The following is a 144,179-nucleotide window of genomic DNA, read 5'->3' on the forward strand; positions in this document are numbered from 1 at the left end:
CAGCTGTCTACCAACAAACAGCAGCCAGGGCAAGACACAGACAGGAAGTAGCTGCTTAGGCTGGTTAATGTCAGTGGATATTTACTGTCACTGTGTGGGCTGTTGCATGCCGCGGAGCACAGCTGCATTTCCCATAGGACAGCTCCATCCTAATGGGCAGCAAATGCATAATGAAGCACGGGTTGGCAGAGAAATGGACGCAGTGGTTGTGACAGCCAAATCCAATTTTCACCTTGGGAATTGTCTCTTCGTAATCTACTGTACGGTCAGAGTCGTTTGCCTATCTGCTCACAAAAAAAGCTACGTTTTTAACCAAAGTGGAATAAATGTTCCCGATTAGTGCTCTAACCATTTACAGCACGAGTCCCTTGGGAAAAAAAGTCCTCCGCCACCAATCCCCAGTATACCCTAGTGCTTGTGAATCCACTCATATGTTTGGTTAACATCAATATACAATTTCATTTTGAAATGGCACAGAGTTGCATAAATTAAGAACATATTAAAGCAGTTGAAATTGTTTCTATTAATTAAGTACACATGCCACACACCCAATACATTACTGCCAGAACAGAAACTATGGTAGCCTATGATAGTGGTTCCCAAACTTTTTCACGTCAAGGACCCCTAAACTGACACAAATTAGACCACGGACCGCCATTTGTTAAGATTTGGTCCCATGCCCCCCCCCCCGCATCTGAGAGGATTTTGCCTTTGGAGGTTTTATTGCTAGCCTCGTGAGACCGTCCTGATCTCGCGAGCTCCAGTTTTCAACTCGCAGATCAGTCTGGCATCTTGAGACAGAGAAAATTTGGAGCTGTTCGCCAAACGACCGACCAATCAGCGTTGATTTTGAGGCGGGTTTAGGTGTGACGCAACGAGAAGCGACTGTTCAGTCTGAACAACATGTTTGATACATCGTTGATCTGATTGGTTGATTTGGCCCGTCTATCACCAACATAGGTGGTGATAGGCAGATGGTTTATCCAATTAGCTAACCAGTATTTCGCCCCTTCCCAAAAGTTCTCCAACCAGATGGATATGCCGAGCAAATGCGAATCAATCCATCTGGCGGAGTCAGGTTATTTTATTACACAACATGTATGAAACCCATGACCAAAATAGTCATACAATATGTCATTGTGTTACTGAGATGGAATTAAAGTAAAAATAAATGATTATACCTTTTGCTGCAGACCCCCAGAAACCCCCTCAAGGACCCCTGGGGGTATGCGGTCCCCACTTTGGGAACCACTGGCCTATGAGTACATTTATAGGTTCGGGATTATTTTTGGACCTGCTGACCTCTTTTAAATTTAAATTATTTCACAAACAAGACTTCACAAATTCACCAGCTAGCTAAACGGCAGATCTTTTTCCACCATAGGTGGTCCAGCAGCTCCAAAGAGCATCTGGCTAAATGTCTTCCCATCAAGTGCTGTCATAGAAAGTGCTCAAAGTACCAAAGTAGTTTATTTCAGAGATTTTTTCAGTTTATTAGATCAGATTATTTACATTTGCACTGATCAAAGTACATGTCATGTTTTTAAATGCCTGAAGACAGTAAAATGGAAAAATGCATTCTGGTTTAAAACAAATGAATGTCTTAATGTTCATACAGAAACATAAATCACTGCATAAAGTTAAACATCACCAAGGTGTAGTATAACTCTGATACTGTGCTTTAGTGTAAATCGATGCATTTCTTCAGCGTGTGGAATGATCCAATGAAAAAGTCAGGGTGCATAAGTATAGTGAAATCTCATCTGAATATGCAAACATATTCACAATCATACAGTGCAGTTTGTCAGGAAACGCAACAGGAGGCTGTTTCTAGTGTATGTATACTCTGTGTGTGTGTGTGTTGGTGGGTGATTTGCAGCCCTAATGTCACAGTGAGCACCAGCAGCCATACTGATGATCTTTTATGCCCTGCCTCATTTCACTAAGAGGCTCAACCCGACCGCTGGTGGCGTTTTCAATTTACTTATGAGTCAGACTGCAGCTCCCACAGTAACAAACAGCGCAATGTAATGCAGACCAAAACAGTGATTCTGTGTGCAGTTAATAATATTACATTCATTTATTATTTACTTATTACTTATTTGTGTAAGCAAATGAAACAAAAGCTGCGAGTGGTGCGGTCAACAATTGCACACTCAAAAAATTGTGTGAAACAGAAACGGCTTACATACGAACTACAAAACCTCATTTCATCACATTTCATAAAAAAAACATTTCCTGAGCAAAATGTATTAATCAATGTGTTAATTTTACATGTATTTATGTTAACCACATATCAATAAAAGTGCAACGGTCAATGGAAACAGACTTAGTGAATAAACCATGACATACATGTGATAAGCCCACATTGAAGACACAAAAAATAGCGGCAGATAAAAACATGAACCAAACAGAAATGCTATATTTCCGTTGCGTTTTCGACGTGGTTTTCGTTCATTTGAAGTTTGACGCCTTACAGTACGTCATCTTCTTGGGCCCTCTTCTACTGCAGTGCTTTCATGTCACCCGACTAGAGAATTTGTGCCACCAACCGTTTATCTCCTAACATTCGCATAACAACGGTGGATGGAAAGGCGCATTTTCTTCTGCAGATTTTCTGGAAATTGAAAAGTCATGTAACATTTGGATTTGTGAACTTGGCAGATCTGTCATTAATATTTCCTGTTCACTGTTGTTCTTTCTACTGCACTGCTGTTTTTATCCGTGGAATTAATCATTCTAGTGTTATACGGTCTTCTAATTAAATAAGCAGTCTAAGTGACACTACTGCATTGAAGCCACTCTACTCCTCACACTTCAAAGGATATCACTGCCTAATTACCAAAAGGCCTCGTTTTTGGGTCTTACAGCTTTGTCCCTAAGCAATGACACAGGAATCAGACTTCTTTGGTTTCGGACTCGGTGAGGAAGGTGGAGGAGATGGAGATGACGTGAGTTGGTTAACTATTCCGCTGCGTTGGTATTGGTAAGAGGATGTGCTGAGTTTGTAAGTCAAAGTGCTGGGTTGGTATGAGGCTGTGCTAGATTTATAAACGGATGTACTGGGTTGGTGTGAGGGTGTGCTGGATTTATAAACGGATGTACTGGGTTGGTGTGAGGGTGTGCTGTGTTGATAAACCGATATACTGGGTTGGGCAACTGGTCTGATTGTTTGTGGAGCTGGCCTCGGTACCGCTACTGGTTTGGGTGCTGGTACTGGTCTCGGTGCCGGTACTGACGCAGTACCAAATAAGTCAACGGGCGGTTGCGTGGTCTTGTACTGCAGCAGGTACTCGGGGTAGATCTGGTGCTTCTCAAACACGACAAAGATGGAAGGGGATATAACGTCGTCGACGCAGCTGTCAAAGAAGTTTATGTCTCCACCGTCCTTAGGAGGAGGTCGGACGTAGTCGGAGGACCCTCTGGTGTAATCTCCCACCAGCACCCGTGAGATGAACAAGGATTTGACATCAGAGTCACTGGTGTAGCTGTGGGAGTATTTTGCATCCCGGGCAAAGTAACTACCTGGGTTTGGACACAGAGATTATTGTAAGATCTGTTAATTAAGTCTATAAAATGTCAGAATGTAGCAAAAAAAAAACAAACAAAAAAAAACAAATCCACATAATCATGAATCTGAAACAAGTGAATGTTTGGCATATTTGCTTGATAAGTGACTTAAACAATTGATCTATAATCAAAACAGTTGCTCATCAATTTTCTGTCAATCGACTTGTCAATTAACTAATTGTTTCAGCTGCTGTTTTTAAAAATGTAGTGTAGTAAAAAAGTGTTTTTTTGGCATTTTAAGCCCTAAATAGAAGATTGCTATCCATTGTAATCCATCGTCTTGGGAGGAGCTATGACCTTTCTGAACCACAGTAAACTATTCTAAAGCTATACTGATGGACAGTTTAAACACCAGATAGGGGTAAAAAGGAAATTTGGGGAGAACTGCCCCTTTACATTTGAGTGCGCATTGAGGGCTGATGTTAACATTTTAGGATTCGTATAAGATACCTTCCCATCCTCTAAGGATGTATTGCCAAGTAAGTAACACTAAGTACAAAAACAAAGGTGTACAACATAACTGTTTAACATTAATCAGCAAACGGCTTAGAATGAATGTTTCTTCAACTCACCTTTGCCATAAACTGTTCCATGAGTTCCACAGATTCTCCAGTCAAAGTTGGTGTGGCAGATGATATCTACGTATTTAGAGTCAGTGCCATGAAAAAGCTTTTTTTCAGTCACATTGGGTCCCTTGGTGTTGATCTTCATCTGCTTTTTCTGCCTTTATTTAGGAAAAATTAATCAGAAACTTTAAATCAGGTTGATACATTTAGCAATGTGTGTAATGTGAATGAGACTATAATACGTACTTTGGCTCAACAGCGGCCACAAGTTAGTCTGGCTATCACCAGAACAAGCTCAATCTTTTAAGATTGAACATTAGTCTGGGGAGTCTGCTCTGTATTTTCTACTGCACAAGAGGCGTGATCAACAGGCATAGTTCAAATGACTCTGTGCGCAATTGGATAGTCCTTCAACCAATCAGACCAGCGATCCGGGTGACGTAGCAGCGACAGCGGCATCAACGGGTTGCTGCGCTTCTGTGGCCGACTTGTTGAATGTAAACAACCAGCTGCTTGGTCACTTCTCTATCGTCATCGTGTTAAACCCGCCAATAGCGCGCCAGGTGGATAAGCCAGTTTGTGATTGGTTCCCACAGATTTGTAACGGAAGCAGGATAGATAAACGTACAGGTTTCCAGCCTGAGCTGCAGGGCGAATCAAATCGCTGGCAGATCGGGCTGGGTTTACCCAGTCTAGCCACAAGTGGCAGCCACGGAATAATAATACATACTAACTCGTGGCTATTCAATTTAATTCAATTTTATTTATATTATCAAATCATAACAAGAGTTACCTCGAGACACTTTACAGATAGAGTAGGTTTAGACCACACTCTATAGTTTACAAAGCCCCAACAATTCTAGTAATTCCCCCTAAAGAGTAGAACAAGTAGAAAGTCATAAAGTCAGTGAACTGACTCAGTAATGGCAGTTACACAGCAATATCTATTGAAAGTTGTCTAACATCAGCCACCTTAGGCTACTTGCTGTAGCAGCAAAAGCCCTCAACTGAGCAACGGTGCATTTTACTGCTTATATGTTCAACTTCTCTTTTGTAAGAGGGAGAATGTGTTGCTTCTTCTTTATAAAAGTTACATACTCTCGCTTTAACAACCAGACAGTGATGGTTATCTGAGCAGATACAATAATAACCCAGCTAAGAAGATTATTTTAAACACACGACCACTGGGATGAATAATACCGTAAGTTTGCGAGACAAAGCACATGAAAATCACCTACGTACCACTGAAAGACTTCCCAAAGAGCTTTGTTCTGAATCCTCTCAATTTGGACAATGTCAAAGCCTCTCATGGTTTTACAGAAAAGAGTTTCAATCTCCTTAAATTCATCCGAGGAGCGCTGCAGGGGGACTCGCTGGAAAACACAAAGAGAAAAGAAATTCTTGTTAGCCAGGCTACATTTTTTTATTCTGTCCAAAAAAATCTTTTTCAGACACATCTTTTTTTGGCCAAAAACACAAAAAATTGTGAACCTCACATTTAATTGTCAAGCAAACTTTTGAAATGTCACAAAAAAGAAAATGCAAATATCCAAAATTAGCATGTTTCCATCAACTGCTTTGGAGTTAATAAAGTCGCCTTGGCCATAGAGCAAGTCTTAATTGTTCTTTCATGTCAGCTAGTCTGTCAAATAGTCTTTACTGATTTGTTTGCATACTTATTTATCTATCTTCCATGTTTTTTTTATTAATCTCTTCACCCTGTCCGTAACCAAGGACTCTCCAGAAAGGAGGGAGGGGGGGGACAGCTCTGACCGGGTCCTGGAGGCCGATGGGGGGTCCGGGGGAATGGTCTAGTATGGGACAGTATGGTGTGAAATCTACTCGCGTGGATGATGTCCAATAAGCAAGCAGCATGCTTCTACCAAGATCTAATAATGTCTGTGATTGGCTGTCTTAGGAACTGGTATCAAAGTCACAGTATTGGTACCGGTATCGAAAATCTTTGAACAATACCCAGCCCTTCCTTCAAGGCAGTAGTTTATTTCCACTTCAGAATTAAGTTGGCTTTATTTAAAATTGTTGGTTATTGTCAAAAAACAAACAAAAGAACAAAAAACAAAGCCAACAGTGTGTTAGTCAGCCTCACAATACTTTCTGACTTTGCTACCCTATCCGTGGCACTCCAAGCCAAGCCCAATCCAGCCCAAGCATGATGGTCGCTAGGGAAAGTAAATCTTTAGGATTCTCGCACTTTTTGGGTTTGTGCCCACATGGTTAAATGCCCTTATTGTAAGTCGCTTTGGATAAAAGTGTGAGATAAATAAATGAATTGTAATGTAAATCTTTAAAAACAAGTATATACATATATACTATACATACAGGGCTGTCAAACGATTAATTTTTTTTTAATCGCGATTAATCGCTGAATTTCTATAGTTAATCGCATATTTTATCATGATTAAAATTCTATTATTTTGCATTTCAGAACTGTTTTTAAGCACATATTAACAATGGAAAGCTATTCTTACCAGTGTATCTTGATTGGGAATCAAATGAATGCAAAGAAAGTTACTTTATGAACTTGACTTTAAGATTTGTAATTGTTTATTATTTATTTACTGTAAACAAAAGAAAAATATGTGAATCTGTCATTATTGCACAATTCCTACAAGTACCTAACTAAAAAACTAAAAACCCCTATCCTTACTAGAGTCAATATAGTGTTTAGTAACGCCTAAATAATGTTGATTACTCACTGACGTCCAGTGATCACCGGTTAATGAGACAGCGTTTGCAGCACCTTGCAGCAGTTCAAGTTTAGCTGCTTTCTCCGTGTCATACAGGCTGTGTATGGTGAAACTACTGTCCCCCTCGACGGCAATGAGACGGGTCAGAACATGCCAACCGTAGTACGTCTTGAGACCCGAGTCTTCTACGATGCTGACAGGTCTGCAGTTAGTTGCCACCCATTTTGCAAGAGCTGTAGTCATTTTTGGGGATTTGGTTTCATCCACAGGTCGGCAAGTAGCACTCTCCAAAATACTGCTTTGCCTGAGTGGGTAGCATGCTAGTGGGTAGCATCAACCTGAGTCACGTTAATTAGCTCGTAGGTGGTAGCTCAAGCTTGACGTGCTTCGGTGATATTTTAATTCGGCTTTACACAATGTGCATATGGCTTTCGACTTGTCTACAAGCCGTCCGGGAGTTTTGGAAATTTAAAAGCTCCATTCAGAATCGTGTTGCTGCTGTCTTTCTCCATCATGCCTGCAGCAGGAGGAAGTATCGCAGCTTGATGATAAGTAACGGTGCGGCAAAGGGTCAAAATAGTAGCCTGTTAGGCACGACGTGAAGCCGAGTGAAGTGTAAAATAAATTAATAAATGGCGGCATGCGATTAATAAAAATGTACGCGTTACGCTCTGCCCTTAATCGCATTGCGATTAACGCGTTAATGCTGACAGCCCTAGTTTTGGAGCAACATATGCTGCCATCCAAGCAACGTCTTTTTCAGGGACGTCCCTGTTTAGTTCAGCAAGACAATGCCAAGCCACATTCTGCACGTGTTACAACAGCGTGGCTTCGTAGTAAAAGAGTGCGGGTACTAGACTGGCCTGCCTGCGGTCTTTGGTGTTTTTTGCCCCCAACGTCTCCTCCCAGGCAGCGCGGCAATGGTTATGTTTAGGGTTGAGGTTAGGGTTAGCTGCCTGGAAGGCGCCGTTGGAGGCAAAAAACACCATCGAGTCCAGCCTGCAGTCCATATGTAGTGTTTTCACAATACCTTGTATCCTGTATGAGGAATCTGTGTCTTGTCCCAGTGGTTGGGTACATCGGTCAAATTTAGTTGACCAGGAGGCCTTCTGTGGTCAGAAAGCAAAGTAGAATTAGGATTAGTTTTATTGTGAAGTGGTTTAATTAAATGTTTCTCAAAAGGTGGAAAACATCAGCGGGACCAACAGTATATTTGGGATGTCGTACCTCACTTTCTTTGTTTTGACATCAGCTGCGGAGACAAACAGCGGCCGTCTTTTCACAAGCCTCTTGGTGCCATACTGCTTGTTTGTCTGTATCATGTCTGAGGAAAAGAAAAGATTATAACGGCTTGAATGTTTTAAAAATGCACAAAACTGTGAACACAGAGAAAATTGCGTGAAATCGGTTTACCCTGGAAACTGAGTGAGTATGACTGTGAACCAGCGGTGAACTCCACCACATCTTTGTCATTGTCCAGAAACTTCTGCTCCAGTGTAGGACTGTCTACGTCTGCTACTTTGCGTCCACCAGCCTGCGACACAAGACAGATACGTCTGTTTTTACCTCAAAACATGACCAATCAGGAGCCAGTTAGTGTGGTATGCAAAAAGAGAATTACCGTTGCTGTTTAGAAGCGCTCAGTTTTGAGGGTTGGAGAATGAAATGCCTTTCTTTAAAAGAAAGGTATGTTTTGCAATCTGCGAAGCGGTAGAACATGCAAACTGTAGCAGCTTGCAAGTTTGTCTCACAGAAATAGACAGCAGTCAAGCTAACCGTCTGTCACTCACATTTCCGTGGTCAAACCAGTCACCGCTAAAGTTGGAGACAGACACCGGCAGAGTAGAACGAAGTCTCGGGGACCAGAGCAGACGTAGTAACGTCACTCACAAAACAATGTCTGATGATTTAAATGAAATGAGCTGGTGTGACCACGGAGATGGAAGAAATATGCACTAGTCAACACAGGACCTTCTTCCTGTATTTACTTTCTTGCTCCCGCCCCAGATACATCCGACTAGGCCTGGGCGATATGGAGAAAATCAGATATCACGATATTCTAGACCAAATACCTCAATGTCCATATTGCGACAATATTGTAGGGTCGAGAATTGGTGCTTTTACAAAATAGTTTACCAATGAGATTTTAGATAAATAATCATCAATAATGTGGATATATTGACTGTTCAGAATAGTCTGGTAAGTTCAGAAAAGACCCAGGACTAGGTGGAGGGATTATATCTCTAACCTGGCCTGGGAACACCTCAGGATCCCCCAGTCGGAGCTGGTTAATGTGGCTCGGGAAAGAGAAGTTTGGGGTCCCGTGCTGGAGCTGCTGCCCCCACGACCCGACCCCGGATAAGCGGACGAAGATGGATGGATGGAAATTCAAATGTATGCAATCCGGTTACAATCTTCGCTGCTGCTCATCTCTTTCCTTATGGATGCTGCCACATAGCCTGAGCTGTTTGCACAGGCTGTGTGGCAGCATCTCTGCCTCTTTTCATTTTTTGTGTGTGTGGATGTAGAGCCATAAAAAACACAATTCATACTTAAATGATGTGCATGGGTAGCAGCTTAAGAAAGAGTTGCAGGGTTATGTAAACACATGTAGTCATCAGTTCAGCACAGGTTCAGTAGACCATGAGTGGGAAGGATAAAGTGGGAAGTATTGTTGTGATTTGAGTTTTTAAATGTCTGTCCCTTAAAAAGCAGAATCCAAGACAAAAAGGATAAGTGGTTTCAGATAATGGATCCTTATATAAATTCCATTTCAGAGCCAAGTTAGGACAGCCTCACTTCTTAACTATCTTGTGCAAAATTTAAATAACGTAAGTTTGCTGCAGTGAACAGTTGTCACTGCAGTAGCATTTAGGGTTGTGGTACGCCTGTAAAATGTCACTGAAATAAAAGGTAAAGTGGCCATTTTTAGCCCAAATCAGCTCCAATAGCTTGGCTTGCCGAGGCAAGTTGTCAGTTTGCATATCTTCAATAAAACTATTGCCTACTGCTGCTACTTTTTCATGCTGCTCTACTGTTTGCTAACTCGCACTGTTATCTATGAGTAACGGTTTCAATGTTTATTAGGTTTTTAATGACGTGGCGTTACTGGAGAGTAATGACTTCGGACTTTGATCAGCCGTATAAAAACGTCAGATAATACAGTATATACCTTGATTGGCTGCAACATAATGTTGCAGGTTGGGGAGACTGGGACATCTCAATTTCAGAATTTTGATGAAAGCAGCTTTCACAGGACACAGGAAAGGTAGAACTCCAGTTACTCACAGCTGAAGCGTACATGTTCCACTTTCCGAACTCGTCCTCCCAGTACCAAACCCACTCAGTGGTGTGGATGAAGGTTGGCTCAAGCAAAGAGTTTGTGGTAGAGAGTCGTCGGACTTTGTTCGATCCACGGGTCATTGTGTCAAAATGCACAGGTGGGGTGCTGTAGGGGTGCTGACTAAAGACAGCAGAATAGATAACTATTAATTCATACAATTCATGTTGACAGTAAATAATACTACATTACTACAGTACTACATTTTACCAGTACATTAGTTTGCTAAAAACATTGGCTCAATACTGGGAGTTCCTCTTCAGCTAAGGGTCTGTTGGCTGTAGCATATTTACCGTACAGACAATGACCCCTATTTTCCAGCGGGCGCGTCTGCGCTGCGTCCTGGAGGCACCGCAACCACCGCGAGCAATCGCGGCCGTTCAAGTCAATGCTCGATATTCCACGACCTGCCTCACGGGGCGACCAAGAAGTGGTGTGGTATGGTGCGTTGCGGGTGAGAGTGGTCTCAAACCTCTAACTTTCGGCAAAAAAAGTGAATAAGTGTATTTCTCAAAATCCTTTTTTGACAAAAACAGTAATTTCATCTCTAGAGAACACGGACGTTGCTGGTCTGCTGCAGCCTTCATCGACTCCTTTGTTATGCAAGGTAAAATTACTGTTTTTGGCTAAGGAGTCTGGTGGCTTTGAAGAGGTCATAAAGGGCTGTCTGACGGTAAGGTAAAGCGGTAAAAATATTCTAAATATAGCATACACTGAAACTGATATTAATGTTTTTAGGATGGCCTTTTGTTAGGGTGCCTAAAATAATAAATTATGTTGCAACACGTGTTGCCTCGACCACAGCAGTACATTGCTTAGATTCCGTGCCAGTACCCCTGCTTGCTTCTCCAAACTGGGGACGTGCTGACCACCATCTACTGAAGGTAATACACCTCATCCAACCACACTTCAAAAAAATCCGAACTATCCTTTTAAGGTTTTTAGCTTTTTGTCATTAAATAGTTGATAAAATTGGTTGTTTCAGTATACATCTTAAGGTTGAATTTAAGAATTAGATCTTCCCAGAACTACGATCTCATTGAACGTGAGTAGAGAGTACCTGTATGTGTTTTTAGGGTCACAGTAGTCCTTCTCAATCGCCTCATTATCAGTCAAGGCGGTCCATTGATTGTCCTCTCTGACCTCCCATCTGTACGGCATCTTGTCGTGAGCTTTAAAACATCGCTCTGAGAAGACATCGTCATAGAAACTAGATTGATGATGAGGACGTGATATGCTCTAAACTCTAAAGTACACAAAATAAGTGTAATTATTACTGTTTTGCGTGATGATCTATGATGTATCGTTGGTTACTTACCCTCATGTATACAGTTTCCTTTGATGAAGAACATGCATATCTCAGTTTTATCTGAAGGAAACAAACAAAAAGTGCACTGTAAAGTGGTGTTGGGCTTTTTTTTTTTCTTTTACAGTTTAGAGTTCTTTCAGAAAACTGTTTCAATAAAAGCTTTTGCAGCTGGCGTAGTTTACCTCTAACAGGCCTTTGCCTTTGTCGTCTGTTCGGTCCATCATCGGTGTTTGCATCGTCGATGACAGCACCGGGGTTGTCATTAGTGGAACTGGTTGATGGTCTGCCTATGTTCCCGTCTTTCTTTCTGACAGCTGTTGAAGTTTTATTCAGATTTTGGTTTTTTTTCTGACCATCGTCGCTGCTTGCATCGGTGCCGCTGGCAGCAACGGAGATGTCACTGGTGGAAGAGTTTAGCCAATCGTTCATTCCATCGTCGCTGTACGGATTTAAGGCGTTGATTTCAGCAAGGATGTCATCAGTTGAAGAGGTTTGTTGCGCCGGTTGACAGTTGCGTGGGTTTCCTCTATTGCCCCTGTTGCCCCTGTTGCCTCTGTTGCCCCTGTTGCCTCTGTTGCCTCTGTTGCCTCTGTTGCCTCTATTTCCCCTGTTGCCCCCGTTACCTCTCCCTCTCCCTCTGTAATTCTGGCCATCGTCGCTGTTTGCGTCAGTGTTGTTGGAAAGATTTGGTTGGTTTCTGTCAGTGTACTTCAAAGCCAATATGTTTGCATAAACAGACTTCAGGGAATGAGTGAGGTCTTCAGGCACGCCTTTCTCCTGCAGGCTCTTGTATGGCTGTGGAGCATTAAAATCATGAGCCTTGGAGCAGGTGCAGTCGCGGTTCAGGAACCTCTCACAGATATGCAGTCTCTTGCAGGCGAAACCCTCCTGACACAGGCCGAACTCCCCGCCACCATTGTTGTAATTATGACATATCTGGTATAGGGAGAAAAGGTGGTTACAATCAAACAAAGCAAAAAGCAAGGAAAACAACAAACAGGAAATTGCTGTTGTGATATTGACATTTCATTTTTCAGTGACCAACTCCTTTAAGATGACAAATAAAGACGTTATACAGCTACTGTAATAAGTGTTGATGAAGTCAACAAAACTTCTGTTACTCTAAAGGACTCTAGGGTTTCTTGCAATCATATTTTCAGCATCTGACAACTAGGTTTTAATATATATCTAAACAATTTCCTGTTTTGGAAAAAAATAGTTACTTTTTTTATGTGTAAACCAAATAGGCTGATATGTAGAAAATATACTTATCACTACAGAAATAAGTAAATCGAAGTAAGTCCTAGACTGGCTGTGGTCAGCTAATGTGCTTCTGCACTTGGGTCAGAAAATGTCATATTTAAGGAAAAATATATATCCCTACTGTGTACCCTTCCATGCACTGAGGCAGCAGTTTTTAGCTCTGATTTACTGATCTACAACAATCTGATTTGAAAAACCACTCTGGACGAATCCTGTGTATGTAGTGAAACTTACATCAGGCAGAAGCCAGTTGTCGCTCTGCAGCAGCAGTGTGCACAGCTCGGCCCGGCTCAGACTCTCCAGCTCATGCTCTCGCAGTAACCCCGCATTGTGATCAGAGTCCAGCTCATGGGAGAATTTGCATCCTGTCCTGTCATCCAGGAACACAACACACATAGTTCAGTTATGAGTATCATTTTTAATATACAGATGCTCTGTAAAAGAATACATTCCTCCATTATGTTTTGTAACTACAAATTGGCTAAATGCTATATTAATGAAATCATATAAATGTTTCTTATGCGTTCCTACGTTGGTTGAAAAGTCTGACATCTGCAAATAGTATAGCGGTTTTAAAAGTAAAACATGATAGACAGAGCTACATAAAGATAACAACACAGTAGCACATCTAAACACATGAGTTATGGTAGTAGCTGTAAAGAGGTATTAAACACACTTAAGTGTTTTATTCTTGAATGAGACAAACCTTTTCTACAGGGACATGCTAAGAGGGTTAATGGTCACCATTGCACCAGAACTGTAAACACAGCTAGCAAGATCATGCTACCACTAATGTTACTGTCATAAGGACATATGAAATTTGCATTAACGTAATATGACAAATGTCGTCAAGGATTAACAATAGTTCGACGTTTTGGGAAATACACATATTTGTCTTTTTGCCAAATGTTATGAAAAGATTGATAGAACTCTCATGTTTGTATATTAAATATGTAGCTAGCTAAAACTAGCAACTGGTTAGCTTGAAATAAAGACTGACAAACAGTACACCAGACAGGTTTCCAGGAAAACTCCAAAAACGTTCAGTAGTTCAGCACTTAGACTATTCTTTAAACAGACTTATTCTGACTTTGAAGCTACTTAAAAAGTCTAACGGACATCAGAGTTCATTGTGATAGCTAAATTAACCTGTAAAGCTCCTACGTGTCCATGTTTCTTTTTTTTCCTTTTTTTTGACGTAACGTTAGCCGTTGACAAATGTGAACTTGCACTCAATTGTACATAGAAACAATACCATTTTTAATTTCAACAATAAAGCTTCCTTTATAAACAACTGAGATATCTCTGAAGTAGTCACAAGCCTCTCCAATAACCCAACATTCATTAGACTCACGTTAGGCCTTACACCATTATCAAACATAGGCTATTTACCTCGACCGAGTGAACGGACAGGATCCGGTGAGGAGGAACTTTTTACAAAGGTGCAGCGTCCTGCATGATCCCGGACACACTCTGACTCTGCACAGTTTCAGTCTGGTCCTGGCCACCACCTTCGGCTGCCCAAAAGGCCTACACAAAGTAAATATATCTCGGTTACTAATGATATTATGAATTTCATCGCCTAAGCCGAGATTCAATATCAAATAATCAGTGTCAACTGATCCTTGATTGGCGCAGATGATCTTCAATATTTCCGACTCCATTATTTTGACGCTCTTCTTTTCTGTTTCCATAAGCCTGTATTTCCTTTCACCTCCGAACACAAGACAGCAACTACTGAGTGAATGCTGAGTTCAATGGAACAGGAAAGTTCAGTATCATTTCTGAGGTTTGGAAACCGAAACTTAACTATATTTAGCAGTTATTGCTGTAACGCTGCTCTCCTCCGCTTGGGGGCGTCGTCGTGTTATATGACCTCATCCCTGTTTTCAGAGGACAGGAGATTTTTTTTTGAATTGATCTATCCTAATAAATGTCAGACATTTATATTCATCTTGGGATCTCTACCGTTAACAGTACAGACATTGAAAAGACATGACATAAAAACCAATAATCTAATATATATTTTATCTTTATAAAATAAGTGACACAAAAATTACACTGCAAGAAAATCATTTATCATATTCACTTATTGAAACATCTAGGTCTGTGATACATTCTGCCACTTAAGACATGTTTTACTTGTTGCAGCCGTTTCATAAATTCACTGGTTTCTGAAAAATAAACATGATTTAATAATCTAATATGTAATACTCTGCATTTTATGTTTCTGACCAGCATTAATCATTTTCATCTTGCTTTTCTAACATTCGGTGCATCCCTAGTGGAGGACATGGCGTGGGTTGGTTTACTATTCTGCTAGCTGGGTATTGGTAAGAGGATGTGCTGGGTTGGTTTAAGCAGTGCCGGTCCTGACCTCCCTGGGGCCCAAAGCTAAATTCTGCTTAGGGGCCCTCCTACCTGACCCTTAAGCCATTAAGACCATTTCCAGACCATTGTCCTCGCCAGATCATTTTTCTGGGGCTTCAGCCCCGAATGCTTTTTTAAATTTTTTTTAATGTAGGCAACACAGAGTTTAGGTGGGCTATAATATTGCTACATTTTGTCCAGTGCCGTGACGTTTACAGTCTATGCTTCAGGCTCAAACAGACTCTGAAAGAGACCCGTCCGTCGCGTTGTGTCCACTCTCTCTCGTTAAACTAGAGATGAGCAGCTTCAGGTAATTATAATGGATGCTCTACTGTTGGCATGCTGCGGCAGATGTGTCATTCTTGGGCTCCATGTATTTCTGCCGTAGTTTTGGTTTTCCACCTCCGACGTAGAGCAGCGTACAGCGGCTTCCCTAAATTTTGTCTCCTCCAGAGACCAGAAACCCAAACAGGGCTGTGTCTGTCAGAAGGTCTGAATGAGATACTACCATATCAGCCGAGCAATAACGTAATGCACAGCAGACTATAGGGCAGGTGGATTTATTTTTCCTGAAATATTCTGACTTTATTCTTGTAATATTATAACTATTTTTTCTCAAAATCTCACGAGTCCACATCTCAGAGAACGAAGATGGGAGGAGTTATATTTTGAATGTGCAGAATGTTTTGAACATGAGCAGAAATGTTGCTGAAACACATCTGAGCTGTTAAAAATCCAGGGGTTTAATGTATCCATGAGGTAAATAAGTGCCACATGCACATTTAAAGAAGTTACTTCTCCAACAAGACGCAAAAGAGGAGGGAAGTTGATCAACAGGAGAATAAATAGTTGAACGCAATACAGAATGCCTGAGAGCCTATTATGTTTCATTATAGTTTTATATTTTGAATTGTCACGTGTTTTCCTTTACAATATATTTCCAGCATACACTGATGCAGAAAAAGGTAGAAATAGGTGCATACAAATTCACCAGAATGCAGGAAAAAAAACTGTTTAATGTCTAGATTATAGATAATACGATTATTCATTTTATCAGCTCCATCAGGCCCATTCAAACTGGAACCCCCCAGATTTCCTTTTATACATGTTCAAATATAAAATACTTTTTATACTATGGATTGTTATTATTTTATTATTATTTACTGAGAGTTGTGCATCCATAATGCCCAGCTAATCAACAGTTTAAATTCAATATATACATCAAAAGTCAATGTCAATCCAATCCTTTCCATTTTCTTGCTAACACCACACCAAATTCCATTCTCAAATTTTTAACACGTTAGTTTCTTACAGCTTTAAGTCTCTATTCACTACACAGCACTTAAAGCTAGCTCACTTTTACAGCTAATTCGCCTGTTACTCTCGTATTTACCTCCTTCCTAAACAGCCAGGATCAAGTTGAGTTTTTGTTTAAACTAAATATGACTGGTGTGATAACTTCATGCCAAATTAATCAGAGCACAAAAGGTACAATTGCCTCCCAAGTTACTGTATGACCAGCTACTGACAAGCAAAAGGCTATTTTTAAACAGTCAGTCCACATGAAAACACACTGGGGCTACATTCACTTCCAGGTAACTTCACAGAGAACACGAGGGCAAAATAGCATCACTGATCTATTTTTGCCGAATCTTCTTTGTCTTTTGACCGAATCTGCTCTCTGTCTAGCTCAGCTAAAAGGTTTGGGTGCTGGTACTGGTCTCGGTGCCGGTACTGACGCAGTACCAAATAAGTCAACGGGCGGTTGCGTGGTCTTGTACTGCAGCAGGTACTCGGGGTAGATCTGGTGCTCCTTAAACACAACAAAGATGGAAGGGGATATAACGTCGTCGACGCAGCTGTCAAAGAAGTTTATGTCTCCATCATCCTTAGGAGGAGGTCGGACGTAGTCGGAGGACCCTCTGGTGTAATCTCCCACCAGCACCCGTGAGATGAACAAGGATTTGACATCAGAGTCACCGGTGTAGCTGTGGGAGTATTCTGCATCCCGGGCAAAGTAACTACCTGGGTTTGGACACAGAGATGTCTGGATTATTGTAAGATCATTGTACTTCATGTGCAAAGATGCTAGGTAAACAATAAATATATAATAAATGAACAATTATCTGTTCAGTTGGTCTATAAAATGTCAGAAAATAGAGAAAAACTGATGTTGAACTTGCTATCTAGCTATCTATATCTTCTATTTTTTTAACAGAGTCCGACCATAGACTACATATAAAGAGAGTACGACGCAGTTAGTCCATGCAAAACAGACCAGGGCTACATTCACTTCAGCTAACTGAAGCCGTTTTAACCGAATATTCTCTGTCTAGATCAGTTAAAAACACCGGATCTGCAGCACGTTACCGTTCGTTCACTACCGAGCCTGTTTGTAACCGGTAGGCTACAAACAATGTGATCTTCACCTTCTTAACTGACTTTAACAGACAGTACGCGGTTGTCCTGCTATTAATACAGACATGTGAACTAACCACAGACCGTTCCCTCGTGCATGAACTCACTGTGGTGGGCTGCTGAGAGTGAATAGGGGAAACACTGGAATGGATTGGATGTATGTGGTGTTATTTTAAACATACGGGAAACACTGATGTATGAAACTGCCAATTCGATTAATTTACTTACTTTTACTTAAAGGTCCAGTGTGTAACATTTTTAGTTGTTTATTATCAAAATCTATGTTGCCCGTTCACAAACTTGTCCTTTTTCATGAATATTTACCACCACCATCAATTCCTGGCTTGAAATTTCACATTTGCATTCGCATGAACTGGGGTAGGCGCTCCATATTCATGCGCCATCTTGAAATATGTTAGCCGGTAAGGGACATACGGGACATACTGCGCCACCTTTCGCGTTTTCGCTGTCACATGATAAACTCACAGGTGCTGCTAATGCTGCTAATGGGTATCGTAGCTTCCCGGCACCGGCAAGTTTGAAGAAGGAAACATGGAGGACCACACGTATTCAAAATCCAAATTTCAGGAACAGGAGTCTTCTTCTTCGCCCAGAAAAAGAAAAAGGATATTGAAAAGAGCAAGAGACCGGCTTTTTGAAGAGTGAAGGCTACCGTAGCTGTAATACATACTTTGAACTGCGTGGCGCAAGAGAGTTGATTGCGATATATACAGGTGCTGGTCATATAATTAGAATATCATGAAAAAGTTGATTTATTTCAGTAATTCCATTCAAAAAGTGAAACTTGTATAATGTATACATTCATTCCACACAGACCGATATATTTCAAGTGGTTATTTCTTTTAATTTTAATGATTATAACTGACAACTAATGAAAACCCCAAATTCAGTATCTCAGAAAATTAGAACAAGGTTCAATATTGAAGACCCCTGGTGCCACACTCTAATCAGCTGATTAACTCAAAACACCTGCAAAGGCCTTTAAATGGTCCCTCAGTCTAGTTCTGTAGGCTACACAATCATGGGGAAGACTGCTGACTTGACAGCGGTCCAAAAGACGACCATTGACACCTTGCACAAGGAGGACAAGACACAAAAGGTCATTGCTAAAGAGGCTGGCTGTTCACAGAGCTCTGTGTCCAAGCTCATTAATAGAGAGGCGAAGGTAAGGAAAAGATGTGGTAGAAGAAAATGTACAAGCAATAGGGATAACCGCACCCTGGAGAGGATTGTGAAACAAAACCCATTCAAAAATGTGGGGGAGATTCACAAAGAGTGGACTGCAGCTGGAGTCAGTGCTTCAAGAACCACCACGCACAGACGTATGCAAGACATGGGTTTCAGCTGTCGCATTCCTTGTGTCAAGCCACTCCTGATGAAGACACAGCGTCCGAAGCGTCTCGCCTGGGCTAAAGACAAAAAGGACTGGACTGCTGCTGAGTGGTCCAAAGTTATGTTCTCTGATGAAAGTACATTTTGCATTTCCTTTGGAAATCAAGGTCCCAGAGTCTGGAGGAAGAGAGGAGAGACACAGAATCCACGTTGCTTGAAGTCCAGTATAAAGTTTCCACAGTCAGTGATGGTTTGGGGTGCCATGTCATCTGCTGGTGTTGGTCCACTGTGTTTTCTGAGGTCCAGGGTCAACGTGGCCGTCTACCAGGAAGTTTTAGAGCACTTCATACTTCCTGCTGCTGACCAACTTTATGGAGATGCAGATTTCATTTTCCAACACGACTTGGCACCTGCACACAGTGCCAAAGCTACCAGTACCTGGTTTAAGGACCATGGTATCCCTGTTCTTAATTGGCCAGCAAACTTCGCTCTGACCTTAACCCTATAGAAAATCTATGGGGTATTGTGAAGAAGAAGATGCGATGCGCCAGACCCAACAATGCAGAAGAGCTGAAGGCCACTATCAGAGCAACCTGGGCTCTCCTAACGCCTGAGCAGTGCCACAGACTGATCGACTCCATGCCACGCCGCATGGCTGCAGTAATTCAGGCAAAAGGAGCCCCAACTAAGTATTGAGTGCTGTACATGCTCATACTTTTCATGTTCATACTTTTCAGTTGGCCAACATTTCTAAAAATCCTTTTTTGTATTGGTCTTAAGTAATATTCTAATTTTCGGAGATACTGAATTTGGGATTTTCATTAGTTGTCAGTTATCATCAAAATTAAAAGAAATTAACATTTGAAATGTATCACTCTGTGTGTGATGAATGAATATAATATACAAATTTCACTTTTTGAATGGAATTACAAAATCAACTTTTTCATGATATTCTAATTATATGACCAGCACCTGTATATATATCCGACATAGAAGATTGCTATCCATTGTAATCCATCGTCTTGGGAGGAGCTATGACCTTTCTGAACCACAGTAAACTATTCTAAAGCTATACTGATGGACAGTTTAAATACCAGATAGGGGTAAAAAATACGTTTTTGGGGAGTGTTAAGTTTTTTTATTAATACAACAGCACATGGTTATAAAAATCAGTAAACAGCTTAGAATGAATGTTTCTTCAACTCACCTTTGCCATAAACTGTTCCATGAGTTCCACAGATTCTCCAGTCAAAGTTGGTGTGGCAGATGACATCTACGTATTTAGAGTCAGTGCCATGAAAAAGCTTTTTTTCAGTCACATTGCGCCCCCGGTTGTTGTTCATCATCTGATTTTTCTGCCTATATTTAGGAAAAATAAATCAGAAACTTTATATCAGATTGATACATTTAGCAATGTGTGCTTATTAGTACAGGCATTATGCAACATGACCCCACACAAAATGCCACAGAAACTCTTTCAACTGATGTAGTTTCATAAAGGTCTCCTCTATAACATATCCAATCCATATCAAAGTCCTAAGGAATCCAAGTGGTGGAAAGTATTGAAATACCGTATATTGCAGCCCATGTTAAGGGGAGACACTACAGGGGAATAGGGAAAATATTCAGATCTCACCATGAAACTTCCCCAGTTGATTACTACTACAACTCTCAGCTCTTTTAAATCAAGGCTGAAGACCTATCTTTTTGATGTTGCCTACTTTTAATTCATTGTACTGCACTGTGAATTTTATTCCTGTATTCTATGTTTCTAATTTAGTTTTTATTTCTAACTGCGTTTTAATATTTTATGTAAAGCACTTTGAATTGCACGGTTGCTGAAATGTGCTATATAAATAAAATTGCCTTGCCTACTTATGCCGCGTTCTATTTACCTCGGAATTCGGAAGCCGGAGCTGGGAATGACGTCATACCTGAGTTGAATGCGTTCTGTTTAAAAAGTCGGATTTTCATTGTTTTCATTAGCTCTAGCCCGGTTAGCTATTGTTAGCAATACCAGTTGATAACAACGCATTACGCCATTTTTTGTGCATGCAAACAGCGTAACAACATGTCCACAGATAGCAGTTGAACATGCCTGTGTGAACGACTGATTTAGTGACACAAATAAGACAGAAGTGCTTATAACTTTATGTTACTGCAGCTTTTCACAACTGTTGATACAGGGGGGCAGCCATGTTGGATTTTGAACTCGGGCTACTGCGAGGTTGTACGAGTTCCGTGCTCGTAAATCCGAGGTCAGGGGGCGTGTTTACGACTTTGACCTCGTTAAAACCGAGTTGCGAGGTAAATAGAACGCGGCATTACATTAAGACAATAATTTTTGTATTACAAGTTTTCTGAACTTTTGTTTAATTATGGAAATGAGGCATAATCTAATTAAATATGTGCCAGTTTGCACACTTTCCCATGCATTGATGTCTATGTGAACAAAAATCCATAAAATCTTTTGAAGTCTTTGGTCCAGTATTGAGTGAGAACGCTGTAACCATGAGCTGTGAACCGGGCTGCAATGGAAAATGTTCAGTGTCAGTTTGCGTCCACTAAAAGTGCTGTTTTTGCCTCAGACAGGCTGGCTCAGATTATTATTCTAAGTGTCTGACAACATCATGGAAAGGATCCCTACAGAAACAGACCTTTTTGTTAAAGAGTAAGACCATTTTTGTTTAACATTAAACAGCCCCAAAATCACCATCTCAATGTAAAATAAACAGTAATTTTATCATTGTAAAACACACTTCATTCAAAGTAGACAGAAACAAAATAAAACTATCAAAAGCCATCAATCACCACTCTGGTTTGGTTAAAACAAACCCTTAATTCACCGATTTATATGTGAAAATATGCTGACTCTAAACATGCTTAAAGTACTGTTTATTTACATGAACTCTGGTGGGTTTGGCAATGGTGACTTTGGGGCTGTTTCATGTTAAACAAAAAGGTCTGTTTCTGTAGGGATCCTTTCCATAATGTTGTCAGACACTAACAATAATAATAATAATAATAATAATAATAATATGAGCCTGTCAGTGGCAAAAACAGCACTTTTAGTGGACGCAAACTGACGCTGAACATTTTCCATTGCAGCCCGGTTCACAGCTGCTGGTTACAGCGTTCTCACTCAATACTGGACCAAAGATTTCAAAAGATTTTTAAAATATTTGAAAGATTTTTGTTCACATTAGTAACTTAAACACTGCCACCGCTATAATTCTGAATCATATTTCTCCATATCTGTATCAGTGTGTGTGTCCAAACCCGCAGTGACAGATGCCGCCCACAAAGAGCCTGGGTCTGTCCAAGGTTTCTGCTTAAAACTAAGTTTTTCCTCACCACTGTTGCACCAAATGCTTGCGTGTGGGAAATTGTTGGGTCTCTGTAAATTATAAGTGTGTGGTCTAGACCTACTCTATCTGTAAAGTGTCTTGAGATAACTCTTGTTATGATTTGATACTATAAAATAAAATTGAATTGAACACCAATGCATGAAGAAATATGGTCCAATTTGAAAAATACTGAAGCACCATTATTTATGCAAATTAGCACATATTTAATTAGATCATTCCTAATTAGCATAATTAAACATAAATGTTCTGAAAACTTGTAATACAAAAAATGATTGTCTTAATGTAAGTAATCAACTGGGGAAGTTTCAGGGTGATATCTGTTATTCAAAATATTTTCCCTATTCCCCTGTAGTGTCTCCCCTTGGGCACAGAATAATAATACATACTAACTCGTGGCTAAAGAGTAGAACAAGTAGAAAGTCATAAAGTCAGTGAACTGACTCAGTAATGGCAGTTACACAGCAATATCTATTGAAAGTTGTCTAACATCAGCCACCTTAGGCTACTTGCTGTAGCAGCAAAAGCCCTCAACTGAGCAACGGTGCATTTTACTGCTTATATGTTCAACTTCTCTTTTGTAAGAGGGAGATGTCTTATTTCTTCTTTATAAAAGTTACATACTCTCGCTTTAACAACCAGACAGTGATGGTTATCTGAGCAGATACAATAATAACCCAGCTAAGAAGATTATTTTAAACACACGACCACTGGGATGAATAATACCGTAAGTTTGCGAGACAAAGCACATGAAAATCACCTACGTACCACTGAAAGACTTCCCAAAGAGCTTTGTTCTGAATCCTCTCAATTTGGACAATGTCAAAGCCTCTCATGGTTTTACAGAAAAGAGTTTCAATCTCCTTAAATTCATCCGAGGAGCGCTGCAGGGGGACTCGCTGGAAAACACAAAGAGAAAAGAAATTCTTGTTAGCCAGGGTAAATTCAGAATGGCATTCCAGCAAATATTGCGCCTCCTGTGATTTGGGTATTACACTAGCCCATATTGCAATTTAGAAAAATTCCAATTAATAGTTTAGCCCCAGAATACACCTTTGCTGGCCTTTGGTAAAGAAAGTGGCTGTGGATTTCCAGAATCACACTTTTTTTTTTTCTTGTTAGTACAATACAGAACCTTTGCTGATTCCCAAAACAGCATAGTGTCAACAATATTTTATGCTGCATATCAGGGGTGTCAAAACAAAATTTCACTAAGGGCCACACTGGAAAATTTGAACCATGTTAAGGGTATGATCTTATTTCTTTGTTATGACGTGGATTTGGCTACTTCTAGCAGTTAGTTAGTCTTGTTTTCTAAAATATATTGCATGTACATTCACAAAACTTCTAAGCCAGGGCATGAATGTTAGCGGAAACAGTAGAGACAAAAAGAGTAGAGAAGTTATGTCTGTCATGCAGATTGAAGGTGTGGTGTTTTCACAATACCTTGTGTCCTGTTTGAGGAATCTGTGTCTTGTCCCAGTGGTCGGGTACATCGGTCAAATTTAGAGGCCTTCTGTGGTCAGAAAGCAAAGTAGAATTAGGATTAGTTTCATTGTGAAGTGGTTTAATTAAATGTTTCTCAAAAGGTGGAAAACATCAGCGGGACCAACAGTATATTTGGGATGTCGTACCTCACTTTCTTTGTTTTGACATCAGCTGCGGAGACAAACAGCGGCCGTCTTTTCACGAGCATCTTGGTGCCATACTGCTTGTTTGTCTGTATCATGTCTGAGGAAAAGAAAAGATTATAACGGCTTGAATGTTTTAAAAATGCACAAAACTGTGAACACAGAGAAAATTGCGTGAAATCGGTTTACCCTGGAAACTGAGTGAGTATGACTGTGAACCAGCGGTGAACTCCACCACATCTTTGTCATTGTCCAGAAACTTCTGCTCCAGTGTAGGACTGTCTACGTCTGCTACTTTGCGTCCACCAGCCTGCGACACAAGACAGATACGTCTGTTTTTACCTCAAAACATGACCAATCAGGAGCCAGTTACTACTACTACTACTACTACTACTACAAGAGACTATTGCATACAAAAACTAAAACTGAAAAAAACAAAACATTAAATGTATAAATATACTCAAATGATTGTTAACAGCAATACAGTTGACTTCAGTGCAATGGCTAAGGAAAATGTAAGTGTTTACGGAATTGAACCCGCAGCCTTTGTAGATGGGGGGCACGCTCAAACAGGTGAGCTACCCAGGTGCCCCATTAGCACCATGTTGATATAACGTTAGCTTATAGCTTGCTTTATTTATTTGGGGGCTATGTTGAATAACTGGTAACGTTAGCTTTGCTCACTAAACTTTCCAATAGCTTTCCAACACTGGTAATAGGCAATATGACGACGTGATTAACATAATGTTTGTACATAAACTAACTGAGCTGCTAGTGTCTGACAGCAATTTACCGCCAAGCCAAGCGGCGCAGTGAAGATTTCATTTCAGTAGCGGTGGAAGTATGGGTGAGAGTGCACAGCGCACACTGTTTAACATTACTAGAAAGTCCATGTGTTTTTTTTGAGTGACAACATGATATATGGCAGTTAATTTCAAAGAAAAGTAAAACTGCGCCGCCGAGATGGGAACATTTCGAATTTCAAGCCGATGAAAGCAATTAGCTGAAAAAAAAAGAAAAGGCAAATTGTACTGTATTGTAACACTTTTGTACAGATTAAACAAACAATAGTAAAATTGCTATTTGGCCAGCGTTCGAGATGATGGTAGACATTTGATTTCTTTAACCTAGAACAGAGTCAGGCTCACTGTTTCCAGTCTTTATGCAAAGTTAAGCTAACTGGCTGCTGGCTCTGGTTTCATATTTGGCATAGTCTTGCATTCCACACAGCATTCCATGATAGGAGAAAAATGTGCTCTGGTTTACTGGCATTTCTTTAAACCAATCCCAATCCTCTTGGGTGGAGCTAAGTGCCAAACACAATACTGGTACCTCTGCAAAATAGCCTCAGGAAAGAAACTTGTTCTGGTGAAACGTGCTCGTTTTAAAGTTGTTTTAGTCGTGCCAGAGAAAACTCAGATTGGACAGATAGACTAGCTAGCTGTCTGGATTTACACTGCAGAGATCTGAGGAGCAGTTAACCATAAACCGACCGGAGTTTAGAATGCCAACACAAAGAAAGCGAAAGGTGAGGGACATCCGGCGGATCTTCTGGCGGCAACGGAGCAATCCCGTAAATGAGTCGTCGTCAATATAGACTATATTTAGCATAATGATATTATGAAGTGGTTTCAAATCTATATAATAATCTAACTCTCCACAAGAAATTAAATATGCATATTTTCCTATTAACTTCCTTAAATGTTGCTGAAGTTGCTTAATACTGTTTTTATGACTGGTACTGATATCAAAAATGTTTGAACGATACCCAGCCCTACAGATAATGGATGTATGTATAAATTCCACTTCAGAGCAAAGCTGGGAATGCTGCTCTACTGTTTGCTAACACGGTGCTCGCACGGTTATCTATGAGGAACGTTTCCAATGTTTATAAGGTTTTTAATGACGTGGCGTTACTGGAGAGTAATGACTTCGGACTTTGATCAGCTGTATAATGGTCAGATAATACATATCTGGATTGGCTATAATATAATGTTGCAGATTGGGGAGACTAGGACAGCTCCATTTCAGAATATATACCATATAACATTTCATAACTATTCCATTGTTTCTATAAAAATATTGACGAGAGCAGCTTTCACAGGACACAGGAAATGCAGAACTCAGCACTTCACCATACGTTAAACAACAGTTATGTTCTGATGACAGTTTTTTATAGACTTTAAGTTGGTTATATTTTGTGCATGTATGTGTAGTGTGTTGTGCTGTAAACTGTGACATTTCCTCATGTCTGGATTATCACCACTAAATTAAACTAAAAATAACTCCAGTTACTCACAGCTGAAGCGTACATGTTCCACTTTCCGAACTCGTCCTCCCAGTACCAAACCCACTCAGTGTGGTTGAAGGTTGGCTCAAGCAAAGAGTTTGTGGTAGAGAGTCGTCGGACTTTGTTCGATCCACGGGTCATTGTGTCAAAATGCACAGGTGGGGTGCTGTAGGGGTGCTGACTAAAGACAGCAGAATAGATAACTATTAATTCATACAATTCAATTAATTTCAACAGCAAGTAATGTGTTGCGTTGCCTCAAAACAAATATAACAGTTTGCTGTCAAACTGTTTCTTTGAAGAAATAGCAAGAAAATAAATCTGCAGAAAATACTTCAAGTTAATTGAGATGGTTCAATTTAAGCACTACTTCTTCCCAGAACTACGATCTCATTGAACGTGAGTAGAGAGTACCTGTATGTGTTTTTAGGGTCACAGTAGTCCTTCTCAATCGCCTCATTTTCATTATCAGTCAAGGCGGTCCATTGATCGTCCTCTCTGACCTCCCATCTGTACGGCATCTTGTCGTGAGCTTTAAAACATTGCTCTGAGAAGACATCGTCATAGAAACTAGATTGATGATGAGGACGTGATATGCTCTAAACTCTAAAGTACACAAAATAAGTGTAATTATTACTGTTTTGCGTGATGATCTATGATGTATCGTTGGTTACTTACCCTCATGTATACAGTTTCCTTTGATGAAGAACATGCATATCTCAGTTTTATCTGAAGGAAACAAACAAAAAGTGCACTGTAAAGTGGTGTTGGGCTTTTTTTTCTTTTACAGTTTAGAGTTCTTTCAGAAAACTGTTTCAATAAAAGCTTTTGCAGCTGGCGTAGTTTACCTCTAACAGGCCTTTGCCTTTGTCGTCTGTTCGGTCCATCATCGGTGTTTGCATCGTCGATGACAGCACCGGGGTTGTCATTAGTGGAACTGGTTGATGGTCTGCCTATGTTCCCGTCTTTCTTTCTGACAGCTGTTGAAGTTTTATTCAGATTTTGGTTTTTTTTCTGACCATCGTCGCTGCTTGCATCGGTGCCGCTGGCAGCAACGGAGATGTCACTGGTGGAAGAGTTTAGCCAATCGTTCATTCCATCGTCGCTGTACGGATTTAAGGCGTTGATTTCAGCAAGGATGTCATCAGTGGAAGAGGTTTGTTGCGCCGGTTGACAGTTGCGTGGGTTTCCTCTATTTCCTCTATTGCCCCTGTTGCCTCTGTTGCCTCTATTTCCCTTGTTGCCCCCGTTACCTCTCCCTCTCCCTCTGTAATTCTGGCCATCGTCGCTGTTTGCGTCAGTGTTGTTGGGAAGATTTGGTTGCTTTCTGTCAGTGTACTTCAAAGCCAATATGTTTGCATAAACAGACTTCAGGGAATGAGTGAGGTCTTCAGGCACGCCTTTCTCCTGCAGGCTCTTGTATGGCTGTGGAGCATTAAAATCATGAGCCTTGGAGCAGGTGCAGTCGCGGTTCAGGAACCTCTCACAGATATGCAGTCTCTTGCAGGCGAAACCCTCCTGACACAGGCCGAACTCCCCGCCACCATTGTTGTAATGACGACATATCTGGTATAGGGAGAAAAGGTGGTTACAATCAACCAAAGCCAAAAGCAAGGAAAACAACAAACAGGAAATTGCTGTTGTGATATTGACATTTCATTTTTCAGTGAACAACTCCTTTAAGATGACAAATACAGATGTTATCCAGCTAAATCTAAGTGTTGATGAAGTCAACAAACTAATGTTACTCTAAAGAACATTAGGGTTTCTTAGAAAAAAAGTTATTTTCTAAGCATAAACCAAATAGGCTGATACGTCCAAAATATAAGTATCACTACAGAAATAAGTAAGTCCTTTGCACAAGTCCTAGAGTGGCTGCGGTCAGCTCCGGCGGCCGCATTACTGCAGGAAAGCGGTGTAGTGCCAGCTGCATCCGGTGAAATCCAGGTCAGAAAGCGCCAAATTATTTGCCTAAATAAATGGTTTGTTTATATAATGACAAATGTCACTTCTCAGCAGACAGATTACAAGAAATGAACTTGAAATTTCATATTCCTTGCAGCTAAAGCAAAGTTTAAGCTGCATGCAGAGTTTATGTTTTGTTCATTCTAATGTTGATTAACATACATGGCATTCTTTTGCCTTATTCATACCACCAAATACACTAAAGCGGTCAGGTTGGGAACACATACGTTTATGCACATTTCTTTTTGCATTTAGTTTTGCATGAAATATGACCAATGCATTTTGACTATAGCTAAAATTATACCTTAAAAACCTGGAATAGTGTGCTTCTGCAACCGGATCAGAAAATGTCTCATTTTCAGGAAAAATATGAATCCCTACTGTATACCCTTCCATAACTCAGGCAACGGTTTATGGCTCTGATTTACTCTTTGACTGATCTAACAATCTGATTTGAAAAACCACTCTGGACGAATCCTGTGTATGTAGTGAAACTTACATCAGGCAGAAGCCAGTTGTTGCTCTGCAGCAGCAGTGTGCACAGCTCGGCCCGGCTCAAGACTCTCCAGCTCATGCTCTCGCAGTAACCCCGCATTGTGATCAGAGTCCAGCTCATGGGAGAATTTGCATCCTGTCCTGTCATCCAGGAACACAACACACATAGTTCAGTCATGAATATGACTTTAAATATACAGTTGCTCTGTAAAAGAATACCATTATGTTTTGTAACTACAATTTAGCTAAAATGATATATTTTAGAATTCATATGAATGTTTCGCATTCCTGTGTTGGTTGGCAAGTCTAACATCTGCAAATAGTGCCGAGATATTAAAAGTAAAATTTGATAAATGATGACTGAAGCTAACTACATAGTAGCACATCTAAATCAATATGAGTTAACGTTATAGTAGCAGCTGCAAAGAGGTTTTTTGAAGATACAAACCCTATCTCCAGGGACATGCTAAGAGGGCTAATGGTCACCATTGCACCACAACTGTGAAACCCAGCTAGCAAGCTACTGCTAGTTAACACTAATGTTACTGTAGAATGGAGGTCATAGAAGTTTACATTATATATAACGTTACAGTATTGGACAAATGTAAAGGAATAGTTCGACGTTTTGGGAAATATGATTTTTTTGACAGTAGTTACGAAAAATGTATTACACTCATGTTTGTATGGTAAATATGTAACATTAGCTAAAACCAGACCCATAGAGATATAAATGTCTTTCTCTATCACTCTGCCTAAAACTAGCGGCTGGTTAGCTTATCTTAGAATAAAGAATGACAAATAGTAACGTTACACTACACAGGTTTCCAGGAAAATTCCATGAAGTTCCACAAAGTCCAGCACTTAAATTGAACTGTAAATATAATTATTTTACATTTGAAGCTACCTAAAAAGTCTAAGGGACCGTCAGACTTCAATGTGCTAGCTAAATTTGCCTATAAAGCGAAGTGAGTACGTGTCCATGTTCGACGGAGCCATTAGCATACGTGTGACACAGGGACGCTGACGCACCAGCTGTGTTAACGCCCAAAAGAAACCGGTGACAGTGTTTTCTTCATTGACCAGCTTTATAGCATATAGAAAACGATAATTTTAACTTCAACAATGAAACAACAATAAAAACAACTGATATATGTCAGACTGAAGGAGTCATAGGCCTCTCCAACTGTCCAGCACTCATGACTCATATTAGGCATCATACATTTAGCAAACATTTGTACCTCGACCGAGTGAACGGGCAGGATCCGGTGAGGAGGAACTTTTTACACAGGTGCAGCGTCCTGCATGATCCCGGACACTCTCTGACTCTGCACAGTTTCAGTCTGGTCCTGGCCACCACCTTCGGCTGCCCAAAAGGCCTACACAAAGTAAATATATCTCGGTTACTAATGATATGAATTTCATCGCCTAAGCCGAGATTCAATATCAAATAATCAGTGTCAACTGATCCTTGATTGGCGCAGATGATCTTCAATATTTCCGACTCCATTATTTTTGACGCTCTTCTTTTCTGTTTCCTTAAGCCTGTATTTCCTTTCACCTCCGAACACAACAAGACAGCAACTACTGAGTGAATGCTGAGTTCAGTGGAACAGGAAAGTTCAGTATCATTTCTGAGGTTTGGAAACCGAAACTTATTATTATTATTATTATTATTATTAACTTATACTATATTTAGCAGTTATTGCTGTAACGCTGCTCTCCTCCGCTTGGGGGCGTCGTCGTGTTATATGACCTCATCCCTGTTTTCATTGGACAGAGGAGATTTCCCCCCGTTTTATTGATCTGTTGTCCTAATAAAAGACTTATAAAAGTATTACATACTAGACATATTTATATTCATCTTGGGAATTCTATCCTGAAAGATAAAGACTTTGAAAAGACATGACATGAATACGTATATTATATTTTTCCAGAAATTTGCTCAAAATAAAACAAAACAATTAAGAAAGACACAAATTACACTGCATGAAAATCATTTGGTGTCATATTCACTTACTGAAACATCTAGGTCTGTGATACATTCTGCCACTGAGGACGGACTATATCAGCTGGTTTTAATTGTTTTACTTGTTGCAGTCGTTTCTAAAAAAAAAAACAAAGATGAGTTGTGTTATACATATATATATATATTTTTTTATATTTTTTTTTTTTTGTCAATGGATGTGTTATACATCCATTGGCAAAAATAACATTCAACATGATTTATTAATCTAATTTAATACTTTTAGCATTTTATCTTTCTGACCAGCATTTTCATCTTGCTTTTATTTCAACATGTCTTTACAGCGTAGCCAAGTGTTTTTATATTATATTTGCCACTTTTTCAAAATGTGATTACTGTAATCCCATTAATGCATTCTGTCAGTCCCACCAGCTGAACCCTGCATACACGTCTCCCCTGTGGTTCCTTGAAGTTTTGTTAAAACACTCAAATTCAATTCAATACATGTTATTCTCACAGTAAAAGCATGTATACAATTGCATAGGTGATGAATACTTAATCAATTATTTTGTATTTAATGTGTTAATAATTGACATCAACTTCTGCACATTTGTTTTCACCTTAAAATTCTATTTTCTTTTCCTGTCGTCCATGGTGAAAAGAATCCTGATTACATCCACTGTGATTAAATGTTGTAGTAAACGAATGAATTAAATAACATAAAATATGCATCCTGTATATGTACCAGGGCTGTTTCCAAGATGAAAGTTTATCATCCCTCAGCTTCACCCATCTGCCTTTGCTCGTTAACTTTCGGCACATTTCCCATCAGCCTCATTGCTTCCTGTCCCCCTCCCTCTCCCTCAAGAGAATATACATGTTGGAAGTGATTTTTCCATGGTCTTTAACACCATCTGCTGCCACCAGAAACTCTGAAGATTTAGGTTTCAGTGCTTAGAAGAACCTTAAAGCAATTCAGATACACCCAGTCAAATCTGACCTGGCGCCTCACAATGCCAATGTTTGTCCTTTGATTTTCTCAACAACGGTTCACCTGATCGACTTTAGACATGACGGTTGTATTGCTCAGGACCCAAAGAAGCGCAGTGTCGAGTGTGAACTTGTTTGGATGAGCGGTTCTTGAGAAAACTGCACGTCAGATGCTTACATACAGCACAAGTAGTCACGGAGTGGATGATGTGTGGGAAAATAATTTGAAGCACATGTATTCATCTCAACTAAGTCAAACACGTGTGGGAGATTTCAGAGATTCTATCTCATCCACCATCATCAAAACTCCAAATAAGGGAATATCTTTTAAACAAAAAGAGATCATGCCTCCAGTAGAGTTTCAGAGACTTGGGGAATGCCATGCCAAAAAAAACACTGAAGCTGTTCTGGAGGCTTGTGGTGGACTGACACACCTTACGACATTTGATGATGAATTTTCCTTCAGTTTGTCACTCATCAAAGGTTAGGTAGTTAGTTTAGTGCACCATCTGAGGGGAAACTTGTGCCAATTGTGCAGCAGCTAAATAAAGCAGTATTAACTATTTTTTGGCCACTTGGGGGCAGCAGAACAAGCTGTAAATACAACATTGACACATTACCAACTACTAAAGTGGTAAACTTCACAAGTCATAAATAATTAGATGTACTTATCTACACATCCAGCAGATACAAAAAAACATTAACAATCATTTGGATTTGTGTCTACATGATGAATGTAGGTATGATATTCTCTATCATATTCTATACTCTCTCTTTAGCTCGGTTTTGGTATAATAGTCTCCATTTACATTACACACAGTAAATTGTTTTTTTTGTTCTTTTTCACCTTTAATCGATAGGACAGCTAGGTGAGAAGGGGGGGGGGGGGGGTGTGAGAACATGTAGAAAATCGTCACAGGTCCGACTCGAACCCTGGACCTCTGCGTCAAGGCATAAGCCTCTCAGTATTTGTACGCTTGCTCTACCCACTGAGCCAACCCAGCCACACACACGGTCATTTAATCAATTGAAAAATATTGATTGTCCATCCATAGTCATCCACTTATCCGGGGTCGGATTGCGAGGGCATAAGCTCCAGCAGCGGACCCCAAACTTCCTTTTCCCATGCCACATTGGCCAGCTCTGACTGGGGGGTACCGAGGCGTTCCCAGGCCCTCCACCTATAGTCCTGGGTCTTCCCCCGAGGCCTCCTCCCAGCTGGACGTGCTTACACCTCCCTAGGAAGGTGCCCAGGGGGCATCCTTACCAGATGCCCGAACCACCTCAGCTGACTCCCAAAATATTGATTGGTGCAGCTTTATCAATTCTGCCAGTGCAGTATTCATTCACATATTCAAGTCCAGTACTGAATTCCAGCACCACACATACTAATGTGGACACAGCCACATTTTAACTTTTTACCCCTCTGGAGAACTGGACCAACTGAAGATAAGAAGATAAGAATCTTTATTGTCATAGCACATCATGTATACAATGAAATTGACGTGCTTCTTTGGCCAGTGCATAATAAATATAATACTGCATAATAAATATAAACATTAAAAACCTGGAAGGACCTCTGCCGGACCCTGGACCTCACTTTGACAACCACCTCATACCAAAATGCCTTTTCTTTGATAAAGCTGATCAGTCGAATAAAATAAAATGCCCCTTTAACAAGTTACTAATACTTTATTCTTTTTTTTTTGTTAACGAGTGGAAAAATTGCCAATAGAAGTCATTTTAAATTTTGATTTGATGCATTGATTTTTAGGATCACCATGACAACACACATTTTAAAGCTTTGGGTATAGTCCTTTTTGTCTTATATGCTATTCAACATGTAATATTAATTTCCCTTTTCTCATAGTATGCCTTCAGTAGCCTGTGCTTTTTTGTATCAGAGTTTTTGTATTAGATCTCTTGAGTGGTTAGTCAATGTAAGACTTTAAAGTTTGAAAACAATAGGCTATGTCATATTTAATAGTATGACCATTATACAAATACCCTATGTATTAATTAGGTAAGAAATAATTCGTTTCATATGGAGTTCCTATATCTTACATAGTGATACCTTTAGGATATTCAACGAGTTACACTTTTGCTTTTAAATGAAAGCATGGCGGTTTAGCCTGTTGTGTCGCATTTGCATGAAGCTTTGATTAAAACAATCAATAGGGAAAAGCAGTCTGTCTGTGAATCTCTCAGCCTGCAACTGCGACCTGCTGCGATTTCCTGCTTCGGGTTTCCCTTTAAAAGGGGGCAAGGCTCAATGCTGGGAATTCACGTCATTTCGCCGTTTTACACACATCTAGATCAATGAGAGAGAGAGAGCGAGCGAAAGTGGGAGAGAGAGAACGCGAGTGTGTGTGTGTGAGTGGGGGGGGGGAGAGAGAGAGAGAGAGAGAGAGAGACTTGCTCTTCCAGGAAGGGATTATTAACCAGCACGCTGCCGACATAGGAAGGGAAAACACACGCAGACAAAAGAAGTTTTCACACCGACAGCCGCGCTATGGAGCCGACCAGCAGATAAAAGAAGAAGAAAAAAAGAAAAAGCAGGCTATATGAAAAAAGCAACTTCTCCCACAACAACAAACCGAGCAGTCGGACTGCCGCTTCCGCTCCTGCTGTTTGGGTTTCTATAGGAAAGAGAAGGAGATAAAGAAGAGGACACAACGGAAAAGTGGAAGGAGAAGGAGAGAAGTTGACGGAAGATAATGTCTGAATCCTCCTCCGCTGCGAACAAGGTAACGCAGTCCTCTTTGTCTCCCTTTGACACTTTCCATTAAAAGGTTTTAATCCCTCATAGTATGCCCGTGGTACTCACTGCAGGGATTTACAGTGTAGCATATCGCCTCGAACAGACGTGGAGCTCTCACCGAGCTGTAGCGCCATTCAGTTGAGGCGCGTTTGTTTTGCTAGTCATCTGTTGCTCGCGGCTGCACGCTTTGAGTTCGCCTCCACTCTGCTGATGGGAAGAAGTCGTGACTGTCTGTGGGTCACGTTAAAACACGTTTGATTTACCGCCTGAAAAAGTGAACTGTGGGTGAGCATGTTGTTACCTACACGTTTATAAAACGCGAATAGTGACGGAAGCGATAGTGAAAGCGTTTAAGAGGATTCTCGTGCAGGCACAACAAAACATTAGTGATTAAAAAAAGAGCTGTTAACTCACTGTTGGATAGGCCACAACACTACACATAAGGAATACTGGAATAGAATAGGAGTACTGCCATCGACAAACTCAGTAGGCTATACTGCACTTTAAGTAACCATATAAAAAAACAACTTAACAAATGTTCAAAAGAAAGGTTCCTCAGTTCTAGAGCTGGTAATACTGGATGGATAGAAAATGAATGGCCAACTTTAAGATAATCGATTGTTATTGAGCCTAAATCCTTCTACGATGTGACGATTTGCTGCTTTTGTTTAACATAATTTTAAACCAATATGTTTGGGGTTTTGGGCTGCAGAAAATTCAGATGTTCATTTTTCACTATTTTATGTTAAAAACTAACTGACTCATTGATTAATTGAAAAGAAACGGTCAACAGATAAATCTATAAGCAACATCATTATTAGTTGCTGCTTTGCTTTAAAAAATAAATAATTATAGTGATATTTTGTGGCTGCTGATCACTGTGTAAACAATTTGAACACACTGCACTTGTGATGTCATGTTTGACATGTTGTAATCTAAATAATCATTAATTAATCAGTAATGAAAATAATCTATAGTTGCAGCCCTAGGAAGAGTAAGATTGTGAGAGAACAGAGTCGGTGAAGATCAGCACAGACTTGCTCTGAGTCCCTATGGAACTAGAGCTGAACAATTCGTTTTCATAATCGATTCATTGTTTCCGTTGTGCAGTTAAGCAAAAAAAGGCTTGTCAAATGTGAGGATTTGCTGCTTTTGTGTGTTTTCGACTGAATATCTTTGGGGTTTGGACTGTTGGTTAGACAACACAAGGGGCATTTATTTTGCCCTATTTTTAAGGTTAATTGTTGATACAATCGTTAGTTGCCTAGTCTCGCTTTGCCAGACCCTCCTCCAAAGCGCGCTGGAGGAGAATCTGGCTACTTCACATAGCATTCGGGGATGGGAGGAAAACGTGCTCTGGTTTAATGGCATTTCTTTAAACCAATCAGAATCGTCTTGGAGAAAAGCTGTGGTGCCGCTGCAAAATAGGCTCGGAAGGAACTTGTTTTGGTGAAACGTGTACGTTTTTAAAAGTTGTTTCAAACTCAGATTGGACAGATAGTCTAGCTAGCTGTCTGGATTTACCCTGCAGAGATCTGAGGAGCAGTTAACCATAGTCCTCAGAAATCCCCCAGGGTTTAAAATGCTAACTCAAAGGAAGCCCAAGGCAACGGATATCCGGCCTAAATGAGTGAAATCTGGCGGATTTTCCGGCGGCAACGGAGCAATCCCAGAAGTGGAACGTCAAGGATGTAGACTAGTTGCAGCCCTAATATGACCATTATAGAAATAGTATTGGAGAAGATGAGGTCTGCCTCTATGTAAGCAGTTCAATACCAGTGCAATATGGTGGTTTGTTAATATGGGATGTATTCTCATTGCTGAGTCTGATGTCAGTCCACGATTGCAGTTGCTTATTGTAGAATGATCAGCACTCCACTCGGAGAACTTTTCCAACTAGACAACATACTTTTTAAAAAAGTGGATGGAAGAGAAGCCTTAGCCTCTGAGTAGAGGAAATAGAAGACTAAAAGATGATTGCTTGGCTTCCACAGGAAATTCCTGGTGTGTACAGTTGGTGTGCAGGTCTCACAGTGGCTGGGTGCTGACAGCAGGCTGAAACTGAAGGGAGAAACGGCACCAAAAAAAAATTGAGCTTCATTTCCTCAAGAAACTAAAGTGGCTTCAAGCTCTGCCCTCATTTGCAGGAAAGGAAACCAGTCTCAGAAAATGAACGACCGCAAACTGGAAAACCTCATACCTTAACCCTAGATTCAATAAGTGTACAGTGGCAGAGCTTGAGTGTCTAAAATCTAAGTGTCCTGGAGAGGGCTGCAACTAACAACTGTTCTCATTATGGAAAAATATGCTGATTATTTTTCTGAATAATTTATTATTTATTTAGTTTTATACAGTGGTCTAAATATAGTGAAAATGCCTGTGACAATGTCCCAGAGCCCAAAGTGACATATTTAAAATTGCTGGTTTACTCAGACTGACAGTCCAAAACCTAAAGGCCCTGACACACCAACCCGATTATCGGCCGTCGGACAGTCTGGCGAGGTCGGTGACTCAAGTATGTTCGGTGTGTTCCGTGCAGTCGTCTGTCGGAGGAGCCATCGGCTTTAATTTGGGCCGATTTGACTTGTTGAATCGGCCAGTGGGCAGTCAAACTCAATGACCAATCTGATTGGTGGAGTGCTAGCCCTTGACCAGCGAATCAGTGCACTTATGTTAAAACACTTACCGGAAATGATGAGCGGGATGAGCGTGACGAACGCCTCTTAAGATCTGACGAAAATCTTTTAAACTGACCTTTGTCGATCAAAAAAAAACAGACGGATTCAGCAACTGCATGGCCTATTTCTCACTTAAAATGTTTTCAGAAACACGTTTCGGTGAACTATCTTCGTAAAATATGAGATCGTATTCCGAACGAGCCGCCATTACTATCGGCTGGAGAAGCCAGACCCACGTGACACGTTCGTCATTTCCGCCTGCTGTTATGGAGACTAGGGTTGGGCATCGCTTGGATTTTAACGATTCTGATTCCAATTCCGATTCTTCCTTTGGATTCCGGTTCTTATTGATTCTCGATTCCGATTCTTTTGAATCGGGTCACATGCTTATTTCACAAAAAAGAGGAAAGTTTTATTTTGATTCAATGGTGGGTTGCAGTTTTACAGGGCTTTTTCATTGTAAAATAAAGCCACACTACGGAAACCAAAACTTGTGCATATTAAATTTGGAACCCATGATCAGATTTGAAAAAAAATCCTCCAAACGATTCTAAACGATTCCAATAAAGAAATAATTCTACTGGAATCGTAATTTTTGAAATGATTCCAAGTAGGAATCGTTTCTCGATGCCCAACCCTAATGGAGACGTATTACGTCTCACGCAGAAAGTACGCTCGAGTTGCCGTCGCTTCGGTGTGTTCCGAGGCACTTTTTGGACCTCGGGGAGCCGACTGATCAGTCCGACTGCCTTTTCTACCGACGGTCGGCCGTCGGGTTGGTCTGTCAGAGCCTTAACCAGATCTCGTTTAGAATCATATAAAACGGAGAGATGCAGCAAGCACATTTAGGAAGAATTCAGGAAATGTTTGTTTTTTGGATAAATGACCTAAACAGTTGATCAATTATTAAAAAGCTGATCTGATTTCACACACAGACTTCTCAGTTGGGGGTTTATGTTCATCAAAACATCGAAATACTCTTTTTAATATCCTCAGTTCACACATGGATGGGTGTACATGTGCCTGGAGATGTGACAGGCGTTTCTGTGGTAAAGGAAATTGCGGAAACTGTAAATTAGAAAGTTAAACAATTAGTCCTTGTTTTTGTTGCTACCACATCTGGCCTGTACTGACTCTGTAAGAAAAGGGATCTGCATTTGTCCGTTTGTCCCTTTTGAAAGGGATCATCAAAATACAGATATACAGGTTACTTACCAGCCTGAAAAAAAACCTCTAAAATATTTGCTGTAAAGTTCAAAATATCCTGGTATTTGAAATGAACAGTTTGCCATGACAAGATTAAAAATGACCCATATTCTAATTACTACTGACTTAAGATCAGAAATCCATATGGGTGATTTTCACTCACTTGTAGATTTATTCTACGGCTACAATAATCTGCTGATTATTTTCTAAATGTATCAATTAATTGTTTAGGCTATAAAACGTCAGGTTAATGTTAATATAAGACGGTGGAAAAGTGGCAAATTCTCACGTTTGAGAAGTCGGAACCATCAAATGTTAAACATTTCTGCTTGAAAAATAACTTCAACTACAAATCGGTTAGCAAAATAGTTGCCAAATACTTTTCTGTCAATCAACTCATTGATTAAACGTCTAATCGTGTCAGCTCTGTATTAGTCTATTAATGAATCTACAAAAATTACAATGTAAATAATGATGAAATTATGGTTTATCTACAAAAATGTAGACTTCCTTGTGTGTGCCGGGAACAAATGTCTGAAAATGTTTAGTACAGCGGTATTCAACGCACCCCAAAAGGGTGTGGGGGTGGCCCGCAGACCATTTTCTAATTCATAATGAAAATAAATGTCACACGTACATTTTTTTTTTTACTTGGCATGTAAATAAGGCGCAAGAATGCATTACAAATAGAGCTTGTTTATAAAACAAAAAAGTGTCAGAAGAGGATCCTAAGCCCTAAATGTCCTCAAATGCCCACCTGGCATCAGTTATATTTGAAAATGAAGAATTTCAAAGATAAGTTTTGGGCTTTTAATGTTTATTCATTTCATCTGATTATTTTTTATCAACGTTTGTTTATTAACAAAAACATTTAGCAAAAGTGTCCACCGGGCAAAGCAAGTTGAGTATCCCCGGATTAGTAAATTAGTCAATTAGTCAATCGCCAAAACGTCATCAAAAAAATTGGATTACATATGAAATGCTTCATTTATCGAGCAAAAGCGGTCAAACATCTGCAGGTCCCCAAGCGCTTGGAAATTGCGATGGGAATGTTTGACTATTTTCAGACATTTTATAGAGCAAATGGTTGGTGATGCCACTGAACCACTGCTGCATCTTGAGGAGGCTGAGATTGCCATCTTTACAACAGAGCACTGGTTTGTTTAGGACTTGACTGCACTGCAAAGCAACACACGTGCTAAGGCGTGTGTGGGGTTCTGGATATGTGCATCACCTGAATGTGTGTACACAGCATGGCATTTTATTAGAAGCACATACTCCCCTGTCTGCAGAGATGAGACCATGGCTAGCCGATGTTGTGGGTGCACGGTGAGGCGAGTCGGCGTGGGGCTGTTTGGGTTCAGGGCCGGTGCGCCGTGGAGCTTTGTGAGCCATGCTTTGTGTCTCTGTGTCTATTCATAGCAGGAGAGGAGCTCTTTCAGTCCTTCCGCGAACCCGCTGCCAAACTCCACTTCCTCCCCCGTCCATGCTCCCGCCGCGAGGCCAGCCAGCCGAATGGAGGACGAGCCTGCCAGGCTGCCTGCGCACCTGCGTGAGTCTCTCACACACTCTCTCTCTCTCTCTCTCTCTCTCTCTCTCTCACACACACACACGTCATTTTTGTCAGGGTTTTTAGAATCTTGTGCTGGAAATGTTTCTGTTTGGCTGAAGTGGTAATCTGAGAAGTCCGATTTTTGTATGTCTCATCCCAGAAATCACCTGTCAATCAAACTGTGTGGGCGGGACTGTGACATCTTTGGATTTTCTGTAAATCCAGTTTCGGCTTCTGCAAGGAAACTTTAGAACAGCAAACGAAAGCTATAGACAGTGTTACCAAGGCAACATGAAGACATAAAAATGTTGTGGAATATCACTAATAGTTAAAAGCTATCACATCCCATTATGACAACACACACGAACGCACCTCATTATCACTGCATGAGTGCCGGCCCGGTCATGTTGGACCTCTCAGTTGGAAGGTGTTGAAGCAGATCTGGGGTCTGACACCTGAACCGTACATGCTTCCACTGGACCATAACTGACAGACCTGCTGCACTGGAATAACCAACAGCTACACAGCAGCCAGGTACAGATAATGTGCCGCGGAGAACACACAGGGGGTGGGAATGATAGAAGAAGATGAAAAAGGGATGACAAACTGAAGAGAAAGGGTTGAAGAAGTATAGGGCTGGGGTAAGGGGACCAAGACCCCTGCACATTTTAGTAGGATTAAGAACCAAGTATTTAGAAAAATCCCCCATCACAACTCAAGTGCAGGACATGGATACAGCAAGCAAAGTGGAAAGCCAAGCAGATCAGAATATGAATATGGCTGAACTGATGCTTCAATTCATCTATTTCTGCATGTTTTCTTCTTCAAGGATGATGTTTTCATTAAACCCATTCAGTACACAAGACGTTTATATATTTCTTCTTTCTTTATATATTATAAGCACTGAATCAGAGGCGTCCTTGAGCCTCCTTAAATGCATCAGCAAGGTGAATTAGTCCTTGCTTGCAACTGCACTACGAATAGTTGAATGATGGGAAAAAATAAAGGCAGTGAAATGTTCACCATTATGGAATAAATTTAGGTCTGAATCGTTTCCCACATCTCAGACTTTGTTATCGATTCTAACGGCTTAGTGTTCAATGACGGCCATTCTCCTGTTGAAAAACAAGTGAGCCAATCAGAGCTTGGGAGGCTGATTAAGTCATCTTCCTGCGCCAGAGAAAAATGGGTTATTGGCACAACTGTGCAGGTTGTTGAAATTGGCTTAAAGAAGTAACTCTTAAAGCGAGACTACGTAACTTTTGGAAGCAGAAATGACATATTTTTCCTCTTAGGAAAAGTGAAATTCATAACCAATAAACGTTTTGCTGATACAACCTTACTTGGTCCAGTATGACCAGTTAATATTAGCTAATTTTAGCAAACTGTAGGTAGATATTGTTGTAAAACAGACATCACTGAGTCAGTTAGCTGACGTGAGGACTCTTTTCTACTTGTGCTACTGTTGCAATATGTCACAATTCGCCAAAACAAAAGTTAGACTGCTAAAAAAACGTTGCAATGCAGGATTTAAAATAGTTTAAAAAATGGTTTTGCAAATATTTTATAAGAAAGTAAATGCATTCAGCACGTGTGTGACCTAAAGGATACACACGGTGTGTTTTTGCGAGTAAAACTGAATGTTAACATAACTTGAACTGTTTCTTTAGAAAAAAAACTGGACAAGGCACCTTTTATTATTAGGGAAGGTTTGATTGGTAGGCTTAAACACTGGTAGCTTTAACCGGTATGAACAGCATGATTAGCTAAAGCTGAAGTTGCTGGACTCAAACTGGTTTTTGATGAGTGAAAAACAAGCTCATACCATCCTATCATGTGGCTTTTGTTTAGACGCACTGATATAATATGATAAGATACTTTGAATAAGGACATTTTTTTCACTTTGCTTCAGACAAAGGAAAACCAGTTGTAGGTCCGGTTTGACACTAACTGACTTTCCGGTATTAATCAAACCAAGAGAGAATACAACGTGAGAAGCAAACAGTCTGCAGGTGCGGCAGTAAAGGAAAAAATCTACTGAAATAAGTTTTTCATATTTTAATGAAGCCACACTGATACGTTGGTTCATTCGCATTGGCTCACTGTTGCTTAACCAATCATAGAGCAGGTGGGGCTGGAGCTGTGCCAAGAGATAGGCCCGATGTTCAAAGAGTAACCCTGAGCTGCTTTGTCCATGCGTCCGTTAATATTTAACCAGTTTATTTTTATTTTTTTATCAAGCAAGTGTGAAGTTCATGGCTTTTGTGGAGGCGCTTGACTGGGCAGCTGCCGGGGCTGGACGAGACGCACAGGAAACTCCCTCAGCCTTCTTCCTCTTTTGCATTGTTGCAGAAAAAGGAAGAACGCTCAACAGGTCCGCATTATGTTTCCTGTCGAGTAAACCGATGGGTCAGTTCATATCCGCAGGCATGTGGAAGTCCTACTTTTCTTTTTTTTTTTTTTTTTAAATCAGGTTTCAAACACAGCTCCTCACACAGACATGCCTCTCGCACATCTGCAGGTCAGGGAAGTGTCACTTTTATTTCTCTTCAGTGTTTAGTTTATGGCTGCCGCTGGTGGGGATCCACTCTTTAGACAGACAGCAACACGTCTTTGTCACAGAGCACGCAGTCTGAAACACCTCTCCTCGTCCTTTCTCCTCCTGCCTATCTAAACACACATGCGTTGGGAAACAAGCCGTCCATTAACCCCCACACTCACAGCGAGTTCTGTCCTGAGGGGGGAGAGGAGAGTAAGAGCAGGAGGAGGAGGAGGAGGAGATGGTGAAAAAAAAGAAGACAGAAAGCAAAAGAATGAGGGAGGAAATTGCAGTGTGGGCAGAAATCCGCCTTCTCCATTTCCTGGGGAGGAAGTGGATTAGATCGGGGAGAGTTGCAGCCTGCTCCTCACACTAAAGAAGAATGCTACCAGACTCGATTTTAACCCTTTCAGACAGACATCAAACCCTAACCCCTATTTTCCTATCACTCCCTAAAATAGATTTTTTAATTAACTTGTTTCCACATCTTTTTTTTTTTCATCTTTTGCATTTTAGCAGGTTTTTCATATTATTAGTTATGAATATTGTTCTCTCCATTGTGCCTTCTGTCTGTTGTACTGTGAAGCACTGAATCTTCAATACATTTTTTTTTTAAATATTCTTTCCATTCATTGGATCTGATCAGAAAGCAGTTAAAATGAAGACGATGTGGTTTTATTGAAGCATGCGTTAACTATATTCTTAAACTCTAAAGCTTGAAAGGAACAGTTCAGCATTTTGGAAATTTGCTTATTCGCTTTCTTGCCAAGATTTAGATGAGAAAATCAATACTACTCTCATATTTATCTCTTCAACATAATGCTACAGCTAGCGCCAGTTAGCTAAGCTTAAGCCACAGAGGCTGGAAACAAGGGGGAAACTGCAAGCCTGGCTTTGTCCAAAGTCCAAAAAAAATCCACCTATCAGCACCTTTAAAGCTTACTAATCAACATGTTATATCTGTTTACTAACATTGCATTCATCTGCTGATGCTTTCATCCAAAGCGACTTACAATAAGTGCATTCAGCCATTAAGATACCATCCATAAATAGAATAGAAAAAGAATTATGAGTATATAAAACTCAGCAAATAAACCCAAACTGCTTCAAGTGCGACATATTGCATGTTTCCCAATATGTTGAATTATTTCTTTACTAAATGTAATGTGTTTATCGTGTTGTGACCACGTTTCATTTAGTTTTACTACAGTTTTATTCATGCACCGTTAACTATATGCTTGGACTCTTATAAAAGGACATTTCAGGAAATAGACAGTCACACTAGGACAATTGAATTACACAATTATTAAAAAGGAAATTGTTTTATTCCATTGTGGCTTTAAAAAAAATCCCCACTAAACAAGTCATTAGAAGAATCATCCAGCAGTATTAGCCGGTGAGTAGACACATGGACAGCTTTAACCAGCAAGCGGAGGAGTGCTATCAACCACGTGTGATGTTTGGTCTTTTTGTCTGTGTCAAAAGTGAGACAAATACTAAAAGGCCTGGGAGGGATTTCACAAAAAAAAAGCTGTGTTGACGTGGATTTGTCGGGTTTTTATTCAATCGCAATCCAGGCATCATCGCTCGACATGACTCCCACGTACTCAGAGTATGACGCAACTTAGTCAGTGGGAAAATACTGAATTATTTAAAGGTCTAAAACAAGGAGTTCCAGTATTCTTCTTTTACAATAAACATGCATGAAATACAAAGAAGAGAGTGGCTGCAAGAGTAGAAATATCTATGGATGATTAAAAAAAAATCCATGTCCATGGAAACAAAACTGGCTGGTTTCCCTGGTGTGTGTGTGTGTGTGTGTGTGTGTGTGTGTGTGTGTATATGTGCTCACAGCTGGGTTTGCACTATGCATGCTTGTGCGAGTGGGTGGATGTGTGAGTGAATCTTGTGTCTTTGTGCAAAGCTTGCCAGAGGTAATGTAGGTGTATGCTGTGTGTGTATGAGTAAGTGTGTGTGTTACCGTACATGACTGCAACCCCGCCCCCCCCCCCCACACCACCTTCATTTGGTCTCTCTCTTTGTGGTATATTACCCATTTTACTGTGTGGGGAATTGGTGATATAAAGAATGTGTGTTTTTTTTTTTTTTTTACGTTGTGTGTGTGTGTGTGTTTGGTCTTTCTGAGGGGAAATTTCCTGCCCCTGGAAGCAGCCCTTGTCCTCAGGAATTTCCTGAGTGGGCAGACAGCGCTTCCTGAATAAATGTTGTTGTTGTTGTTGTGTGTGTGCATGTGTGTGTGTGTGTGTGTTTGAACTTGCTCTCTTTTGAAAGGGAAACTGTTCTCACATGCCAGAGAGTGAAGCTGAGCGCACCCCCCTTCTCTTCCTGTTCGCGACACACTCCACATGGCGTTTCTGACAGGGTGGGCGGGGGGGGGGGGGTTGCTTTACTCTAAACGTCACAATGAACACACACTCGCATTACTGACGGACGGCGTGTTGATTTCAGGCTTTAATAGGAAAAGTCACAAAGGTACAAATCATCTTCCTCTTGATAAATATCCAGTTAATGAAATCAACAATAATTTCATTAAACAGCAGAAAACACTATTATAAAGGGGCATTCTGGATATTTAATACTGCACTTTCATAGAGTTGGGGGTCGTGTAAGGAACTGATTTAAAACAAATGGGTGTCGTCCATTTTCCATTGCAGGTTCATGCTTGAGGCGAGCGTGGCTGGTCGTCATAGCAACGCCGCAGGCAACTGCCATGACCTAACGCGACACACACACACACACACACACACACACACACACACACACACAGATAGTCGGTGTGTTATTTTTGATTCTCGGCATGTGGCTGTTGCCACAGCCGGAAGACACATTTTATTTCAAAAGAAGCTGGAGGCAGCAAACTAAAACACAGCTGGCTAAACTATTTAAAAGTGGCGGGTTTGTTCAGGACACCCCTGTCTGTCGCTAGCAATGATGACGCACTGATTAGTGACGATTCTCTCCGACCAATCAGTAGTCTGCAGGTTTTCACGTCACCTTTTGCAGACTGATCTCATGAAGTGGCGTATGTATGACACGCCAATTCGTATGCCATTATTGGCGTGTTATCAAGACGCATACTCGGTTTTTAGCGTGTTTATCCAAGCCGTTTGGCCTCCATTGACTTGCATTACCTTGTGATTGCGTGTGAATTGACGCCGTAGTGAGTTGTATGAAAGGGCAAAAATCGGCATAGGGAGGTCGGTCAGGGCGGAAGATGAGGAAAACACAGGACTTTCACCCAGGAGAGCGGGGATCGTGTCCTGCGTGTGACGTTTCCTTTGTGTCCCACGTGTGATGTTTCATTTCCACGTTTGTTCTTTTCCTAAACCCAACCCCATTCTTCTTTTCCTTAACCCAACCGGTTCTTCTTTTCCTAATCCCAACCGTTTCTTCTTTTCAACCATTTCTTCTTTTCCTAAACCCAACCAGTGTGTGACGTTTCCTAAACCCAACCGTAGCCTCGCGATAACACGTAGCCTCGTGATAACTGTGATGTTGCAGACTGCCGTCCACTGTATACAGCCTAGACATACACGCAGATAGCTCAAAATGCGTACAGATAACACGCCACTTGGCTTTAGGAAAGTGCTGTGTATGTTTACTCGAAGTCATGATGTCATGTTGCCTTTTGGTATTGCCTCAGCTCGCCTGGAACCTCGTCGGAGGTGATGCTAAAACTACCTGCTAAGTACCTTTTGGCAGGTACCAGGGACTTTTTTCCATAATGGAAAACCAAAAAACCATGGAGTGGACAAACACCAAAAGTGATCGAAACTAACGGAGCACGGGTTGAGAGATCCTGATTTCTATTCCCTAATATGGTCTAAAATCCAAAACCACTGGATCCTACACTTCCCATAATGCAACACCATCTATCAAATTTTGTGTTTACTTATCTTATATCAAATCTTTATAGGATAGTATGTTTTTGAAACCAGTATTCTTTACTGTTTCATATAGCAGAACATTATACAATACATTAAAAAAAACAAATGGCGACTTTGGCGTTTTTGCCTGCATTGAAAGAGATAGTGGAGACAGACAGGTTGAGATAGGCTGATGACATGCAATAAATGTCCCCAGCTGGACTAACTGACGTTATGGACGGGTACAGTTATGGAAAACGGGAATACTGCCATTATGTGCTTAACAACTCGGCTACCAAGATGCCTCGAAGATTTAGTTCTTAAAGCTGTAGTCTGTAGTTTCTGTCTCCCCCCGTGAGGAATTCTAAGTAATGACAACAACACTGTCGGCGCGTCCACATGATACAAGCCTTCAGTGATCACGCACCACCCCCACCCCTCCTCCACACAGTTGCTAGTAGTGTTTAACCCGTCAAATCAACGAGTACACGGAGGAATAAAAAACATGAACTTTTAACAAGAGGTAATTATCTTGTAATTGTTATGTCCTCTTAGTCTCCAAAGCTGAACGCTGCTGTTGTCCTTTCTCAGCGGTGATGTAAAACACATCACTCAAGCTGCTGCGCGCTAAAATCATCGGACTACACCATTTTGTAAAGCTAGCCATACTGAGAAATACAGAGAGTGTTTTGTGGAGCTGATAGTCTTAATTAGCTTTCTATCAACCTATTTGGAAATGGCTTGAATGTTGCGCATTCATTAATATAAAATAGTTGCGCACTATAGCCTTTAGGGCTATTTACAAAAAAAGTAAAACAAACAAAAAGGTAGTTTGGAATTTGTAGTGCATATCCCCATTTTATTTTTCCGATATCTTTCTGTCATGAATTTTAAGTTTCGAAGCCCATGAGGATATTACTTAAGTGATATTTTACATTTGACAAAGACAGAATAGAGACTATACAACTGTGTTCACATATTGTATAGAACTCCTGTGACTAGTAAATAGATTCTGACATGTAAAATCAGTTTGGCTTTAATTAACCGGTGAGTCTGGGAAATGCAGTGTTGCACTTGCCAAGAAAGATGAAGACACTATTTCAATATGAGGAAATACTTTCCATGTCAACCTTCATTGAAACTCCTTTAGCTCTACAATGTGAAAACGTGGAAATAAATGACATAAATCAGTGCCCAATGGTTCCCAATGTGGGGAAAGGTCAAGAAAGCTAAATGAAAACAGATTTTGGCTGCAAGAAATTGTTCACATATAGGTTCACTTCTGAAAATCATTTAAATAAAAAAAAATCTGAGAAGTACTACTTACAGGTCGTAGCCCTATGCAACCTGGTATGAGAGTCCACAAGTAGACATTGTTTTAGACAAAAAGGTGTTAAAAAAACAAAATGCTGACTTCACTTTCTCCACATGAAAAGAAAAAAAAAAGATTATGTGTGTGGGTTTCAGACATGTAGGGGCCTTTTGGTTTAGTGAACAAATGTCTTTGAAGCTTGTGTATTTTGCAAGGCGAGAAAAAACTGGCTCCTGAACAAAAGGAAGAGTGGCAGTTGACGCTGGATTCAGGAACTAACCTACAAGAGCCAGCTTGCTCCTGTGCTCAACAACAAGCTATCAAAAACAGGTTGTGCTACTTCCTGGCCATAAAAGTTCCGTGTGATTGATGATCTGTTTTACGTTTGTTTTGACTGGACGAAGTCCAGATTTGCTGGACGGGGATAGGCACGTGCATGTCGGTGGAGGAAGCGTAGGATGAAAATGATAGGGGGGGGATTTCTTTTGACTGAAAAGTAAAAGTGTGTGTGTGTGGAGGTGGATTTTCCACTGCCGCGCCCACCTGAAAGGGAATCAATGTCAAGAGAGACACACAAAGAGAGGGGAGATGAATAGTGTGAGCATTAACTGTGGAAATGTGTAGCTCTCATACCACATGCTCCTGAGTCAGGGTGTCAGGTCATGGTCAGCCCTTCCCCTCCTCCCTCCTTCCTCTTCTTCCTCCTCCTCCTCCTCCTCCTCCTGCTGTCTGGAGAAAAAAAAACACTTTTCTTTATTGAGATAGCAAGACCAATATCCGCCTATTTCTGCTTTGAGAGAATAGGCAAACATTTACCAAAGAACTGAGTGACTAAAGAGCTTTGAGTTTGGAGAACAAAGTCCCAGCCTTACCGATGCAGCACTGCATTTTTGTTTATAGTTCATTCAGGTCAGGCTAAGCTGAAATCCTCTCTTACATTTTTATGTGCATCAGTTGTCTCTTAGTGTATATTTAGACTGTTGAAATTCAGGAGTTTGACAGTAAACAATATCTGAGGCTGAGATTTCACTGTGACTCAAAATACACCATGTTCGCAGTTTTGTTGCAGTTTTACAAATAAAGAGAAAGGAAATGCTCAGAAGTGTGTGACGCACTAGAAAGTCTGAACACAACAGCTATTTCGCAAATGATTGGAAATGAATATACATGATCTTTGGTAAACCTTGTTATGCTACAAAGTAACAATAGGAAATATAACTTCAATTAACACTGATTCTTTTCAATACATTTGTTATTTTCTTAGATCCTCATGATTCATATTCTAATTGAGATTTTCCTGGAACAGAAAAGATCTTGGCGCTCACGTGTAGACTTTACTTTTGTCTCATTTGTCAACCAGTACTGTAGGAAAGTACTGTCCAACTTGATGGCTAAATCTACCAACCAGGTTAGAAACTTGTTAAAAACAAGTTTGGTTGTAGATTAGGGCTGGAAAATATAAAAATGTCTACGGTTTATCTTTTTTTCTATACAGTTTCTATTACAATGGCGAAAAACCAGGGGGTCGAACTGGGTTACGGCAATATTTACATAATTCGGACAACGCTTTATGTTCTGATCCTTGCTTTGTGTCATGGCAGTGTGAGCAGTGAATGTCTTCCATCTGTAGTGCTAGTGCACGGAGCTCCCTGAGGAGCAGAGCAGCGGAGGTCTGCCGAGAGCCGTCGGAGGGCGCTGCTCTGCTTCTCTGTGCACGTGCACCATAGAGGGAGGCCAAGCACCATTCATCTTAACACACTGCCCACACAAAGATGACACAGAGCTGGATTAAAATCTACAAAAATATCCCTTTAAATGCACCTGCTACTATCTGTCTATACTTTAATTTGCTATTTTTCCTTGACACATTAGCTACTGTGCTTATTTAGAAGACTTGGATGAGTAGATACTAGAGTTAGCTTGCTAACAAAGCAGCATACCCTAACCCAAAATCAATCAGATAGATCAGTGACAAAATGATCAGTTCCCGAAACGGACCCAAAGAAATTAACCATGTCTGTTCATCTTTGCTGAGCTTGGACACAGCAGTTAGCACAATGTTTAAAAAAAATATGGACCTTTTAAAATTTGACATGGTGGGGGTTACACATACCATTTTTGTCAGAGTATCAAGAGGTAGTCATTGCAGTTTTAGTTGGGTGAGAGAAACATGGACAGCAGTGTGAGTTTTAGATAGAAGTGCAGAGCTAAACTGAGTCTGGACGGGACCTCCACAGCAGGACGGCCCTCATTAACTCGACTGGCTGTGAGGGGAAGTTGAGGGCTTCTGTACTGCAACAACGAAACAAGATACCAGTGATCTCATCCTCCTCTTCCCTTCATTCATCCCAAGCGCTTATGCGTTGCTTTGCAACTTGTGCGCTCGGTGTGTGTATGTGAGTTGGTGTGCATGAGCGGGGGCCTTAGAAACCACAGAGTGAAAATTATGTGTCATCAGAGAGGATTAGGAGCCCACGGTTTAGTCAAGGGCTTGGGATCTTGCTGCTGTCATGCTATGGTTTTATATGTAAACACACACACACACTCAGAAAAACACACACATACTTGCTCTTGTGAACACTGTAAATCTGAGATGCATTCAACAAAAGGCAGAGCTGATGACAAGGAAGACCAAAATTGATTTTCTTCCTGTAACCTGCAACAAATCTGTAACAGATTCTGACAGAAAACAAGCAGAAAGGACAAATTCATCATTCATCATCAGCTGAGGGAAGTGTGTGAATATGTTGAAGGAACAGAGTGTCACGGTCCAAGGTGCTCTCTCTATTCTCCTCTTACTCCCTGTCCATGCCATCCATTTTTCTTTCCACCTCCTAAGTAAGCAAAGGATGTTTGTGTCTCACTGGCTGCACTGCAACAGAAAGTTTTCCATCTTTTCCGTTCCTTTCTTGGTCGCGGGAATGTGAGATACAAAATAACATCCTGAAATTTGCAACTTGAATGTGACTTTTACAGCTGAAATCAGATACGATCAGCGTTGGCACGATCCACCTACAACTGTCATAGATTTGGCAGCCTGCTGAGCAGTGTTAGAATGGAGGACTAAGACAAGCATCAATGGAGAGAGAAAAATGAGAATGAATTTTGTTGTTTGTTGCCACTGTCAATTTATCTTAGTATGATATATGGATACAGAGTTAAATATTATTGGGAAAGATTCAATCTGATTCCCAAGGCAGTACCATTTTTATACCATACTGCAGTAAATACTTAAGCATCCAAGACACACTTCCTCCTGTGAATGAAATCCATTTTGTTACATTTCTCTGTATTCCGACTATTTTGTAAAATGGAGACACTTCTGAGTCCTGCTTCCTATCTGATATGTTGCAAACACCGCACTCGTACATTGTATTGACTCGTGAGTGACGTAAGCGGAGTACGAAAAAGAGGCAAAGCTGTAGACTCTCGTCACTCCCCACAAGGAAGCCCCAAGCTCGGCACAGCAAGGAGTGGGGAGTGACGATGGAGGGGGAAGTAGACTCAGAACCCACAGGTGGATGCTGGTGTGGAGCTTTTTTTAAATGCTGTATGAACAGCTGCAGCAGAAAGTGACAGCATATCTTTCAGGTGAGCAGTGTGGCAGCTGGCATGACAGTAGACAAGTGAGCAGAGCACAGACTGCTCAAGCACGTCACCATAATCAAAGGGCGCGTTGGATACGCGTTGATATAAGAGTATGCCATGTGAGTGTTGACTTGGGTTGACTGTCTGAACTAGCTTGCAGGCTTCGCTCCATATATTGGTTACATCCCAGAATAGGTATGAGCTAGAATTCAGGGCTGAGCATGATGTCCCACTCTGTGAACTTCACTTGCGTACTGGCTATGGATCTGTTTCCCTTCCTGTTTCCAATTTCCTTCCTCCTTTTGCGCCTTTGTTTAGCCCTCATGCGATTTTTAACTCCTCTGCCTTCATTTTTCCCCATCCTCACACACTATGCGCTGTTGCTCTCATCAGTCTTTCCTTTCTGTTTCCACTCTTCCTTTTCTTGTCTCCGTCCTGCAGTCCGTTAATAAACCTCCCGGCGTCGCTCTCTAACCTTACCGCAGGAAGTTTCCTGTGCTGAAACAGAGCCCACGCTGGATTGCTTCCTGCCAAAGTTCGTTGTGGGACACGTTTGTTTGGGCCCCTTCTTCTTCCTCCTTTGGGCTCTGTGCAGATGGCTGAGGCCGGCAGACCGGATCTCGCAGGGGTTTTGGCAGAGCAGCACCTCTCTCCGGCTCTAGAGAGAGCATACCGCAGCAGTGACCTCGCGACCCGGGCCGCGCTGCTGCCCGCCCCGGCCTCGCTGCTCTCACAAGTCAGCCACCAGAGACCGACTTACAGCTCGGCGCATGCGGTGCAGATGGCCGCTCAATTCAATATTGATACAAAGTCAATGATGTAGTTACTTTTCCAGTGCATCCGTTATGAAGTCATTTGTAAAAGTTACAAAAGGGAACAAATTCATTTTAGTAGTTCAAATTACAAATCACTGGTTTTCTGGGAATATTAAAATGCGTTCTCTTACTACTGATGTTTAAAGGTACCTATACTGCTTTAATCATGTTTAAAAATATGTATGAAAAATAATTTTTACATACAGTATATTTAAGATACGGCTAGAGATAATGTAGCCTAGCTATGATTATTACTTTGGCCAAGAACCCAAGCAAAATGAAGAAATATAGCTCCTTATCTGCCCAGCACTAGCTCCTGAGCTTGTGAAACACCTGTATCCCATTCCCTGACACTTTCTTAGGCTGTCTGCTGACATGCTGAGGGTCAGAGCTTGACAGGCCGTTAGCTGTGCTTCAGATAACCGCAGCCTTCCTGGGCTTATCGGCAGCGCCCGTGCCACTATCTGAACATAGGGGAAGAGAAGGGAAGGGGCGAAATGGGAATCTGACAATCAAGACAGGGTTTCATTTTATATTGATTGCTCTCTGTGAAAACTTCCTCCGTTTGACGGGTGGGGGGAGCTGAGGGGGGGGGTAAGAGACCTGAAAGTGAGCACAAGGTTCATATTACTTGTGTGACACTGGCGGCCAAAGATAACAGCTGTCCGACTCCCAGAGGAAGTGTTTGGGGGCCGGGCGATAAGTGAGATGTAAGAAATGAGTAGTTATGCTCTATGTGGGTGTCATGGATGTTCTGATCAGAGAATAGAGATCTATATACACACAGTGTTGCGCGCGCGCGTGTGTGTGTGTGTGTGTGTGTGGATGTGTGAAAGAGAGAAGAAGGCGAGTCCGAGTCATATTTTATATCGTTGGGTTACGCAGAGTGCAAAATGATACAATGATGCAACTTTTGTGTTTTACTAAAAATATATGTTGTGATGTCAGACAATATCAAGAATATCAGAGTTTGAGAACATTTTATATGCATTTGGTAGCCTATAGAGAAACTGCATTTTATGCACTTCAAACATTAGCTTGAGCTGTTTTGGTTGCTGCTAGGGTGAAGTTAGCTCTACCATAGCTTTCAAGTCTTGAAAAGTCATTGATTAATAACACATAATGTAATCGTTACTTGTGTTTATATTCTGAATTTGACCGGGTTTCTTTGCCATTCAGCTAGCTCGCTTGTGCACCAGTGTTTGCAGGCACCGAAAAACCAATACTTGTACCAAGACTCTAGAATTGTTATTTTAGGGCAAAGTCATAATCAAATGTAGACTGTAACATTTTCATGTTTCTGGGGGAAAAAAATCTTGAGGCCAGTATCTTTTTAGCAGCTGTTACCTTAACATATTAGCCATGGTGGTTGCTGCTGGTGGCAAATTAACAATACAATCGTGTTGCTCTCTAGGTAAGCTAGTAGTTAGCCCTGCAATATCGTACATGAATGAAATAAAATGTTACCGCAATTTACGTATTTAATTAGATTTTGACCAGATTGCCATTCTGCTAGCCAAGTTCCCCGCAGAAGAAAAAAATGCTGCACTTTAGCTCCACCAATAAGGTTATTTCTGCATTCACAGCAGATCTGAGAAATGTTTTTTACAACTAAAATTCACAACACTCGGATGAAATTGAGATTCTGTTCAGATTTGTCCCATTTTTCGCAGTCTCTCCCAGATGCCTCTGCTTGCTTGTTGTTGGTCACCACTGCAGATGTTTTACACTACTGTTCCCACGGCAGTGAATGAAACATTTCAGAGTGCGAGGGAAGGAAAAAAAAGATACTGTCATAGCGGTTTCCTCTGCTCTCTTTCCCCCCATGTGTCCTTGTCCGTTTATACACATACTAATAAACTGTCCGTCTGGAGTTCAGAGAAGAGCAGCACAGATCATAACCGATAACATAACAGTCTTTTTCATATCCCTGCCACCTTTTTTTTTATCCTTGTGAGTCATTCTGTATTCTTCCCCTTAACCTATCATCTTCTAATCTTTTATTATAACCTCCTCTCCCTTTCTGACTCTCTCCTCCATCTTTTTTTTCCCTTTATCTCTGCTGCCGTTCCCATAATCACTCCCTCCTTTTGGCTTTTATCTCCACTTCCTCAATATCCTTTTTACTGCCTCTGCCTCCTTCCTTCCTCTCGCCGCCCCCTTTCCCTCCTCCTTATCGCCATCCCCTTCACCCCCCCCCTCCTTCCTGCCTTCCTTCTTTTCTTCCTTCCTCGCCCCCCAACCCCCGTCCTTCTGCCTCTTCTCCACTGAACTCATCCTACTTCTCTTCTTTCCCTTCCCCATCACCTCCACTTTGTTGCTTCTTTACAAAAACTCTGGTCTCAACCTCGTCTCCTCCCCCTTCTCCCCCAACCCTTCCACCTCCAGGTCTACAGCCAGTCTTTTGGAGCAGGGAGGACGTGGCCCAGTGGCTGCGATGGGCCGAGAAGGAGTTCGCCCTGCGGCCAATCACCAGCGGCTCTTTCCAAATGAACGGCAAAGCCCTGCTGCTGCTCACCAAGGAGGACTTCCGCTACCGCTCCCCCCACTCCGGTACTTGTCTTTTTTTCACCTCTTCATGAATTTCTTGGGGATATTAGAGGTGTATTCTAGACGGGGAAAAGTGGAGACATCAGTCAAAAGTTTTACAAATGAGTCACTTTGATTGCATTAGATGGTTCTTTTAGTCTAAATGGAGCAGGACTGGAAAACAGGATATACCGACTAGGAAGAAAGAGCCGTTTCAGATCATGGAAACTGACTAGTTGCAGAGAAATCATGGAAAATTGGTGCAATTATACAGAAGCTTCTTTTCTAAAAGGGAAAAAGTGAGTCAAAAAGTGACACCTGCTGTTACTCAATGACTGATAGGACTAAATAAAATTGAAAATGGATATTTTGGGGTCCTCACAAATGAGTGAAACACTGAGGGAACATCCATGATGACATTTTGTCTTGCGACACAATGTAATTCGGGCAAACACTGCGACCCATGATCAGCTGTTGCTCTTTATGGGTTAGACCAATATTAGTTTATTTGTACACCAAAACCTGTGCCAACGTGGCTTTAAAATCAATGTGTTAACAGCAAAGCTACACCCTTTAAAAATCAATAAAATGAAGACGAGGGAAGGCGGCAGTGAAGGGAGGCAGCTGTTACAGCGAGGCTGCTGGGGGAGGAAGTAGGGGACGGTTGATCAGGAAGTATAAAACAACCTCAACTGTCGCCCCGGCAACGCTAACAGCCGGGCGCATGAAAGTAATGCAAACAAAAAGTCAACTGTTTTCCTTTGCAGAGTTTTGGATTTGTAGTTTTGAAATTAAACAGGATTCAATGTCTGATTATGTTCTCTGGAAATGTTACAGTACAGTCAGTCAGACAGGGCTGAAGTCACTGCTGTGCGGGTCAGGATGATAGGATGATAGTCATCAGAGTGGGATGAAAGGAGTGATCAGCGTTGTGAAATATTAAGATAAGACTGAACCCCCGGCAGCCTGGAGGAAATGACATGTCATTTCAGGTCATTGTAAATCCAGATTAGAAAAGTGTGGCAATTGTATGGAGGACTAAAAATGAATGCATAATCAATGCTGAAATAAATACAGGGAAAACAGGAATTGATGAAGAAAGGAATAAACAAGTGAAAGCCGAACCAAAAGCATAAATAATTAAAAGCATACACACATCAATGTTGCTAATCAATCAGAAAATCAATAAATATATTCTTTTACATATATTCTTTTACATTTAGTTAACTAACTTTATCGCAAATTATGATTGCTCACAGGGCAGATTCAGCTCTTATTACGTTTACATTATAGTGGAGGATAAAACTGAGCTTTAAGCTGCTGCTGATGTTGGCTAGCTGCGAGATCTTTATATGGAGAAATGCATGAAATCATTTTAGATTTGTAAAAACGTAGCAATAAATTAGACATTTATTAATTTATTTTGTGAAATTATCAACCAACTTTTTTTATTTATTCAATTATGCATTTTTTAAATCTATGTATTTAAATTCAGCTTTTAGTTTTATATTTTATTTTACAATTAAAGTATAACATTTTTTTCAGTATCTATTCATGCATTTGCTTCAAACGTTGAGTCATTTTGAATCCTCCGTATAATTGAACAGGAAGTAAGGTTGCTCTGTTCAGTCTATATTTCCTCCAATCAGAGAGCCCAGTGTGGCCCTTTACATGTTATTACATGTTGTGTAGTTTTAGAGAGATGTGGCCCAGCTGACAGCTGTTGTCATTCTTGTGTTTCTATTTCAACTCTGCAGAATTTTTCACATCCTGTTAAGAAATTGAGTTCTGGGAATTTGTTTTTGAAAAATGTGATTCATCATCGCAGGATTTATTAGTTGCCCTCAATGTGACCCCGAGATCATTTTGCTGTATAATGGTTTCATACATCAGCAACTGTAGAGCTTAGATCACATTTGTTGTATCTTAACATAAGACGTCCAGGGTGTGGAGAGATAAAGCTGACAGTGATTGAGTACATTTTGATATTGGTAGTTGTTTTGGCCCGGCTGTCAGTGACATCAGTGAAAAATCATTTTAGGGAACAGAGCAAATATTTTGGCTTGTGATGGGTCTGTTTCCTCCTTTTGGGGATTGTAATTGTGCGGTTCCCATCAGTCCCTGGCTGCTGTGTGCCATATTTTCCTTTTGTAGAAGCTCTAAGAATAAGACTTTGTTTTCCTGGAATGTCTTAACCTCACGTCCCACAATAAGCCACACAGTTTGTAGAGCTACATTACAGCTACACGTTTAGACCTTAAAATGTTTCATGGGAGAAACGTAAAGCCAAAAAGGGTGTTTCATATGTCAGCCATGACTAACTGGAAGATGTCCTCCTAGTATTTGCGATTCATCATGATAAAAAAAAACAACATTCTTTTGTGTGCAGATCTTAGACAAAATGTGAAGAGAACTAGCATTTAAAATCCAGAATCAAAGCAAACTTTAAAGCACCAGGAAACGGGAATTTCCCCCACACTCAAACTCAACACCACAGGCCAAGAAAGTAAGAACTGAAAGGGGTGTGTGTGTGTGTGTGTGTGTGTGTGTGTGTGCAAGTGTTCACCATTACTTCCTTTATGAGAATCATTTCCTTGTTATGGTACGTCTTAAAAAAAAAAAAGTAATGTGTGTCTGTTAAAATCACAGCCACTGTGGGGTTATTTGTTAACCATGCAATTGTTTTGGAGAGGAGCCGTTGTCGGTGTCGAGGCATAACAAACAGCTGTTAATCATTCAGTGAACTTCCTGCTCAGGCTTTGTGCCTGGTGTCAACACTACTGTAAAAGCACTCAAAGGAGAATACCAGGGTCATATAGACCTACGGCCCATTTACTTGTGTCAACATCTAGTTCACGTTGGCCACTATGCCCGATGTAGAAAGACATTCTTAAGTCTTGAGTTGCCATGACTCCCTGTTCTGAAACAGTCATGTCTGCCCCCTCAGAGACTCTTCCATTATTGCTCAAGCTGCCTGCTGCCTGGAAAGCAAATGGAAGAAGGGGAACCTGATTCTGTGGATGACGCCAATGCTAATTTCCTATTTTATGCAGGCGTAAGATGCTACGTATGGCTAACCTCTGAGCTTTTACATGTCTGCAGGGGACGTCCTGTACGAGCTGCTGCAGCACATCCTGAAGCAGAGGAAGCCCCACGTGTTTTATCCGTCTGCCTACTTCCCTGGGAACTCCTTCCACTCGCTGCCTGAAAGCGCTGTGCAGCACCTGAAGCTCGAAGGTTTTTTTTCTTTTCTTCTTTAATGCATACATTACATATATTTACAGCTCTGGAGTTAAAAACAACTTCAAAAGGCCTCTACAATCAATTTAATATTTACACCAATTATAAAACTACAAAATATATACTATTTAGCTACCTAGCTTAAAAGATATACAGTATAAAGTAGGCTAACTTCATTATAATAGCACATGGTGTTTCTGGGGTATGGAATTTTACAATCCATATCTTAAAAGGTTTTGTTCTCGTACTCTGAGCCAGAAATCTCCACTTCTCCACGTCCCACTTTGATTCCTGTTTGTATTCTGAAGGTTTTTACGGAGGGGTTTGTTCAGATATCATTCACAGCCTGATTTAGTAACATTTTATACCTAAAAAATGTGGCGAAAAAATTGATTTAAAAAATATATATATTTTTTTTTTTAAATCTTTTTTTATATATATTTTCTTCTTGTAGATAAGTAGATATTTACAGTAAATCAGGCTTACTTCATTATAATAGCACATACTGTTAAAGTCATATCACTTTTTCTGAGGTAAGATAATTGAGCATTTAGGCTAATGACAGTTGAGGTATGGTAAATTGGTCATTTATGAACTACGTATAGAAAGTTGGGGTTAGTTAGTCAGTCTCTTTTTCAGAAGCACAGACCTTTTCAAGGATGATGTTTAGTGGAATACCTAAGTGTGTTTTCTGGCTCGCGTCTGAGGGAATGTGACATGGCAACATTCAGATGGGTTGGAGTAGTAACTTAACATGTTGGCAGTGAAACCTGCTCCACAAGGAAATGCTGCTTTATTTAAACAAGAACACAGAACACCACCAAACCGCTCCGGTGCCTTATGGCAGGTTCGCTTGTATTTGTCACCACTATCTTCCTTGTTTTAAATTCCACTTTGTAGATGCTGTTTCCATTGCTTGTGAATGAAGGAGTCAGAAAAAAAACATTCAAACCACTACCAACACAAACCAGAGAACTTTTACTGAAACTCTTCAAAAATAATGTGATCAGCATACTCAACCTAACAGCAGGATATTAGTGACACCTAGTGGTCTTTTCTATGTGAAGCCAGAATACCAAGAGACCAGGAACTAACAGCACTATGCACCTGGACGCGATATTATGAATCCCACTATGGCCATGCCAAGACCCACCCTTCAATAGTATTTATTGGCCAGGTGTCCATGCTTACGCAAGGTAACGTAACCCCATTTGTTCAGGTCCTATCCCCTGACCAATTGGCTATCCTAACCTTAACCACTCTAGACGAAATGCTTAACCCCAACCAATCGACCACTATGGCCACGCCAATGGGTCTCGGCGTGGCCATTGTGGGATTCGTAATTTTCGCCAACTGGACATGGGGACAAGTTGGAGAAAAGCTAGATGACTGTGAAAACTATGAAAGGCTACAATACACCACTTCATGCCGCATTTTGTTACTCAAATGTTCTAGTAGTTTTTTATTTTTTATTTTAGATTATTATTTGAATTCAAGCCAGTACTGAACAGTCCTGAAATCAGAAACACCTTTATTAAGCTAATATGTCAAAAAATGAAACAAGAATTTTCAACCTGGCTTTTTCCAATGTTCAGATTTGTGTTCTGGAAATGTATGTAAATTAGCACATATTTAAGATGATAAGATAATGCCTAATTTGCATATTTAAACATAACATTTTAAAAAAAACTATTAAAAAAACTGATCTTAGTGTAAAAAAAAATCCCCTTGACATGGTGCTCTTTGGATGCTTTTATATAGGCCTTAATGGTCCCCTAATACTGTATCTGAAGTCTCTTTTATATAGGCCTTAGTGGTCTCCTAATACTGTATCTGAAGTCTCTTTTATATAGGCCTTAGTGGTCCCCTAATACTGTATCTGAAGTCTCTTTTATATAGGCCTTAGTGGTCTCCTAATACTGTATCTGAAAGTCTCTTTCCCGAAATTCAGCCTTGGTGCAGAATTACAGCCACTAGAGCCAGTCCCACAATGAGCTTTCCTTAGGACGTGCCATTTCTGTGTCTGTAGCTTTAAATGCTATTGAGGAGGAGAGGGGGGCAGGGTGGAGAGTGGGGGTGTGGCCTTGACCAACTGCCACTTTGCTCGTTTGAAAGCCATGTCGTCTCTCTCTCATGGGTGGGCCAAATTCTCTGGGTGGGCAAAGCAGAGAAAGGGGAGGTAACCTTGCTCCTTATGAGCTCATAAGGAGCAGATTCCAGATCGGCCCATCTGAGCTTTCATTTTCTCAAAAGGCAGAGCAGGATACCCAGGGCTCGGTTTACACCTATCGTGATTTCTAGCCACTGGGGGACCATAGACAGGCTGGGGGAACGCATATTAATGTTAAAAAACCTCATAAAGTGAAATTTTCATGCCATGGGACCTTTAATATGAAAGTGTGGAACTTAGCTGTAGATATTTATCACATACTGTATCTTTTGTAACCCCAGAAACGGTACGGCGGGCACCGCGTGGTACAGAGCCAGTCCCCCAGCATCCACCAACCATCGAGCTGCGGCACCGCTCCCGCTCCCCCCACCAGAACCAGATCAGACGATCCCCCCCGGGGCCGAACCACCCCCGCGCAGCCAACGAAGACCACCTGCAGACCTTCTCCCAGCTGCCCGACAGCAACCACCACCTGCCCGACGAAATGTATCCACTGTCGGTGTCCCCCGCCGCACCCAACGGCCGCTGCGCCACGCCCCGAGAAGCTCCGTGCCCGGGCAGCCCCGGGGGCCAGGAGGCGGGCCCTCCTCGCGTCATCCAGCTCATGCCCAGCGCCATCATGAACCCCCTGCTCCTCAGCCCGAGCCGGAGTGGCGAGGGTGCCGCCATGGACTTCAGGCACAGCCGCGGTGGGCCCCCGTCTCAAGCCACGCTCGAGAATGGGCGTGAGAGGAAAGCCCACGGCCACCACCATCAGATACCACTGTCCCAGCAACAGCAGCATCTGCTGCAGCAGCAGCAAGAGGAGGCGCTCTACAGGAACCACGTCATCATGCCCGTGTCTCCTCCAGAAGAGCAACAAATGCCCATCGGACGGATAGCAGGTGAGATTTAAAACACACTTTTATAGACTCTCTTTTATGTGATGCCGTCATTCTCATTGTCTGCTTGTTAACTCCATTTTGTTTATTGAATCGTGATTTTTTTCCCCCGTCCTTTAGTGCTGCCCCATCTCTCTTTTTTCACTATCACTATGTTGTGCATTTATGGGTATGTGTATTGAATTGATGTGTATATTTATGTATTGATTTGTATGTGCTTTTGTTTCCACTGTCAAAGCACTTTGTAAACAATTGTTTTTAAAGGTGCTATACAAATGAAGTTAATATTATTATTCAAATGGTTAAAGCTACCAGAGGTGGCGTCACATCCGTTTCTTTAGTCACATTTACCCTGTTTCCATCTGGTATTAAGATCCGGTCTGAGTGATTGGATTATGAGCGGACAGCTCTAAGTACACTCTTCAGGACACATTGAGATCGGATCACTAAAACTACATTCGGAGGTGGTCTGAGCCACGTGTCCACGTTCTAATAGCAGTGAGAACGGGAGAATGTTGGGTCTTCATCAGTAGTAACTTATCACGACTTCTATAAGCGAACATGAGACATTAAATAAAGCAGCTATATAAACTTCAAACCACAGAGTTACAAGGAGCTACAAACGTTGACAAAGAGCTGAACACAGACTTTAAAAAAAAACAAAAAAAAAAAAACGTCTCTCTCCCCTGCTCAGGTCCCCCCCCCCCCGTTGTAGACATTATGTCGTCACACAGACAGACTGTGGGCAGCACTTTTTCATTAATCATCGCACGTTTCAGATTTATGATTTATGTGAGAGTAACAATTGACACACACGAAACCAGCCTATATGCAAACAGAAATGATGTACGCGTTTATTTGCATATAGAGTGGGGAAGTGAGATCCGATCACAAGTGGTCACTTAGGAAGCATTTGGAGACACATTCTAAAGCCAGGTGGGAACACACATACCTAGAGCTATCCACTTGTGATCCGATCACTCAGATCCGATTTTAAAACCAGGTCGGGCCGAGGCAAGACCTTAGTTACTTATCCTGTCCCTTTGGTATTCTCCTAACATCAAAGGTAAAAAATAATAGTAAATTTCATCCATCCCGTGCAACTCACTGTGTATTTCCCTGTCATGTCCTTGCAGACTGCAGGTTGCTGTGGGACTACGTCTACCAGCTCCTGTCAGACAGCAGGTACGAGAACTACATCCGCTGGGAGGATACAGAGACCAAAATCTTCCGCATCATGGACCCCAACGGCCTGGCCAGGCTCTGGGGCAATCACAAGGTAAACACACACTCCGTGTGCAGCAATTGTTGTTCATGATCAGACTGCAGCTGGCTCAGTGTACAGCTGCAAACAATCCATCCGTTGTCAACTAGAAATTAATCACAGACTATTTTTGATACTCGATTAATCGGTTTCTGTCATTTTTTTATTGCATTTTTCTTAAATGTATTTTCTAGTTTCTTTACTCCACTGTGACAGTAAACTGAATATTTTTGAGTTGTGGATAAAACAAGACATTTTAGGATGTCATGTTGTGCGTTGGAAAACACTGATCAACATTTTTCACAATTTTTTTGACATTATATAGACCGAACAACTAATCAAAAAAATCAAGAAACTAATCGTCAGAATAATCGACTATGAAAATAATCGTTAGTTGCAGCCCTAGCGATTTGAGCAGGGACATCCCAGATCCATCAGTCATTTCCAGGACAGTTTAAAGCTGCACTAAACAGTATTTTTCATCTAAACAGATGGATTGATTTACTCTGTAAAATGAAAGGTCACTTGCTTATAGTGATGAGACACCCAAGCTTGTAAACCTCTTTTAGCTCATTGTTTTGTTTTTACGGACCACAGACTCCGTCTGCTGGATGCCTAAAAAGGCCACTGTTGGCGAACACGTTTTCCACAACACCTTTATGAGGTGATGGATTTGATGTCAGATGGGTTTTCAGCTTGTTGTGGAGTTCTTCTGCCCCCATGTGACCAAACACCATTAGTCAGTGCAGCTTTAAATGGCACAGAGCATCTGAAGATGTAGAAAATGTCTCATTATGCTGATCAGTAACACCACATTTTTTGTCATTATTATTATTACTACTACTGACACTTTTGTTGTTTTACCTCTTAAAGAACAGGACCAACATGACGTACGAGAAGATGTCGCGAGCACTGAGACACTACTACAAACTGAACATTATCAGGAAGGAGCCGGGCCAAAGACTTCTATTCAGGTATGTCAACTTAAAGATCAATTTGGTCACATTATTCATGATATATTTAACATTTTTGAATCTATTCTATAAAAGAAGTTTTAATAAGTGACCAAACTTGTTTCATCGTCTGCGTGGCGTTCACCAGGTTCATGAAAACTCCCGATGAGATAATGAACGGACAGACAGACCGGCTGGAGCACCTGGAGTCCGACACAGACGAACAAATCTACATCAAAGAGGAATGTTGAGGAACTCTCGGTAAATGAGTCCATGAACTACTTACTACTTACTACTACAGCCACCGATGCCTTTCAGAAGCAGCCTGAACAATGGTCGTTGAATCTGGAGCACGTGGACGTTCGGCTCGTACCAGTCCCACACAGACAGACATGAAATCTCTCTTAAGATTGCCTTAGGATGATATTTTCCTAAAGTCAAAAAGAAGAAGAAAAAAAATAGCATCAGTTTTTGTGATTTTTTTCCTGATGGACAGAGCTGAAAAGACTTTGAGTTTTCTCTTTTATTTCTGAATGAACTGCAAAAGCCAATCACTTTGTGCTTACGTCACTTTGATGATTTTATTGTCTCCTCACATGCATTATACTATGGAATTTTGCTGTTTGTAAAAAGAAAATTGTGTGTGTGCGTGCGTGACAGGAATGTTTTCACCATGGAATAAATGTTTTTGATCAACCTGTATTCTCTTAGTGTGGAGTATGCTTGAAACGTATTTACCTGAATATTAATAAATCACTATTTTCCCTCTAGTGTTTCTCTGAAGGATGTCAGTGACGTTTGGTGAAATACACCAAATATCCACACGATGGCAATACTGGACCATTTGTGATGAGAGGGGGAGCAGCAGTGAATGGTGTCCACAGTTCATCAAACATGCTTGTCATTTAAAGGGTCATGTAGAGGATTAAATGTGGCTGCAGTTTATTATGTTGTTAGAACTTTTGAAAAAAATGGAAGAAATTATCATATTTTGGTCTGTTCTGAACGTCTTGCTTTTGGTGGAATTGATGATGTCTCAGAAGGAAATCATCACTGTTGAGCTCAATTATTAACCAAATGTGATGTATTACTTATTTATTGCGCCCTAGCACAGACTATATATCGTTTTGGCGTTACACTTCCTAAATGAGTGACTGTGTCTTAAACCTCTGACAAAATCTGAATAATTCTGTTTTGTAAAACATTATCCTATTCTAAAAAATGAGCCTTGAAATATGACCATGTAGTTCCTTAGTGTGAGACTGTCTAACAACAATTAGTTTGTACTTTTCCATATTTAATTAACCTACAATATGATTGATGATCACATTGAGGTTCATTTGGAGAGGATACCAGAAGCATCACATACTTCTTTCTGCATCAGTCATTGTGTCGTTCAAATGAACAGGCCACACCTAAATCTGTAATATAACCTATGTAATACTATAGTAATCAGAATACTGTAACGCGTTAGCGGCGGTGCGCTGCGGCGGTGCGCTGCGCCGTGCGCTCCGGAGTCTCCATAAAAGTTGGTGCGCGCAAAGGCGAGCTGTCAGACTGGGGAGAGACGCGGCGGAGCAAAGACTGCAGACTCAAGTGATGGATCAGGATCGATCCCACTTTGAGAAATTCATATAATCATTTTGAGTGTGCGCTGTGATCCACTGGGGGACTGCCAGCCACCAACAGGACGCAGTTAAAGCTTATTATCCGCCTGAGTGTTAACAGGCTGCTGCTTGTTTCTGGACTCTAACGGAATAGAGACAGGGGAGGGTTTGGATGCAGGAGAATCTCGGCTGTGCGGCGGATAAGATGCTCACGCTGCCGCGTTTAGAAGACCAATAATCGTGTCTGATTCTGACAAAGCTGTTTGATTTCATTCTGGGGGGGGGGAAAAAAGAGGCACCACTCCCGTTTTTTTTTCCGCCAATCCAGGACGCAAATGTCTCCACATCACAGACACTCCAGTGGATTGTAGCAGCAGCCTCGCCGATGGTTTGAGAGGGCGTTAAGGTGCGGGAAGGGAGTGGGACAATTACAGGTAAGAGTCATTCACGCGACCCCGATGCTCGTTTTCTGCCCTCCTTCGGGCGCTGGTAGGAGTTTATACTGCCGGGGAGTGCGCACAGTCCGGCACAGAAACTCACTCAGCCACTGCGAGTGTTTTATTCAGACCATCAGCACCGCATTAATATCCAATCAGGACTGGAACAATTACCGCAAAACAAGTGTTAGGCCCGGTTTCACTCTCAGTCACTCCCCATCCTCTTGGGTGAGGTATACATTCATATTTTCATTCAGCCATTTATCTGTAATTGAGTCCTCAAATATATTTCTTAAAAACAGGAGAATTCTCTTCCCCCCCCCCCCACTTCCTTCCACTAACAGACGTCAGATGCATTGCAACTGTTTTCTTGCAGTCATTTTTGTACATGCTTATAGTGCAGTGATGCCTCATACTTGTTTCCATTATACAATTTTTTTTTGCAAACTGGATTTGGGGGAAATTATTGTCATTTTATTTTACTTTGCATTATTGCAGTATTTGTAAAATTGCTAATTTTTTCACTCATTTTCCATGAGTGCTTTTTGAAACAGACTCATAAAAACCAGACTCCTGTGTAAAAAGTATTTACGTTTAATTCAGATTTGGCTTTAGTAAGTGCAGTTTCCCAGTTGTAAGTCTTTGTCATGGAGCTTTTATTTCAACAAATCAGTAGGACTTCTATGGAGTCCTGAGTATATACTGTACAGCCAGGTTGGGTTGACAGAGATCAGAGACTGTTTTATGTAGTCTACAGAGATTAGAAATTAAATAGAAATTCTGCGCAGGAGTCTGGAATAGATTAAGTCTAAATAAGTATTTTGCATTAGTCTATGTACTGTAATATCTCTGTCTAGAACGCTATACTGGATGCAGAAATACATCCGGTGGTTTGGTGTTCTGGATAAAGGTGTCAGTGTAACTACCAAACGGCTGTTAGGAAGTCAACTCATTTTAATAGCGATGTATCGATTTGACCTCCTGCACTGAGACTAATGTCAGCTCACCTGAAGCAAATGGAGTGAATCCTCCGATGATGAAATATGTCGACACAGCGGCGAGGAGGTAGAGGCGGGCCGATCGGGACACTTCCTCCTCCACCTGCACCCACAGACCTAATGCTTTTAATTTGATAAATACAACGGGAACAAAAAGTAATTGGACATGCTGTCAGTTTACAAGACTGGTGTACAATACAGTGGATGGAGAAAATAAAACAGTCACAAATAAAGTATACAGTGGAGCAGCGGGGCAAGTGTGCAGATCGTAGTGTAATTGGGAAATTTCTCGGAGGTGGAGCTGCTCAAAGAACAACGCATTTGTACAGCGGTAATTATAAGCAGACGTGAATGGTTGAGAATAAACTATGTGCTGGTAGCTGTATGGACAACACCTGTCTTCATAACATTAGCTTCTTCCTCACAGATAGAAAAACTGAGGCTCTACAGTAAAACCAATTAAGTTCACCAATTAGGACATTTCTGCCTTACAAAAAAGCAACTCTGAATTAAACAAACGTCCGTAAAACTCCAATTGCCGTTTCTATTTCCACTCTTCCCACTCCCTGGTAACAATATAGCTTGTATGAAACAATTTCAATGTAATGAAATTTGGATAACACTTTACTTGAAGGTATCGACATAATTGTGACTTGACACTGTCATGAACGTGTCATAAATGTTATAAACAAGTCATAAACGTTTATGACTTCTGTCATTAAGTGTCATTCGGTTTTTGTCATGACAAGTTGACATTGTTTGGGTTGTCTTGATTATGACAACTTGACATTAATCAAAGTGACATTACCAGAAGTTGCCTTGGTCATGACAAGTTGACATTCAATTTGTTTGGGATGTCTTTGTAATGACAACTTGACATTAACCAGAAGATGTATTTGTCATGACAACTTGACATTACATTTCTTTTGAGTGTCCTTATTAAGGCAACTTGACTTTAAACAGGATGACATTATGTCAAGTTGTCATGACAAAGACATCCTCTGGTAATGTCATCCTGGTTAATGTCAAGTTGTCATTACAAAGACATCCCAAACAAATGTAATGTCAACTTGTCATGACCAGGGCAACTTCTGGTAATGTCACTTTGATTAATGTCAAGTTGTCATAATCAAGACAACCCAAACAATGTCAACTTGTCATGACAAAAACCGAATGACACTTAATGACAGAAGTCATAAACATTTATGACTTGTTTATAACATTTATAACATAGTCATAGTTATGACAGTGTCATGTCACGATTATGTCGATACCTTCAAGTAAAGTGTTACCCAAATTTGTGTAGGAGATTTTCTTCTTTGTTACCCTAATAATCCTCTCATGACCCCTTAAGATTCATCTTGTGACCAATTGGAGGGGCCCGTCCCCTAGGTTGGGAACTGTATATAAAATAGTTCAATCTGAATGTAACATATAATATCAGTCACACAGGGGCAATTTTTCCTGCAGAATGAGTACTTTTACTTTTGAAACTTTAAGTACATTTGGCTGCTCACACTTCAGTAAGTAATGCAGTACATTTACTTGTAATAGAGTATTTCTACATGAATGAATTGGGACTCTCACTGAAATAATAGATGTGGATACTTGCCGTCTTTCAGCACAGAGCAGAGGGATGCAGCAAACCCACACATGACGTCATCTGGCAACCACTTTTTAGCAGCCAGCAGCCATTTCCTCAGAACTGGCAGCCCAGACAGTCCCCGGTTAGCTGGAAGCATTAGCAGCAGCTCCTCCACCATGAATGATCAGGATTAAAGCTATGGGGCCGCCTGGCTCAGGTCAGACCGGTTCCCCTCCAGCTGGGCGACCTGGTGCAGACTGTCTGGCCAGCACGGGCGGATCAGCCAAAGTCACCTTTTTTTTTTTTCCTTTCTTCCGGTGGGTCACATAACCTCATCCTGGTGCTGCCTCGCCATTGATGACACCGAGGCTTCACAGTCCGCTGCTCCTCGCCAACCAGGCCAACTTCTAGCGACGTCTGAACAGCTGTGACACGCAACACACCAGCAGTGGGGGGTCTTTGAATTAGACTGTCTTTGTGGGCACTTATTTATGAAACTTTTTTTTTTTTTTCTTCATAAAACACAAATTCTGGACCTACATTTATTGTGAATTGCTTATTCTGAACTTGAAAAGTCTTGGACAGTTACAGTAGGAACAGTAGGAGAAAAACAGTGGAACAGAAACAAAAAAAGGGACACCATACCTGACACATACCAGAAATAAATATATATTTATAAAAGCCTTTATGTAACAGGATCATTTAAAGGGTGACACGTATCTATAACGTGACACATTACTTTTTAACCTTTAAAAAAAGTCGTTAAATATCTACACAAACATGTAGCTTACACTTATTATTTTGACATGACACGGTAGGAAAATCACAGACTAGTAAATAATAAAATGAAAGATGGCTGAATTCCATTTAGCTGCTTCAGTTTCAGGGTCATGGTATTGTGCACGCTGTCACGGCTTACTGGGACAGCACATAGAACAGAGCCATCCATCGATAACGTTAGTAACACCTGCGTCTGCTGGGGAAAAAGGCCTGGTAGTGAGCTTTAGAGGTGTTTCTCTTTACCTCTGAACAAAGCCGATGGTGAAGTTAGCAGCGTTGCCTCACAGCAACAAGGTTCCGACTGGCTCCTTCTTTCTCATGTTCTCCCTGCGCCTGCATAAGCTTCCTCCAGGTGCAACAGTTTCCTCTTACAGTTCAAAGACATGCAGGTTAGGCTCATTGAGTCTAAAACTGCCCGTAGGTGTGAATCTGAGCGTGCCAGCCCTGTGATTGACTGGCGACCTGTCCAGGGTGTACCCAAGAAAGATACAACGTAAAGATGGCTAATGTTCATTAACTAACTAACGTTACACTACAGCTATTAACTTTAAGCTAACATTAACGTTACCAGAAAACATTTAGCTAACATTATCAACACAATGTCTGTCTCTCGACTTCTGTGGGGAAAAGCTCCAGTTCTCAGCCTGGCTGAGGGGTTGCCACATCCAAATAAGTTCAAAATATACTAACTATCTGAGGAAATATATCAACCAATATATCAACGTTATAAAGTGGGCTAGTTAACATTGCAACAAATTACAGATGATTCTGCCATCCCTGGTATTAACCTGTTAAAATTACAGGTCATAAACGAGGAAATGGCAATCCCATTCATCTCTATGTCGGAGACTTGTACTGAAAGTACTCGCACTTCTCGCACCAATGACGTATGGGATACGTAATGGAACTTCTTTAATTCTATCTTCCGTGGGTGAACCCCGCCAGGCTGTTCTCCTAAACCATTCGTACATATAGCTATTAAAAGTAAAGCACTGTAATTCGTAGGTAGTCCCCGTATTTTTTGCTGTATGCACCACATTGACTGCCGCTATATGAGAACGCTCTGGACCGCGTAGGGAGGAGGCCGGAGTGGATGGCTGGGTCATCAAACAAAGTGCTCTCAAGCCAGGGAGCGAAGTTTGCTTCCCAGGGGAAAACAAAAGACTTTCACCCAGGAAATGAGTTTGTTCCTCTGGAGTGTTTTATTCCAAACCACAATCTTTTTCTTAAACTTAACTAGTCGTATTGGTGCCTAAACTTAACGGTGGTAGCCGCATGACGCTCGCTTCTGGTACTTCTGCATACATTTTTGTAAGATATCATATGAACCCGTTCATGAGAATGCGTCAACGAGGCGGGGTCAACCACATATTCATGTGAGGGACGGACTGAAAAAGATCCGCACACTGATCTCTCTCGGTTTGTTGACGAGGTGTCATCTCTGATAAAGGAGGTGAGGCTGGGGGAGTCAACGGAACAGATTCCACTTTGTTCATTCTGTCCAAATTTACTGGAGCAATCTGCCTTCAACAGCACATCATCGCTGGTTTCAAGAAAATGCTTTCAACTGGTGAAACCACAGAGTGTGATCAGAGAAATGATGATGACATTACTGCTGGCAGGAGTTTCCTCATTGTTCTCAGAAAATAGTGTTGAAGATGAGACTGGACATGTTAGATGGAACCCGTGCGCCACAGTACACTGCCACAGGGATTCATTCATCTGCGCTCCACATGAAAGCCTCGAGAGGAGGTCAGGTGCTCGGCTGATAGGCGACTTTGTGCTTCTCTCCTCCTGAAACTATTGGAATTTGTGTAAAATATCAGCGGCTGATTGGCACACACTGTGCGGGTGTTTGATGTAAATAGGAAGCGAGGGCTTGCACCCCCCCCGCCCGCTCTTTTCACATTCTATTTGATCTGCGGCTCGCTCTGCCTCGGTTGCATTTGGAGTAAAACAAATTCACCCGCCGTTGAATAAACAGAAGCTCTGCAGAGAAGATGAAATAATATAGCAAAAGGTTCCTATACATTTTTCACTTTGACCTCTGTCTTCTTCTCCTGACTCTCCCGCTTCTTCTTCTTCTTCTGATTACATTTGTGCCTCACTTGCCTGCTGACAGTTGTTGGCAGGGCTTTATTTTGACTTGTCCTTTTTTTGGCTGCTGTGGACGTTTGTTGAGCCAAATGTGTCCTAAATGTGACTTTAAAAGCTTTTGATTTTGACTTTCTCTTGCTTTAATTCCCTCCAACCACACTGCTGTAAACTCTGGATACCCACACTTTGACCTGGAGGTTGCGGTTCTAATCCTCACACCTGCTGGGCGAATTCAGGACTGTCCAATACTAACAAATAATAATCATATTGCAATCTTTTTTTTGTGCTATAGTTGCAGAACAAGTATGGCCAGATGTACAGACACAGATCTGGCAATCTTTGTTTTTACTCATTTAAAAAAAAAAAAGATGTTTATGCAGTTTACTAGAAAATGGGCCCATTAGTAGAATATGATCATCGAGATCCATCTGAAGCAGCCAGCATTGAAAAAATTTTATTTGAAAAAAGTAGTTCATAATGGGATTTTCTCTCTTTTCAAAAATAGTTGCACCGGCCTTCAGAAAACATCTTTAAAAATGGCATTGAGCAAAGAGCATAAAGGAAAATTATACTTAAAAAAAAAGAAAGAAACCTTGATCACATTTTTTGTGATGTTGACCATCTGTTCTCTTTTAAAAGCTTTATTCATAACTATGTATTTAAAGATATAATATGTAACTTATCCACATTAAAATGTCTTGAAACGATTAGACCCATATTATATATTGTGTTGAGTACTGACATTATCCCATATGTTTCCTACAATGTTCAAACCCAGAGAAATCTGTCACTTTAATCAAGAACATGTTCCATGTCATTTGGTCGCCGTCGCCTGTCAATGGTGTCATATCCCCTTTGGGCATGTCGTCATAAATTGACTTTTTATCCAGTTTTATCCACCTTTTTAACATACACTTTTTAGATCTTGGTCATTTTTAACTATATATATATATATTTTAACCAGATAAAGGATTTTTAGAAATTGGATGTCTGGAAAAGTTGGATGTCTGGAAAAGTCAAACATCATCTGAGTAAGACTGATTTTTAATATGAAACTGCGATAATCAGTGTTTTTACTGGTTTTAATCATCTGGTCCGTTTGTTTTGGAGAGGAGGTGGTAAAAACCTCCTGAACAATGAACACTGAAGGAATCCTAACCAGGAAAAACTATCTGCAATGACAGCACTGCTCCGTCTTTTGTTATTGTTTGGAAAGACCCCTAGCGGCAGGAAATGGATGGGCCTATTGTATGTTTAAGGGGCTTTTATTTTGATGAAAGGCAGTGTAGAGGTGATAGGAAAGGTATGAAAAGAGAGGATTGACCTAACTTGAATTGGGACCACTGCGATTACATGATCAGTGTCTTAAACTTGTAAAACCACCAGGACGCCACATTGACCATCATTTGACTCATCCACACGATTACGGAAATCTTAAAACAACTTCACAGCTTAGTCATATTACCGAAAACACTTAATACAAAATGAAAAAGAAAGAGGAATCATAAAAGTTACACCCAAACAGTCTGCTGTAAACATCGATTAGATTTCGCGGAGGACTATAACGTAGTTGTGAGCAGCAAAAAGCATTTATTTAGGTACTTCAAGTCAAGTGTTAGCATTGATGTAAAAAACAAACAAAAATGGAATCTATGATGGAACATGAACTACAGTCTCCTACATGAAAGTTGCGCGCCCATCCACCACCCTTACTCTTTACCTCCCAACATCCAGGTCACACTGCCTCCTACGTACGTTGGCTCTGAACGCTGGCATGGCATGCAAAAACGTATGGTGCAGTCAGATTTGTCCAATATTACGTAATTCTCGGGGATACCGGACTGCTTGCTTGGCCTATTTGAATCTGTTGTAAAATTGTGGCTATTGGTGTCTCAATTCCCCCAGATCACAGCAATAGAATTGGTTAATAAAATGTTATAGTAACTGAATGATGACCACAACTCCCAAAAGAGGACCCAGGTTGAAAAATAGTGAATATCCCTTTAACCCCTTAAAGAGACGAAATGACTTGAAGTAAAACATAGTGTTTGTAACAAGTTAATGTATAGTACAGGGCTGTCCGGCCTCCAGAAATCAAGCCTTTTCTGTTTTCTGTGCACATGCTTCAGTGGTCTACATTTCTTGCCGTCTACTGCCATCCCAGAATCCTCCTCTGCTGGGACAGCTTTGTAGTTAGTGATCATCACGCTGTCCTCCAACCTTATCCAACAGTCCTACTCCTGTTAGCTGTGATCCTATTTCATGCAGAGGGAGAAGCAAAGGAGGAGACAGACGAAGAGTGAGAGAAACTGAAAAAGACAGAATCTGCTGGTCTGTGTCCAGGTTTTTTTGTTTGTTTCCCCCCACGTGGCCATTTTATCTCTTCAACAGCGTCTTAGTGTTGCTCTGTGTGTGGCCCAGTGGCTCATAAACATGTGCCCGTCACGCAGGATAACTCTAGCCTCCGAAAGCCTTCAAACACACCAACGCACATTTTGGACAGCAGAAACATCTTTCCTCCCTCCCCTCTCTCCTCTACCACCCATCCCCTTCCCTCCATTTCATTTCGATGGCTGATGGTTTGTGCAGAGCTGTGGGCCTCACAGTACTTTCATGATGTGAGCCAAACCCATCTGGGACTCAATATCCTGTTTACCAGCTCTCAGCACTCTGAAAACCACAACAATACTGAGCTGACGCAGAAGTTCAGAACTCATTACAGTTTGTTCAGGTCACGGCCAAGGTCGAAGTCTTCTCCTTCTCCGTAACTCTGCCTCATCGTCTTCAGTCTTTTTACTGCTGCTTTCTTTTCTCTCTTTTTCCAATCTACACATGTTGTCATGTCATGCTTTGTGAGCAAATCTCCCAGAAACCACATCTGTAGCAGTAATGGTGCTCCAATAGATAATTGACTGAGCTCAAGAAAAAGTGAGCCATTTTATATTGCTTGTAGATTTGAAATTACAAAAATAAAACGATCTGAGGTAGTATATTTCTTCTAAAATGTAGTTTACAGTGACCCAGTTAGCTTGCAATTAAGTACAGAATCTCATGTATTTTACTGAAGGTCTCTTAATGATACTCTGGTTCTATTTTATTAGATTCTTATTGTTCAGCTTACTGAAGCTGTTGTCGGCTGCTGTATTTGTTAGTCATGAGGGGGATGTGAGCTGTCTGCTACATCAGACAGGAGGTAAGCTGACAGAATAGAGTAGAACAGAATGGAAAAGACTAGACTATTGTGGTTACTGTGACACAGACAATGCAAGAACTGGGGGAAGAGTTTGCTAATGTTAACCTAAACAAATAGTTTCTAACTAGTGTGTAGAGCATGTAGAGCAGTCCTGTCTCCCAAAAATGTAATGTTCCCAATCCCATACGACTAAACTGCTTGCTCAACTACGTTTGTAGGGAAAAGTATCTTAACCTAAATTACATTTGTTTTTAAGGTATCACAAATACGTTTCTAATCAAAGTCCACGTAGGGAGGATATTGGGGTGGATGGATGGGTAAAAAAAAAACACGGGACTTTTAACCCAGGAGACAGCGGTTTGTTTCCTGTGTAGAACCAAAAATCAATGTCGACTTGTTTTAACTTACGTTACGTACTTCACTTCCTTCGTGTACTTAACTTACGTCACGCACGTAATAAACACTTTTTTTTTAACCCAAACCATGGTCTAAACCTAACCAAGTAGTTTTGTTTCTATTCACAACGTTCACCACAAGTTAAAAATCATGACCATTTTACAACAAGCTCTTGTGTCACTGGTATGAGGACATGTTGAAACAAACATTCAGGAAAAAAACATGTTTGCCTGGAATCGTAATTGAGAATGCAGTTTAGTTGCCTGTACATTTTAGGAGACAGGGTTGACGATGATGAAAGATGGTTATGCTAGCTTGTACTAAATACCATTCCCCCCCCCGTTGGTTGCACTCAGCCCCAAGTTTATTCATTCCTACTGCAGACGTAAACCTTTAAAAAAGAACTTTTAAAAACTTTTTTTAAAATGTAATTTCCTAAAACAGCTGGGCACTGTAGTTTTTGGCAATAGCTGGTTTCTTTCATAGCTGGGTTTGGTCTCCTCACAGTATTTTTTGACAATAAGAAAAATATAGAATATTGCCAGATTTATCCAATAACAAGTAGGCAGTGGCTGCGACCAAAATGACTCCCATATTCATCATATATTCCTCACATAATAAACAGTTGACTCCGTAGTGAGTAAATTTTGATTTTGGACACATATGAATCATCCTTTTTTTTTTTAGCACTATCAATGAAAGGTGAAGTGTTCACATGCATCAACGGCAAAGCAAGTCAATGACATATACAGACATAAAAGGAAACAGTCATAATAAGGAAAATAATAACAAAACAGTCATGGCTACAGGTGTCAACGATTAGTTTTATTTTAATATTGAAGCTCTTCCTCTGTATTTCATCCCTGAATACAGTGTGCTGAGATCGTATTGCTCCTGTCTGCCTGTTAGAAACATGATGGAATAGGCTTTGATGTACAGACATGAACTACTTCACAGAGAATTAGTTTCATTCATTAGACATGGAGATATAATATATTCTATTCTATCCATGCATGGCCACTTAAATCCACATACATATGAACAGCTTTTTGAGCACAGAAAGGTATCCTTTCTATATAGCTACACGTACCGTTATTTATGATGATGGTTAAATATTAATTCTGGTGTATGTTGGTTATGTGGAAAACATACAGAGCGCCTTGTGTGCGTTTCCCTCTGGCAGAGTTTCAGGTCTCTCCACACACCCACACTGAGCTGTACGCCTCGTTTGGCTCACTCTGAGCCCCCGGGCTATTTAACCCAAGGGCTGTAACCTAAAGACCTGATACTGGCAGCCTGTGGCTTTCAATCTGACCGCTCTGCCTCACTTATCTGGCAAATAAGCCGTTTTAATTGCTTACACAGAGCCCTATCAGGCCATGTAGAGAGCATGGAGATAAGGGTTACACAGACTCAGGCATTAGTAACAGGATGAGAGGACCGCAGAAAAACAGAGCTGCAGGGTCCCGAGAGGACCGAGAGTCAGGAAATAGCTGTGGCCATCCTATTAATTTCAAACTCACAGAGCCGTTCCTCCAGCTTACTGTAGGCTCAGGAGGCGGCTGTTGTTCCCCCAAAATCAAAGCAAATTTGAATTACCTCCTTATGATGATGGCATGCAGCGTACTGACATCAACAATGGGCATACTGGGAGTTAACTATGTGTAAAATCATGCAGGTTATTGTGCAACACAACCTTGACAACGTCAGCTTTTTCTTGCAGATAATAAGAAAAGAACAATGTGGAGCATTTGCTGTTAAGTCAGAATCTTAATTAGCCCAGCTGCCTGAAATTTGTCATGCTGATATAAATGTAACTTACAGATGCTTACAGTACACACAATACAGCAAGGGCAAAGGACGTCACAAATGGCAATGTCTCCAATTAGTCCACATGGGTCATTTAGAGAGAAACTTGTATAGATTTCTTTCTACATTTTATAGCTTTATTTGTATATGTTAGTGTGTTTATAGATTTCTTTCTACATTTTATAGCTTTATTTGTATATGTTAGTGTGTTTTAGTCAACTTTCAGTCATTTCACAGACTCCTGTGACCTTTCTTTCCACAGAGATTTGGATGGTTGAAGTATAACTGTTTATTGTTTTGACCCATGTGGCCCGCATGAAGCGCTTGTAAACACAGCGGCTGGGTAAATGTCAGCTACACTAGGCTTCTAATGAGAGCAGAAACTAAGGATAGGGCTGACACCATCATAGGCTCTGTGCTGAGAGGCTCATTTACATTCTACCAGGCGACAGCTGGAGATATGAGGGGGGAGAGGGAGAGAGCTGGAAACCAAGAGGGAGAGAGAGAGCTGGAGAAACCAAGAGGCAGCAGGAGAAACCATGTAAGTTTTCAGTTTGCAAACATGTCCTAGACACAGAAATTATAATTATTTTCTGGTTAAAGCTGCGAAAATCAATATTTTTATATTACCAATGGGAAAATGACTCTCTAGATACTCTTTAAGTGTGACAGAATCTAAAACAAAAAATCCAGAAAATCACATTGTATGATTTTTAAGTAATTAATTTGCATTTTATTGCATGACAAGTATTTGATACATCAGAAAAGCAGAACTTAATAGTTGGTACAGAAACCTTTGTTTGCAATTACAGAGATAATCCTGTAGTTCTTGACCAGGTTTGCGCACACTGCAGCAGGGCTTTTGGCCCACTCCTCCATACAGACCTTCTCCAGATCCTTCAGGTTTTGGGGCTGTCGCTGGGCAATACGGACTTTCAGCTCCCTCCAAAGATTTTCTATTGGGTTCAGGTCTGGAGACTGGCTTTGCCACTCCAGGACCTTGAGATGCTTCTTACGGAGCCACTCCTTAGTTGCCCTGCTTGTGTGTTTCGGGTCGTTGTCATGCTGGAAGACCCAGCCACGACCCATCTTCAATGCTCTTACTGAGGGGAGGAGGTTGTTGGCCAAGATCTCGCGATGCATGGCCCCATCCATCCTCCCCTCAATACGGTGCAGTCGTCCTGTCACCTTTGCAGAAAAAGCATCCCCTAAAGAATGATGTTTCCACCTCCAAGCTTCATGGTTGGGCTGGTGTTCTTGGTGTTGTACTCATCCTTCTTCTTCCTCAAACACGGCGAGTGAAGTTTAGACCAAAAAGCTCTATTTTTGTCTCATCAGACCACATGACCTTCTCCCATTCACCCTCTGGATCATCCAGATGGTCATTGGCAAACTTCAGACGGGCCTGGACATGCACTGGCTTGAGCAGGGGGACCTTGCGTGCGCTGCAGGATTTAATCCATGATGGCGTAGTGTGTTACTAATGGTTTTCTTTGAGACTGTGGTCCCAGCTCTCTTCAGGTCATTGGCCAGGTCCTGCTGTGTAGTTCTGGGCTGATCCCTCACCTTCCTCATGATCATTGATGCCCCACGAGGTGAGATCTTGCATGGAGCCCCAGACCGAGGGAGATTGACCATCATCTTGAACTTCTTCCATTTTCTAATAATTGCGCCAACAGTTGTTGCCTTCTCACCAAGCTGCTTGCCTATTGTCCTGTAGCCCATCCCAGCCTTGTGCAGTTCTACAATTTTATCCCTGATGTCCTTACACAGCTCTCTGGTCTTGGCCATTGTGGAGAGGTTGGAGTCTGTTTGATTGAGTGTGTGGACAGGTGTCTTTTATACAGGTAACAAGTTCAAACAGGTGCAGTATTTACAGGTAATGAGTGGAGAACAGGAGGGCTTCTTAAAGAAAAACTAACAGGTCTGTGAGAGCCATAATTCTTACTGGTTGGTAGGTGATCAAATACTTATGTCATGCAATAAAATGCAAATTAATTATTTAAAAATCATACAATGTGATTTTCTGGATTTTTGTTTTAGATTCCGCCTCTCACAGTTGAAGTGTACCTATGATAAAAATTACAGACCTCTACATGCTTTGTAAGTAGGAAAACCTGCAAAATCAGCAGTGTATCAAATACTTGTTCTCCCCACTGTATGCTAAATGTAACGTCTCTTTCACTCAAAAAAATTTCTAATGTCGAAGTGGAAATCAAGAAAATAGTGGCAGCGCCACACCAGTTACAGAACAACATGCATCTTAGTGTCAGTCCAAATTACGCACAATAAGCAGTTTGAACTCACTGATGTAATGCAATTTATTTATTTTCTAAGTGTTAGTATGCTCAGTGAAACTGAGTCCAGCGCAAGGGAGATCCGACTCACAGGAGGAGAGGTTAGTGAGGCCAGCGTCTCCATGGCAGGTGCCAGTGCGCACGGATCCACTACGCCACACATGGATGAAATAATGAAATAGTAAATAGGACTACAGTAACAGAAATATGTGCAGAATTAAGACAGTCAAGACGGCCCAGTGTTTGGTGGACCGGGTACAGCTTGTTCACTTAATAGCCTACAAATCATCCACGGGATCAATTACGCATCACGAGTTTGCCCACCCGACTCAGCGTTTGTTCCTGGGTAGATGGATCCGTGTATCCCACCTCCTGTGCGCCATGGATGTCTGAGCCTCAGTGAGCAAGTACTAATTATAAAGATACAATTTGTCTGTTCCCAGCATTAGGACAACACTTTGCGATGGTTAGCTTGTTACCTGTGATGATATATGCCAAATGTAACGTCTCTTTCAAATTAGCAAGTAATTTACCTATCTGGGTGCCTTTTGAGATGCCTGATGAAGTTCGACGTTGTTGATCATCATTTATCTTGGTGCCACAAAGTTATCGAAAGCAAACTAATGACAATAGGCACAACTCCGGGAGGACTTGGTGTCACCATCGTCAATGCATTTGATATGTGAGTGCGCGCACATAAGGCGATACCGCATGCGTTACGTTGCACATTATGGCAAAGGGCAGCGGACATGCAGCTAGTCAGACGTTTCCCCAACGTATATGTTCCAATAAAAGAAAATAGAAATACATGAATAAATTTAGATTTAAAGAGCAATAATTGCAGGAAAACAGGTTGTTGACGAGTCTCAAAGCTCGAGTCCGAGTCAAGTCTGAAGTCTTTTTGAGTGAGTCCGAGTCAAGCTGTTAAAGAGAGTGTTATTTCCCTCAGGAGTTGGTGGGGACCAAAACAGAAAGAAAAAGAGAATGTATATTGTATGTAGAGATGTCCCGATACCAGTATCGGTATCGGCTCCGATACTGCCTAAAACGCTGGTATCGGTATCGGGAAGTACTGGAGTTCATGCACCGATCCGATACAACGTAATAAAGCCCTAAAGAAAATCTACGTTAAAGTAGTTTATTGATGTTCTTTTTTCGTTATAACTGACAGAATAAAAGAAGGTTCTGTGGCGTTCATTGTTTGTGTTTGTTCATGTTTCACAAAGAGTTTAACCTGAGCCAGACCGACAACAAAGATAGAAATCATATCACATCCATACAGGGATAGTAGTATACAGTTGTTATAACATAATAAAATATATGACACATTGGTATTGGATCAGTACTCGGTATTGGCCGATACCCAAGTTCAGGTATCAGAATCGATATCGGGAAGCAAAAAAATGGTATCGGACCATCTCTAATTGGATGTGCATTTGCCAGGTGGACACAAACATTGTTGCAATGCAATGTTGTTCGCTGTCTGTTAGATGTGTAAATAGGCAAGTGTTTGCTACCACGTTTGCCATAATCAACTTTATGAATTGATAATATGTCAATGCTGTGTTTACAGCTTCTGGCGCTGTCCCCAAGCGGTCAAACAAATCCTCTAACCCATACGACTACATAGGTCGTTTGTTTAATCAAATACGACACACAGGAGTGTTTCCTAAATTTGCGCCCCATACTGGTGGCAGGAGATCAACATGTCCTCATAGCTAAACATAACAGTCACAGTTATAAACACATGGTTAACGTTATAAAACGGTCGTAGTTTGGTTAGGTTTAGTAAACAAAACTGCTTAGTTAGATTAAGGAAATATAAAATAAGTACGTTTGTTAAGTAACTTGATGTAAAGTCAGAAAGTGGACTTTTGGTTTTGCACGGGACACGAACAGTGGTCTCCTGGGTCAAAGTAATAATCATTCAAATAGTCAGTTAATGCAGGTTGTAGTAACTTTAGAGCTAGGAGTAAGTGTTAAGAATTTGGTTTCAATTCAATGCTAAGTAATACGAGAGCTAAAACCAGCTATTCAATAAATGATTTCACTAATATTAATTGGCTTATGTGCTATCATGTAGGGATGAACAATGTGTCATGATTTACGATGTCAATGTGTCATTGATAAGCTTAATCCTAATTCTTTTCTATAACCACATGATTTGCCAAACAAAGAAATAATTTGACATATACACTTTCTTTGGCAAGTCTGATGAGAAGATTGATAGCACTCTCATGTCTGTACGCTAAATATGAAGCTACAGCCAGAAGCTATACCCAGAGCGGGATCTAACACCTAAAGACAACAGAAAGTTTCACAGACAGTCTCCCCACTCTTTAATGAAATAAAAATGGCTACAACAGAAAAGAGAGATGAATCAATTTCTGTCAGTCCTATTGATGCTCAAAACAAGACTTAGTATTGATGCTTCAGGTACTGTTCCACCCAACCTTCGACTGATCCTCAAGAAAAGGCATGCCATACGTGAGCAGAGAGATAAGATTATGAAGCCTGGAGCTCTGCTGCTAAATGTTCTGACTTTTTTCAAGTTCAGGCCAGCAATATTAGCCCACATCTATCTATCTAGTCTGTTAGCTTGGTGACTTTCAACAACATGAATGCCATGATCATCAATGAATATTAAAAATACGTCAATGTTTTTATTTTTTATTTTTGTATGTTACCTTTGCTTTCAAGCTTCTCTTTTACGATCAACATTTTTTCATAACCTGCTCTACTGTAGGCCTATTGTTAAATCATGTCACGCATCATGTCATGTGTATTTAAGTGTGATCCTGTGGTCTTACATCATCTGCCATTCTTGCAATCTGACAGAAAAAAAACTTTTTCTGATCGAGAAAAGTTTTCTGATCGAGAATAAGAAGCAGTGGAGGCGTCAGTGAATATACTCACGCCTTTGCAGCTCCCTATCCACCCTGGCTCAATATCAGGCTACTATACGCTTGTGGGAGAGAGAAAAAAGAAGAAATGCAGTCACATTGGTTTGCGAGTACAGTAACATGCCAGAAACTAGTAACAGCAAGCCTCCAGACTGCAGAACCCACTCTCAAGAGTCTCAAGGCTCTGGGATCTATTGATTTGTTGATGTACATGCCAGATGTTGCAGGTGCTACTTGAGATGGTTGCCAATCTGTTATAGTTGCTGGAAAGATTTGTGTTAAAATTATTCAATTATGGCCTGTAGATAGGATGAGTGACTCAGAGCCGCTCTAAAATGTAATGGGTTCTTCCTTGGTCCATGCTACACCCTTCCACCAAGTTTCATTAAAATCGAGCGACTAGTTTTTCCATACCCTACTAACAGACAAATGAGCCAAAAAAAACAACAACTCCTTGGCGGAGGTAATTATTGTACATGCAGTTCCTCTCAGCTCTTCAATGTTTTACCTTCGCTATTCCTACCCCTCCCCCCCCCCCATTTCTTATATCTCAGCATCCCAACACCAGAAGCCTGGCTTTACAACAGGATTGTCTGATGTTGGTTCAGTCCTGTTTCAGTATTGTTTTGGAAGTAGTTTATTTGTCTGGTACAGCAGATGACACCTCTGGACAGGCTGTGGTGAAATCCAAAAATATGTGATATACTGCACTGATGGAGGATGTCACATTTGTCAGTGATAGATTTAAAAAGGCAGTGCCACACAATGCCCTGAGTCATTGCTAGATCTTACTGTTAACAGAAGGATGACCCAGAAAGCTTCTCAGCTGTCGTCTTCTTCTTAGCTGTGTGCGCACATTGGTGGAGGATTGGTTTGCTCCTGATGAACTGAATGTTTCACTTTGAAACAAATCAAGTTCTCAAATAGACAACTTTAAATGAGTTTAAAGCAGCATAGGAACCAATTACATTGTCAAGCTCAAGGTGCTGACAGCTAATTACAAAACCCAGAGTGAGGAAATGACTTGCAATCAGCAGTCTCTCTTCCTCAAACAGCACACCTGATTGTTCACATATTATACAGACAGTACTGTATGTGAAAACACACCCACCCCTCTGATTGGTCCAATTATAACAGTGGAGACAGTCCCATCCTGACCAGGTGAGCCACTATAGATTCACCACATTATCCCAAACTATATTCTGCTCTGAGGAATGAGTCTAACTTTAAAGGGCATGTTTGTCACTTCTACCCTGCTGCTAACCTCTTTTGTTAAGCATGTGAGCAACAATACCTAAATACACCTGCTCTTCCTAAGTTCAAGATTAGCCTAGTTAAGTATTTAGTTTGTTCTTACTTTACTCCCCTTATTTACTAAGGGGAGATTCACACGTCGCAAAAATCCCGGGTTGCACCACACAGGCTAGTTTTATTGTAGAGAGTAGTTGCTCCTAAATATTTTCAGCCAGTAACTGCTAAATGTAACTATTGCTTAGCTAACTGAATTGACAAAGCTAACTATGTCCATCTTAAGCAAGCCTGTACCGAAATTGTCGCTAACTTTGAGGCTGACCCCCCAATTTAATCAGCAGTTGGAACTTGGCTTGGGTCTTGAGGAGTCGTAGCATTAGTTCACCAAAAAATAGCCTAAACTGTACACACACTGCACTGCTACATTCACAGCTATAACCTTGCTAACCATGCTAACTTCATCCTCGCCGTCACACATGCGCTTTCTCCCTCAATCGCACTCGCTAATGTTAAGCACACGACCCACGTACTACGAATTATTCTTTAAAGGATTTTGCTACTAGTAAAACACATTTTAGTTTAAAAAAACATCTTATGAATACATTTTAAAAAATTCCCCAACGCTTAACCCCTGCCTGGAGTCAACTTTGACCGCCGGGCCAACTATTGTAGGATCCTGACTTTTTGGAGCTTGACCCATACAACAGATTGCCTTGTGTGAGTCTCCCAACTTCATGGAATACTAAAGAAGTACCTCTTTAACTTAATTCAAGACAACTCTGGAGTATTCTTGGTATTACACTAAAACTTTTATATTAAACCTTACGGGCATATTGGGGTTAGATTATGAAAATATGTGATATGAGGACAGAAGTGAAGACTAAAAGCTTTAATAAAATGTCAATGTTCTCTTAACATCCACTTCGTATAGGCACTCTGGGTTACAACACACCCCAGAAATACGCAGCTGCTTCCTGAGGAGGCGTGAGGAGGAGGTGAAAAATCTGATACATACTGTAGAGCATCAGCATAGCACTGTCTGTATTTGTAATGAGACTGAGAGGTGTGTGAGAGAGTGATACATGAAGGTATCAGAGCCCTGTTAATAAGAACACACTGCTATCCAACGATAAAGAAAATTCATAGCAACTAAAAAGAACAGTTTAGCAAACTATGCACAAATGTCTGTTGGTTTGTGATTTTGCTTGATTCTAGTTTGAATTTGAGGAGATATGATACCACTTATAAAATACAACATCTGCTCTGAAAATATTTTTGGCATGTAAGTGAAACTCATTACCAAACACTGCTGAGGTTGTTTGCTCTCTTGAAGCTGTCAGAGGATGCCATTTCAGAGAATTTAGTCATCCGGTTTATTAAATATGAAGCAATGACGATCTGCTGCAATAAATTTCTCTTCCAAAATGGAGAAACCTTTTTTGGGAAATGTGCGTAAATCTATCACTAACTAACTCCATGGTTACCCATTTAGCTGCGCTTTGTGGGAATATCAGTATGGTGAGCAGGCATCTGTGACCGATCACATTGTATTCTGTGATTCACCAGCCAGAGTTTGACTGCTTACTTATGTGATGTTGTGAAGTCTGTCCCCTCCAGTCTTCTGTCTGCTGAGCAAATAATCACAGACAAAGAAACAGCCGACCTGCAAATGTGTCGGGCTGTTCTCTGATCAGAGGCTTGGTGTCTATTCGAAAAGCTTAATGATGCCTCCCGGTCACAGTGCTGTGTGCAGAAATCAAATAAGTTATCAGAAATGCATGACTCAATAGCATGACATGATTCTAGGAGTTGTTTCAGGGGCATTAAGTAATTATTACTGTTATTAACTACTATATGCAGCAGTAGGAGCTGCAATAAGTTCATCTCTTCCAACAAAAAACACTACAATCTCCTCTTATTCTTTGGGGCTATGGTGCCTTGACAGAAAAGTCCCTTTTTAACCCAGTAAGATCGGTAATCAGAGCAAAAAAGGGAAAACAAATCCTTTTATACTATTCTACAATAGAATAGTGATTTTTAGCATCGTCCTCCACTGCTGAGCACTTGAGACAGTAAGACAGTTTGAGCATGGAAGTCCCTTCTTGACCCTGGGAATATTACTTGTGACAAAATATTCTCAACTCAAAGGTCTGCTTTCTAGCTCACAGGCTGATGAAGAAAGCTTGTAAGGCAATTAATGTTGAAAGTGCGAGCTCCTCATTCATTTAAATTCAGCTACATTCAGACTGACTTTAGCCCCGAGTGAAAAAACGCAGCTCCTTTGTTCATTTAAACGACGCCCCACAGAGGGCTCCAGCAAAAGAAGTACAGCGTTGTCGGCAAAAAGTTGAATATGGCTCAACTTTTGGTGCAATGTGACATCATTTAGCAAGGCTACAATGGAGGTACTGTCACAGACACACGGTAGTCTGGCAAAAAAATCAATTATGTGCAAACCTCCATACAAGGTACAACACCTTGTAGTGGGTAGCATTTTGCTAATTTTACTGTTTACCTCACAAGTATCGAGATGGAGGAGAAAATGATTGCTCGTTCTTGCGTGTATTTAAACTCATGCTTGAGGCGTTAAGTTTAGCTGAACCTTTAAGGTAAACAATTATATTGCAGGCGCCCGAATATCTCAGCAGACAAAATGTGGCAAGGCAGCTTTATTTGTATAGCACATTTCAGCAACAGGGCAATTCAAAGTGCTTTACATGAAAACAGATTAAAAAATTACAAACAGATTTACATGAAAACAGATTAAAAAATAAAAAAAGATAAAATACGAGAAAAAAAAAGTTACAGTGCAGTATAAGAAATTAAACATTGAAGAGCAGTTAAAACAGTTAAATATATAAAAGCAGATAAAATAACTTTCCTGGACTCAGTGATCCAGTTTTTGGAAAGCCAAAGCTTTTTGACCAATATGACAGATATCTCAAGCAGTCCGGTCCATACTTTCTAACCATCTCACCCACTATGGGTCCAGATGCGTCGCACGGCTTTGAGGTTTCATTCCCCATAGTTACAGAAGCTTTTCCTTTAGTATACTCTTATCATTTTCGACGTGGTCGTCACCGCAAAGCTTAGTTCTTTTCTTCGGCAAACCTTGTAAAACCCGGTACAGCCCTGCAGACAAAAATCTCTTAATAGTCCAGAACATGTTCTTAAACTATTTTATTTCTTCTGCAGTCTGTCTTTAAATAGTCAAGAACTCGCTCAGAGTGTTTATAGACTATTTTTTTCTTTTTAGGCCTTCGCCTAAATTAGTTAGCTACTTCGACTAACTTTTTGACCAGTCCAACGTCTGTCTCTTCTGTCAACTATTGTCATGCCTGCATCAGAGAAATAATCAGAGAGTGAGAGATGTGTTATGTGTTTACTTTCTCTATGGCCTTTGCAGGCTGAGTAGCACTGTCTTATCATACACACAGAGTTTAAGCACTCCTCCGCTTGGAAAGGTTATGAGGTTATGTTGGACACTGACCTGAATGACACCAGGGTACCACTGTCTCAACTTACATAGCATGAGTTTCCACCAAAAAGCCTTTAAACTGCACTCTGGTTTATATGTTTTCACTGGCAACACAACAACACCAACGCAGAGCCTTGCTCTAATCTGCTGAGGGCTATATTCAGTCTGAATAGCCCTACTGGCATTCTGGTAGGTCAGTTAGTCACAAAGGTAATTGCAACATCCTGCTTTCTTAGTGGGAATCTGTTCTTACCGGTCTTTCCATCCTTATTGTCTCCATCTACTTCAACCTAAAAAGGCAAAAATGCCTCAAACATGACCTAATGAGCAAGCAAAAATGTATGCCAATAAGTAATAAGGGTGGCATTTTAAACAGAACTGCAAATGTGTGGAAAGGGAACATTGTTGGCTCACTGAAGCTGATTAACAACAGTGTTGTCTATTACAAACATTTGGGCAGAAAGGCAGAAAAAGTCCTGCTTCAAAGCTGTGATCACCAGCTAATATACGTTTGTTACATAACAGGATTGACTGAACCTTACCATGCGTTTGAACCTGTGTCGAACCTCATGCTGAGCGCTATCATTTTTTTAATGATTATTTTTTTAGGCTTTTCCCTTTATTAAGTAGGGACAGTGGATAGACATGAAACGGGGAGAGAGATGGGGGATGACACACAGCAAAGGGCAGCAGGTCGGATTTGAACCCGCACCGCTGCAGGACCAACATGGGGCGAACGCTCTTACTGGGTGAGCTAGAGGCTGCCCCAGCACAATCATTTCTGTCTAAACAGCACATCAACAGCTTACAGAGTGACAGGCCATTTAATGTCAGCGTTTCAAGAGATTTCGTCGTCGGTTTTTACCAAATACGTCGAGTCATGTGGCTGTGGAGGTTTTTAAGGGGAACTTCTGAGTGATAGTAATGAGCTCGAGGAGACAGCAGCGCTGTGGTTGTAGCCGGCACGGTGCCCAATTATCCGCCGGCACCTGTCGAAATCGGTTGTGGCTGTACGGAGTGGCGCTTTCAGACGGCATGCTTGCAGTCCCACACCTCTGCTTTCTACTGTATGTCCTCTATTCTCTTATAATGAGAGGGGCGGTTGCTATGACACGAGCACACTGGATTGGATATTTTTAAAGAGGCTCTATGAAAGGAATTCACTTCTCTCTGAATTTGTCCATTTCTTCTAGCAGTTGTCATCAGATATGGACTTAGTAATGACTGGTTCTGCTAACTAAAGAATGAAATCAGTTGGCAGCCTTTTAACTGGAAAGATTTCACTCTGCATTCATCATGTAACCGGGTTTCCAATCAGCTCTTTACATGTTCATGACAAAGACTTCACACAGGGAAATCATCAATGTGACAACTGAGCAGCAAGATTAAAAGGGTGATATTCAGGTAGCGACCTATTCAGGTAGCGATCATATTCAATATACTCTAATCAAAAGTCAAGACTAAAATTTAACTAACAAAAAGAACTTCTTTAAGTCAAAATAGGTTGAACAATGGACTATTTGTATTTGTATGTTCAGGCATTTGTGCTGTAAGGAAAAGCTGTGCACTCTCACTACAGAGTCTGTCCTCTCACTCGGCTCTCACACACACAATCAGGAAGTAACTCAATTAAGTAAGTAATGCTTACAATAGAAGTTCCATGGAAGGGGAGGAATCTAATTACTGACTCACTGCATGTATACATGGATTTACAGTAATCAGGTTACTAAAGTGCATATATATATATATATAAAATGCATTATCTGATTTCTTGCGTAACCTGATTACTCTGAGTAGTCCGGTTCCTTCAAATGTTAAAATTACTTCTGAAACTCCCACTACACCTTTCCTACGCCGCCCAAACTAGTTGTGTTTTGAGCATAAACAGACCCTTAGACACTAGTTCCCGATTCTCCTGTACTCCTACCAGTTAGCTTTAGTAGCAAAGACTTGACCATATGAGTTGCTTTTGAAATGCAATGACAAACGTCCCACTTTGTCCCTTTGATATGATACATGTATAACTCTGGAATTAATCATTTTTATAACATGGCTTAAGAAATCTGCCTCTGAATGGCTTCATGTCAGATTTGTAACTTTGAAATTTATACATTTGAATTCAGTTTCCCTGATGTGACACACACACACACACACACCCTTATTTTGTTGATAGATGATGTAATAACTTGGTGAAATGTAATACGTTGTGTCTTTACATGGTTTAAAAATGCAATAAAGTTCGGAGAGGCAATCAATTCTCAGCTAACATAACATCACAGTATTACATTATCTGCCATCATAGGCATAAGATAATGTTAAATAATGACCCAATGATAATATTAACAATATTAAGGGCCACTAATGTGATGAAATGCTTCCCTTTCTTACAACTTTTTATGCAGTATTATTATTGCACTTCTAGTTAAAAACGTGCGAGAACAATGACTAAATTAGATATTACGCAGTAAAGTAAGCACAGTAAAGGTCTCACTAACGCATCCTTTCAATTGCTGAAATAAATCATGTTAATCTTCAATCTTCAATAACGCTACACTGTGAAAACTATTTGTTTCACCAATAATTACTCTTGGAATAAAGGTTCTGCTAATTGGGTGAGATAATTCCACAACACTGTGTCACGTTTCGCAAGCAAGTTTTTAAAGCAGTGTGAATAAGGTAAATATCACTTCAGTGGCATTCAGGCAAAAAATATTTAATTAAGTTAGTCTGGAACACTTCTCTTGAAGAAAACCAGACAAGCACAAAGTCTTAAAACATGAACGGAACTATTATTTGAGTCTCTCCACAGATGAACAGATTTGTGGACATTTGCAGACTCCTGCTGTCCCTGCTCACCACGCCCTCTGCATCCCTGTCATTTCCAGCACGATATGCAATCAAATAGCATATATTTTCCTAATCTCATACGTGAACTGTGCCCTGAATTATCTGCAACGGCGATGGATTCTTTAAATGTGGAATTTCATATTTTAGCATTCATTGTCATACATTACATTTTCTCTGACAAAAGAAGGACCGGGGGCCACCATGTTCTTAATCACTTAAATCCACATGCAATCTGGCTCAGCCATCTTAGCCAGGGCCGCAGATCCATTAGTCCCTTCTCATTTCAGGGGGAAAGCTGCCAACCCATTAGTTCTGCTATGCTCCGCCAGCTTTCCATATCCTTCCATTTCAGCATTTTCTGCAGGAAAATGGGAAAAGTTGCAGATTAATTTGAACTAATCCTCTATTTTTCTATTGCCTTTAATTACTTGTTCCGGCCTCTGACATTCTGAATGGTCATCAGCAATAAGTTGACTTAGCATGGGTCCCATCTTATTGTTAAAGAAAACGGTCTTGTGTCTGTATTTAAGGGTATATCGTAAAGCTTTAGCACGCACACGCACACTTCCATGTTAACGCCACTAGAGTTGTCTCTTGTCCCCTTTGATGGATTTCCACTCCTGCAGAAAACCTATTTTCTCATTCCATGGACCTTTAGTTCAATTTAACTCTCATCATCGCTCATTATAAACAGACTAAATTCAGAATATGATTAGACTAAACAGTCGACTGAGCTCAGACTTTCGTACCTTCGGCTCAATCCTTCTTGCTTAGTCTATATGTCCAGTGAGAAGATTGAACACGACTGAGGAAATATGGTCTTTGAGAGCTGATGTAACCCCCCCTCCTCCTCTGTTCCCACAGCAGTCACACAGCATACAAGTCATTGTGACCACTGAGGCAGAGCAGCCTATTCATATTGCTGCTAACGTTCAAAGCAGGCCCAAACGACCCGATGAAAGCAATCTAATACCACAAATTAGCCTGTCACTTAGCCTGGATTATAAGCCTCACGAGGGCCACGACTAAAATAACTTGAGCCTCGTTGTTCCGTGATGTAAAACAGCGGAGAGGGGAGTGTAACCATAAAAAAATAAATAAATAAAAAATGTTATTTAAAGCCTGTGTGCTCTGCTCAATCGCCTTGTGTAATTAAATTGATACCCCCTCCCCTTCCCTCTGGCCATTCTGTCCCAGCAGCCCTCGCCAGGCGTCAGAGAGAGGCGCAGCCCTATGCAGGGGCCGCCTCCAACACGCCAGAGAGGTCGACACCAAAGAGCAGGAGGTAACAGATAACAGAACACGAGGTGCTGTTGATTTATGGCCTGTGTCGGCAGAGCTCATCATTTGCGGTGCATTCGTGACCGCCGTTTGTGTTGTAATACAAAGATGGTCTGAATGTAAATACAACCTGTGCAGGAGTGTGAGGATCAGTTTTGATAAGCTGGCATGGCTGCTCAATTTATCACCTTCACTTTGACATGTCAACTCCTTTTAGCCCTTTAACTTCAACTAGTACTTCAACTTCATTCAGTTAAATTCAAACTTCAACTTCTTTCAGCCTAAGTTTCTTTCAGTAATTCTATTTTAACTTCCACTTCAATTTCATTCATTATTTCAAATATTATATATATATATATATATATATATATATAATTGTTTCAACTTAAAATTTTCAGCAGTCAATTGACAGAAAATTAATCGTTAACTATTTCTATCTTCTATCCCGTCGGGAAAATAAAATATTTGAAGAGGTCACCTTGGAATTTGGGAACTTGTGATTGACATATTTCACCATTTTCAGTCATTTCATATACTACAAATCAACAAAACAATCAGCAGATTATTCCATAATGAAAATAATCAGTTTCAGCCCTGAATATAAGATTCCAAGTGGGAATACTCTGGGATAATCCATTTAACGCTGCCCAGAATTTACTATTTATTTTTAGTGATTTCCCAGAATGCTTTCCAGAGTGGTGGTGTGAGGTTTTTTTCGGCTGCAGGTTTTACAGAAGGAGAGAAAGACAGTGATGGTGAGAAATTTCCCAACTGACCCTGACTCAAACCCAAACTTGTCTCTTTGCTGCACTGCATGCTGGTCTTTTTCTTCTTCTGTGGGTGTATAAATTGGCCTATATGGCTCTTTTACGACTGATTTCTCCCTGTGGAAAATGGCAGTTATGGAGAGACGCTCGGTCTTTACAGTTGACGTTTTAGACCACGGAAGCTCTCTGTCCCACATAGACGTCCACATGTATGTTGACAGTGACAGCGGTGGGAGAGTTGATGAGGACTCTAGGCTGTTCATTTTCATTCCACGGTTCAGTGGATGAAGATCTACATGTAAAGTCCTGCTCACATTGGTACTATGTCATAAATGAATCCATATTTTTTGGGCTCTTTGACATAAAACTTGGGTGGGAGGCAGTGATGATATTTGGCTAACAGATATACCAGAGCTTGGGAGCTAATTAAAGAGTATCATAATCGCCTGTCAACTTCTCTCCTGTTGTCGGTGCGCCTTTGCAAACTTTCATTAGACGCCTAAAAATAGATTTCCCCCGTGATCCGACACCTCACTCCTCACCTTTTGTTCTCATCAAAGCGTTCGAGAGCCGACTCTATTCACGTTTCCCCCACGCTTATCGGCTGCAACTAATCCGAGGTGGGAATTTTGGGGTTTCTGATCACACAGACAGAAGGAAGTGCGCAGAGTCTGTCACCAAATAAAGCATTTATAGTCACAAGTGAGACGGGAGTCGTAACGGGGGAAGAGAAAAAGAGAAATTGCTCTTAAACATGGCAGGAAAACTTGAGAACTTACGATCACAGCTATTTCACATCACATTGTCTTCTGCTGTGTTCTTCACAGCTGTGCAGTTCATGTCTGAATTTAGACATACATTCTCTCCTTGATAATATCTGCTCACTTTACTTTCCCATTGAGCTTTACAAAAAGCAAGGCGGCAGCATCCTTGACAGCCATTTCACACAGTGCATGAATATCACAATGTTTTGATTGACACTCTCCTCTTCTCCGGCTCTGTTGCCAAGTGTTTATAGGCCTTCCACTTTCTGCTCCATGTTAAATCTAAAATCTCCTCTGTAAAAACACAGCCAGGATTTAAAACTATTTATATCAGTTTAGACTAAAAACCCTACTTTATACTTATAATGCAGCCTATTATTATTTCACAGAGCCGACACAGAGAGAAAAACTTGTCATAAGCTGCTGCTATGTGCTTTAATTTGTCAGGGACGAAAAAGGTAAGAAAAGGCAGAGGGGGAGAAAGTATCCAGAGAGCATTACGCTCTGACACGTACAGGCACTAGCTGTTTGTTTAATAATGAAGATAAATGGCGGGCTTTACCTCAGAGTGTAATGTATTCCTATTCCAATTTCTTAAATTGCTTTTCTTCCTTATTTTTTTTTAAAGAGAAGTCGACCCCGCTGTGAATTTGAAATGAATAGCCGCTGTGTCACAGTAGCAGTGATCCGTCCCTGCACACGGCAGTCAGGATTTAGCCGTAATATGATTGGGTTTGGGTTGTTTACACATACAGAAATGACATAAACCACACTGTAAAGCCGCCCCCTAAACACAACTCATTTCCTCTGAGGTAAGGGAGAAAACTCTTGCCACAGAGCTATAATCAGCAAAGTCAAGGATATTGTATTAGAGTCAAACAAACATTAAAGGCCTCAAAATCTATTTTCACACTCAGATCCTATGTGAGCACAAAATAATCTGCAAACTGTTTCAGTTTTTCACATGAGAGATTTGTAAGTTTTTGTCTATGCACTTCCCAAAGGTTTTAAGTGTACGGGGCTTATTTGGATGGTGATAGCCTATGTCTGTGTCTGTGTGTCAGAATTTAGCAACATCTGAATCTGATGGTAGTTGTTGGATTCTTTTTTTGAGTTATTCAGTGTTAAACTCTTAATGAATAATAAGTGAGGATACATACTGTATATAAAATATGTATTTTTATTTTTTTAAATTAGGACACAGCAACATTAAGACATTTCAACATCAAGGCATGAAACGCTGGTGTTGTGTTAATGCGCTGGGGGAAAAGTTTTGGTTTATTGGGCACTAAATGTGAGAAATAAATAGCTGTTCTACGTTTCTATCATTACTTATTTACAAATTTAAACCTGTACAAATACTTAAGGTAGAACTGGGACTAAATAACAAGACTAAGAAACTACCTCAGCATACCGTGGGTCTTTAAAGAGCCTCTTTGGGACCATATTACACCTTGGCTCATTCCCTCACTTTATCAGTGAAGCCCTCAAGAACCTTCAAACTGTTTTTTACAATAATCTAGTTTCAAAGTTTTTGAATATACAGTATTTCTCCAAAGGTTTTTGGGGTCTTTAGAGACCTGAGGTCTGTAAGAGTGTTGAGTTTCTAAAAATTAGTCTATATCCACGACGTTCTACTTCCGGGATTGCTCCGGGGCCGCCGAATGTCCCTCCCCTTCCACTTTTTGAGTTGGCATTCTAAACTCTAGTTGATTTCTGAGCACTATGGTTGACTGCTCCTCAGATCTCTGCAGGGTAAAGCCAGACAGCTAGCTAGATTATCTGTCCAATCTGAGTTTTCTGTTACACGACTAAAACAACCTTTGAACATACACGTTCCACCAAAACAAGTTCCTTTCCGAGGCTATTTTGCAGCGGCTCTGTCCGGCGCTTAGCACTGCCCAAGACGATTGTGATTGGTTAAAAGAAATGCCAATAAACCAGAGCATGTTTTTCTCCCATCCCAGAATGCTGTGTGGACTAGCCAGACCCTTCTCTATAGCGCCTGGCAATGAGAGACTACTAAACATATTGTACAGTATGCAGATAGGAGGTAATGGCAGGTGATATGTCTTTCCGTTTGGCCTCATTTTGTGTCACTGATGCTTTAAATGAATGCAGACAAAAGGGGCTGGGTTTATTATTGTTAATACTATGTTATGAAAGGTGTTGATGAAGGTTCTCAGTCATCCAGGGAAGGGTTAAACTCAAGGGCAACTGGACTTGGTTTAAGGTGCTTCTTCAGTTCTCTCGGGTTGAGAGACCAAACGTCTTCAGAGGACCTTTAACCAAGTCCAGTTGCCTTGGAGTTTAACCCTTACCTTGATATGTTATGAAAGGTTTACAAGCAATATCATTTTGTGGGTCAATATGTCAGTAACTGGTTTCTAAAATTTGTTAATAAATAAAGAGTAACACACTATAATGTAGTTGTAGGCAGATCTGTCAACTACAAACTCCTGTTGGCACACAGAAGTGGATGCTGCTGTATAAATATACAGTGGGGAGAACAAGTATTTGATACACTGCCAATTTTGCAGGTTTTCCCACTTACAAATGTAGACATGTAGAAGTCTGTAATTTTTTATCATAGATACTCTTTAAGTGTGACAGAATCTAAAACAAAAATCCAGAAAATCACATTGTATGATTTTTAAGTAATTAATTTGCATTTTATTGCATGACAAGTATTTGATACATCAGAAAAGCAGAACTTAATAGTTGGTACAGAAACCTTTGTTTGCAATTACAGAGATAATCCTGTAGTTCTTGACCAGGTTTGCGCACACTGCAGCAGGGCTTTTGGCCCACTCCTCCATACAGACCTTCTCCAGATCCTTCAGGTTTTGGGGCTGTCGCTGGGCAATACGGACTTTCAGCTCCCTCCAAAGATTTTCTATTGGGTTCAGGTCTGGAGACTGGCTTTGCCACTCCAGGACCTTGAGATGCTTCTTACGGAGCCACTCCTTAGTTGCCCTGGTTGTGTGTTTCGGGTCGTTGTCATGCTGGAAGACCCAGCCACGACCCATCTTCAATGCTCTTACTGAGGGGAGGAGGTTGTTGGCCAAGATCTCGCGATGCATGGCCCCATCCATCCTCCCCTCAATACGGTGCAGTCGTCCTGTCACCTTTGCAGAAAAGCATCCCTAAAGAATGATGTTTCCACCTCCAAGCTTCATGGTTGGGCTGGTGTTCTTGGTGTTGTACTCATCCTTCTTCTTCCTCAAACACGGCGAGTGAAGTTTAGACCAAAAAGCTCTATTTTTGTCTCATCAGACCACATGACCTTCTCCCATTCACCCTCTGGATCATCCAGATGGTCATTGGCAAACTTCAGACGGGCCTGGACATGCACTGGCTTGAGCAGGGGGACCTTGCGTGCGCTGCAGGATTTTAATCCATGATGGCGTAGTGTGTTACTAATGGTTTTCTTTGAGACTGTGGTCCCAGCTCTCTTCAGGTCATTGACCAGGTCCTGCCGTGTAGTTCTGGGCTGATGCCTCACCTTCCTCATGATCATTGATGCCCCACGAGGTGAGATCTTGCATGGAGCCCCAGACTGAGGGAGATTGGCCATCATCTTGAACTTCTTCCATTTTCTAATAATTGCGCCAACAGTTGTTGCCTTCTCACCAAGCTGCTTGCCTATTGCCCATCCCAGCCTTGTGCAGGTCTAAAATGTTATCCCTGATGTCCTTACACAGCTCTCTGGTCTTGGCCATTGTGGAGAGGTTGGAGTCTGTTTGATTGAGTGTGTGGACAGGTGTCTTTTATACAGGTAACAAGTTCAAACAGGTGCAGTTAATACAGGTAATGAGTGGAGAACAGGAGAGCTTCTTAAAGAAAAACTAACAGGTCTGTGAGCGCCGGAATTCTTACTGGTTGGTAGGTGATCAAATACGTATGTCATGCAATAAAATGCTAATTAATTATTTAAAAATCATACAATGTGATTTTCTGGATTTTTGTTTTAGATTCCGTCTCTCACAGTTGAAGTGCACCTAAGATAAAAATTACAGACCTCTACATGCTTTGTAAGTAGGAAAACCTGCAAAATCGGCAGTGTATCAAATACTTGTTCTCCCCACTGTAGTTGTAATAATATAAAATATGTGTTCATAGGAGAAGTTTAATTATTGAAAAATACTGTACTTTTATAAACCTGTAAACATCTATATCTGCTTAAAACTAAATTACGAGGCATTGGGAACCATCTATGAAATGTTAATATAGTGCTTATGCATGCAATAGGTTTAAAAAATAAATAAAAAATGATCTAAAATAAAAAATCTAAATTATAGATAAAACCCCACATAAAGCAACTAAACGTACCACATAAAACGTGGAAACCACAGTCCTATCTGCTCTCTGGTACAGAACGCAATTTCTCTACGGTTATCAAACTGGGACAAAAGCAAAATGGCATTTAATATTCTGATAAATGTAAAAATCAACAAGCCTGTGACTCAGCTCTGGCTTATCATATAACTGACAGGCGAGCCGAGGGACAGCAAAAGGGCTCAAACCCAGGTTGCCATGTCCTGTTATCCACCCTTTTTATCCTGAGGAACAACTCCAGGAACTGCCACAAATGTAATAATACTAATTTTCTTTAAGGTGTTAGGGAGATGGCAGAAAGACAATAAGCACAGCAGCCAATTGAATGGAATCAAACCAAACATCCCAATGCATTAGAAAGTGCAACAGCATGAAATAGAGAGCTTCCTGCTGACTCCCACACACCTGACTGACTGTCAGGGATAAATAGAACTGTTACACATATACATCATTTTATTTATTATGCTCCATGTTGTTCTGCAGTCATTGAGCTGACACACTGGTCCACAGCGCTGCGCAGTGACAGAGGAATTCTGGCTGTCACAGGGATCAGACCCGTGTCCTTGCAGTTACAGGACGGACTCCACGAGGACACACTGGCACCACAATGTGACACGGATATAAAAGAGCTGACAAAAATGCCACTTGGTGATTTAACCTACTTTGGACCTTGATGCAGTTTTGACAGCTTGACTTTATTTTCTGCATGTCCTTCATAAAACTGTTTGGGTTTATGAAATTGGACACTTGCTGTGTATTTTGTCAACCCTGTGCTCGGAGCAATTCTCATTTTTGACTTTTACTTTTGTACTGAAGCTAATGATAGATCTTTTGTTTCTATTTTGTTGGGGGAAGAAGACAAAACTGTGGTATGTCTCCTTCTGAGATCAAAGTGGAAATTAAGCCTCTGAGATTCTATGGGACATTTTTCACTGAACAAAGGTTCATTCATCATTAGTTGTATTTTACGATACATTAGTAGAAAACGGTCACTGTCCTTTAAATCTGCAAAAACGATTAATTTTCACTGTTGGCTTTCCTCTGTGGGTCACATCCTTTACTTTAGTAAAAGTATCAATACCACAGTGTACTAATACTCCAGTATAAGTAAAGCTTTCAACATTTGACTTAAGTTAAAAGTACAGATGTACTAAATGTAGGGATGCACCGAATCCAAATTTTTGGGGTTTGGCCGAATACCGAATCCACTGGTTAAGATTCTGCCGAATCCAAAACCGAATACTGAATCCTACTCCCATCCTCAGTCCATTAACACAGTAAACACAGTAATTAAGTAAACAACGTCCACAGCCTCTAAAATAGTTAAATGTAACAACTTAATGTTGAATTCACACGCTCTTTTCACATCGTAGGAAAGCACATCGCTATCGCCAGATGAGTGACAATTTAGTTTGGCAAATTTTCGTTAACCAGTGTATGATGAAGGCATGTTGGGTGGGTGAAATTAGAAAGCCAACGAGCAGCAGCCGGCCGTTCGGTTGCTCCGCTGCCACTGTAGGGAGACTCATTTACCGAGAGAACAGCTGACAGCCCGGGAGAGGCACTGTCTGGTTAACACAAGTTTTTAGCTGTGACTGTCCTTCCTTTGCCACACCTGAAGTTGCTGCATTTTGGCTGCTGTCTGTAGATTCCTTCACGAACAAATGTTTAGGGTCCTTGCCACCACGAGACAAATCGGCATTGCAAATTGAACATGTAGCTCGACTTGAATGGCCTTCTTTTGACTGAAAGTACTGCCAAACAACACTTTCTGCTCATAAGTTCCATTTTCACTTTCTCACAGCCTACTGCATTGAACGGTCCACCTACGTAAACACCTTCATGTAATCAACGGCGGCGTCATTACATCGACCAGCATAGCTTACGTAGTGCAAGCGTAGAGTTCGGTTTGATGGAAAAAAAATGTAAGTTTCGGCCGAATCTGAACCCCGTCAAAAAGCCCAATATTCAGCCGAATCCGAACCCTGGATTAACCTTTTGTTAGCTCTGGACATGGCCAGGCTAGCTGTTTCTCCCCGTTTCCAGTCTTTGTAATAGGTTAAGCTAACTGGCTGCTGGCTGTAGCTACATATACTTTGCGTACAGGCAAGTAAATAAGTATTTCCCAAAATGCTAAACTTATTTTAAGTAAAAGTACTTAATACTATTAGCAAAATGTACTGAAAGTATCAGAAAAATAAATGCCCCCCTGTGAGTGTATTTATCACATTATTAGATTGTTCATACTGATGTGTAGTTGTATAAACAGCATTTTACTGTTGCATTTGGTTACGATGGTGCTAATTTGAGTTTTAACCTATTAAACATATTGTGGAGATTAATCTATAACAATGCATCATATTTGGTCAAATAAACCAAGATAAAATTTGTATGAAACTTTTCAATCTGAAATGTACGGCAGTAAAAAGTACAGATATCTCTGAAATCTCTCTAAATCCACTTTCTGCACTCTAACTTTACACAAACATACTTATTTACACAAAAATATCAGACTGTACTCATTGATAATTCATAAAGCCTCAGCTAAGAGATTTGCAATTACAGGTATGCAAACAATATGCTGTTGCATTATGAGATCTACACTAGAAAAAGAAAGCAGAGGGGACTCTGGTTTTAGAGAGGTACACTGTGATCTGTATGGATGCTGCTATACGCACCGATGGTGCCAGGCAATATTTGAAGATGGGCTTGGACTGAAATAGCACACGGGATCATGAGACCGTAATGCATAGACACTTTGATCAAAGGAAAACTAAGGTTGAGACCATTTGGCTGTTGCGGTTTTGATGAACGCGGCCTCTCAGATAGCATCTCGACGTGTCGTTACGGAAGGTCGTTTTGGTGGTTAACTCTCTGAAAGGGCACTCAGCGTCAGTGTCGGGTAACAATGCTGATATCTGCTCTGCTTCTTCTATGGTCAAATTTGAAATCAAGGCCTTTCCCTGCCCGGGCTCCGTTCACGCCCCAGCTGGAAGGGCCCCAATCAGGTTTTTCCCCTCATATGTGACTACATTTCATAATCAGCATGAATGTGGCGTCACTTTTTTTTTTTTTTTTTTTTTTTAGCAGTTTTGATCAGAACCAGATGGAATCAAATGATTTTTGTTTGCTGAAATCCAAAGAAGACTTCACCGAGTCATCATTTATGAGAAACATTAGCATAGAGGCCAACTAGACACTGCAATTAGAAGCAACGGGAAAGCTTTGATTGGTGATTGGAGTAGATTCAGAATTCTTTTTTTTGAAAAAGGCTCAACTGAAATGGGTTAGAAATCAGTGAGTGAAGCAAAGACACAAAGACGCACTTATCGCATGTGTATATTTCACAGAGCTGTCAGATCCTTGCTTATGATATGGATTACATCTTTGAATTGAAACGAACAGTCATCGTAAAAATAATCAGATATGAGCAGCAAATCAGAAGTGAGCATGAAGGCCTGAGGAGTGAGCTGAGCCACTCACAGTCTCTTATGACAGAATTTGGATTGCGTATCGCACGGCGCAGTGGCTCGGTCTCGCTGCAGGCTGGTGTATAATGATTTGATTAGCAAGAAGTCAGGACAATGTGCTAAAGCGGGGCTCCTTTTATAGTCCTAAGTTCATGCATCAACACGGCCCTGACAGCTGTCTTGTCTTGTTTATGAAGTGAACTGAGCAGGATTTGTGGCGGAGGCTTCACAGAGCGCGTGACAAAGAGTGGGCAAACTCCCCTTGTTTGGCGTGACAGGGTTGAGAGAGCTTTCCTCCTCAACTGTCAGAAGGGAACATCTGTGTTCTGGCGAATGAGCGATGTTTGTTCTGCGACGGAGCAATCGGCTCCCTGCAGCCGTCCGAGGTGACAGTCTCTGTCACGGTCCAAGTGAATAGTGAGATAGAGGTGGAGGGGGGGGGGGGTAATCCCTGTATCGAATCCAGCTGCTGAAACAGAAGGAAAGTCCAGCTTTTTATGGTTTGGTAAAACTCCCTCCGCCTGCCCTGCAATCTCTGTGATACTGCGGATTACACACTTGGCTTGTGCATTTCAAGGGAGCATCTTCCTACAATTGAGGGAATGTGAAAATTGAATCTTACACTTTTAAAATGATTACTGGCAGGAAAGTAAAAACACATTAGGGTTTACTGCTTAAGCTGCTTTCCAGGCAAAATATTTATGGTGAAAATACGCCAGTGTTAGAAGCCTTAAATTGTCTGAAACAAGGAGGAGCTTCCCATTCCCACAACATGGGACACGTAAAGTTTCTCTCCACTCAAAAATGTGTAGATGACGGTTTTCATTTGTAAACTTTATAAATATAAAGCCTCCAGTGCACAGACTGTGCACTGAACGTTTTTCGAGACATATTGTGTCTGACAAACATGTCTGGAGGGGATCTTTAACTTCCCATTTGTCCCTTTTTGTATTTGACCAACAGGGTTATTCCTACAAAAACAAGTCGAAACAACACACTGTGCTCTCTGTCCACAGAAAGCTGTACTCTCCAGCGATCGCTGAACTTTGTCACCACTGCCACCCACCGAGATGACATTTAGTTCACTGATGTTACTGCACAGTGTTTCTCGCTAATGAAGTCCTTCAAATGAGGTTGTGGTTAGAACACACATTCCAAAGTCCAGGCATTAATGCAAAAAGTGGACAGAAACATCCTTTATGTAAAGTTTACCTTTATAAAAAAGTGTCTTACTTGGTAAATATACATTCTTTTATAACCCGATGCACTTGTGATGATTGCCTGGACTTTTATATCCAAATTAATCAGAATTCAGACATCCAGACTGCCTACTTCTGAAAATCTTAAACATTATATTTGTCACCTGCTATGTTTGCATAAGTGACCATATGACCAGTATTTTATTTTTCTATAAATCAATTTGGGCAAATAAGGTAAAAACAGCCAAAATCGTTTTTTCTAACATTTAACATGTATCAGCTTTTGCTGGTCAATCATTGTCTCTTAGAAAATCATTTTACATGACATATTACCTTTTAAAATGTATAACACAAAGTTTGCATGCTGTAGAAATGATTTGCATTTGAGTTACAACCACCTTCCCCATTGTGCAGAAAGCAGGTGAAGAATGAATTCCCCTGTTTTTTCTCCTTTGCAAACAACATTTATTATTAATAGGCCAAGGACGATGGAGTCCTTTACTCACTAATGAAAAGTATCAAGGCTTTCTGTAAGCCCATCAATGTAGGAAAATAAGTGACACAAATGGGACAATAATGAGAAAAGAGGTCAGAACCAGTAGCTACTCACAGTACTCAATTGTGAAGTGTTCCGCATCGCCAGATCAAATACACCTTTATATTCTACCTTCCTCTTACATCGTAACATTGTTCTAAAGCATGACTGTATATGAAGATACTTAGAATGCTTATCTTTCCCTATTGATGTTTTACAAAATGTAGACTTTTAATACAGTGAATTAGTTTCTGGTTGAATCGTCACTGAGAAATCGTCGCTAAAAAGGTAGAGAAATATCCTTTTATGTACTGTCCGTTAGTGCCAGTGTTATGGCGTCAGCTTTTGTCAAACAGAATACAGTATTCAGGCTAAATCTTTGTTAAGCTCTCACCTGCCTGTGCATACAAACACAGCATTTGTAGAGACATCAGAAATCTGCCACCAGCCAAGTCTCTCTGTCATGGAAAATCAGTGTAAAATGGCTGGTAGCTTATTATATCTGACAACGGAAACAGAGTTAGCTCGTAGTGCGTCTGCACTGAACTTTAGCTGCTGAGCAAGGTAGGGTTTCAAATTTGAAATTGGGGATGACATACTGAATGAAGCTGCAATTAGCCGTTAGCATATTCTTACGGTATGTGCTGTGAGCACAGAAGGATATTGTTGCTTTTCTGGAAAGCAATTTATAACCTTGTTAAGAAAAGTGCTATAGAAATAAAGTTTATTATATTATATAACACATCATTTAACTTTTTACTTAATGCCATAATACTGCACTGCTGTTGCCACTACATGCTGCTGCTACAGTATATAGTGTTCTTACAATTTAAGTGTAGAATTAATTAATTAGAATAAGTGGATAGGCCCTAGACATGTTAGGAAGCATGCTAACGAGCTGCTAAGAGGAAAAGGCCCCAATATGGTCGCCAGGAGTAGAAGAAGGGAATATAACAGAAGGGAACATAACCTGAATTTTTTTTTTTTATGTATTGTTCAGTCTCACTGTCAGTTCCGAAAAAAAAAAAAATCAGTGGGCACAGTGTCAAGCTTGGGGGTTGTTCACTGTGTCTCTAGGCAACAGTAAACCCTATGTTATTATTTCTCCATCGACAGCAATAAACAGAAAGTAGACTCTGGGCAGAGCTGCACTTTGCCCTGTCAAAACTTTTCCATTATATTTTCTTCTTCTTTTCAGCGGTTAAGAAAACCATCAGTGAAAACTCAAACTGCCTAATAATATTAATGTAATATATACTGTGACTGTACTGTACTGAAAACACAGTTAAAGAAAATGAATGCATTTGCATTATTAACAGAAAATCAAAGTAAGGAAATCTAATTAGCTTTGTTCATAATTTATTAGTGGACGGGTGTAACGAGGTGGCTGCAGTACAGGGATATTACTGCTACAGTACATCAGAGTTAAGGTTGGCAATGGCAGCATTACTGCAGTATAAAATGCAGCCATTTATTTTGACAAAATTGAGGTGGGAATTTGCTGTGCTTGTTACAGTAAGGTGTTTTTCATTTTTGTGAGTGTAGGAGTCTTTTAGAAAAGAGACAGTGTGTCCGCTCACCAAGGTCAAGCCTCTAGTGGAGTCTATTTTAACACAGACTCTTTGGTCTTTGGCCATTCAATTTGTTTCACGGAGGGGGAGGGAGTGGGAGGGCAGGACGAAACGACTGAGACGATCAGAGTTTTTGGTCCGAGATGGGGATTTCTTGCTTCATTCCGTTTTAAACAAATTCACTTTGTACTCTTGAAAGGAAATCCGATGATCTACACCGCTGACTTGTACGCCGCACAACAGAGCCAACTCATAACAAAGGGATAAAAGTCCAATCTCTGGATACAGTCGAGCACACACATCCAGGAGAACTACTGAGGTGGCACCATTGAAAATAATATGCATTATTACTCACTAAAGGTGTTCATTCGCATCTGAAGGTGTCCTCAAGTGCAGCACAGTATACTGTAGACAGGAAAATGTTACGTCTCTGCTGGCAAGAGGCACTGCATATAAAGCACGACAGAGAATCAGAAGTCAATTACACATTTAATCTAAGGTTCAGTTTATTAGTATTTGTTTTTCATCTGCAAGCCTCCAAACTTCATGTTTTATGCTTATGGCAATCATCTGCATACTTAATGTATTTCACTTCAGGGCTTATTCTGTGACTAAAGGTATACATTATACAAAGTACTGGCAGACTAAAATGAACAATTAAAACTTCCAACCACGGTAGACAGTTTCTGAGTTTCTTTTGTTCTAAAACAACCGTTTGAATCTTAAAAACTGTAATATAATGTCCCCAGTGACAATGAAAAACTCCACTATTCAAACATATAAACAAACAAACAAAACCTGTAACAATACTACGCCAGAGTAATTATTACCGAGAGAATTATCTTTATTGTTCCGGTCTAATAGAATTCCAGGAAATATTTTAATAAACCCATGATGCTAGAGCTGATCATACTTGAAGGAATTATTTAACATTTTAGGTAATGCTTTCTTTTTGATAGCAAGATGAGAAGATCAATATCCGTGTCATGTCTGAGCTAGTGTCAAAACATGGTTAGCCTAGCTTAGCATAAAAACTGGAGGCAGGGGAAAACGGCTCAATTACACAATCGTATCTTGTTGGTTTAACCCATGCATACATGTAATGCGATTTTAGGGGGAGTTATGTGTTGGAGCTGATGAATTTGCAGAATTAATATTAACTTCCACATTATCTAAGTTGTATTCATCGATTTAATTCAATTTTTCTTACAACACTGACATATCACTGTATGAAGTCGTTATGCAGATCAACATAGCTAATAATTACCTAATTACACATCCAGCAGACACAGAGCAATATTAGCATTCATTTGGTGCCATGTTTCTGGCCACCTGACGAATGTAACTCCAATATTCACTCTCCTTTGAGCTTTGGTTTGGGCTTCGCCAACTCCTGAGAGAAATATCTAGCTCTTTAGCTGCTAAATGCTCCACTATGTTCAGTAGCTAATGTTTGTCTGTCGTTTGGCACTGAGCAGGTAGAGTACAATATAGTTGTTTTTTTTTTTTAATACGTCAGACAGTGCTGACAGTAGTTGCAGGCCGTAAAACCAAAACAGGTAGCTCATAAATGCTAAACCACCTCGTAGAGCTGAGAGAAACTGCAGAGTATGGCGATAATTCTCTCTGGGTTTGTCATTACCAGTGCCCCTTACACCCCTTGCACATTACACATGGTCATTTAATCCACTGGTAAAATAAACATTTTAATTAGTGCAGCTTTAAATGAGGAGCACAGGATTATAGTTTCTGGAGGTGGTCCACGTTGGTTTCTTTTAACCATGATAAGGCTCCCTAACCAAACCATAAGCATTGAAGTAAAATATCATAAAACTGACTCATAAATCATTTTCTATAATATGAATCATTCAGTTAAAACGGTTTTGGAAAACCTAGAAGAAACGTAAAGAAGAGCTACCAGACCTCTATGACCTGAATACAGGCTGGATCATCTACAGTAGTTGTGTTGAAAGCAGCTAAACAGACATTTACTTCTAAGAAAATATGGTAATATAACTCAAACAGCAGGTAGTTTGGGTTCATGCAGCAGTTTTGTTGTATTTCTCCAAAGTAACCAAAGACCTCCAATTCAAGGGCAGAATGTAAAATGGCCTCTAACTGTAACAAATCTTCAGCGCCTCGCTCTGCCAAGCACACCGCCGCACCAATGACAACACAGCACATTCAGGGACAATGAGATGTCATTTATAGAATTGCACCCTTATACAGCACCCAACAAATGATGCTGTAGTGCTCTGGCCTGCACTCTGTCACCAATGACACACACACACACACACACACACACACACACACACACACACACACACACTTCAACCAAGCCTCCAATTCTTTGGCTAAACAGCAGCTATAAATCCGCCATGAAGGTGCACATTAGCACCCACTGCTCTAATACAAGTACCTCAAGTACAAGTGTAAAATTGCAGGTCCATTTGAGCAAAAACATAAACCTGACCATTATGTTGCTCTCACACTCAACGTTTGAGTCTCCTTCCACACGTCTCTCCAGCTACCTTTGAATTCTCTGCTGAGTGGCGTGAAGCTACCAATCTTAGAGCCATGTTGCTGATGGAAAAATCCACCATGAAAGCGCAGTTGGGTCCATTTAGTTGTTTGGTGTATTTTTCTTTCTCCTGTGGGAAAGCAGCTAAATGACATGATGTTCAGATATTTCCAGCATGGCCAGTGAACATTCTGGCAAATATCCCTAATCATAGCAGATAAGGCAATTTGGGGAAAGAAGGGTTACAGTAAAAATGACTGCTTATCTGACGTTTTGCTAACCAGCCATCCGTCATTTACACTCGATAAATGCTAAGCTACACGCTATCTGATTGAAGCTGATGTGAGGCGATCACCTAAGTCCTTTTTTGTAGACAAAGACTTTTGTCTTTTATGAGCAGTCAGACTCCACTCTCAAAATATGAGTGGTATAGATCTAGTCAGGGGGTGGGAAAGAAAAATAGATTCACGTATGTATCTTGATTTTCTTCCCGACAGTTCTTTTTTTTTTTTTACCAGTGATTGACCTAAATATTTTCTGTTTATACGGTACGGCCAACAGTGACTACATCATATCCGTTTCCAGCTAAACAGAGCAAAAGCAGAAAATACAATGTACTTCTTTACAAATGAAATAAATTCTTTTCACTTCTCAGAAAACGTTTTTAGAAATGTCTCTGTATTATTCAACTTTCTTTTTTGTTAAAGAAGGAAAAGAAAATCACAATACTCAATAGTATCAAATCGTAATACTTCTAGAATGGCAATAAATGAAAATTGCAATACAAATCGAATCGGCAGCCATGTATCATGAAAGAATCGAATCGGGACAAAAGCCTATCGCCCCAGCCCTAAAATATTATGAGCTAAACTAACTTTGAGCTCAGCTATGATAAGCTAATTTTGTATGAACATTTTTTTAACCCGAAAAGTAATAGCAACTTAAGCTGTCAAATAAATGTAGTCAAGATTGTACTTAGTGCAGTACTTGTGTAAAGGTACTTGTTACATTCAAAACAATGGATATCAGCCCATATGGTTAGTCCAATACCAGTTTTTCTGTTCTTTAACTGTAAATAGTTGCGGTTTGACGGGCAATATTTTGGCCAGGATTGGTCTAAACTTCAAATCTATTTGTCCCTGAAGGGCAATTGGTTTTGCATCGATGACAAAAAGACATACAATAAAATACAAAGGCCCTGAATGTTGCAGACTCAGAGGAAACAGATTTTCTGTCCCAGATTGACCTACCCATTGAAGAATTTCATGCATTGATATATAATGTAGTATAAATATAAAAGTACACACTTTCAGAACATAGAATAGGAATCACTAATATAAATACAACATGGGTAAAGTGCAATTGAAGTGCAATTCTTCCTTCCTTTCACTGTGAGGATGCCAGACAACTAAGCAGAGTCAAGCTTTTCTTTAAAGTCAGTAACAAATGAAATGCAACATTAAATATATTATATATATATATATATATATATATATATATATATATATTATTAAATGAGAAACATTCACAAGTGGATTTCATCCTTCAGAGACCCAAATATCAGTATGTCTGTCTTCACCTGGTGTTTTCTCAAGTCATTTCAGAAAAGTTAAAAGACAACAATACCAATTGTTTGCAAGGTGTTTTTTTTTATATGTGCATATATTCAGTATGAGACATTGTTTCCCTTGTGTTTATGTTGTCACTGCCTGCATGGCTTGATGATAGACATCTTATCTTTCTAATCTTAGGCATGCAAGTCCTGTCTGTGCTATTTCGACTCGATCACTCAATTATGATTCTTGTGTGACAGTGGGAAAATCTGGGCAAAAGGTCATGTTCGCCTCGCCAAAATTAACTTAATTACACAAATAATCTGAGAACCCCAACGAGGTTTGGCCAATCTATACGTCAATGAGGCAGGCAGATATGTAGCGGCAAATAAGGCCCAAACGCAGCTTGTAACATTGTACGCTCACGCCACACGATATCATGCCTCCTCCAGTAATTACCGCAGCGCTCCTGCGTCCCCCGTTTGAAATCAGATCGCTGTCTGTCAATGATAACACACTGTGCCAGATGGTGTACGCAGTGTGGCCACTTCATTAGGGAGAGGGAGTGCAGGGGAGAGGGTACTGTGGAGGGCTGGATTAGCCACTGCGGCCTGCTCTGCGGTAGAGCCGAGAGAGGCTTATCAAAGCCTGTTGGGGCAGCAGAGGGCCTTCACCTTCTGTTCATGTTCCTGCTATAAGAGCCTTGTGTTGGGAGGAGGTGCAGAGGGGAAAAGAGAGGATTTGGAGACAGTGATCCTGGGCACATTCACAGCTGTAGTTTGTTTTGAAAAGCAAGAAGGATAAAAGCCTGTATCTCTTCATGATACGAGCAAATATGCATTCAGACAAGCTAAGCTATTGTGAAATTAAACTGTGAGCTAGCGGAGCAGCACTCTCTTCCTGTTCTAGTAAATATAGCCCTTGTATAATGCTGTTCCGAAGTAGGGCTGGGCAATATGGAGAAAATCGGATATCCCGATATTCTTGACCAAATACCTCAATGTCGATATTGTAGGGTTGACAATTGGTGCTTTAACCAAATATTTTCACAATTAGATATACATAAGTAATCATCAATAATGTGGATATAATGTCTAAGTGGTTAAAGGCAAATAATAGAACATTTAGAGTAATCTGGTAAGTTCAGACAAATTGATATATTGCCCAGCCCTATTCCGAAGGTAAGAATGTAATCGGTTGAAACTACCGCTGTAATAAATTCCCTGCTCATGGTTACTCCTCTCTTTCTTTTTCCCAGGATGAGTGAGCGCTACACCCAGATCGGAAGTAAAGGGGCTCTACTAGTAATGATGCTTGTGATCAGCGTCTGGGAGATGACCGTACCAACAGAAGGGGCTACAGGTGAGCACATTAAAACTGAATCTACAATTGGTTTTATCTTGTCTTTTTACGTGCCAATTGCTCTAATTTACCAAGTATACCAATGGAGTTTCTCTCTGTATACATACTTAATCATTAAACACTTCTTATGGGCACAAACGCACATTCCAATGAGCCCATCTAACAAATGGTTAACTGTCCCCACCTGCTTCTGCTTTTGTGCAATTTGTGATAAATCATCTTGTGGAATCAGAACCCAAATATCTACAAGATACCACTCAGAAGTTTTCAAAGCTGTTGTAGTAACTTGTTGGTTGAGAAGCATCACTAGCATATCGTCTGACAGATTACCTTGGGCCTCCGTTTACGTGTGTTATATTGGGATGTTCAATCTGATTGATTTTGGCAGTGGGATAGAAGGATAAAGCTGGTGATATTCTGTATTTTCATTATTGCCAACACACCCCATGAAAAGACCAAAGCCTGATAGATGTTATTCCTCTGTGCCATAGAGCTCCACTGTTGTGCAGAAATGATGATAAAAACTCGGTGACATGTTCTTTTATTACAATGAGCGAACACACACTAACACACACAAACACACAGTAGTTTACTTCAATCAATCCCACATGCACTGTCCTGCTGCCCCAAATACTCGCTAGAACGCCAAACGCTTATTTATCCACAACTGAAAATACTGTAGTCCCCAACAAAATCACTATTTACTCCTGTTTGAGTAACATTTGCTAAAATGTATGATGCCCAGCGTTTTTAGTAAATGACTGAGACTTTAAAATAAAAAATAAGATTTACATCCCCAGTTAACGAGTGGGCTTGGGGCTAGACTTGCCGCGGTAGTCGGTGTTACCGCTGTTATACGGTGTTCGGGCTTACACTGATTAGACACCGATTACATTACTTGCCCTCCGCCCCCACTGTCATTTAAAAAAAATGGAAATAAAACCTATTTAGATGGTAATGGGTTTAATTTTCGCATATCAGCGCCACGTTCATCAAATTAAAAAAACTCTGTCTGAACCCAGCATGACCGGAGAGACCAGAGATTTAAAGTTAGCGACACTTTATTATATGCTATATATTGAGCACCATCCACGAATATCTTTTCTTGTAAAATGTCTGGTGTAATCAATGTTGTCACGAGTTTATTAACTGGTGGGAAAATGTCCTCATCGTGGCATCCCTACTTGGGTCTTAGCGCCACAGACAGGGTAGAGAACTTATAAAATATTAAGAAACTAATGAATCACTGGTTTTGGTCCTCTGATAATGCCAGCCTTATCTGTATAAATCACTTTCATATACCCCAAAGTAGCTAGTAGGTAGCAAGCAGAAATTGAAATTAAAATTAAGTAGGAGCTTTCCATCAATCCAACCATTTTCAAACAATATCTTTTAAAAGAGGTATTCCAGTGATTTAGTATTGCACTTCAGTAATGTTAGGGGAATCACATTACAACAGACAAATAAAAAATGATGCAGCAGGGCGTGAGATGTGCTGACTTGTAGTCCCTAGTGGGGGTCAAGCTCCAAAATCTTGCATCCTACATTTCCCATAACACAACTCAATAGATACTCTTATTGTCTTCAAAGGGGACATTTGTTTCTAAAGAACATCCAGAACATACAGCACAGGCCAAAACTTTGGACACACCTTCTCATTCAATGCGTTTTCTTTATTTTCATGACTATTTACATTGTAGATTCTCACTGAAGGCATCAAAACTATGAATGAACACATATGGAATTATGTACTTAATAAAAAAGTGTGAAATAACTCTTAACTCTTAAATAGGTCTTATATTTTAGATTCCTCAAAGTAGCCACCCTTTGCTTTTTTGATAGCGCTGCAAACCCTTGGTGTTCTCTCAATGAGCTTCATGAGGTAGTCACCTGAAATGGTTTTCACTTCACAGGTGTGCCTTGTCAGGGTTAATTAGTGGAATTTTTTGGTTGGGACCATCAGTTGTGTTGTGCAGAAGTCAGGTTGATACACAGCCGACAGCCCTATTGGACAACTGTTAGAATTCATATTATGGCAAGAACCAATCAGCTAAGTAAAGAGAAACAAGTGGCCATCATTACTTTAAGAAATGAAGGTCAGTCAGTCCGGAAAATTGCGAAAAACTTTGAATGTGTCCCCAAGTGCAGTCGCAAAAACCATCAAGCGCTACAACGAAACTGGCTCACATGAGGACCGCCCCAGGAAAGGAAGACCAAGAGTCACCTCTGCTGCTGAGGATAAGTTCATCCGAGTCACCAGCCTCAGAAATCGCAAGTTAACAGCAGCTCAGATTAGAGACCAGATGAATGCCACACAGAGTTCTAGCAGCAGACATCTCTAGAACAACTGTTAAGAGGAGACTGCGCGAATCAGGCCTTCATGGTCAAATAGCTGCTAGGAAACCACTGCTAAGGAGAGGCAACAAGCAGAAGAGATTTGTTTGGGCCAAGAAACACAAGGAATGGACATTAGACCAGTGGAAATCTGTGCTTTGGTCTGATGAGTCCAAATTTGAGATCTTTGCTTCCAACCGCCGTGTCTTTGTGCGACGCAGAAAAGGTGAACGGATGGATTCTACATGCCTGGTTCCCACCGTGAAGCATTGAGGATGAGGTGTGATGGTGTTTGTTAAGTACATAATTCCACGTGTTCATTCATAGTTTTGATGCCTTCAGTGAGAATCTACAATGTAAATAGTCATGAAAATAAATGAAACGCATTGAATGAGAAGGTGTGTCCAAACTTTTGGCCTGTACTGTAGATACACTGTAACAATATCTATTTTACTACTCTCCATCTGTACATAAAGACATTATTGTGCGATATGTGATTAGCAAGCAATGGCAGCACAGACTGCGTCTTCCCAGCTTAGTATTACAGCATTGTAATGCTTTTATGTTTTTTTGTTCTACCTGTCTGAAAAACTCCACATGCAGTTTTGAATGCAGGCTTACTATACCTTTAAAAATACATTCTCTAAACCCAGCCTGAGATATCCCTTATGACATCATCAAGGGTTATTTTCTTAGACTTGACAAAGCTCCTCCAGAGCCAGAGAAGACAAACAACTGTTTTCACAGGATGAGTCACTCTTTATAACTAGTAAACTGATACTGATGTGAAAAATCTGAGTTCCCCTTTGACATTTATTCCAGTAGATATAGGAAACAGGTAAGCTTTGAACGGCAGGAATCGAGGAAAACAAGGAAGTAGCAGAAACCTGATGACCATTGAAAGTTAAGCTGTAGACAGTGATTCTTATCATATTCTATCATTTTACAAATGGTTTAAAAAGTGAGACCATTGCGCCAGTCTTTCAATAAAGAACAAATCAAAGTAAAGACATTTTGGCTCAGTCAGTGGTCCCAGTCCCATCAGGGTGGCCAAAAGAGGCTCAAAATAAGGTCAAAGTTCTCCTCCACATCTAAACAAAAACAACTTTTCTCTGTCCACGAGCTTGTTGAGTGTCCATCCATCTGTTCACTCAGCTCTGTAGGACTAAGTGGACTCGCCAAGGCTTCTTTGATTTGCTCATAGTGTGAAGCCTCAGCTCTCCATCCAAAAAAAGAGTGCCCGAATGCACCAATGCAAAGAGAGACGCAGGACACACGCACAGACGAGTGCTGCCACAGTGGCTTCCACTTGTCGTATGAGGTGTTTGGAAAAGGAATTTCTCACCGTGCGGCATCACAGATAAAAGGGCGCCGTAGTAAATTGGGGAGTAATTGGATCGAAGCAACTATTTTGAAGGTACGAGTCAAACTCCTCTCCCCCTGTCTCATTAAAAGTGTTGGCGAGTCGTCACTCGTAAACCCAGGGAGATCAATTATGGCAACTCAGCAACATTACAAGTAGAGGCCAACCCACAGGTTTCATCACCGGGTGCCCCACTGACAATGCACTGCCTCAGGTAATTGGTTGTGTACAGGCAGCGTTGCTTCCGGACAGGATGTCTATTTGTGAGCATGACAGAAATCACGCATACCTCTCTTCTCTGTCGACCAATTAGATGAGAGTGCGGTGCTTTGATGTGCGTGACTTTGATTGGCAGCGACCCCCACTCAAGGCACTCATCATTTCAGCAGGAAGTGGATCAGAATAATCTTGCGCACATTCAATTTCTCTCTGATAGCCACTGCAGCCCGTCTGATTTCCCCTGTGTGTTATTTCTGTTGCTGTAAACCTGTTATCAATCAAGGGATGAAATGAACCAAGAACACGTCCAAAGTAGAGAAAATGTATTTCTTCCCCGAGAACACAACAAGAAGAAAACTAAGCCCCCTCTCTGACAAGCAGGGGAAATCTTGTTCATTTCAGTAAGCGGACAAGTTGATGTTCTAATGCACATATGAGCTTTCACTTCTTTAAATAACCGGTTTGTGCCAGCAAAGACGGGATCATATTTGCACATATCAAACATGTTTTTTTGCTCTCTGACAGTTTAGGAAATTCAGTTTTATTTTCCTCTCTAATATGTAAAAAAAGACAGTTCGCTTTGCAGTCTCCTGTCAGACAGTGATCATTTGCTACTGTGGGCGTTTACAACACAAACTTAAAAAGTGTCAGTGGTCATTCCGTTTGCCTTTGTGCTTGTCCTTTATTGACCAGAAGACAGGCAGATTAGAGATAGAGGAGTCAGACAGGACTCGGTGCCAGGCTGGCTTGGCTCATAAGTTGTGGGGACACCCGATTTATTTTCATTAGCATCTATTGTAATCGATCCATGCTTATGTGCTTGTACATGAAACCTTCCAAATTCAACTTGTTCTTCCTTTCCTCGTTTCTTCCTACTCTTTTAAAGAAAAAAGGGAGGATTCTTTTTTTTAAAATCACATTTCCTACTTATTGGATACATTTGATGTATTCTGGGATTTTGAGAATTAGACGTTTTGCACCTTTTAGGGCACAAAAATGCATGGCATCTTGACAGGATGTGCAGGTATTGATTGAAATTAAAAAATTCATGCTTTATTACCTTCCAGAAGTATTTAGTTTAAGGTACATTAAGCTCAAAATTAAAAAGTGTTTTACTTTACTTATTGGGATAATTGGGTTGATTCTACTTATATTTTATTTTTTACAGTAAATCTACAAAAAACTATGATGATCCCTTACAGTATGACAGTAGAAATAAGAAAGGAATGGCGACAGTAAAAGTTTTTAAATGAACATGCAAAACAATAATCTTCTTTGCAGCAGTTGTGTCTCTCCGAGCTTCAGCATACGTGCAGCAGTTTGGCATGAACAGGAAGTGTTGTCAGTACAGCAGCCAAGGCATACAGCTACAGTAAGGTGCAAGCGATAGTAATTGTTAATGTTGGACTCAGAGACTGGCCATTTCCTAGAGGGAGGGACAGACCCAGTGCATGCCGAACTTAACATATTTGTTAATTTATTTTTTGCCAGCACTATTTGACCATGTGATGACATTTGAAGGCATAACTTGAATAGGGTTAGAAATGTCTGGGTATTTTCTTTTTCTAATTCCCTTAATTGTTATTAATCTCCCTACCACTCACATTGATCTTGCAAAGATTAGCTTGTCTGTCTACACACTTCCCAGGCCAATAGTGTTGTTAGTGGGTTTGTTGAAAGAAAAGGAGTAAAATGCAAAGACTTCAATGTTGAAGAAATTAATGCAACAAAAAGACCCTGACACAGTCAACAGGTCGCTGAGCCTATATTTGACATGTCAATTTCTAACCAATATGCGAGAGTAGATCCTCAGTTAAGTAGGTGACATTAGCTTAAATGAACTCGCAATTAATCAGTTAAATGGGAAAAAATTGTCTTGGATTGTTAGCCCTTACTCTACAATGCTGTGAAGTAAAATCTGTCTACACCACACATACATTCTGGGATAGGAGAAAAAAACCCAGATAAAACGCCAGATAAAATATTAAATGAAGTTAACTGTTCACACAATACAGTAACATGAGCTATTTAAATTAGCTGCATACATGGTTAGACGTCATTTGCTCTTTCCTGTGCATCGCTGTGTCTACTTCGTTCACAGCAATCCCCATCAATCGGCCCCAAAACGTCCCAGTCAGATAGTAAATGCCGTAAACATATTCTTTGTAAATCTTTACAATCATTCCCTGAAAAAAAACAAGCAGGCCTGTCTTGTTGCATGATTCAAATTTTCTTCAAAATTGCCATCTTTAGCGTGTAGCTTGTTAGCTCGAAGATTTTTGTTTCAAGTAGCAAAGGGATTTTGAGAAGAGCAACACACAGAGAGCGGAAGCAGAGTGAGAAAGCCTGACATCCGGCATGTCAGGCTTTATCCTGGAAATGCACTTCTTTTGATCCAGCCATATGTAAAAGTCTACTTAACATCATCATCAGAAGAATGGCGGGGATACATCGCCATCTGGCGTTAAGAATGCGCCATATCTCTGGGCAGAGCACCTTCAGATTTTATGGTTGCCCAAATGGGTGTCGAGAGTTTAAATTCTGACCTTCAAATTATGCTAGTGTGTGATCGCTGCAGACACATTACAGCCTTGGATTTCTGTGTCCACAATGGCAAACCCTTAGCAAGAATCAAAGTACGCAGGTCGCTAAGGGGAACTGGAGCCTGGGTGGAATGAAATATATTTGATGGTTCACACTCAGTATTTTTAGACAATTAGCTCTAGGGTGACCAGACGTCCCGAAAGATTCGGGACAGTCCCAAAATCCAAGCAGTTGTCCCGAATCCCGAATCCTGCCCTAATTGTCCCGAAAATTAGAGCAAAGTCTCAAGAGCAGGAGTCAGACGTCAGGCTGCATGCTAGCAGCAAACTACATATAACTGACAGCACAACTGTACATACCAACACTTTGGGTTTGTTTTATGTGTTTCATAATGACACTTGAGTTCATGATTTTAATGATTTTTTATTTGTATTTTCGGGTTTCTTAAAAAAACAAACAATCTAGATACGTCACTAATGAGCAACTATAGTCGGATATCAAACCTTCCATTTTTAAGTAGAATCATTGAAAAAACGGTTTCTCAACAACTCAACCTTTTCTTGTCACTAAACAACAGTTTTGATGCCTTCCAGTCGGGTTTTCGACCACACCACAGCACTGAGACAGCTCTTGTTAAAGTCTTTAATGACTTAAACGCAGATAGTGGCAAAATTTCAGTCTTAGTATTACTTGATCTCAGTGGTGCATTTGATATGGTCGACCATGACATATTACAAGACCGATTGGAAAACTGGGTTGGCATTCCTGGCTCAGTACTAAACTGATTTGAGTCTTATTTAAAGAATAGGGACTACTTTGTGTCTATAGGGAATTATACATCTGAGCATACGAATATGATGTGCGGAGTTTCCCAAGGCTCAGTTCTGGGGCCTCCACTGTTTAACATCTACATGCTTCCACTAGCTCAAATTATGGAAAACAATAAAATAAGTTACCATAGTTATGCGGATGACACACAAATTTATATAACCTTATCGCCAGGGGACTATAGTCCAATACAACAACTGACTAAGTGCATTGAACAAATTAACGACTGATGTGCCAGAATTTTCTTAAATTAAATGACGAAAAAACTGAGGTGGTTGTTTTTGGAGCAAAAGTGGAACAATTAAAAGTCAGCACTCAGCTTCAAACGACAATGTTAAAAACAACAGACAAAGCCAGAAATCTTGGGGTCGTCATGGACTCAGACCTGAATTTTAACAGCCACATTAAGACAATTACAAAGTCAGCCTATTACCACCTTAAAAATATATCAAGGGTTCAGCAGGATTTGGAAAAACTTGTCCAGGCTTTCATCTTCAGTAGACTTGACTACTGTAATGGTGTCTTTACAGGTCTCCCTAAAAAAATCAGACAGACAGCCGCAGCTGATTCAGAATGCTGCTGCTCGAGTCCTCACTAAGACTAAGAAAGTGGATCACATAACTCCAGTACTGAAGTCTCTATACTGGCTTCCAGAATTGATTTCAAAATACTTTTGCTGGTTTATAAATCACTTAAAATGGTTTAGGGCCAAAATACATTTCTGATCTGCTGCTACACTATGACCCACCCAGACCTCTCAGGTCATCTGGGACAGGTCTACTTGCTGTCCCCAGAGTCAGAACTAAACAGGGGAAAGCAGCATTCAGTTTTTACGCTCCACATAGCTGGAAAAACTCCCAGAAAACTGCAGGTCCGCAGCAACTCTGTTCTTTTAAATCAAAGCTAAAGACCTCTCTTTTTGATTTTGCCTTTCTTTAAATAACTGTTCATTTGTTATACTGAAGTTGCACTGACGACACTGTATGACATTCTATAACTGCTCTTTAATGTTTAATTTCTTATACTGCACTGTAACTTTTATTCACGTATTTTATCTCGCAGTTATTTAATTTCTTATACTGCACTGTCAATTTTATTCTTGTCTTTTATCTAGTGGTATTTTTGAACAGATAACGGACATATTTCTGAGAATTTCTCCAACGCAGGTGTGACAGATTAGAACTCAAAAAACACGGGTGTGACAATAGATTATCCATACAAGGACCACATCTGTGAACTGGTCGGATTTAGTCTGTGAACTAGTTCAATAAGAAAGACAACGTCTGTGAACTTGTCAGATATTTCTGTGAACTTATCAAGAGACAGACGTTTAACGAGATTAAACTAAGCTTTGTAGCGACGGCTACATCGTAGTGAAAAGTAGAACTACTGCAATCTTGTAATGGGTAACGGAAACACCAAGTAACCGGAGCCAAAAGGACCTGTGGTCAGAGAAATGTGTTTTTTTATTTATTTATATATTACTGCACTTTGATGTTTTAACCTGCTTTAAATTGTTTTCTAACTGCTCTTTAATGTTTTATGTAAAGCACTTTGAATTGCCCTGTTGCTGAAATGTGCTATACAAATAAAGCTGCCTTGCCATGACAGACCAAAATAATAAATCATTTTGGTGCAGAATTTTAAAATTTGTATCTTGTCGCACCCCCCCCAATCCCGAATTATACCCATTCTCATGTGGTCACCATAATTAGTGCTCAGGTGGTATTGATGTAGTGTCAGTTTGCAGTACAGTAGAGGTGCTTCCCTTACAGTTGTAAATGTTGCGTGACGCATGACCTCCTTGTCTGACTTACTCTATAGTAGGTCTTGGGTTATATGCATCAAAGTTTGTTGCTTGCTCTGCACCTTAGACTTTCTGCACTTTGTAATAAAAATGACTTATATGATGCATAAGAAGCATCTTGCCAAGAAGGAAAAACACTGCTTGCACCCCTGAGAGAGCAGTAACTAACAGCCAGAGACACTACAGGAGTCCAAAGTTAAACATTACAATAAATCCACATGCTCAGTATTTTACATTAAGTTTGGCTCCCTGAATCTGATTTGTAATTGTGGCTGAAAGACAGATCCTCATCTGTCACTCTTCTAACCTGCTAGCAACAAAGTAACAAATAGTTTGAGGGGAAAATCTGTTAATTCCCATTAAAATAACAATTACACACCTCGTTAGGTAGGTTTGTACAGAGGGAATTGCACTCAGTGAGGTCATTTCTCTATATGAGAGCTGGTATTTTTGGCAGCAAACAGTCAGCAATGATTAAACTATGATTCACAACAGCTTCATGAATGATACAAAGTATGCATCATTTGCTGTTTCTCCTCTGTCTCCAGAGACCATCATATAAAAGCTTCTCAAGCAGAGTAATTTCAGAGAGAAATGGCCCATCACTACTACTCGCTGAAAGCAACTTTGGGTCAAAGGACTCATGTTGTCAGCATCAAGTGTTGGGACTTCATGTTAGTTCTCAGGATCTGATCCAAATTTGATTCCAAGCAGCTTTTGGGGTTTACTTTAACTTATACAATATATTATCGTTTTACAAAAAGGGACAGACTTACTCTGCTGGTTGCCTGGCAACCTCACAGGGACGTGTCATGTCACACTAAATTTTTTGTAAGGTATAAACACATGAGATATAACGTGTTAATTGGTGCGCTTCAGAGGTGCTGGGAGGTGGATTTTGATACCAGGCGAGCGGTTTCCCCCTCTTTCCAGTCTTTAAGCTAAGCTAACTGACTGTAGCTTCATATTTAAAGCGAGTGGGAGTGGTACCAATCTTCTCATTTAGTTCTCTGCCAGAGAGCCAAAAGGCAGATTTCACAAAATGTTGACTATTGCTTTAAATTTAAACAGCTTAATTTTTTCTGCAAATTCAATTTCAATGTAGTCGCTGCACAGTTAATAGACTTTAGACTGTATTGTCCCCAAGGGGAAATTCATTTCCACAGCACTGTACACATCAGACAACAGTGCATACAGTAAACAATATACAATGACAGACAACAGTACACACTCAGGCCTGTTCAAGAAAAAGGCAAAGTACCAGCTAGGCTTATTGTGTCTTCTCTTACAGTACTGCAAAAGTTAGTTATGACATTTTCAGCTCTGAAACAAAAATTAAGATCCAGTCTTAGCAATGCAACAAGCAAACAGCACGGAGAGAGTGAGCGTTATCACCAAAACAAAAAACAGGTGATTTCTTAAAGAGAGATGCAAATCCTCCTTATGGTACAAATAATGAAAACATCACACCAGCTGTGTGCCCTTCTGTAGAAAATGGTGACAATGGGTTGGCGTGCGTGGCGTTGGGGGAACAGGTTGACTTATTTGCTTTACAAAAGTAAATCCAACCAAACAAGGCAGATATGAGAGCAAGGCTAAAGGACATGAGGACAGAGATGGATAATTATTGATTATGTAACAGAAATTTGCTTGCAATCCAAACGACAGCTATAAACTTCGAGATAAGAGCACCTAGAGCAGGTAGAAGAGGAAGGGGATCATTTATGAAGGACAGGATGATCCAAAATGTCTTTTTTTAATCAGGAGTGATGCCTCAGTTTTTTTCTGTTCTTCATGTTTTATAATATCTTGTAATATATGTACCACTTAGCACCTCGTCAAGAAATCACTGGCATTGATGTACACCCTGTCAACAAACAGCAGATATACCTTAGCCATACTTCCTAATTGTCTATTTTAATGGAGGTAGATAATGGCTGAAACCTTATTATAGTGATTAGCCTTTTAAAAGACAACGTAATTGTTTATGGACGCAGCCTAACATGAACCCACAAAAGTAAAGGTTGAGACTACTAAACGGTAATAATGTGTCATATTTCTGTGCAGATATATTGCACTAAGAGCAATTTATGCTATGTTAAATTATCATGTAATTACTATAACCATGCTATTACAGTAATAGCTGGGTCAGACTGGGCTATGCATGGCCATTAAAACCCTGGGAGATTGTGTCAGTCGGCTTTTACTACATTAAATCAGTAGACCTGTCAAGTAAGCACTTACTTTGCACTCACTAAGTTCTATGCTCCGATTAGCCGTGAAAAGGTAGCATTATATTTTCAAACAGGTTTCTCCTTTGGGTAAGAGGATTTATGCTTCGACTCACTGGATGTGGGTTTCTGAAAGCTCACACGTGTGATGCAAATAGTGCTTCTTCATTTTCCCAACACAGTCTGTTGATGAGTGTCATCAAATCAGACTTTCTAACTCAGTGGAACTTTTTACAGAAGGATAAGTTGAGTTGCAGTTGCAAGATATTTAGTATACATCGGTCGTCTCCAGCAGGTTTGAGCTAGAATGTAGACAATTACGCTCTTTTTATACCCATGTCTTCAATGCTTGCATCAGCAAAGGATTAGTGTCTCTCAGTTTGTGTGATACAAAAAGCACATGAGCAAATAGCACTGAAAACAATGGGATGTGCACAAAATGAAACAATAATTAAAAGACAAATTTTCTTTTTCTTTTGTGCCCTTATTTTCTATAAGTGCCTTTTTACTGTACAACATTTTATTTCCTTTATCTGCAAAGCAATGTAACAAGCCTGAGGGCTGTTTGGAATTGGCAGCATTAAATTCTCTTGAAATGCAAATTCCCTTTTTCCTTTTTACTCATAAACTGTACAATCACGTGAAAACAAAACTGTAGCAAATCATCCGTTAGGGTCAGGTCTGATTTTCATACGTCCACGTCTGTTTCCTTTTGTTAAATATTTATTCTGAAAATGTCTGTTACTGGATGTGGATTTTTATTCTCTTTTTCCCCCCACATTATCCTATTTTAGAATATCAATTAAAAGGATGGTGACAGCATTAGAAAGTTTGAAAGATGATACGTAGTATCTTTACCCCCCATTATACTTTGTGCTATTATTTCCCAAAACAACAATACAGTTACTCCAGTAGTGTCAAAATGGCAATTGAAAAAAAAATTCCCTGAACCACTTCTCTTGAACTGCTACCCCCGGTTTTATTTTTCGGGCTGAAGAACAAATAACTTAAACCTTTATACTACATCAAAATGGCTTCTCAGGAGGCACTGGTCTGCAGTTAAGAGCTGCTTAAGAGGGAAATAAGTTAACAGTAGATAAGACAAAAATGTTTTTTCCAGACAAAAGCAAAACGCAATCTCAGAAGATTGAAAAAAAATGAGCAGAAATAGAGTAGAAAATGTGATAATGATAAGAATTGTGTGAAGGAAACTTTATTGGAAGTAGAGGATTAGTTGACTTTTTTGTGGAAAAAGTTTTAGTTGAGGCAAGGTTAGTGTTTGGTTTGGATAATGAAGTGCTTTGATGTTCAGCAGATATAATGTGTATCATGTTCGCCATCTTAGTTTTTAAACCAGAGTGTTGGCCAATTGAAATTTCGACCTGATGATGACAAGTCAGGGGATGGACTAAGTGTGTTACGTGTGGAGCAAATTTTATGGTAATCCATCAAATACCTTAGACATTTCACTCAAAACCACAAATGTGTCACTAAAGTAAAAGTCAGAATGATTCATTATCTGGGAACCATTAATGTCTATACTAAATGTAGCCAGTTAAGAAATTGTGGTGGACCGACTGACCCAGATTGCCTTCGAATAGAAGGTCGCCGTCCACAGAGCCACATTGAAAGCATGACTAAAAGAATCTGTCAGACAAAAGCAAAACCATATCAAAGAAATTTGTGAAATGAGCACAAATTGTGACGTGTAGATTATGTGAGATGGACAAGAATTATGTGACTGTTACTTGATTTACAGCTGAAGAAATATGAAACAAGCATTTGTTAGTTTCAGAAAGCGGTTCAGTTAAGGCAACTAAAATAATAAAAAACAAAAAGGTTATTGTTTAGTTTAGAGAATTAAAAACTACCTTTGGTTTTAGTCCAGGCCATGTGAAAAAGTGTCCAAAACCTGTAGTTACAAGTTGCACAATTAGACAGGCTCAGCTAAGTTAAAAGTACAGTAAATGTCCCACACAATTTCTAGTAAGTAAATACTATGTCCTTCTCCCGAAACATTTCTCTAATTTTTCATGCATGGATAAATTTATTTATTTTTGGCATTTTGACTTTTCAGGATAGTGGCATTAGAGATGCAGACAGGAAATATGGAGACAGGAACAATATGCAACATGAATCCTGTTTTGCAATTTCATGGCATCATGCTTGTCTTTTGAAACTGTGAAAGACAACAATCTACAAAACCCAAAGGCAGCAGCATGTCCAGAGCCAGAGGGATCCTCTCTGTCTCTCTGTCTCAGCGGCAGCGCAGCAGGTTTAAAGCCGGTTTGCAGGACAGACTGATTCCCGAGTGAAATGCTTTTCTCTGTATCTGCTGGCAGGGGAGCCGAGTAGGAATCCAAGTAGAACTCCAAATCCAGTCAGAAAAACCACAGCCTCTTAGTGTGAAGCGTGTCCTTTAGAGGGAGATACTGGCAGCACTTCTTTTACATCTGAAGCAGCTCGGCTTGCTGTGTGCTTGTCTTTCATATCTTCTCTTGTTCGGGCCAGAGCACGAGTAAGCATCCCGCTACTTCCGGGCAACTACCTGCATTATTTTTTGATATATGAGGACAGACGAGGGGGGGGGTTTGGTTGGTTGTTAGAGCAGACATGCTATCAAAAGTAGAGTGCATAATAAAAGCACAACTTTCCTTTCCTGTCTCTCTGTCTTTTTGCTTTTTAAAAAATGGATTCTGTCCTTTTCTACCTGCTGTTCAGTTGTGTATTCCAGCAGCAGCCATCAGTGAAACGTTTGATGCTATGCAATCACAGACCGTCGGTAAGCCAAACAGTGTAGTGGAATATAAGATTCCCACTGAATGCAGTGTTTTTGCCGAGTTCTAAACAAAAAAGGTAACAGGTAAATCTCTGAGCTATAGTGTTGTTCAACAGTTGCACAACATATTTCTCAGATTTAATATCATTCCCTCTCAGCAGAGCAGCTGACTCCATCACTGTTAGTCTCAGTAGTTGCTTGTTACAGCAGCTAGAATGTGTTGCTGTCCACCGACATAACACGCCAAAGTGAAAACGGAATTAACTGGGTTTGGTTGAGCTACGACAGTACAGACAGTTAGGACCAGTTTCACGCAATCATTTCAGATTTACTGTTTACTGCAGCAGCGAGTATCTCAGCAGAAGGACACCTCAAGAAAATGTCACATGCAATTAAAAGAGAATGGAGCAGCTCAGGCTCTAAATAATTCAGACAATGGAGCGTGATCTGGAAATTGGCTCCAAATACTGCAGCGCTGCACTTTCCCCCATCACATATCTGATTTTTTTTTAAGGCTGCTGCCTGTTGTGGGAAATCTGGAACGTTATCAGTTCCAATCATTACCATCCCATACTTCAGATATTATTTATTTAAAATGTACTTTTCCATCAAATACACTGAGCATGATCAAAATACTGTTCCTTATGATGTTTTCAATGCCTGGTCCTGATTGGTTACCTCCACTACACTGCTTAAAGCGGCTGCTAGTACTACAAACCCCAATTCCAATGAAGTTGGGACGTTGTGTAAAATGTAAATAAAAACAGAATACAATGATTTGTAAATCCTTTCCAACCTGTATTCAATTGAACATACTACAAAGACAAGATATTTAATGTTCAAACTGATAAACTTTGTTTTTTTTTGCAATTATTCAATCATTTTGAATTTGATGCCTGCAACACGTTCCCAAAAAGCTGGGACAGGGGCAACAAAAGAGTTGAGGAATGCTCAAAAAGCACCTGTTTGGAACATTGCACAGGTGAACTGGTTAATTTGTCATGATTGGGTATAAAAGGAGCATCCCCAAAAGGCTCCGTCGTTTACAAGCAATGGGGTGAGGTTCACCACTTTGTGAACAACTGCGTGAGCAAATAGTCCAACAGTCTGAGAGCAGTTTCATTTAGGGATTTCATCTTCTACAGTCCACAATATCATCAAAAGAGTCTGAGAATCTGGACAGTGGGATTATGTAAAAGGATATTACCACGTGGGCTCAGGAACATTTTGGAAAACCATTGTCAGTTAACACAGTTCATCGCTACATCTACAAGTGCAAGTTAAAACTCTACCATGCAAAGCCAAAGCCATATATCAACACCACCCAGAAACGCCGCCGGCTTCACTGGACCCGAGCTCATCTGAGATGGACTGCTGTGGTCTGACGAGTCCACATTTCACATTGTTTTTGGAAATCATGGAAGACCTGTCCTCCGGGCCAAAGAGGAAAAGGCATCTGTGATGCTATGGGGGTGTGTTAGGGCCCATAACATAACTTGCATATCTGTAAAGGCACCATTAATGCTGAAAGGTACATACAGGTTTTGGAGCAACATATGCTGCCATCCAAGCAACGTCTTTTTCGGGGATGTCCCTACTTATTTCAGCAAGACAATGCCAAGCCACATTCTGCACATGTTACAACGGTGTGGCTTCGTAGTAAAAGAGTGTGGGTACTAGACTGGCCTGCCTGCAGTCTGAAAATGTGTGGTGCATTATGAAGCGAAAAAAACCGACAACGCAGACCCCGGACTGTTGAGCAACTGAAGTCGCACATCAAGCAAGAATGGGAAAGAATTCCACCTACAATGCTTTAACAATTAGTGTCCCAAACGCTTACTGAGTGTTGTTAAAAGAAAAGGTGATGCAACACAGTGGTAAACATGCAAAAACAAAAGTCATATTTCCATTCAGTGTTTTTTTATCAAAAATGTATTGGGTGCATTTTCTTCCTCAAACATTTATACATTTTCTTCCTTGCTTTTGCTGGCCCATTGCTTTGTTTGTTGGGTGTTACCCCCATCAACTGCCGATGGCGATCGGCAAGTATGTGTACAGTAGCACTACGGAGCAATGTTTTTATGAGGGCATGATTGCGGGTTATAAAAAACTCCACAGGGTATCTTTAAGACTTCACATTTATGATAGAAAACCTGGGTTACAAATTCAGAGTGTGAGGTTTTAAAAAAAAAAAAAAAAAGGGCATTTACCAGTTAGGGATGGTATAATGAATGATGCTATGGAGTTGCATTATGGGAAATTTAGGTTTCAGTGTTTTTGGAGGTACACTTTTTGAGAGGTTTAAATACGGATAAAAGGAAGATTCTGAGTAAAACGTTAAACACTTTTATAGGGTCACTCCACTGATCTTACACTCAGTCTACCAGGCATGGTGAGTGCCACTCAGTCTGTGAAAACAGTTGTATAATGTCTCTTGAGGAGTACTTTGTCACTAAAATAACACTGATGTCATCAGAGCTATCTTGGCCTGCGCTCCGAGAGTACAAATCTGTAACAGAGAGGGCTACACAGTGGAGGTGTATGAATAAAAAAAACTAGCATTCACCCTCAAAAATGTTAAGCCACTCAACAACAACAACAAAAAAAATACTTTCATAAAGCACATAAAGACAGGAAAATTGAACCCTCTATAATAAAAGGCCCCTTTTAAGAAAATTGGTAGTATGCTCGCCCTGGTAATTCTTTCATTATTGAGACTGATGAGACGGATGCAGAACAGACAATAGAGACCCAAGAGAGATATTCTTATGGGACTCAATCCAAGGCCAACAGTGTGTAGACATAACTATTGCACCACCGCTGGACTGAATCCTTGCTGATTATTCCATCTTTCCTGTTGTTTCTCCAACAGCGCATCATGTCCGAACAGGCACCTGCGAGGTGGTGGCGTTGCATCGCTGCTGCAACAAGAACAAAATCGAGGAGCGGTCGCAAACTGTGAAGTGCTCCTGCTTTCCCGGGCAAGTGGCCGGCACCACCAGAGCCGCCCCGTCATGTGTAGATGGTATGCTCCGGCTGAATATTTCATGGGCTATCTTCTTTTTTCTGTTCTTTTTCTGCTGATGCTCCTTTCCACAAATCTTACTTCTATTACTTTTGCTGAGATCATCGATAAGTGTTTTGGCACACACTAACTCACTTAGGTGTAATTTCTTCTCGGAGATGTTGTCAGGGGGCAACATATAGAGCAAAGTAGCCTGACTGAGATCATTTATAAACGTCACAATTTGTTGTTTTAGCAGATTACATCAGCATGGGAACATTAGGTATTTACATGCACGTTCAATTACGCTTTAACAAATACTAATAAGGAAAAAGTGATTTTTATTTCCGCACTACACACACACACACAAATATCTTTTTATGCAATATGAGGAAGGGATTGGTGACAACTGCATATGATAATTACGCCCTTTCAATTTAAAACCTTCATATGGTGTGGATTTCTAATGAATCTGTTGATTTTATTTTTTTTTGAATTAATTGTTTGGTCTTCAAAATGTCAAAAGGTGTTCACTGCTCACCCGGCTTAAAGGCTCAGCTAGGTGCAATTAAAGGTGGTACAAGAAGAAGAACTTGCACACACTACAGCCTGCACAGTCCAGATTAAACTACATTCACATGTTTTTAGCCAGAGAACCAGAGCACCTAGGAGTATACGCATTCCAGTAATATGCCCCAGTGAAAAACATTTGTGTATCCCCGACACAAGATCATGCTCAAGGGTACTACAGTTCCATTTCATGGGACATTTAATGCAAAACTACATAAAAGGATGATGCTATTATAAACCCCAAGTAAATCCTAACAGAGGTTCAAGTGGGTTAGGGTCTCAAAACAATTGATCCAACACATTTCTAGAACTTTACTTTTAGTCCAGGTTTCCTCTGTGCAGCTTAACATGCCCTGAAATCTGAGCGAAGAGACAGGATGTGGATAATGACTTAGCACAGGATAATGAAGCTGTTTTCACGGAACTGAACTCTTCACTGTTCACCAAGTCTCTTTTTCGGGGGACTGGAGGTCTTTCCCACATATTAACAAATAATATTTATTCTACAGTAAATTATATAAAATCAAGCCTTTACTGTAGTTTGGTATAATTTACCCTTGAAAGGTTTCATTAGCCTAACATTTTAAAATGTATAAGAATGTGTTTAATACTGTACAGTACTAATGGAACTAGTTTGAACTAGAGTACGAGCAGCAGCAAGTAGTGTACTATGTTGGTAGCCTATAAAACACTCCAGCAGTGATAAAAGCAGCAGTGCAAGTAATTCCATTTTTGGTTATCCTGTCTGATTCATTGACATATTAGAGTGACTGACGTAACCTTGTGATTATATTTGACTGTATGCACCCACCCAGTCAATACTGTCTGCTGAATCCGGCGGCCTTACTAAGAGGCTCCTAAGGGCTTTTCTTTTTAATCACCTATGAATGAATGTGAAGCTGCCCACTGCCTGACTGTAAAGTCAATGGCCCACAGGGTCTCTTAGCATGCTAATGTGTCAGACCCCCGACTCAGCTCAAGTGGCTGCTTCACTTTGGTCTGAAAAGCGCAGGTTTCTGGCTAAACTATGGACCCAATCGTGTTTGACCTATTCCTTGACATTTTAGTATTGACATTTTCTGCAAATTAGAGCTGTGAGCCACTGGCCTCAGTTTAAAGCGCCACGGTGATCTCAGAAAAAAATGTTCAGCACTTAACCTTTTAATTATTCTTTCTTCTACAACCAGGGATTACCTTTAGCTGGTCTTTATATGCATCTCCTCTTTTTATATTTATAAGACAGAACCTCAGACATCTGAGAAAACCTGAATAGATTTCAATGCGTAATTCCATGTTTCTAAAAAAAGTGTCTTGATCGCATGATGACTTTGGAAAAAAAACATTGTCCTACAAGTAAAGAAAACTTAAAATGCAAATGTAATCATAAAAAGGACTATATCACGAATGGGAAAACTGGTGTGCATTGGCTAAGCCATTGATTTCTTACAGAGGGGGCAGTGCTTTCTAACTTATAAGAATCACTAACTGGGTGTAACACATGGCACAGGTTTCCTGTCTGGCCAGTCTGCACTCAATGTCAGATCAACATTTAACCCTGGAATGTACTGTAGTAGTAGGACAGGTAAAGTCCAGTGGATGGATTCATTTCAACCTGATGTACTAGATGAATAAGACATTACTATGGGGACACTACAAATGAAAATAAGTGAAATACAGAAACTGGAAAGTATTATATCAACAGGGATTCTTAAAGGAATAGTTTGAACAGTAGACAGTTTGGAAACACATAATACACATTTGCTTTCTTGCCGAGAGTTAGATGAGAAGATTGATACCACGTACTCATGTCTGTACGGTAAATATAAAGCTACTACAAGCAGATGGTTAGCTTAGCATAAGGACTGGAAGTAGGGAGAAACAGATAGCCTGGCTTTGTCCAAAAGAACAAAAAAAAGAAATCCACCTACCAGCACCTTTAAACTCAATAATTAGCACATTGCATCTCCTTTGTTTAGTTTGAAGTTTAAAAACGACTAATTATTGGCTGGGACCATATATAAAGATGGATAAATTGACAGCTCCTCAAAAGTAAAGTCAAAACATCTGGATCGCCCCCTGGTGGCTGGCTGCAGTATACGTCATAAATCCCACCCCTTCCATGTTAGTGAATGGTACATGGGCCTATATAAAAAGTTCGAATACATTTTTTCCCAAAGATGGTTTCTGTCAAATAAAGCTAGTTCTGATCCCACTGATGTGTGTTTAAGTGTTTATTTTTTTTTATCATAGGTTTGTTTTTTATTAGTTATTTAATGCTATAAAAACGGGGTGTAATGACTGACAGCTGTGATTAACTCGCAATTGGTTGGGCGGTATATGGGCGGGACTTCTATACTTTCAGCTCCACTCCCAGGCTGTGGTCAAAAAGCCCAAAAAATTACCTCCTATGTCCTTTACTAACCACTTTTTCTTAACCCAGAAGGTAAACGTCATGAGGTCAAGGATGGATGTGAAGGAGAATTCAAAAGGAATTAGGAAAAGACAACCGTGGTGCAAAAAGAATCCGACTGCCCTTACACTCGGCTGCATATTTATGCGACGGCGGAAGTTATTGGCATGGGTCTGGGTCGGTGAGTTCTCACCATGTTGTTTCATGCTGGTTCTATAAATGCATTAATTATGTCTGTTTAATGTGAAGCACTCGGTGCATGTCATTTTGTTATTATAAAGCACTGAGCTGTAGGCTGTTTCTTGTATAGGTGTTCTGCTAATAAAGCTTATGATCATTAATGGTTGCTCATGCTTACCCTCCTGTCCACTCATATTTATCCACATGAATCCCGATTAAAATGATTATGAAAATAATTGTTAAAAGCATGCAAGATAAGCGGAACGTGTAAGGCCTACGAATCTACTGTATATATTATACGTTATAAGGGTTAGGTGGTTGCGGGTTGGTGACAGAAATACATCATTCATGAGGACAATATAACCGCTGCTGCTCCGCTGTGCGCATTTACGCACTGAGGACAGCAGTCAGCAGCGTAACTGCTTTGATTATTACTCAGGACGTTTACCACCGGATTTAAGGTAAAGTGGTTAGTAAAGGACATTGGTCATTTTTTTTTACTTTTCGACCGCAGCCCCTGACTGCGCAGACTCTGGCTCCAAAATTACAAGATGGCAGCGCCCGTGTCTGTGGTGATTTGGCTTCATTTTGTACAGTTGGAGGACACTGAGACGTCGTCCATCTTCATATACTGCCTCGAGTCACTGGTTGCACCTGTCATGTGACCATAGCCTTGCAGCTGTCCCTTGAGATTTTCCCATTATCTACAGTATACACAGACACTACAATTACATTACCAGTCCGTGTAAGGTACAGTAGTAAGTAACGTACAGCAGTCTTAAATATTGAGGCGAGAGTTACCCTGAGCATTAATATCTGTGTAAAATCTTTCCACAACCCTGGAGAACCTTTGTACGGTCACATGTTGACAGTCAGACACAGCTACCAGGTTTGGTTTCCGATTTTGCACTTCACAGCAAAACTACAACTCCCTATCTGCTTTACTGTTTGAGTCAGCTAATGTCACACTCTTGCCACAACTATGCTTTGGCCACACTCCAAAGCCACTCAGCCACAAGACTCACTCCGTCATCTTTAATGCTGGCACATGATTGCAATTAAAACATTTTAACTTCTGATTAACAAACTCTTTGATTTTTCAACAGTTTTGTTTTGATGACAGATGATTCACAGTTAGTATGTGTGGCCATGCAGCTCAGCCCTTTACTTTCATAAAATATGCAAAAAAAAAAAACACATGATCATTAGTTAATATGAGCTCAAGGTTAAAGCAAATATTTGTAGGCATTTATAACAGCTACAACAGAGACAATAAAATGAATAAAAAGAAGTATAAATCTATTTTTTGCTCCCAGATGTTTTCAGTCTGAGCTGTTTTTAAAGCATCATTAACTGTGAAGTGAAACGTATCCCTTGCATTTTATGTAGGTTTGGTTATCAATACTCCCATTTCATGGGAAACCTTTGTGGCTTTTTAATGGCTGCCGTTACACAACCACCATCTGCTTGCAGTTGACCTGATGCACGTTTTACACCACCGCGCTGCTATGACCATGGCCGTGTGGTCTAAATTGATTCCCTCATGTCATAAAGTATCCATTCTGTGTAATATACTCTAGTGAGGGTTCTGCATTATGTGTGGATTATAATAACACTGGAAACAAAGAACACTTGGTGCTTGTGAATGCTGGTGGAGGGGGAAGTGGAAAATAGATGACTTCTGTAATACGCCATATTTAAATGATGTCTTGTACAATGGAGTAGCAGAAGCTTAATGCGCTCTTTTTATTGAGGCAACTCACTGCAGCAGGTTTTCCCCTCAGACGGCGGAAGTCTCATCTTTTTCCAGTTCCTATCTCCAACACGTAAATATGTACGACAAGTGCGTTGAAATACTCAAAATAGATAGATTTAGACATCATTTACCAGACTTGTTTGGACACGGCTGTGATGATTTGATTGGTATTTAAGGAGATGCTTCGTTTCAGGCTCGATTATGTCCTTAAATTAAAAAAAGACCATATAAATCAAAATTGTGCAAACGTTTAGAGTTGAGCATGACGCATTTTAATATTACCACTTAATTTTAATTTGGTTTTAGTATTTTTAATGATAGTGGCAACAAAATAGCTAGAGGGCAGACATAAGAAAACATGCCGGCCAGCCCTGGCAACATTGACTAAAAAGCATCATCATCAATATAAATATAGGATAACATTAGTAGGGGAAAATGCTTTGAATGTAATTTAATAGAAATTTCATAATTTCAATGAATTTAATAGGATAAATAAGTGAATAGGACTTGAATGTGTTCTAGGCGTTGGAGGATACAGTTTGACCAATCAGGATAATATAATGTGTGATTTGGCAGATGCATGCAGATTTGGCATTACAACAATAATCACCCATTCTTTCTAATCTTCTTTAGTAGAGATGCACCGATTGACCGGCCGGTGACCGGAATTGGCCGATTTTCACGTGACCGGCCATGACCGGAGACCGGCAGGTCAGTCTGACGTGCCGATTTTATGCCGGTCAAATGCACTCGGGCGCCGCATGATAAACATTGCGCAACATCAGCATCGCACGTGCACACGCACCGCCGCTGTTTATGAAATGTCATAAAGTCGTAATTATACACGGCTCTGCAGAGCCGTCTGCTCTACCGATCTCAGGTGAACGGTCAGCCGCTCTCTCTCCCCTCTGAGGCTGAACAACTGGAACATGAAAACCGCACTCACGCGGGTCCCGTGAAATATGACAGCTACAGTTTATCAGAAAATAGCGTTGGGCACACTGACTTTGATGAATTTACTGTTTATCAGACCCCAGATGAGACAAGAAGCTAACGTTGGCAAACGCTGCGGTGACGGTCCCGGTCTCTGACACCCCGCTGCAGGAGACGCTGTATTAACGTTACTGTTTAAAACGCTTTCCAGGTTAGTGGGGATGCATACCGCTCAAAACCAACATTAAAAAACATAGTAATCTTCCCTCAGCGTTTAGTTTTGTTGCTAAACTGTGTGTAAAATAAGTGGTGACGTTAAATCATCTGTTTCAGGTAACAGAACTCTAGAGTACCGTCTATTTGCTGGATTGTTCCGAAGTTTTCTTTTTAGATTATATTCAACTTTATTGTCATTGTGCAGAGTAGAAAAGATAGAAAATAAGTATTTGTGTGTGCTGTAAGATAGGTAGAAGATATGAAATCGGTATCGGCAGTCAAACTCAATGAAAAATCGGAAATCGCCTAGAAAGTTGTAATCGGTGCATCTCTAATCTTTAGTTTTTATTTGTTGATAATTGTAATCATCATTTAATTTTTTTCAAAATGAAATAAAGTTCCTTTTGATTTTAATCTTGTTTTTAATCATGTAAAAAAACAAGTTGTCAAATGTGTTATATAACTTTATTTTAGGCGTTTTCAATATACAGAAATGAGCATACATACATATACAAACAAACTCGGGACATAGTCCCACATTGGTGCCCTCCCCTTCTCCCTCCCCATACACCTTCCCATGGGACCAAGAGTGCAAAAAGTCTCTTCCTATTCTACAGCGGCATATCAATGGGCTAGTCAGACAGTTGACTAAAGAGAGTGCTTAGATAACATGAGCTGTTAGAGATTCAACTCCTTCACATATTCAATGAGGCGAGTCCACACTCTATTGAATGTGTCAATAACCTTTCAGTGTATGTCTAATCTTTTCTAGCTGAAGTAAAGATAGCACCTCCTGGATCCATCTCCTGAAGGGTGGGCATTTATTAGCTTTCCAATTCATTAAGATTACTCTACGTGTTATGAGACTACAGAACGCTACTGCTCTCCTTTGTGTTCTTGTGGTATGTATTTCGGAGGGTGTGACTCCAAATATAGCAGTGAGTGGATTGGGTTTGAGTGATGTGTTGCATAAAGCTGATAGGCAGTCAAATATGGAGGACCAGAAATCAACTAGGGAGGGACATGACCAGAACATGTGACCCAATGACACAGAGTTTCCGCATCTAGGACAAATAGGGTGAACAGATGGGTATATTTTAGCTAGCCTGTCATTGGAGTAGTGTACTCTGTGAAATACCTTGAATTGTATTAGTCCATGCCTTACACATATAGAGGATGTGTGTATGCTGGAGATGCATTTAACCCAGACATCATCCAGGATTACAATTTTCAGGTCCTTTTCCCAGGCTTCACGTGTTCTAGTGTGTGATGGAAGATCAATCTTATGTATTATATCATACGTCTTAGAGATCAGACCCCTATTCCATGGATTCAGATTTAACAGATCATATGCTGTGTCTTTATTTGGCGGCTTAGGGTAAGTAGGGAAATGTTTGGAGGTAAAACTGAGGACTTGGAGATATCTGAAGAAGTGTGACCTTGGGATATTATGATCTCTAACTAGGGCTTGGAAGGGCAGAAAAGAATTCTCATCAAAAAGATCTGCAAAGAAAACCAGTCCATGCTAACCAGCGAAATTCTGATCCATCTGTGAAGGCGTGAAAAGGTGGTTAAAGGATAGAGGAGATAAGCTATTAATCTGATCAAGGTTAAAATGTTTACGAAATTGTGTCTTGTGAAAACTGACACACAAAAAAAAGACTTACTATTGGTCTGAGTTGACAAGGGAGCTGTTAATAGAGAAATAGGGGATATAGATGTGTGTGATGAAAGTTCCATCATTGCCCAGGCAGGCCCGTTTTTGTCAGAGAATGCCGTCACCCAGTATGCCAGTTTGGAAAAAGTTGTCAAATGTTTTTAATCGTTTTTGTTGACGCAATTAACACTGGTGTGAAGGCCTACAGCCATGTCTGACTATTTGCTCTCCGACGTCTCTTAACCTGCAGCCTCCATAGTGGAGCAGAAGTGGTGGTGTCAGATGCATCCGTGCCTTGACGGGGAGGAATGCAAAGTTCTTCCTGATCTGAAGGGCTGGAGCTGTGCGACAGGGAACAAGATCAAAACTACGAAGGTAAGTTTAAGAAACAAAACCCTTCCACGACAACATATGGAAACCTGTTGAATCTGACCTCGCAACACTTCCAACTCCTCAAAGTCAACCGGCTGTGGCTTCTGTAACAGTCGTCTGCCCAGGCCTTTAACTAAAAACAGCTAATGTTTGCAGTCAGTGCTTGGACCCCCGGGGGGGCTGGGATCAATGGGCTGCCATGTCTCCTTAGCACTTTCAGGCCACTTTGAGCACCCAAACTGGCCAATTAGTCACTCCAATTACCTGCTTTTAACGTTGTAACACGATGCCCATATCCTTCACTGTGTTATGACGACCCGTAGACTTCAGTTCTGCCTCTCTCCATGTACTTAATTATTTAAACTGTCCGCACCACACCTGCCTGGAGCCGGGCGCCTGGAGCCTGGGGCTATTGATTCAGGGACTTGTCGGGACCTCAAAACGGGATATATATATATATATATATATATATATATATATATATATATATATATATATATATATATATATATATATATATATATATCTTGGACAAGCCTGAACATCTGGAAATAGATTTTTGGTAACTACAAGATCTTCATAAGTACAAAAGTTAAACATATCTTTTCTTCTGTTGTCTTCTTTAACATGGACGCCTGGAAAGATTTCCGCGGACAGAGAGCAGCTTTGGTAACGTCAGAGGCTTACAGCAGAGTCCAGGTAATAAACCGTTTTTTTTTGTTTTTTTGTTTTTTTTATATTTGAAGGTTTTACTTGTCTTTATTTATTGTTGTCCTAACTTCCAAATAAAGTGAAAAAGTACAGAGACATTCCCAACAAGGATCATTAATGTGTCTCATGATTACTTCACTGTACAAACCTCACATTTTCTTTAAAACCGACAAGGCAAATGGTATTATTAACCACAATTCCCTGTAGTGCAACTACAACCGAGATAGAGAGCAGAGCAAGAAGAGGTGGACGATCGACATAGACAACAACAAACAAACAACCTGTTCAAAGCATCAGCATTGCAAGCATTGGGGGGGTGTTTGGGCTCTCTTCTTCACCTCTGCAAAGCTTCTGAGGAAACAGCAAAACATGAAACCTGGAAACTCCAGAGATACTGGCCTCCATCACTCTTTATTATGAATGCATCGATACACACTGGAAACCCCTTGAGAATTCACAGTGTAAACAAAGCAGTGACTGGCTACTACAAATCCCAGGACAAAGCGGGGAATACAAGCATTCAGTTTGGAGCAAATCTCTGACTGATGAACAGTGTCTGACATGCAAAGATGTTGAGCGACAGCGTTAAAATCTGTACATTTAAAGCCCCCAAATGGCAGCGAGAGGTAACGGTGTCTTTTGGACTTGCAAACACAGACATCCTGAAAGGTAAGAAGAAAAAAAAACATCCAACTTCACAGGACAGGTTTCATTACATTCCAACGAAAAAAAGAAAAAACCTGAAACTCTTAATTGTTGACTTAAAAGGACAATTCCGGCGCAAAACAAACCTAGGGGTTATTAACAGATGTGTACCCACTCTGTCGCTCTCTGGGACATGTTTTCATGCTAATCGAATGCGTTTGTAGCTTGAAACAAGCTAGCGTGGACCGCTGATTAGCTTACAACGCTAGTATTCGGGGCACAGGGAAAGTAAAAACAAAATCGCTATTTGTACCACTAAAAAGGCTCAAACTATCACCAAACTTCAACGGTAGCATAATGAGGGTCCCTAAATGTAAACCCTTCGGTACATTGAGAACATTGTAAGTGCACAGACAGTTTGTTGAACAAAGAGCTGCGGGAGCTCCGTGAAAGGGCTACGAGAGAGCGAGAGAGCACACAGCCTCGTACTTCGGGAAACTGGTGGTGTACCTGCGGACATTGTGAAGCTATGGCCACCAAACAGGAGTGTCTGTGTTGCACGGAGTGGGACCTGTTGCGTCGCGACACCCAAGAGATGCAGTGTTTTGTACAGTCTGAAGATTTCCCCTCTCTGATCGTTTTGCGCCGGAATTGTCCTTTAAATAAGTCACAACTGACATTTCAAAGACAAAACAAACAAGAAGAAACCGAATCAAATTTCCTCCCGTTTGCCATATATCTTAAGCGTCCATTCTTGTTACCAAACAGAACTATTGAGAGGAATGGTAAGCAAACCTTTCATGTAACGTCTTGTCTTCATGGGTCTAATAAATTCAAACCAACTTGACCAGGTATTTGTAAAGTTATATCGTTGAGGGAGCAGGTCAATTTCTCCATTTCATATATACTAGTACAGAGCCCATTGAAAATGTGCCTGTTTGGAACGGGCGATTGCTTGGCCTGTGGTATTGCTGCTTGTAGAATTCTTCAAAACCAAATTTTACCCCAAAATTACTTACAGAAAGACCCCAAACCACTTAATATGCAACTCCACTGTGTGTGTGTGTGTATGTATGTATGTATGTATGTATGTGTATGTGTGTATATATATATATATATATTTTTTTTTATTTTATTTTTTTATTTATTTATTTATTTATTTATATTTATTAGGGCTGTCAAAATAACACGTTAATTTTGATTAATTAATCAGAGAAAAAATAACGCGTTAAAAAAATGAACGCAGATTAATCCATTCCATATTGAGGTTTGCATACAGACGAAAATCTGGTGCCACCGATATGTCTGCGCTTCTCTCTGATGCTCTGAAACAGACGTTACAGGAAACACAAACCCCACTGCATGTGACGCTAGATAACACAATACTCAACAGCAGCTAACGTTAGCCTACCGCTAGCTAGTAGCTGGATTAAACACGGTTAAAATGCTGACAGCTAACGCTAAACGGTGTAAAGTTTGACTGTGTTTTACTGTAAAGGATTCAACACCGGGATGTAACAATCTGCAGCTGCCGTCGGAGAAACAACACAGCCGGTGCGTTCAATGAAACTGGTAAACTACAGCCACGTGGTGCATTTGAAGTTATTGTAAATGTCCTTTTCCTATCTGGTTGTTGTTTTTGTCGTTCAACAGCAATTTACTAGTGAAATAAGTTATTGTTATACATTATTATTAAATCATTTAATTTTGACCATATGGCCTTAGCAATAAACAAGCCGTTCTTTAATGTCACCAACTGTTGTTTAGTACCCTTTTTTTTAATTTTATTTTTTTAACTTTCTTAAAATGTATCGGTTCAGACACCGTTAATTATGTATGCGATTAATTAATCACAGAGCATGTAATTAGATTAAATTTTTTAATCGATTGACAGCCCTAAGTCTATTGCTAACTTACAACACTAATAACATTACTATCACATATATATGTGATAGTAATGTTATTAGTGTTGTAAGTTAGCAATAGACTTAATTAACCCGACTCAGGGTGAGTCTGTAACACTGGTGGTGCTTCTTTTACCGATATATATTTAACAATATCTTTTGCAATTGTAATCCAAGCAACGTCAAACTTGGCACCGCACTTACTCGTGCCCGTAGCAAGACACCTAACCACATAACACACAGACAGACAGACATTGATGAACTCTCTATTTCCGGTCATCAGTCAAGGGAGCCTCAGGTTTCAGCCAGTTATGTTTTTCTTTTTACTACATGCCAACAGCAGAATTGCCATATGGATAATCAGAGTTTATCACTTTTGAGATATTACATAGGTATAGATAACATCAAATCTCCAACAAGTGATCACAACAGGGCAGGAGCAGAATATATGGTTCGCATTATTGGTCTGACATCACCTTCAGCAATCAGAATGAGTAGTTCTGTTCTGCAAAACTCATGCATAACAAAAAGTGTTATCTCTAGGGCTGTGTGGTATGGATTTTTTCTTAATGTGGTGTAACAACACAGTAACAGAATAAACACCTTTAATTAAACAGAAAGACATGCTGTTTTGCTGTCATTTAAGGCCAGGCTACTTTCTCTCCTCTCTTTTGATCCATTTCACAGACAGAAAGCTCTATTGTCAATAAAGATTTTTTAAAAAGTGATTCACTGCCGGTGCAGAGCAGAGGCAGCTGAGTAGAGATAGAGGGCAACTCAGCAGTCTGCTAACTCGTTGCTCTCTCTACCAATATTAACTCCGTTTCAACAATGTGAGGCTACAAAAACATGCATGCAAGCTGAAATTCAATTGTGGTGTTTTGTCGGGATTGAGCTGTGAGCAGAGGGAAACTCCGCTAGCTGCTAGGCTAATTCAGCAGTGTAAAATGCAATGGTAAAACACTGCAGCACAATGCTGTCCATCTCAGGGGTTGATGCAAAGACTGTATAAGTGAAGCCAAAACATCTTGATGTGGTGTTCATTTTTATGATACGTTTGGTTTTTGTTAGTCATTTGATGCTATAAAAACGGGTAAAACGGTGAAACGTCATAATTGACAGCTGTGATTGACCCGCGATTGGTCAGACGGGTGTATGGGTGGGACTTAGATACCACGGCTCCTCTGTACGATCACTACTGTCCAGGCTCTGGATTCAGGGGCGATTCTAGGATCTGAACTTTGGGGGGCTCAGCCCCTAATGAAAAGTTAATAGTTAAGCTGGGGGGGTCCGGGGCCATGCCCCCGTAAGATTTTTTTTTTTTTTTTTTTTAAACCCTTAAATCATGACTTCTTGTGAGTTTTGGGGAAATAAATAGACAGATTGAGACATGCAATTATGACAAACTATCAACAGATTCAAGGCATCTGCTGTGAAAAAAGATGTCAACTACAAAGCATGATTATTGCAGCACACATACCCAGGGGCGTCGGACTGGGGGGGAAAAAGGGGACTGAGTACCCAGGGCCCTCATGTGAGGAGGGCCCAAAAAGATGCTAGAGGGGCCAGAAGTTTGAGCTACACCCCTGCACATACAGTACCTTGAACTGGTAAAATAAGCCTCAACATATCATCATATCATTGATAGAAACTGATATGGTTATACACCTAAATGATAAATAATATAATCTAATAACGCCTCTGAACCAGATGGGGAAAATCCAACATCTCTTTTTCTTAAAAGCCTAGTCCTCCATGAAATGCATATGTAAATATAATGTGAATGGAATATTTTAAGTGTTTTAAATGTTTTTGCCCATACAATATGTCCACTTTCTCACCTGGTTCTTCCAGGTGCCTCTTTTTGTCCACTCTCTCTCCATCCTGCTCTCTCTATCCCCCTCCCTCCGTCATATCACTGACAATCACATACAAAACATTTTGTAATCAACTAGGAAATAATCAAATAAAAGAGAAAACAAAAAACACAGTAGTCTCTCTCTCTCTCTCTCGCCATTTTCTCACCTTGTTCATCTTGCTCTCTCGGTCCTTCTCCCTCTCAGTCCTTTGTGCTGTCAACCAGAAGGCAAATGTAAATCGACTAATCAACAGAGAATGCATCGTGTAGGCTACCAAAGGTTATACATTCACCTATTTATAACATAAGTGAATATGGGTTTGCTGCTCAGTGCAGTGGGATAATGTTAAAGGCTTATCTTATACTTTATCACCTGAACCTGGCTCTTTTCTTTAAAAAAAAAGAAACGTATATCCATCTATGGGGAAACAGACTGTGAGTCAGGGTTTGTTCTTCCAGTGTTTCCGTTCTGATATGAATGAGTCTGATGATCCGTCAGGTCGAATTATTTACTTCTCATTTGCATTGACAGTTTAAAAATAAGAAAGTGTCTGGCACGGAGGCATAGGCGCCGATTTATGTTTTCCTCCGTGGGTGCTCACGGGCGCACGCCCTTTAAAAAAAAAAAAAAAAAGGTAGTCAAAAAATGTTTGCATTTCAGAACCTTAGGAAATGGACAGCGGCCGACACAAACACACACGCCTATTGACTTGATAATAAAGCCGTAAAGTAGGCCATCTTTCACCTCAGGACAGCACCACTTCTCACAAATACAGACAGGATTGGAGATGAACACGTATACAACCGCGATCAGCTTCGTGGGAAATTAAGCATCAATTCCACCTTTCTAGTAGCCTAGGCACACTAGTGGGCAGGGTCCTCCGGGCAGGGTCACTCTCTCTCTTCCTCGTTTATTCATAGGGTTTTTGAACAGTTGAGCCTGACAAATGAACACTGAATGTTTTCTCCTCCTACCGTCTTATGTTCTCATGACGCTAAATCAAATAAATTCCTATGCTACCATTCAAATATATGCAGCCTACGAATTTCCCTCCAGAACAGTTACTTTAAGTGTATATAATTTGAGTAAAGGTGAATCTCCAGCAAGTGTCCCTGCTTTCTGTTGTTGCTGATTTTACAGGCAGATTCTCACCTATCACCAATCTTGCCTAGTGCAGCTTTAAAAATGGACATACTATGAAAATCCAAAAGCAAGAATCCATGCCTCGGTAGTTACAACACAAAACATATTGCTGAGAAGGACACTGTCGTGTGCCAATTACACGGCTGAATTACACAAACACAAGCCCATGCACCTGCTGTGTTAAATCTTTCAGCCAACCTTACTTCAGGCACTAAATGGAAATGAATCCTTTGCCAGTTAAATTAGCACTTGTCGGTTACCAATTAAACACACGCAACACCCACTGAAGACTTAGTTTTCCTCTTAGTATTTTTAGCAATGTTTCAGACAGTCACTCAGATACTGTTAATGATTCCCCCCTCCGCCACAGTGTGATCCATCTCTGAAGACATTTCTCTGCTGACAAGAAGCGGCTCTGCTCTTTGTCTTTTCAGCGTGGAATTATTCTCAAATTAGTACCACATTAATCACAGTGACAGCTGAGAATGTAAATGACTCTGTAAAGGGAAGAATGTATTTCAGCCTGTACAAAGACAGGCAAAGTGCTGCGACAACCTGAATTTATGGAAACTCTTTACCCTGGGCTTGATATGATTATGCAGGTTTTCTCATCAAGTGATGGCTTGGTGGTTTTTGGATTGTTTTGCTTTTCTGCATAACTGAGGATGATTTATATATGGCACTGTGCAGTGGGGCGCTGCTGCTCTGGCCTGCTCTGTGTCAAACCAGCCATTTATGAATTAATCTAACCAGGCTGTCAGAACTGTCTGTTTCCTATCAAAAGTTCAGCATCGATAATGGACCCTTACAAGTTCGGGCGACGGCTTCCCTCAGTCCGTCAAAGCTACGTGGCGGCTGACAGACGGTTGGAATCGATAGCGGACGTTGTTATGAAGGCCGATGTGTTATGTTCCTCGAGAGTCTTTTCCAGAATGTACTTTTTGAGGAGCAGAGGAGCTGCCAGTCAGCCACTGGGCTTCATGACAGGCAATTTAATCTCAAGGAGAATGGAGGTCTTCAGAGTATCTGACAGCATCGCACTATGGGAGAGAAAACCTCAGTGTGTGGCGCACAAACCCTTCATCCCAGATACTGCACTAGAGTCCAACTGATAGATCCATGTGCTGATACATGAAGCCAATGCAAGTCTTTTAGGAGGTACTGGAGTGATATTGAATATTATATATCGGAAATAATTCCACAACCTGAACTTTACACTAGAGCTGCAAAGTTTAATACTGTAGCTTAATCGATTAGTTTAACCATTTAAATTAATTGGCAACTATTTTGATAATTGATTAATTTAAAAAAAAAAAATCTTTGATTCCAGCTTCTTAAATGTGAGTATTTTCTAGTTTCTTTACTCCTCTATGACAGTAAACTGAATATCTTTGAGTTTTGTACAAAACAAGACATTTGAGGACGTCATCTTGGGCTTTTGGGAAACACTGACATTTTTCCCTATTTTCTGACATTTTATAGACCAAACAACTAATCGATTAATCGAGAATATAATCAACAGATTATTCGACAATTAAAAATAATCGTTAGTTGCAGCCCTATTTTACCCGGTCAGAAAGACTGTACTGCACAGTGTGACCTGATTATGAAGAAGCTGATCTTCGTCCTTGTGAAGACACTGATGATGTCGTTTTAAAAATCTTTACCCATGGGCGGTGGAGCCATTATATAAGTCATTGCACCTTTTAAAGTTATTAGTGTAGACCCCTCAGTTTTACAATGTCGAAAAACTGTGCATCTGTCTATCCACTCACTACTCTTTTCAGAGGCTGTGTCAGCGCTCCATTATCAAATCCATTCTGCTTGCATATTGAGAGAATGCCCAAATCAAATGAAACTCCGTTTCACGTTTTTACTGCTACCTTATGTGAAGTTTGACTGCTCGTTTCTCAAGGAAATAGAGCTCAACAGTCCCGCCCACAGCGGGTTCCGTTAGTAAAAATACAATGCAATTTCTCCATTGACAAATTGGAGTATAAGCCATAAAATTGTAACCGTTGATGATAGACTTAAAACCAGCATGCCGACATGACTAAGCGATTGTATATGCTCATATAGACGGCAAAAATCATGGGGCACTATCCTTGTTTTGAGATAAATGACTTTTATTCGCAATGTCTTGGATAAGTACTTCATTACCCACACTCCTGAACAATCCCACAATCCCACAGTGATGCCTCTGATTGGTGGAACTCATGCTGGTGAGGAGGGGGGTGTCAGTACCCGATCTGTGCTGCCAGCACGATTCGTCGCGAGGATTTACGACACTGCACGAATCACGATCTGTTCCACACTTCCGCCGTTAGCCTCTGCCGGGAAGCTAACGTTAGCTAATTCGGCTAACTGCTAGCTGACAGCTTGATTAAGTCTAAAATAACGTTAACTCAAAGTTAACACTGGGTAAACCCGGCTACAGCTGACATAACAGCTGTTATATATTTAACGGTTATTTTCAGGTTTTATTTTGAGGGTCTTTTAAAGTTATTACATGCTGTCTCAGCTAGCGGTTAGCCGAATTAGCTGTTAGCTAAACTAACGTAGCTTCCTTTATTCAGTGGTGCGCTGTGGTTTATGGGATGAGCAGTCCTTTGCTCTGAAATGACAATATGTACACAGTCTTGTACCTTTGACCTTTTTGGGATTTTCTGTTTGTTTTTTTACTCGAAATGATACGTTGTATGCTTATGAGTCACGTACAGTCTGGTTAGCCTACGGCATGGTCTAAAACTCTTTATATATGGATTTTTCCAGACGTCAATGGGAGAAATGAATGGGAAATTTACTTCCGGAACCCAAGATCTCTCAGAGGAGGGGCGGGACTGTTGAGCTCTATAGCAATCGCTAGTGTTTCTGTTCAGGTGCGTTCAGAGTGTTGCTCAAGTCTCTCTCAAGACTTTTTTTTTTTCTAGTTTAGTAGCAGGGTGAAATTACTAAATGTAGCCATTATTTTTCTCATGCTAGTATAGCCTGATAAAAGTATCAAACCACCTGTTAAAAAGGCACCAGAAAACTGGAAATGACATTTACTCTGGTCAAAGTTTTCAGACAGTTTAGATGATGTTTTCCCTTGCAAGCATCATGAACTAAAGTTGATATCTCACACAAGAAATTTTATAGTGACCCTATTCTCTTCAGAGGCTATATACTGTACTGTAGAGGAAAAGGAAGGCTAAAGATCAGGGGTTTTAGAACTTTAGCCTTATCTTTCCTATGAAGATAATGAGCTTTCTCACAGTGGCAAACTGTGGGAATGAAAAGAGGCTTCAGTGTTGAATAATGCATCGGATTTTGTACCAGCTTTGCCAACATTGTTGACATCTCAATCAGCGTGGGCGGGAGTCTCATGTCTTGTGCTTGGATTTTCTGTTGATAAAGTTGTTTTATTACTGTAGGTCATACTCTTTTCTTTTTCTGCTCTTCATTAGTCTCTGCTTATGCCAAGTTCTCAGTCCCACTGTGTTACACAACTCGGATAGAGAGAAGCAGGCATTTATGTACATTATAGATGAAAATGATGCAAAGTATCATTGAAACACACTAAAATATTCAGTGGTGCTTGTGGGGGTAACTTTGAGTTTTCGATGTTAGCACCACTTTAATGGCTCTGATTTCATTTTAACACTATTTTTTTCTTTCACAGGTGAACCAACGGTTCTGGTTTTTAATCGGATCATCAAAAAAGAAGTAATGCAAAGGACCTTTTCTGTTAATAGAGACTTTCTTCCTTCTGGACTGCAATTAATCTTTGGAAAACTCTGAATTCTTCTTCTTGAACTGGATAAACATCAAGCCCTGATCATTCAGCACTTCTTTTTGAAGGACTCCATATGATTAGCCTTACTGGACGACAGGATTTATTCTGTGACATTGTCCTGCTTGTAGTGGAAACCAACAGTGAACCTTGCCTATGTGTTCATTTCTAGACTAAATGTCCTTTACAGGGGGATTTGCATCACAGGTTGACCAGGGTGAACAGCAGGTCAGTTTGTTGTAAGCATCGCAAATATTCAATACAAAACGTGATTTTCTTTAAATCAGTCAATTGTGGCATTTTTCTCGAACAATGTGTAGTTCCCAAGGTTCAGATATAGATGAAAATATGTGGCTGAGCGGCAGATATTCAGGGTGATTTTCAAAGAAATGCACAACCAAATCTAATTGGAAATTCGTAAACCTACTACACATTGTGAGGACTGCTGAACTGAACCAGCGCTGTAAAAAGTTTAAACTGATCAAACTACCAGTTGTTATCGGACAGAAAGTTGGATCAAGTCGTGGTTTATTTTTTCCTCTGAAAATCACTGTCATTTCCAGTCGCTTCTGCCAGATTTTGGTTTTGTATCACAGCTCTGGAGTTCAGATTCTAGACAACAGCAGTGTACATTAAACACACAGCATCTGGTCACTGACAACAATGTTCCCAAAACGTTTTTTTCGACTCAAAGTATGATTTGCCGATCACCTTTCAGTAGGTATTGCTGACACTTCCTTTGTCTGTGTAAGTGATGACATCAGTAATAAACTATTGTTGTGTAACTAAAGCCTTGTGTCTCTTTAGCATCTGTATGCTAACAGATAGTTTTTACATGCCCTGATAGCGGCATGGATCTAGGGGTGGCAATGCCAGTCCACCACTTTGGTTTAACAACTATTGGTTTGATTGATAAAATGTTGTACTGATGG

The 144,179-nt window shown here is 40.5% G+C and overlaps 4 protein-coding genes across 6 annotated transcripts; 2 read left to right on the forward strand and 2 right to left on the reverse strand.

Annotated features, from left to right (window-relative positions):
* Nucleotides 1-1,451: 1,451 nt before the first annotated feature.
* Nucleotides 1,452-14,511, reverse strand: LOC144537755 (protein mono-ADP-ribosyltransferase PARP12-like). The gene is made up of 12 exons (XM_078281616.1): nucleotides 14,149-14,511; nucleotides 12,991-13,126; nucleotides 11,676-12,429; nucleotides 11,503-11,553; nucleotides 11,245-11,371; nucleotides 10,133-10,307; nucleotides 8,258-8,378; nucleotides 8,072-8,168; nucleotides 7,875-7,953; nucleotides 5,379-5,509; nucleotides 4,143-4,294; nucleotides 1,452-3,525 (listed from the first exon to the last, which is right to left on the reverse strand). The coding sequence occupies exons 1-12, from the start codon at nucleotides 14,448-14,450 to the stop codon at nucleotides 2,879-2,881; spliced, it is 2,772 nt and encodes a 923-aa protein (XP_078137742.1). The 5' UTR covers nucleotides 14,451-14,511; the 3' UTR covers nucleotides 1,452-2,878.
* Nucleotides 14,512-16,122: 1,611 nt separating this feature from the next.
* Nucleotides 16,123-30,231, reverse strand: LOC144512224 (protein mono-ADP-ribosyltransferase PARP12-like). The gene is given in 13 exon segments (XM_078242832.1): nucleotides 16,123-17,151; nucleotides 20,105-20,256; nucleotides 23,031-23,161; nucleotides 23,709-23,778; nucleotides 23,897-23,993; nucleotides 24,083-24,203; nucleotides 26,193-26,364; nucleotides 26,598-26,730; nucleotides 26,862-26,912; nucleotides 27,032-27,749; nucleotides 28,648-28,707; nucleotides 28,709-28,784; nucleotides 29,882-30,231. Coding segments are annotated over 13 exon segments (2,385 nt in total). The 5' UTR covers nucleotides 30,151-30,231; the 3' UTR covers nucleotides 16,123-16,816.
* Nucleotides 30,232-33,974: 3,743 nt separating this feature from the next.
* Nucleotides 33,975-63,673, forward strand: etv6 (ETS variant transcription factor 6). Of its 3 annotated transcripts, none has more exons than XM_078281372.1 (8): nucleotides 33,975-34,343; nucleotides 39,664-39,793; nucleotides 54,323-54,487; nucleotides 57,566-57,700; nucleotides 60,155-60,757; nucleotides 61,891-62,033; nucleotides 62,892-62,992; nucleotides 63,120-63,673. In XM_078281372.1, the coding sequence occupies exons 1-8, from the start codon at nucleotides 34,314-34,316 to the stop codon at nucleotides 63,220-63,222; spliced, it is 1,410 nt and encodes a 469-aa protein (XP_078137498.1). In that variant the 5' UTR covers nucleotides 33,975-34,313; the 3' UTR covers nucleotides 63,223-63,673. The 3 variants fall into 3 exon arrangements, with proteins under 3 accessions (XP_078137498.1, XP_078137500.1, XP_078137501.1); XM_078281374.1 differs by having other exon boundaries at nucleotides 39,667-39,793; XM_078281375.1 differs by lacking the exon at nucleotides 39,664-39,793.
* Nucleotides 63,674-107,907: 44,234 nt separating this feature from the next.
* Nucleotides 107,908-143,947, forward strand: LOC144512129 (chemokine-like protein TAFA-2). Its single transcript, XM_078242706.1, has 6 exons — nucleotides 107,908-108,010; nucleotides 108,417-108,419; nucleotides 124,988-125,140; nucleotides 133,092-133,216; nucleotides 133,857-133,912; nucleotides 143,137-143,947. Exons 1-5 carry the CDS (start codon nucleotides 107,908-107,910, stop codon nucleotides 133,884-133,886), a joined length of 414 nt encoding a protein of 137 aa, XP_078098832.1. The 3' UTR covers nucleotides 133,887-133,912; nucleotides 143,137-143,947.
* The last annotated feature ends 232 nt before the right edge of the window (nucleotides 143,948-144,179 follow it).

This window comes from Sander vitreus, chromosome 23 (genome assembly GCF_031162955.1).
Source record: "Sander vitreus isolate 19-12246 chromosome 23, sanVit1, whole genome shotgun sequence".
NCBI lineage: Eukaryota > Metazoa > Chordata > Actinopteri > Perciformes > Percidae > Sander > Sander vitreus.

Coding starts and splice junctions, on each gene's coding strand:
- LOC144537755 (XM_078281616.1), bottom strand. CDS start 14,450: ATGGAAACAGAAAAGAAGAGCGTCAAAATAATGGAGTCGGAAATATTG. Junction 13,127..14,148: donor TGTCCGTTCACTCGGTCGAG/GTAAATAGCCTA, acceptor CCTGGATGACAG/GACAGGATGCAAATTCTCCC. Junction 11,554..11,675: donor AAGGCAAAGGCCTGTTAGAG/GTAAACTACGCC, acceptor TGTTTCCTTCAG/ATAAAACTGAGATATGCATG.
- etv6 (XM_078281372.1), top strand. CDS start 34,314: ATGTCTGAATCCTCCTCCGCTGCGAACAAG. Junction 34,344..39,663: donor CCTCCTCCGCTGCGAACAAG/GTAACGCAGTCC, acceptor GTCTATTCATAG/CAGGAGAGGAGCTCTTTCAG. Junction 62,034..62,891: donor GGCTCTGGGGCAATCACAAG/GTAAACACACAC, acceptor TACCTCTTAAAG/AACAGGACCAACATGACGTA.
- LOC144512129 (XM_078242706.1), top strand. CDS start 107,908: ATGAGTGAGCGCTACACCCAGATCGGAAGTAAAGGGGCTCTACTAGTA. Junction 125,141..133,091: donor CGCCCCGTCATGTGTAGATG/GTATGCTCCGGC, acceptor CTTAACCTGCAG/CCTCCATAGTGGAGCAGAAG. Junction 133,217..133,856: donor ACAAGATCAAAACTACGAAG/GTAAGTTTAAGA, acceptor ACGCCTGGAAAG/ATTTCCGCGGACAGAGAGCA.